General features: G+C 50.7%; 2 protein-coding genes and 1 pseudogene across 10 annotated transcripts; 1 reads left to right on the plus strand and 2 right to left on the minus strand.

The window, feature by feature from the left end:
* The first annotated feature begins 16,328 nt into the window (after positions 1 to 16,328).
* PKNOX1 (PBX/knotted 1 homeobox 1) lies at positions 16,329 to 85,846 on the plus strand. 7 transcript variants are annotated; one of them, XM_064380197.1, is made up of 11 exons: positions 16,329 to 16,415; positions 51,597 to 51,703; positions 55,407 to 55,534; positions 59,154 to 59,325; positions 61,822 to 61,992; positions 66,426 to 66,525; positions 68,280 to 68,377; positions 71,718 to 71,846; positions 75,171 to 75,247; positions 78,961 to 79,133; positions 82,189 to 85,846. In XM_064380197.1, exons 2-11 carry the CDS (start codon positions 51,653 to 51,655, stop codon positions 82,398 to 82,400), a joined length of 1,311 nt encoding a protein of 436 aa, XP_064236267.1. In that variant the 5' UTR covers positions 16,329 to 16,415; positions 51,597 to 51,652; the 3' UTR covers positions 82,401 to 85,846. The 7 variants fall into 7 exon arrangements, with proteins under 7 accessions (XP_064236267.1, XP_064236270.1, XP_012300297.1 ...); XM_064380200.1 differs by having other exon boundaries at positions 66,429 to 66,525; XM_012444874.3 differs by lacking the exon at positions 16,329 to 16,415 and adding an exon at positions 35,597 to 37,539.
* LOC105711983 (large ribosomal subunit protein uL15-like) lies at positions 55,946 to 56,391 on the minus strand (annotated as a pseudogene).
* A 14,658-nt stretch (positions 85,847 to 100,504) lies between the features above and the next one.
* Positions 100,505 to 122,719, minus strand: CBS (cystathionine beta-synthase). 3 transcript variants are annotated; one of them, XM_064380201.1, is made up of 17 exons: positions 122,679 to 122,719; positions 119,789 to 120,005; positions 113,591 to 113,697; positions 111,971 to 112,105; positions 111,343 to 111,422; positions 111,116 to 111,250; positions 110,954 to 111,023; positions 109,672 to 109,763; positions 108,808 to 108,933; positions 108,085 to 108,169; positions 107,506 to 107,611; positions 106,249 to 106,326; positions 105,959 to 106,093; positions 105,386 to 105,494; positions 104,395 to 104,479; positions 103,639 to 103,680; positions 100,505 to 101,273 (listed from the first exon to the last, which is right to left on the minus strand). In XM_064380201.1, exons 2-17 carry the CDS (start codon positions 119,995 to 119,997, stop codon positions 101,170 to 101,172), a joined length of 1,698 nt encoding a protein of 565 aa, XP_064236271.1. In that variant the 5' UTR covers positions 119,998 to 120,005; positions 122,679 to 122,719; the 3' UTR covers positions 100,505 to 101,169. The 3 variants fall into 3 exon arrangements, with proteins under 3 accessions (XP_064236271.1, XP_064236272.1, XP_064236273.1); XM_064380202.1 differs by lacking the exon at positions 122,679 to 122,719 and adding an exon at positions 121,522 to 121,598; XM_064380203.1 differs by lacking the exons at positions 103,639 to 103,680; positions 122,679 to 122,719 and having other exon boundaries at positions 119,789 to 120,011.
* Between the last annotated feature and the right edge of the window lie 11,619 nt (positions 122,720 to 134,338).

Below are 134,338 nucleotides of genomic sequence, written 5' to 3' on the forward strand. Positions count from 1 at the left end.
CATTTGCCCACAAGGAAGTTCCTTGCGGGCCTCAAGATCTTTACTTTAAAACAGGTCTTTTGAATTTCACCTGGCGATGGGTAGCTGATCTTCACGGGTATGGGACAGAGGACAGAACTCAAAGCCGGTGAGTTTGACCTGAGACAAACGCATAGCTCGTTGCTTCCTCCCTCCGTGCTACTGTTTATTTATTTATTTATTTTTGGCTTATTTCTCCAAGACAGGTGCCCTGTTGTTTATGTAATAATGCAGATTCTCTAAGCCAGACGAAGGCACAAGTAACTTCCTCTACCCACCTCTCACATGTAAATTGTGTATTCAGTGAAACGCTGATCAAGGACTCAAAGGAATGCAACCTTTTGGCCAGGCGCCAGTGGCTCATGCCTGCAATCCCAGCACTTTGGGAGGCCCAGGCAGGTGGATCCCTTGAGGGCAGGAGTTCAAGACCAGCCTGGCTGGTCAACAAGGCAAAACCCTGTCTCTACTAAAAATACAAAATTAGACAGGTGTGGTGGCACATTCCTGTAATTCCAGCTACTTGGGAGGCTGAGGCAGGAGAATAGCTTGAACCTAGGAGACCGAGGTTGCAGTGAGCCAAGATGGTGCCACTGCACTCCAGCCTGGGCAACAGAGAAAGAGAGAGAGAGAGAGAGAGAGAGAGACTCTGTCTTTAAAAAAAAAAAAAAGAATGCACCCTTGTGTCTCATATGCTATGACCTGGAAGCCCCTACTCTGAGTTGCCCTGCCTTTCTAGACCAAACCAGTGTACACCTTACACATTGATTGATGTTGTTTCACGTCTCTCTTTCTTTTTCTGTTTCTTTCCTTTTCTTTCTTTCTTTCTTTTTTTTTTTTTTTGAGATAGAGTCTCGCTCTGTCACCCAGGCTGGAGTGCAGTGGTGTGATCTCAGCTCACTGCAACCTCTGCCTCCCGGGTTCAAGTGATTCTCCTGCCTCAGCCTCTTGAGTAGCTGGGACTACAAGTGCATGCAACCATGCCTGGCTAATTTTTTCTATTTTTAGTAGAGACGGGGTTTCACCGTGTTAGCCAGGATGGTCTCGATCTCCTGACCTCGTGATCTGCCCACATCGGCCTCCCAAAGTGCTGGGATTACAGGCGTGAGCCACCGCGCCCGGCACTTTTGTTTCTTCCCTATTGCTTCTAACCCTCGGTATTAATAGCATGTCTCTCTAAAATGTAAAAACCAAGCTGTGCCCTGATCACCTGCGGCACATGTCATCGGGACCTCGTGAGGCTGCCTCAGGCCTCTCCTTAAATCTTGGCAAAATATCCAGCCTGGCCAACATGGTAAAACCTTGTTTCCACTAAAAATACAAAAATTAGCCAGGCGTGGTGATACATACCTGTAATCCCAGCTACTTGGGAGGCTGAGGCAGGAGAATCGCTTGAACTTGGGAGGCGGAGGTTGCAGTGAGCTGAGATAGCACCACTGCACTCCAGCCTGGGCAATAGAGAGAGACTCAATCTTAAAAAAACAAAACAAAACAAAACAAAACCTTGGCAGAAAGGCTTTCTAAATTGACTGAGACCTGCCTCAGATACTTTTGGGTTCTTGTAACTCACCATTAATCAGGCTGCCCTTTAGCCCACTTCCTTGTAACTGAGAGGCACGTAGCTATGGATACCGACCATTTGCACCCCCATTTCCCCACAGATAGGATCTCTGACGTTAGAATCCTAAGGATTTTGTTTAAGAATTGCTTAAGATGTAGGCTGGGCACGGTGGCTCACGCCTATAATCCCGGCACCTTGGGAGGCCGAGGCGGGCGGATCACTTGGGGTCAGGAGTTCCAGACCAGCCTGGCCAATATGGTGAAACCCTGTCTCTACTAAAAATGCAAGGCCAGGCTCAGTGGCTTACACCTATAATCCCAGAACTTTGGGAGGCCGAGGTGGGTGGATCACCTGAGGTTGGGAGTTCGAGGACAGCCTGACCAACATGGAGAAAACCTGTCTCTGCTAAAAGTGCAAAATTAGCCGGGTGTGGTGGCGTCACCTGTAATTACAGCTAATCAGGAGGCTGACGCAGGAGAATAACTTGAACCCAAGAGGCGGAGGTGGCAGTGAGCTGAGATTGCGCCATTGCACTCCAGCCTGGGCAACAAGAGCGAAATTGCATCTCAAAAACAAACAAAAAAGAATTGCTTAAGATGTTTTCCAAATTCTGAATTCCAACAGAATGGCTGATGACACCAGCCAGTTTAAAGCCCTTCCCAGAGGAACCCAGTCAGCATGTGAATCCGGTTTTCTCTCTGTTTCTACCCTGCATTTTTCAACCAATCAGTGATGTCCACCTCAGCCCACTCCAAACCCCTTAACATCCCCAGCCCCAGACTCCGGAGGGAAGGGGCTTTGAGGGGTCCTCTCCTCTCCGCATTCCGCAGTCTTAGGACGACACCTCTCTCCCTCTGCGACAACCCTCAATTGGTGTTTGGACTTGTGCGTCAGGCAACAGAACTGTGAAGGTCACAGCAGCAAAAGCTGAGCTAACGGTGTCGAGCTGTTAAAACTCTAAAGATCTTTATCAGGCAAGACTTCGTGGTCCTCGTTCATACCGCAAGTGGTGCAAGGTACACCCAGCTGTAGAGGACCAGCTTGTGCCACCCCAAATGCGCCTCTTGGCACAGGATTATTTTGAGCTGATTGTTTTGAGAGCCAGCAGACACCAGAGTTCTGGATACAGTGTGTAAATTACCCTTTCGTAAGGGAAATAAACGTACATAAAGGAATCTCCATTGGTCCCGGCGTCTTCCTCTTAGTACCAGGAGGAGGAGGGTTCTAAATCAGAAGGGGCTTCATCCTCACAACAAACCTCGCCTGGCTGACTATTCCGTTCTCCTGCCGTTCACTTTCCTCACCCTGCCTCCTCCACATCTTCGTCCTTTGTTTTAGTGGAAGATGGTATTTAAGCCCAAATTCCTTGTTTTGTTTTGTTTTTGTTTTTGAGAGGGAGTCTTGCTCTGTCGCCCAGGTTGGAGTGCAGTGATGCAATCTTGGCTGACCACAACCTCTGCCTCCCAGGCTCAACCGATTCTCCTGCCTTAGCCTCCCGAGTAGCTGGGATTACAGGCATGTGCCACAATGCCCGGTTAATTTTTGTATTTTTAGTAGAGACGGGGGTTTCTCCATCTTGGTCAGGCTGATAATTTTTTTTTTTTTTTTTTTTTTTTTGAGACGGAGTTTTGCTCTTGATACCCAGGCTGGAGTGCAATGGCGCGATCTCGGCTCACCGCAACCTCCGCCTCCTGGGTTCAGGCAATTCTCCTGCCTCAGCCTCCTGAGTAGCTGGGATTACAGACACGCGCCACCGTGCCCAGCTAATTTTTTGTATTAGTAGAGACGGGGTTTCACCATGTTGACCAGGATGGTCTCGATCTCTTGACCTCGTGATCCACCCGCCTCGGCCTCCCAAAGTGCTGGGATTACAGGCTTGAGCCACCGCGCCCGGCCTAGGCTGATAATTTTTGTATTTTTAGTTGAGACGGGGTTTCTTTTTTATATATATATATATATATATATATATAACTTTATTTTTTATTTTTTATTTTTATTTATTTATTTATTTATTTTTGAGACAGAGTTTCGCTCTTGTTACCCAGGCTGGAGTGCAATGGCACGATCTCGGCCTACCACAACCTCCGCCTCCTGGGTTCAGGCAACTCTCCTGCCTCAGCCTCCTGAGTAGCTGGGATTACAGGCAGGCGCCACAGTGCCCAGCTAATTTTTTGTATTTTTAGTAGAGACGGGGTTTCACCATGTTGACCAGGATGGTCTCAATCTCTTGACCTCATGATCCACCTGCCTCGGCCTCCCAAAGTGCTGGGATTACAAGCGTGAGCCACCGCGCCCGGCCCTTATTTTTTATTTTTATTTTGAGACGGGGTTTCACCATGTTGGTCAGGCTAGTCTTGAACTCCTGACCTCAAGTGATGTATCCACCTCGGCCTCCCAAAGTGCTGGGATTACGGGCGTGAACCACTGCGCCCAGCTGGGAATCAAAGGTGTTTTGTTGCTGTTGTTGTTGTTTTGAGACGGAGTCTCGCTCTGTCACCCAGGCTGGAACACAGTGGCACGATCCTGGCTCACTACAACCTCCGCCTCCCAGGTTCAAGCGATTCTGTTGCCTCAGCCTCCCTAGTAGCTGGGACTACAGGCGTGTGCCACCATGCCTGGCTAAGTTTTTGTATTTTTAGTAGAGATGGGGTTTCACTGTATTAGCCAGGATGGTCTCAATCTCTTGACCTTGTGACCCACCTGCCTCGGCCTCCCAAAGTGCTGGGATTGCAGGCATGAGCCACTGCGCCCGACTGTGGGGATCAGAGTTTTGTTTTTTTTTTTTTTTGTTTTTTTTTTTTTTTTGAGACGGAGTTTCGCTCTTGATACCCAGGCTGGAGCGCAATGGCGCGATCTCGGCTCACCGCAATCTCCGCTTCCTGGGTTCAGGCAATTCTCCTGCCTCAGCCTCCTGAGTAGCTGGGATTACAGGCACGCGCCACCATGCCCAGCTAATTTTTTGTATTAGTAGAGACGGGGTTTCACCATGTTGACCAGGATGGTCTCGATCTCTTGACCTCGTGATCCACCCGCCTCGGCCTCCCAAAGTGCTGGGATTACAGGCTTGAGCCACCGCGCCCGGCCGGGATCAGAGTTTTTAAGGATAATTTGGTGGGTAGGGAGCCATTGACTCGGGAGTACTGATTGGTGGGTCAGAGATGAAATTCCAGGGAGTTGAACTGTCCTCTCGGCTGAGTCGGTTCCTGGGTGGGGGTTACAAGACCACATGAGCCCGTTGTTGATATGGTGGTGCCAGCTGATCCCCGGAGTGTAGGGTCTGCGGAACAGCTCAAGCGCTGATCTTGTTCTCAATCGTGTTGTTATCCCCTGGAACAATTTGTGAGATTTAGAATCTTGCAGCCTCCAGCTGCGACTCCTAAACAATAGTTTATAATCTGCTGGCAAATTTGTTAGACCTGCAAAGGCAATCTAGTCCCCAGGTAGGAAGGGGGTTTGTTCTGGGAACGGGCTCTATCCTCTTTGTTTCAAAGCTAAACTATAAACGAAGTTCCTTCCAGAGTTAGTTCGGCCTACACCCAGGAACAAAGAAGGACAGCTTGGAGGTTAGAAGCCAGACAGAGTCCATCAGGTCACATGTCTTTCACTGTAATGACTGTCTCACTTATTTTTGCAAAGATGGTTTCCAAAGTGCTGGGATTACAGGCATGAGTCACCGTGCCCAGCAGAAGCCCCAATTCTGTCAGTCTTTAAATGTACTCATCCCTGAGTTTCTCCACGTACCCACGAGAGATACGTGTTAATAAACATCCATCTTTTCCTTGCTAATTTGTCTTCTGAAGCAGGGTCCCCATCGAGAATCTGAAAGGGTGGAAGGAAAGGAATGACTTTCCCTCCCCTCCACAGTTAAAGTGAAGAGCCTGGCAGGATGAAGAGCTGGCCTGGAGCCAGTCCTGAACATGCCCAGTGGTTTTCTCCCATGTGGAAAGAGCCGGAGAGATTTCTGCCATCTCCAGAATTCCGTGAACACATTCTGTTCCTTAATATTTCCACTGACACCCACTGATAATTGCACATACACAAAAGCGCACTTACTTGTAGATGCTAGGATATATGGAAGTAGGGACGGTATTCGTAGCGTACGAAAGAAGGGTGCTGTCCAGTCACACGGGCAGGAAACAGGAGGTGCAGCTAACACGGCCACCGAGGGAGGGGCCCATCTAAACCAAGTCCACGAGCTTCTTGTTTTTTTTCCTAAGATGGAGTCCCGGCCGGGGGTGGTGGCTCACGCCTGTAATCCAAGCACTTTGGAGGCCAAGGGGGGCAGGTCACCTGAGGTTGGGAGTTCAAGACCAGCCCAACCAACATGGTGAAACCCCGTCTTAAAAAAAAAAAAAAAAATGTTGTAAGAGGGCTGTTCGCAGTGGCTCACGACTATAATCCCAGCACTTTGGGAGGCCGAGGTGGGTGGATCACCTGAGGTCAGGGGTTCAGGAGTTTGAGACTAGCCTGGGCAACATGGCAAAACTTGTCTCTTTTGAAAATAGAAAGGAAAGCAAAAAATAAATAAATAATAAAATAAATAGAAAGGAAAGCCAAGCGTGGTGGCTCATGCCTGTAATCCCAGCACTTTGGGAAGCCAAGGTGGGCGGATCACCTGAGGTCAGGAGTTTGAGACCACCCTGACCAACATGGCAAAACCCCATCTCTACCGAAAATACAAAATTAGCCAGACATGATGGCTGAGTCATCTGAGGTTGGGAGTTTGAGACCACCGTGGCCAACATGGAGAAACCCTATCTCTACTAAAAATACAAAATTAGCTGGGAGCATGGTGGCTGGTGCATGCCTGTAATCCCAGCTACTTGGGAGGGAGGTTGTGGTGAGAGGAGATCGTGCTATTGCACTCCAGCCTGGACAACAAGAGTGAAACTCCATCTCAAAGTAAATAAATATAAATAAATAAATAGGAAAAGGCCAGGCACGGTGGCTCACTCCGTAGTCCTACCACTTTGGGAGGCCAAGGCGGGTGGATCACCTCAGGTTAGGAGTTCAAGACCAGCGTGGCAAACATGGCGAAACCCTGTCTCTACTAAAAATACAAAAATTAGTGGGACATGGTGACGTGTGCCTATAATCCCAGCTACTCAGGAGGCTGAGACAGGAGAATTGCTTGAACCTGTGAGGCGGAGGTCGCATTGAGCCGAGATCGTGCCATGGCACTCTAGCCTGAGTGACAGAGGGAGACTCCTTAGCAAACAAACAAGCAAACAAAGTAGAAAAAAGAAAGGGCAGCTGTGTTCTTGAATATCTCACGAGATGGAAAACGTTCATTTCAGCGTGATTAGGAAAACAGCCAAGAATGAGGGGCAGGAAGCGAACGGAAGTTGTTCAGCTTGATGCTGCTTTCTGTGCTACACGTGCGCCGCCCGGGCACAGGGGCTGGGAGAGGGGCCCACCGTCCCTCCCACACCTCCCCCTTCTCTCCCCCACCCTACTCCTCATCCAGGCTGAGAGGGAGCTCAGGCCCCTGCAGTGAGAGTGTCCAGGCCTGGGGCCTGTGCAGCAGAGCACTGCTGCGGGCAGGTAGGAAGCAGGGGCACGGGGATGAGGAAGCACCTTTGCTGTGCCTGAGCTTGGCTGCAGGATCCCTCTAGGGAGGGCCACGGGTGAGAAGTCATCGGGACCATGGGCCCTCCAGGATTGTCCTACTGTGGCCTTGGCGTCCACCATGGGAAAGTAGGCCATGGTGCCCTGTGTGGGTAGATGTCACTAAAGCATATGCCATTATGAGGGCCCAGAGCTCGGAATGGGTCCTGCACTAGTCACAGTTCTCCAGAGAAACAGAACCAATAGGACGGAGATAGATGTACAGCGACAGAGAGAAAGAGAGAGAGAGAGAGAGAAAGAGAGAGAGAGGAGAGAGAGAGAGAGGGAGGGAGGGAAGGAGGAGGGGGAGGGAGGGAGGGAGGGAGAGAGAGAGAGAGTTTTTGAGACAGAGGGAGAGAGAGAGAGGGAGAAAGAGGGAGAGAGAGAGAGAGAGAGAGAGATTTATTTTGAGAATTGAGACTGGCAAGTCTGAAATTTGCAGGGCAGGCTGGAAATTCTAGCGGGAGATGATGCTGTGTGTGAATCCCAATTCAAAGGCAGTCTGGAGGCAGAATTCCTTTCTTCTTCGGGGCCTCAGTTGTTTCTCTGAAGGCCATAAATGGATGCATGAGGCCCATGGACATTATGGAGGGTTACCTGCTTCACTCAAATCCATTTATTGAAATGCTAATCCTATCTAAAAACATCTTCACCAGTTGAGGTGGCTCACGCCTGTAATTCCAGCACTTTGGGAGGCCAAGGCAGGTGTATCACCTGAGGTGGGGAGTTTGAGACCATCCTGACCAACACGGAGAACCCCTCGTCTCTTCTAAAAATACAAAATTAGCTGGGCATGGTGGCAGGCGCCTGTAATCCCAGCTACTTGGGAGGCTGAGGCAGGAGAATCGCTTGAACCCCTGGGAGGTGGAGGTTGCATTGAGCCGAGATTGCACCACTGCACTCCAGCCTGGCGACAGAGTAAGACTTCATCTCAAAATAAAATAAAATAAAATAAAATAAAATAAAAAGTTAATCCCATCTAAAAACATCTTCACAGAGACATGTAGGGTGTTCCGTGACCACTGATCTGGGCTCTGTAGCCTGGCCACATCGACACATAAAATTAACCAGCCCAGGTCCCAAAGCTCAGGAAGTATCATCTTGTCCCAGGACAGGTAACCCCATGTCCAGAGTGCCGCCCGCACGCCCCATGGTATGGCAGTTCCTGCTCATCGCGCTTCCTCACCCGTCTGCGCACACCTGGCTCAGGTGCAGCCGGTGTGTGTGAGGACCCTGAGCTGTCCCTTGCTCTCTCACCGAGGCTCCTGAGGCTTTGGTCTCTTCCATTGCTGACTTGCCCTGTAGAGTTGGGGTTCATCATGTTCCTCTACTGTTGCTGTAGTTTTTCTATGTGGAATTTTTTCTGTTTTTATTTTTGTTTTGTTTTTTGGTGGGTCTCACTATGTTGTCCACGCTGGTCCCAAACTCCTGGCCATAAGTAGTCCTCCTGCCTTGACCTCCCGAAGTGCTTGGACTGCAGGTGTGAGCCATGGAGCCCAACCAGTTAAGCACGTTTCAAGTGTTCATTGACCTCACTGAGAAATTACATCTTTGGGCTGGGCACAGTGGCCTATGCCTGTAATCCCTATACTTTGGGAGGCTGAGGTAGGAGGATCCCCTGAACCCAGGAGTTCGAGATCAACGTGGGCAACATGATGAAATCCTGTCTCTACAAAAAATACAAAATTAGCTGGGCATGGTGGCACGTACCTGCAGTCCCAGATACTCTGGAGGCTAAGGTGGGAGGTCACCTGAGTCCAGGGAGATTAAGGCTGCAGTGAGCAGAGTTCGTGCCACTGCACTGCAGCCTGCGTGACAAAGTGAGTTACTGTCTCCAAAAAGAAAAAAAATCTAATTTCAATTAAAATAAAAAAGAACCCTGGCACAATAGCTCATATCTATAATCCCAGCACTTTGGGAAGCTGAGGCGGGTGGATCATTTGAGGTCGGGAGTTCAAGACCAGCCTGGCCAATATGGTGAAACCCCGTCTCTGCTAAAAATACAAAAATTAGCTGAGTGGTAGTGGCATACGCCTGTAATTCCAGGTACTTGGGAGGCTGAGGCAGGAGAATCATTTGAGTCTGGGAGGTAGAGGTTGCGGTGAGCTGAGATCGTGCCACTGCACTCCAGTCTAGGCGACAGAGTGAGACCTGGTCTCAAAAAGAAAAGAAAATTACATGTTTGATGAATTGGCTTTTTTTTTTTGAGACAGGGTCTCAGCTTCTCACCCAGGCAGGCAGGAGTTCAGTGATGTGATCTGGGCTCACTGCAACCTCTGCCCCTTGGGGCTCCAGCAATCCTCCCATCTCAGCCACCCAAGTAACTGGGACCACAGGTATATGCACCATCACAGCCAGCTATTTTTTAAAAAATTTTGTTTTGTTTTGAGACAGAGTCTCACTCTGTCACCCAGGCTGGAGTGCAGTGGTGAGATCTCGGCTCACTGCACCCTCCACTCCCTGGGTTCAAGTGATTCTCCTGCCTCAGCCTCTGGAGTAGAGGGATTACAGGCGTATGCAACCGCAGCCGGCTAATTTTTTTTTTTTTTGAGTTGGAGTCTTGCTCTGAGTCCAAGCCATGCTAAATGTCCACGGTCATCCTTCACTCACCTTGTCAGTTTCACCTGAAGGGCTCCTGTGCTGTTTCTTTGTAAGTGGAAAAAACACTGTGTTCTTCCTCTCCTCTCCTTTTTTTTTTTTTTGGTTCTTTTTGAGACAGGGTCTCACTCTGTTGCCGGGCTGGAGGGCGGTAGCACGATATCAGCTCACTGCAGCCTCTGCCTTCTGGGTTAAGCGATTCTCCCACCTCAACCTCCCGAGTAGCTGGGATTACAGGTGTGTGCCACCACGCCCAGCTAATTTTCATATTTTTTTAGTAGAGTTGGGGTTTCACTCTGTTAGTCAGGCTGGTCTCAAAGTTCTGACCTCAGGTGATCCACTTGCCTCAGCCTCCCAAAGTGCTGGGATTATAGGCGTGAGCCACCACGCCTGGCCTCCTCTCACACCACAACCATCAAAACAGAAAACTTCTGTGGGTTCAAGATATTTTGTGACCAGATGTTGAAGGGGTTTGTCCCTACCACCACCCATGTGATCAGTTCTGCCGCTAGCGGCCGCCAGCTGGGTGTCTTCCAGCTTAATTCTTTCACTGTCTCCCTGGGATGGTGTCAGATCCCATATGTTGGGAGCTCAGTCCTCAAAACTGCCTCCTCAAACTAATCATAAGTCTAGGCCTCCAGAGTTTCTGACCAGCCAGCTCTCAGTCAGAGTTCCCAGGCCCCACACTGTGGATTTTATACGTTTGCTGGAGCGGCTCACAGAACTCAGGAAAACACATTCAGCAGTTTATTATAAATGATACTACAGAGGTCAGGAGCGGGGGCTCACACCTGTAATCCAAGCACTTTGGGAGGCCAAAGCAGACAGATCATTTGAGGTCAGGGGTCCAGGACGAGCCTGGCCAACATGGTAAAACCCTATCTCTACTAAAAATACAAAAGTTAGTCAGGTGTGGTGGGGCACGCGTCTGTAATCTCAGCTACTCGGGAGGTTGAGGCAGGAGAATCCCTTGAACCCAGGAGGTGGAGGTTGCAGTAAGCCGAGATGGTGCCACTGCACTCCAGCCTGGGTAACAGAGACCGTCTCAAAAAAAAAAAAAAGATATTACAAAGGATACGGACACTCGCTGACAAGGGGCTCGGAGTGTCAATGCCCTCTCCCAAGTCCCACTCTCAGAATCCTCCACGTGTTCACCTATCCAGAAGCTCTTCAAACCCTTTACTTGTAGGGTTTTATGGAGGCTTTGTTACCTAGGCATGATTAGTTAAATCACTGACCACTGGTGATTTACTTTCTCTCTCTCCCCTCCCTGGGGGTTGGGGTGACACTGAAAGTCCCAACCCTCTATATCCTGCCTTGTTTTTTGTTTTTTTTTTTGAGACAGGGTCTTGCTCTGTGGTCCAGGCTGGAGTGCAGTGGCGGGATTCGCCTCACTGCAACCTCTTCCTCCTGGGTTCAAGTGATTCTCCTGCCTCAGCCTCCTGAGTAGTTAGGACTACAGGCACACACCACAATGCCCGGTTAATTTTTTTTTTTTTTTTTTGAGACAGAGTTTTGCTCTTGTTACCCAGGCTGGAGTGCAATGGCGTGATCTCGGCTCACCGCAACCTCCGCCTCCTGGGTTCAGGCAATTCTGCCTCAGCCTCCCGAGTAGCTGGGATTACAGGCACACACCACCATGCCCAGCTAATTTTTTGTATTTTTAGTAGAGACAGGGTTTCACCATGTTGGCCAGGGTGGTCTCAAACTCCTGACCTTGTGATTCACCCGCCTCAGCCTCCCAAAGTGCCAGGATTACAGGCGTGAGCCACCGCACCCGGCCCCGCCCGGTTAATTTTTGTATTTTTTTTTTCTTTTTTTGAGACAGAATCTTGCTCTAACACTCGAGTTGGAGTGCAGTGGCGTGATCTAGGCTCACTGCAACCTCTGCCTCCCCAGGTTCAAGTGATTCTCCTGGCTCAGCCTCCCGAGTAGCTGGGACTACTGATGTGCACCACTGTTGTACTGGTCCAAGCATAGAAAGTCAACACCAAGACAAAAGTATGCCAAACTGCAGGGTCTTTATTGCTGGCGGCCACGGAGGACTCGCGTCTCTCCAACCGGTGGCCCCAAAAGGAGGGTGTCAGGACCTTTTATACCCGTAAAACCACTTGGGGAGTGAGGGTGAGGGGCGGGGGTGGGGGTGAGGGGCAGGAGTGAGGGTGAGGGGCGAGGGTGGGGGTGAAGGGCTTCAGACGTTCTGAGGGCTAGTGGATTCTGTAAATCACCTCCTGGGCGGAGAAGAGGGTGAGGGACTCCGGACATTCCGAGGGCCAGGGGACTTTTGACATTCTGATTGTTACTTAAGTGGTTCACAAAAGTCAAGATAAGCATTTGTTTACACATTGTCTGGGTAGGGTGGAAATCACAGACCTTAGTTACTTATCACAAGTCGCAGGGGCCAAGATGGCGTGGGTTTGGACTGCCTGCCTGTCACATGAGGGGTACAGAGAGCAGTTTCAATATAAAGCCAAGGTATGGTTGAGGTATGCAGTTTTATGGGGCTTTTACCATGTCACACCATCACACCTGGCTAGTTCAATTGTTTTTTTCTTCTTTTGTAGAGACCAGGGTGGGTGGTGAATCTCACCATATTGCCCACACTGGTCTCAAACTCCTGGCCTCAAGCCTCTTAAAGTGCTGGGATTACAGGAATGAGCCACCACACCGAGTCTAGTCATGCATTTTTTTTTTCTTCTTTTTTTTTGAGGTAGAGTCTTGCTCTGTACCCCAGGCTGGAGTGCAGTGGTGCGATCTTGGCTAACTGCAACCTCCATCACTTAGGTTCAAGCGATTCTCTTGCCTCAGCCTCCCAAGTAGCTGGGATTACAGGCGCCTGCCACCACACCTGGATAATTTTTGTATTTTTAGTAGAGGTGGGGTTTCACCATGTTGCCCAGGCTGGTCTTGAACTCCTGATCTCAAATGACCCGCCCGTCTTGGCCCCCCAAAGTGCTGGGATTACAGGTGTGAGTCACTGTGCCAGGCCTAGTCATGTATTTCTATAAACAATTATATGTGCCTTTTTATTTCATATTTTTTCAAGAAAAATATTAATAAATCTGGCTGGGCATGGTGGCTCACACCCGTAATTTCAGCACTTTGGGAGGCCGAGGTGGGCAGATCGCCTGAGGTCAGGAGTTGGAGACCGGCCTGGCCAGTATGGCAAAATCCTGCCTCTGGTAAAAAGAAAAAACTTAGCTGGCCGTGGTGGCGGGCACCTGTAATCTGAGCTACTTGGGACGCCGAGGCAGGAGACTCACTTGAACCCAGGAGGCAGAGGCTGCAGTGATCCCTTCAGCCTGGGCATCAGGCTCTAAAAAAAAAAAATTAACAAATCTTACAGAAAACATGCTCTTCCTGGATCATATCAATGGGACTGGGTAAAAGAAAAAAAAATATTGTAAAGAGAATAGACAGAATGGCTGGCTATTTGAATTACAGGGTAGCTGTTTTTTTTTTTAGAAGCCACTTTGGGGCTCAGCACTGGGAGGAAGCCCCCTGTGGCCTCACAGGTGTGGGTGGAGGAGGCAAAGGTGGATTCACAGGGAAGCAATGAGTCTCCACCCCCTCTAGATCCCCACACCTACCGAACCGTGAATTACTTTCCTAAGGACTCCTCACAGTGTGCAAGTCTCAGGGCCCAGCAAACCTGGCCCATCCCCAGAGGAGGCGATTACTGATGGTGCATCTGTCAGAGGCATTTGAACCAAAGCGACTCCATCTTGAATAGGGACTGGGTAAAATAAGACTCAGACCTTCTGGGCTGCATTCCCAGGAGGTTAAGGCATTCTAAGTTACAGAGTGCGATAGGAGGTCGGCACAAGACACAGGTCACAAAGACCTCGTGTGCAGTGAAGAAGCCAGCCAAACACCAAAACCAAGAGGGCAACAGAGTGACCTCTGGTCGTGCTCGCTGCTCATTATATGCTAATTATAATTGATTAGCATGCTAAGAGACACACCTACCAGTGACCTGGGTGACCAGGCACTCAGGTCCTCCTGTGGACCTCCTGCTGTCTCACAGGCTGGATGCAAAGAAATGAAAGCTTCCGATCCGGGCAGGTCTAGGTGTGGCCAGTGGGTCCAGGGCCACTTCCTGGGGCGTGACCAGCACGTCACAAGGCCCCTGCCCCTGCTGAGAAGGGCCCAGGCTTGGCTTCTGCTGCCACTGCCTTGAAATTCTTCACTGTAATTTCTGAGCCAGGGACCTTGTGCTGCTGGAAAGGGGTCTCAATCCAGACCCCAAGAGAGGGTTCTTGGAATTTACACAAGAAAGGATTCAGGGAGAATCCACAGAGCACAGTGAAAGCCAGTTTATTAGAGAAGTAAATAAAAAAAGAAAGGCTACTCCACAGGCAGAGCAGCCCCAAGGACTGCTGGTCGGCTACTTTTATGGTTTTCTTTTTTTTTTTCCTAGAATCTGTTCCTGAATTATATGGTTATTTCTTGATCATGTGCTAAACAAGGGGTGGATTATTCATAAATTTTCTGGGAAAGGGGTGGGGAATTCCCAGAACTTAGGATTCTTCTTCCGTTTATCTATTTATTTGAGATGGAGTCTCACTATGTTGCCCAGGCTGGAGTGCAATGGCGTGACCTCGGCTCTGCTTCACCGGTTCAAGCCATTCTCCTGCCTCAGCCTCCCAAGTAGCTGGGACTACAGGCATGCACCACCATGCCCAGCTAATTGTTTTGTATTTTTAGTAGAGACAGCGTTTCACCATATTGATCAGGCTGGTCTCCAACTTCTGACCTCAAGTAATCTGCCCACCTCAGCCTCCCAAAGTGCTGGGATTACAGGTGTGAGCCACCGTGCCTGGCCCCTTTTAGACCATGTAGGGTATGTTGCCATGGCATTTGTAAACTCTCATGGCGCTGGCAGGAGTGTGTTTTAGCAAGCTAATGTATTATCATTAGTTTATAATCAGCAGTTAGGAAGACCAGAGGTCACTTTCTCCACCATCTTGGTTTTGGTGGAATTTGGCTGGCTTCTTTACTGCATCCTGTTTTATCAGCAGGATTCTTGTGACCTGTGTCTTGATCCGACCCCCTGTTTCATCCTATTACTAAGGATGCCTGAACCCACTGGGGTGCAGCCCATCAGGTCTCAGCTTCAGCTCACCCAGCCCCCGTGGAGCCCCTCTGTTCCCACACCTCTTGGCACTTGCATCTGCATCTTGCACAAGGCTCTGAAGATTATATTCAGTCTTGAATACTCAGCTTTTTCTGTGCCCTTGAATTTCCCTCTTCGGGCAAGTATCTCAGGGCCTCCCTCTAGCCCGCCCTGCTGCCCTCCATCTTTCTGAAACAGGCGGCTCTGCAGCTGCACAGCTCTTGGCCAAGACCTTCTGGCGGTGTGGAGCTCTGAAGACACAGGACAGATGTCCTCTGAGCTGCTCATGCCTAGACCTACCCCTGGCTCCCTCCAGCAGTCAGCTGCTGTCCTGGGCCTGCCTGCCTTCCCGGAGGAGTGCGGGCCCACAGAGCTGCCCTTCCACCGCTGTGTGCGGACTCAGAGCACTCATTGCACTCGGTGAGCCACTGCATAAATGAAGGTTTCTGCAGTATTGGAGGCCAGTCAGGCAAACCGTGTGCTTTCCTACGCAATGGGAATGTGTCGCATCTTCCGTACATCTTGGAGAGCAAAGTCACGATCGGGACGTGTGGGTACATCGTGGCAGTGATCGGTTAGGGTGGTCTTTCAAAGCACAGCTTGAAATGCAGACACTTGTCGGCGTCCCCTACGGCAGTGCCCTATACCTGGAGGCCGCATCGGTCACCTAGACCTGCAAGGCTCACCTGGACCGGAAGGTACGTTCAAGTGAGGCCAAGTAGCCCGGAGGCCAGCCAGAAGCACTTGTGAACAACATGAGTCCTTGCTGGGGTCCTCACACCGAGAGGGTACAGCGCCCAGGGTAAGGTCTCAGGTGCCAGGCACTCACACCGCTGCCCGCAGGTAGGGAGGAATGTGAGCATCCACTGTGCCGCCCAGGCCCGTGCCCACCCGCGCTCCGGAGCCTGTGGAGGAAGGCTGCACGGCTGCTGCGGGCTGGCACCTAAAGGGGGCGCGCACAGTGTGGGGGCCTTCGGCGTTGGGACGCCCGGCTGTGGGGCCACGGATGGTACAACCCTCTCTCCCCGCCTGGTCGCGGCAGATGGTTTCTCCCGGCTTCGCACACCTCTCCCGGGCGGCAAGGAGCGTGCGGAGGGGGCGTGGCGCGCGCCAAGACCACGCCCCTGCTGCATAGTCATGAGGCGGGAAGCTCTGCCTTCGGGGCGGGGTAGGCAGCTCTTCGCGCTAGGGCGCGGCTGGTTGGGGCGGGGCCTGGCTCTGGGAGCGGGCGGGGATGGAGGCGGGGCCGTCCGCCGCCTGGCCCCCGCCTTCGCTCTCCTCCCCAGCGCATAGGCCCCGCCCCGCGCCCGCCGCCGCGCAGGGAGGGGCGGGGCTCGCCGGAGACGGGCCCCGCCCCCTCTCTGAATATTGATGCGGCGCGCGTCGGCGTCGCCCTCCTCCCATTGAGCGAGGCTGTGTCGCGTGGCCCAGCGTCGGCGTGACGGTTGGACGCGGGCGCGGCACTGCGGGTCCCGATTGCTGCAGCCGCTTGTCAGTGTGATGAAGATTGGCACCCAGGTAAGCTGTCACTCAACCGCTCCGCCGCCGCCGCCGCCGCTCTCGCCGCCGCCGTCCCTATCAATCACACCGGCCCGCGGCCGCCGCCCGCCACCGCCGCTGCCGCCCGGGTCTGGAGGGCCGGCGCTGCCCCGGAGGGCCCGCACTTGACCCGCCGCCCGGGGCAGGGGGCGGGGAGGGGGCGCGGGTGGGGGAGGGGATCGGGCACCGCGGGGGAGGGGGCGCCGTCCGCACAGCCGGCGCGGGGGCGCGCCCAGTTGGTTTCTCAGTGTGGGTTGAGGGACGCGGAAATTTCTGGAAGGCGCCGCCGCCGCCGGCTGGGCCCGCTCGAAGCGCGCGCTCCTAACCGTCCCTTTCGGAGCGCGGCGCGCGCCCCTGCGCGGGGCGGGGGCGCGCGGAACCGGCCGGGGGCGGGGGCGGGGGCGGGGGCGGGGCGGCGGGCGTGAGGGGTCGGGGGCGCGCGGGGCCGGGGGCGCGCGGCGGGGCGGGGCGGGCGACGCGCGTGGGGCCGAGCGGGTCCTCCTGCCGGCGGGGCTGCTCGGAGGGTGCGGGGCGCGCGGCAGCGCAGGCAGGAAGATGGCGGCCGCGACCCCGGCCCCTGCCTCGGTCGTGGCGAGCGCGCGGGTCTCGGGGGCAATGGTCGCAGTGGGACTCGCGGCCTTCAGCTGGGCGCCGCGTGGGAACCGCCCAGGGCCGCGCGCTGTCCGCAGTGTTTGGGAAGCGGTCCCGGCGTCCCGGGAACTGGTGGGAAGAGCGGCTTCTGTCACCCGGGTCGTGGAAATGGACGACAGGAAGTGCCGGGCAGGGTCTGGGCGCCCGGTGGGTTTGCGCCTTCCTCGTGAGGGAAGAGCTCGAAATGCCGGCACTTGTCAGCGTGTCACTTCACGAGAAAAGAAACCGGAGTCTGCTTTCTGTGTCATCCTCGTGGCTCTGGAAGTGCCTTATTTGGACAGTGGCCCTGCGACCGGACCAGTTAGGGCCTCCGTTCCGATGGCGGGTTCGTGACGGGAGGCCCGAGGGTCCGGGAATGGCGCCCCCGAGGTCTGGCCCGGGGCAGGCCCTCCGCCGGGCGCTCCACCTGTGTGTGGGGTTCTGCAAGTCCTCAGGTTGAGAGTTTGCTTGTCAAAGCAGGAGATAGTTTTTCCGTAGGAAGCGGGTGCTTTCCTCTTCGGGATGAAAGAAACCCCCAGCTTTAGTTAGCTGTACTTTTAGATTTTTCCTGGCATACTGAAAAACAGGCTTTCTCTAAACAGGAGAATCCGGGTGAAACGTGAACCTCTTCGCCAGTGTGGTTATCGGTGATGCTCACGCATTTAGTCGTAGGTGAATTTGGAAGGCGGCGGGCTGACTGAAATGAGCCTTTCACCGCTCAGTGTGATTTACTTAGCGTAGGGTGATTTGTGAATCCTGTTTGTACACAGGCACACCTCAGATAATTTGAGTTCTAATCCAGACCACCACAGTAACAGTATTGCAGTAAAGCAAGTGACACAACACAGTTTTAGGTTTTTCAGTGCGTGTAAAAGTTGTGATTACGCTCTACTATTTAAAGTGTGCAGTAGCAAGCATTGTATCTATAAAAATGTGGTTCCCTTAATTAAAAAATACTTTAGTGTTAAAAATACTAAAGATCATCTGAGCCTTTAGTGAGTCCTGCTCTTTTTGTATGTGGACAATCTTGCCTCTGTGGATGGCCGCTGACTGATCAGGGTGGTGGTGGCTGTGTCACTTAAAATAAGGCAACAGTGAAGTTTGCTGCATTGATGGACTCCTCCTTTCCTGAAAGACTTCTTTGTAGCATGTGATGCTGTTTCGATAGCATTTTAACCACAGTGGAAATTCAAAGTTGGAGGCTATTCTCTTAAACTCTCACTGCTATCCACTAAGTTGATGTGATACTCTTATTTCTACAGTGTTCACAGCGTCTTCACCAGGAATAGATTCCATGTCAAGAAACCACTCTTTGCTTATCCATGAGAAGGAAGTCTTTATTATTTCCACCACATCTGCAGTTCCTTCCTCCACTGCAGTCTTGAACTCCTCTAAGTCATCATGAGGGTTAGACTCAGCTTCTTCCAAATTCCTGTTAGTATTGATATTTGACCTCCTTCCATGAATCATGAATGGCATCTAGAATGATGACTCCTTTCCAAAAGGTTTTCAATTTACTTTGCCCAGATTCATCAGAGGAATCACTACCACAGCTGTAGCCTTACAAAATTTATTTCTTAAATAATTAAGACTTGAAAATCAAGATTACTTCTTGGATCCATAGCTGCAGAATGGATGTGGTGGTAGCAGACTTGAAGACAGCATTCATCTCCTTGTACAGCTCTGTCAGAGCTCTTTAATGACCAGGTGCATTCTCAATGAGCAGTAATATTTTGAAAGAAATCTTTTTCTGAGCAGTGGATCTCAACAGTGAGGCTTAAAATGTTCAGTAATGTGTTATTCCATTTCCAGAGTATAGGCAGAAGTAGTGATCTTAGCTAGACTTGCTGGATAACCTGGTGTAGGTTTTCTTTTAGTTAGCACTTGCTGTTTTACCTTGTTCTTTTGTGTTAATGGGGACAGCTTCTTTCTGTAAACCTCATGAACCAGCCTCTCCTCTGTTGCTTCCAACTTTTCTTCCTCATCTTTCTCATCTCTCTCAGCCTTCATAGAATTGAAGAAAATTTGGGCCTGGTTCTGGATGAGGCTTCAGTTTAAGGGTATGTTGTGGCTGGTTTGATCTATCCAGACCACTCATACTTTCCCCATATCACCAATAAGGCTGTTTCACTTTCTTTCCCTCCCTCCCTTTCTTTTATTGAGACTGTTTGTCGCCCAGGTTGGAGTACAGTGGTATGATCATGGCTCACTGCAACTTCTGTTTCCTGGGTGCAAGTAATTCTCCTGCCTCAACCTCCCGAGTAGCTGGGATAGCAGGTTTGCAGCACTGTGCCCAGTTACTTTTTTTATTATTAGTAGAGATGGGGTTTCATCATGTTGGCCAGGCTGGTCTTGAACTCCTGACCTCAAGTAATTTGCCTGCCTCAGCTTCCCAAAGTGTTGGGATTACAGCTGTGAGTCACCGGGCCTGGCCATTTTCTTATTTGTGTGTTCACTGGGGTAGCACTTTTAATTTCCTTTAAGAACGTAAAGGAAATTTTTTTTTGAGATGAGTCTTGCTCTCTTGCCCAGGTTGGAATGCAGTGGTGTGATCTCAGCACAGCTCACTGCATCCTCCCGGGTTCAAGTGATTCTCCTGCCTCAGCTTCCCAAGTAGTTGGGACTATAGGCATGAGCCACCATGCCTGGCTAATTTTTGTATTTTTAGTAGAGGGGGTTTCGCCATATTGGCCACCTGGTCTTGAACTCATGACCTGAAATGATCCACCCACCTCGGCCTCCCAGAGTGCTGGGATTACAGGCATGTAATTTTTTTTTTTTTTTTGATATGGAGTCTCGCTCTGTCACCAAGCTGCTGGAGTGCAGTGGCTTGATCTCGGCTCACTGCAGTCTCTGCCTCCTGGGTTCAAGCATTTCTCCTGTGTCAGCCTCCTGAGTAGCTGGGACTACAGGCACGCACCACCATGTCCAGCTAATTTTTGTATTTTTTTTTTTTTTTTTAGTAGAGACAGGTACCACCTGTTGGCCAGGATGGTCTTGATCCCTTGACCTCGTGATCCGCCCGCCTCAGCCTCCCAGAGTACTGGTATTACAGGCGTGAGCCACTGCGCCCAGCCCCTTTTTTGTTTTTTTAAAGAGATAAAGTCTCCCTATGTTGTCCAGGCAGGTCTTCAGATAGGTCTTGAACTCCTGGCCTCAAGTGGTCCTCCTGCCTCAGCCTCAGGCGCAGTCCACTGCGCCTGGCCTTGGATAATTTTGGTTTTGAGAGATAGGGTCTCATTGTATTGCTCAGGCTCGGATGCAGTTGTGAGATCATAGCTGATTGCAGCCTTGACCTCTTAGGCTAAAGTGGTTCCCCCACCTCAGCCTCCTGAGTAACTGGGACTACAGAGATGTGCCACCATGCCCAACTAATTTTTTAAAAAAAATTTTGTAGGCTGGGCACGGTGGCTCACACCTGTAATTCCAGCACTTTCTTTGGGAGGCCAAGGTGGGCGGATTATCTGAGGTTGGGAGTTCGAGACCAGCCTAACCATCATGGAGAAACCCCGTCTCTACTAAAAAATACAAAATTAGCCAGGTGTGGTGGCGCATGCCTGTAATCCCAGCTACTTGGGAGGCTGAGGCAGGAGAATCGGTTGAACATGGGAGGTGTAGGTTGTGGTAAGCCGAGATCGTGCCACTGCACTCCAGCGTGGGCAGCAAGTGCATAACTCTGTCCCCTCCACTCCCCCCAGTTTTTTTTTTGTTTTTTTTTTAAGACGTGAGGTCTCACTATGTTGCTTAGGCTATCTCTTAAGTTCCTTTCCAGAATGGTGATTCCTTTCAAGCAGCCCTCCTGCCTCAGCCTTCCAAAGTGTTGGGACCACAGGTGTGAGCTGCTGTTCCCGGCCTGGCTAACTTTTTGATGCAAGAGGCCTAGCTTTTGGCCGTTCTTGGCTTTTGACATGACTTTCTAACCAAGCTTAATACATTCTGCCTTTTGATTTTAAGTGGGAGATGGTGTTTCTCCTCCTTTCACCTGAACACTTAGAGGTCATTGTAAGGTTATTAATTGGCCTAGTTTCAATATTTTGGTGTCTCACAGAGTAGGGTGGTCCAAGGAGAGGGAGAGATGGGTAGAAGAGCTGGTCAGTAGAGCAGTTGGAATACAGCATTTATCCGTAAAGTTCACTGTCTAACACAGGTTTGTGACACGCCAATAAAATACAGTGGGAACATCAGAGATCACTGATCACAGATCCCCATAACAGACATAATAATGACAAAGTTTGAAATACTGAAGAATGACCAAAATGTAACAGATACAAAGTGAGCTCTTGTTTTTGGAAAACTGACACCAGTAGGCTTGTTTTCTCCATACAGAGCCTGCCACAAATCTTCAACTTGTGGAAAACATAATATCTGCTGCGTGCAATAAAGCAAAATGCAGTAAAATGAGGTGCTGATAGTCTGTTGTATCTGAAGTGCACCAGTGTGGTATACTGCTAGAGATGCTCCCAGTGCCTACTGACATGGTGGTTTTTTGCCACCTCAGTGAAGGATGCTTTCCACTTCAGACATTTAAAAGTGTGTCTTAGGTGGGGCGCAGTGGCTTATCCGTATAATCCCAGCACTTTGGGAGGGTGAAGATTAACTAGGTGTGGTGGTGGGTAATCCCAGCGACTCAGGATTCTGAAGCAGAGAATTGCTTGAACCCAGGAGGCGGAGGTTGCAGTGAGCCAAGATCACACCATTGCACTCCAGCCTGGGCAACAAGAGTGAAACTCCATCTCAAACAAAAAACAACCAAAAAGCAAAAGTGTGCCTTAGAATTGATGAAACGTGGTCAGTGAAGTATGACTTATTTCCAGAATTAACATTCTGTGCATAAGTGTCAGCAGGTTCTGTGGTTAATGATACTGGGTATAACGCATTTTGTTGGGGTTGCTGTACTCTAGTTTATATGTAGTTACGTTTCTCTGGCAGTAACTTTAGAAAAGTAGTACTTGTGAGGCCAGGTCCGGTAGCTCATGCCTGTAATCCCAGTACTTTGGGAGGCTAAGGTGGGCGGATCACCTGAGGTCAGGAGTTCGAGACAAGCCTGGCCAACGTGGTTCAACACCTGTCTCTACTAAAAAATTAATAGGATGTAATGGCAGGCACCTGTAATACTAGCTACTTGGGAAGCCGAGGCAGGAGAATCGCTGGAACCCAGGAGGCGGAGGTTGCAGTGAGTCGAGATTGCGCCACTGCACTCCAACCTGGGTGACAGAGCAAGACTCCATGTCTAAAAAAAAAAAAACAACTAGTTAATAGCAGAAATAAAAAGTTGCTACTAATGATAAGTAACATCCTATTTGCAGCTTACATTTTTGTTGCAAATTGTTAAAACTGTCTGAAACTGTTTAGAAGGAAAGCCTGCAACTGCTAAAGTGATACAAAGTATAGACCCTGGTGGGGGAGGGGCACCTTAAATTTTCATGTCTGCTTGGCCTCTGGGGGCCTCTTAAAACAGCCTTTGAAAGGAAATAAATAGATTAAGAAGAGAACCAATTATTTTGAAATACAATTATCAAATACTGTATTAAACCAAATTGGTGATAGTCCCATCAGTTAGCTAGGTAACCAGATTGAGCACTGGCTCTGGTAATCCCTTTGGGAGGAGTGACGAGATTTCTGTGATACTCTCATGCCTTGGAAAATCCTCTTGCTAAAACTTGTTGTCTGCTTTCTTAATTGAAGGAGTGCTACATTTCAGCCAGAAGTTTTTGCCTTTTATCATTCATGTTCACAAATACCAACTTGACTTACTCTCAGTCTATCCTTTCGTAGGAATATATGTGTCCTTTCTTTACTTCCTCAAATGATTACATTGATGACAAAAGAGACAAGGAAATAAAAACCAGCACAGATAGGGAAACTGAAAGCCTAACAGTGTGCGTCCTCAGTGGGGGTGAAGGAAGAGGCTGCAGGCCCTGGGGAGTGCTGGCTTGCGTCAGTGTGCAGCTCTGAGCGGATAACCGATGCTTCTGACCTGTGTGCACTGTTTAGGAAGACGTGTCGAGTGGGCATAGCATATAGAAGAAGTTCAGTCTGGAAACTGTTAGGAGAAGTGCTTAAGGGCTGAGAGGCATGGTCCTTGGTGGAAAGAGCCAGCAGGCCTGGTGCTGGCGGTGCCCTGCTCACGAGAGTGTGCAAAGTCTGGAGCCTGGCCTGTTCCTGCCCTTGGCAGATGGTAGCTCCTTGTTTTGGATTGTTAGTCCCTGCTAGTTTAGTTATTGTTTCTGGAAGATTCACACGGAAGGCAGTATGGTAATTGAGTCCATGTGTTGTCTGGCATGCGGTATAAAACTCCTGTTTAAAGCTCTGGTTCTGAGGCCATGCCTCAGGGACGTGAGAACGGGACAGAGCAGCTTATTTTATTTTATTTTGAGATAGGGCCTCACTTTTTCACCCAGGTTGGGGTACAGTGGCTCAATCTCGGCTCACTGCAGCAGGGAGCTTCTGGGCTCAAGTGATCTTCCCACTGTAGCCCCCAAAGTAGCTGGGACTACAGGCACGTGCCACCACACCTAGCGAATTGTACTGTTTGCCATCTGTGATTGGCACTGGAATGATTGACTGTTTTAGTTGGGTTCTCAGGGTGACTGTAGCTGGCAGCAGGCTGACTTGAAGTTGGGTGGGTGGTGGGAAACAGGAATCTGTGGGCTCCCTGGAACACCGCATTGCTGAGCCCCTGGGCAAAGGGAACCATGGTCTGTGCTCTAGCAGGATCGGTTGCATGCCAGGGCTCTTGGCCTTCCGCTTCAATTCAGTGGTTGCTCTCCACTGTCAGTTCCATCTGTACACGCTCCCCCCACCGCGGGGGCCCACCCGGCCTTACCTGGCCTGTACTCTCCCTTTCCCAGCACCCGCCTCAGAGAGTGTGCCTGAGCTCCTTCCCCTCACACCACCTCCCAGGTGCTGACCAGTGGGCTGGGGACCAGCCTTGGGTGCTGGAGGGCTGCCTGGTCCAGGGAGTGGTGCCTGGGGAGGAGTGAGCTGCTGCCACCTGCATAAGGGAGGTCCGCCTTGAGCAGGGCCAGCCAGTGGGGTTGGGTCACTCAGAAGGGGCTATGGATGGGTAGGTACTGTGATCGCAGTTCCAGAACATGACGCCTGGGCGACAGCATGTGTGTTTTGTTACATATTCTCTCAGACACTTTATGAAGGCTTCTACGTTTTTTGCATTAAAAATGTTAGGAATTCAACTTGACAAGAAAAAGGAGTATAATAAACATTAAATTGCTAAACTTTACATTCTTCTAAATTTAGTTACATGTTTGTGCATCCTTCCCCCGCCCTGCCCCCACCCGAGGTGGAGTCTTGCTCTCGCCCAGGCTGGGCTGTAGTGATGTGATCTCGGCTCACTGCAACCTCTGTCTCCCGGCTTCAAGCAATTCTCATGCCTCAGCCTCCCAGGTAGCTGGGGTTACAGGTGCCCACCATGACGCCTGGCTAATTTTTGTATTTTTAGTAGAGACAGGGTTTTACTGTGTTGGCCTAACTGGTCCAGAACTCCTGACCCCAGGTGATCTGCCCTCCTCCACCTCCCAAAGTTCTGGGATTACAAGCATGAACTACTAGTAGTGCCTGACTCTTTTTTTTCCCAGTATTTTTGTTATGGTAAACTACACATTATGAAATTTACCATCTTAACCATTTTTCAGTGTGTAGTTCAGTAGTGTTAAGCTCATTAATACTCTTGTACAACCATCACCACCATCCATCTCCAGAACGCTTCATCTTGTCCAACCTAAACTCTATACCCATTAAACTGACTGCCCGTTTCCCTCTCTGAAGCCCCTGGTAACCACCATTCTCCTTCCTGTCTCTATGAATTGGACTACTGTAGGGACTTCATATAAGTGGAATTCTACAGTATTTGTCTTTTTGTGACGAGCTTAGTTCACTTACCATAGTGTCCTTAAGGTTCATCCATGTTGTAGTGTGTGTCAGAATTTCCTTCCTTTTTAAGGCTGAATAATACTCCATTGTATGGATATACTGGATTTTGTTATCCATCCATCCGTCAGCGGACACTTGAGTTCCTTCCATCTTTTTGCTGTAATAAAACTATGAACGTGAGTGTGCAAATACTTCCTCAAGATCCTGCTTTCAATTCTTTTGGGTATAGATCTAGAAGTGGGATTGCTGGATCATGCTGGAATTCTGTTTTTAATTTTTTAAGGAACTTCCATCCTGTTTTTCACAACAGCTGTACCATATTATATTCCTTTTAATTTTATTTTTTATTTTTCCAAGGACCCGATAAGGAAGGAGCACAGTTTTACGTTCCTAGCAACAGTACAAAGGCTCCCGTTTCTCCACATCCTCGCCAACGCTCACTCTGTTGTCGTTGTTTTAATAGTAGCCATCCTCATGGCTGTGAGGTGGCTTCTTACTGTCATTTTGATTTGTCTTTCCCTAATTAGTGATGTTGAGCATATTTTCTCATGTTCATTGGCCGTTTATGTTTCTTTGGAGAAATAGCTCTTCAAGTCCTTTGCCCGTTTTTGAATTAGGTTTCTCGCATACATATGTGTGCGGTGTGTTTTAAAGAGACAGGGTCTCACTATGTTGCCTAGGCTGGCCTCCAACTCCTGGGCTCAAGTAATCCAGTAATAATCCTGCCTCAGCCTCCCAAGTAGCTGGGACTTACAGGCATATGCCGCTGTGCCTGGCTGTATGCATACATTTTTACATATACTCAGTTAAGCTATTTTGTGTTATGTTTTTAGTTGGCATTTTAATGAATTTTTAAAACATTTGCATAATCCACACATTTCTCATTTTAAAAATTTAAGATCTCTTATACACTTTTGTGATTCCAATTTTTTGTATTATTTTATGGCCATGCTAGATGTCGTGGAGACTTTTGGGCATTTAGGTTTTGATGCTTTCTGTGTTTGCCATCTGAAAGCTGGAGTCCCTCTGACCCACCAGGCTTTGTGCTGACAGGAAGAGTGGAGGAGACGGGTGGCTGCTGGGCAAGGAGGGAGTGCAGCTGCCATTTCCACAGCGCATGTGCCCAGTGCAGGCAGTGCCTGAGAGAGAGGCTGTCTGGGAAAGGGGTCCTTGCCTCCAAGGGTTAGGGTTCCTCATTTTCTTCTTTCTTCTTCTTCTTTTTTTTTTTTAATTTGAGACAGAGTCTTGCTCTGTCGCCCAGGCTGGAGTGCTATGGTGTGATCTTGGCTCATTGCAATCTGCCTCCCAGGTCCAAGCAATTTTCCTGCCTCAGCCTCCTGAGTAGCTGGGACTACAAGCGTGCGCCACCACACCCTTTGCTAATTTTTGTACTTTTAGTAGAGACAGTTACACCATGTTGGCCAGGCTGGTCTCGAACTCTTGACCTCAGGTGATCCACCCACCTCAGCCTCCCAAGTGCTGGGATTACGAGAGTGAGCCACCGCGCCCAGCCCCTCATTTTCTTTTCCTTTTTTTTTTTTGAGATGGAGTCTCACTTTGTCGCCCATGTAGGAGTGCAGTGGTGTGATTTTGGCTCACTGCAACCTCCACTTCCTGGGTTCAAGTGATTCTCTGACCTGAACCTCTTGAGTAGCTGGGACTACAGGTACAAGGCACCGTGTCCAACTAATGTTTCTATTTTTAGTTGAGATGGGGTTTTGTCATGTTGCCCAGGCTGGTCTCAAACTCCTGCCCTCAAACTGCCTGCCTTGGCCTTTCACAGTGCTGGGATTACAGGAGTGAGCCACCGAGTCCGGCCAGGGTCTTAAAGCTTTGATGTGAATGTAAATTTACCAGCTGTAACAGACTATTCAGCTCAGAGTCCATTAAAACAAATTGCAGGCCGGGCATGGTAGCTCACACTCTAATTCCAGCACTTTGGGAGGCCAAGGTAGGCAGATCACTTTACCAGGAGTTTGAGAACAGACTGGTCAACATGGCAAAACCCCATCTCTACTAACAATACAAAAATATTAGCTGGGTGCGGTGGCAGGTGCTTGTAATCCCAGCTACTCAAGAGGCTGAGGCAGGAGAATCTCTTGAATCTGGGAGGTAGGGGATACGGCGAGCTGAAATCGTGCCATTCCACTTCAACCTGGACAGCAGAGCAAGGCTCTGTATCAGAAAAAAAAAAAAAAATTGCGAAACCATTAAAATGCCTTTGATACTATTTGATACTAGAATTTTGTTTTGTCTTTAGGGGACATATGTGAACCTTTGGGTTAGAAATACTTTTTGAGGCTGGGCGCGGTGGCTCAAGCCTGTAATCCCAGCACTTTGGGAGGCTGAGGCGGGTGGATCACGAGGTCAAGAGATCGAGACCATCCTGGTCAACATGGTGAAACTCCGTCTCTACTAATACAAAAAAAAATTAGCTGGGCATGGTGGCGCGTGCCTGTAATCCCAGCTACCCAGGAGGCTGAGGCAGGAGAATTGCCTGAACCCAGGAGGCGGAGGTTGCGGTGAGCCGAGATCGGGCCATTGCACTCCAGCCTGGGTAACAAGAGCGAAACTCCGTCTCGGAAAAAAAAAAAAGAGAAAAAAAAAAAAAAAAAAAGAAATACTTTTTGATACAGATTTTAACAGGATTTACTATCTATGATTTTATTTGAATGTTACAGTTCAAATGATAGCTCCCCAAACCTTGTTTGAAAAATAAAGTGATTTTTTGACAGATGTTTTCCTCAGAATGAGTCATTTATTGACTGAGCACCTCTTTGGAATAGGAGCCGTGGAAGCCAGCGGAGAAGGCAGATGCACAACTGGCTTGTGGTTTCTGAGCCACAGTTGCCTAAAACTCACACACAAAGCGAAAACTCACTCAGCTGTGGTGATGTATAGTTAGCGTCCTGAACACCGTCCTGGAGAAGGTACTTTGGGAGGACTGGTAATAAATACAGCACTAGAGATGCAGCCTCTGGACCTTGCTGTCGTGTTGTCTTCGGTCATGTTCTGCCTTTATAAATGCCTCGGTGTTACTGTTTGCTAGACTGGAATTACCCTAGACTTTCCAGTGGAACTGTGGGTGCTCGTTAGCACCGCTCTGGGTAGCAGCTAAGAGGTGGCGCTGTGGGAGATGGTCCCCTGCTAGGCACGACACCCGGCGAGGGGATGCGGCTGCGTGGACTCCTCCGCAAGGCAGCATCGAGTATCTTAGATTACAGTACACGGGATAGTGTCACCAACCTGAGTTAGCACATTTCAGGTGGATTTAAAGAAGTATGCTCAGATTTCCTGACTCCTGGGTACTAGAAAGAGGAAAAGAAAGTTTAGTCAGGTTTTTAAAAAGGATCATGTCTCTTTGAACAGCTATAATTTTGGTCAGAGACTGGGAAACCACAGGCGTATGGGCCAGATCCCACTGACCTTTTTTTGTACGTCCCTAGGGTTGAGAATGATTTCTACATTTTTCAAGAGCTGTAAAGAAAGCACATGCAATACAGGCAATATGTGACCCACAAACCTGAAATATTTACTCTCTGGCCCTTCACAGAAAATGTTTTCTGGTCAAACCTCCCACTCCCTCAGGTTTGTTTTTTTTTAGACAGAGTTTCACTCTGTCACCCAGGCTGGAGTGTAATGGCACAGTCTCAGCTCACTGCAACCTGTCTCCCGGGTTCAAGTGATTATCCCTCCTCAGCCTCTGAAGTAGCTGGGACTACAGGCTTGTGCTATCATGACTGGCTAATTTTTGTATTTTTAGTAGAGACGGAGTGTCACTATACTGGCCAGGCTGGTCTCAAACTCCTGACCTCGTGATCCACCCGCCTCAGCCTCCCAGATCCCTCCTGGGATTACAGGCATGAGCCACTGTGCCCAGCAAGCCCTCAGTTCTTACCTGGACCAAATCAAAGCTGGTCTGGATCTAAATGGAACCAAATAGAACTGTTGGGAAACAGGAAGAAAACATGGGGATTTGGTGAGCTCCTCTCCTTTAGCGGACTCACGCCTTGCTGTGATTGGCATTCAGTGTTGTCTCTGTAAAAGTAGAGCCTAAAGAAATAGGTTTTTTTTTTTTTTTTTGGAGACAGAGTCTTGTTCTGTCACCAGGCACCAGGCTGGAGTGCAGTGGCGCAATCTCAGCTCACTACAATCTCTGCCTCCTGAGTTGAAGCAATTCTCCTGCCTCAGCCTCTCGAGTAGCTGGGACTACAGGTGTGTGCCACCACGCCTAGCTAATTTTTGTATTTTTTCAGTAGAGACGGGGTTTCACCATGTTGGCCAGGTTGGTCTCAATCTCTTGACCTCGTGATCCGCCTGCCTCGGCCTCCCAAACTGCTGGGATTACAGGCGTGAACCACCGCGCCCGGCCTTTTTTTTTCTTTCTTTAATTTTTTGAGTCGGAGTCTTGCTCTGTTACCAGGCTGGAGTGCAGTGGCATGATCTTGGCTCATCACAACCTCCATTTCATGGGTTCAAGTGATTCCCCTGCCTCAGCCTCCTGAATAGCTGGGACCACAGTCATGCGCCACCACACCCGGCTAATTTTTTGTATTTAGTAGAGATGGGGTTTCACTATGATCAGGATGGTCTCGATCTCCTGACCTCGTGATTCGCCTTCCTCAGCCTCCCAAAGTACTGGGATTACAGGCATGAACCACAACATCTAGCCCAGAAATAGCTCTTAAATCACCATTAGAATTATAAAGGAATATATGTGAGTAGTTAACAGCTGAAATCTAGAACTCTGCTTCAGTGACTAGTTCTCACTGAGCGCTGGGAAACCTGCCTTGCTGATAGTTGCCATGGAGGGTCATATTCTTTCCTATGGCTCCCATGCCTCACCCAGAGCAGTCGTGCTGACCTCCCCGCCGGCTGGGACAGCAGGGCAGGCTCCTTGGTCAGGGATGGCCCAGAAGCAGAGTGGGCTGGTAAGTGGGAGCCTGGTCCCTGGAACATTGGTCAGGGTCTGCAGGCTGGGGACCCTGAAGGCTGCGTGAGGACCTCCCTCCCTGGTCTTTACCTTCTCAGGACCTCTTGCTTTGAATACTCTCCCTCATCTCCTCCTTTTTCTGTTTAATGTCTCTTTCAGCATTTCTTCTGTAAAAGGAATTTTAAAAAAAGGAGACTGAATAATTTCTAACTCTTTGTTTTTTGTTTTTTGTTTTGATAAAGGGTTTCACTATGTTGCCCAGGCTGGTTTTGAACTCCTAGACTCAAGCAATATTCCTGCCTGGGGCTTCCAAAGTGCTGGGCTTACAGGTGTAAGTCACTGGGCCTGGCCTATCCCCAACCTCTTTTTTTTTAGTGCTTTTGTGACAGTTTTCTCATGGACCTTTTGACTGGTAAGGATAACATTGCCTGAGGATGTACTTTACTTGATTACTTAAATGTATGTTTCTGTCCCAATTTTTTCTCATTCTCGCTCTGTCACCCAGGCTGGAGTGCAGTGGTGTGATCTTGACTCACTGCAAGCTCCACCTCCTGGGTTCACATGATTGTCTTGAGCCTCAGCCTCCCGAGTAGCGGGGATTACAGGATCATGCCACCATGCCTGGCTAATTTTTATATTTTTTAGTAGAGATGGGGTTTCACCATGTTGGCCAGGCTGGTCTCCAACTCCTGACCTCAGGTGATCCACCTGCCTCAGCCTCCCAAAGATGGGTGTAGTGGCTCACGCCAAAGATTACAGGCGTGAGCCACTACACCCATCCAAAAAGCAGATTTAAAATGTTAGACGAGCTGAACTCAAGGTGGAAGCATTAAATAGAGGGATATTAATATATCATTTACAGGTATAGTTAATAATCATGGTCAGGCATGGTGGCTCACAAATCCCAGCACTTTGGGAGGCCAAGGAGGGCAGAGGGCTTGAGCTCAGGAGTTTGAGGCTAGCCTGGCAACATGGCGAAATCCCATGTCTACAAAAAATCCAAAAATTACCCGGGTGTGGGGGTTCATGCCTGTGGTTCCAGCCACTTTGGGGGCTGGGGTGGGAGGATCGCTTGAGTGAGGGGGGTGGAGGCTGCAGTGAGCAGGATGATGCCACTGCACTCCAGTGTGGGTGACAGAGTCAGACCCTGTCTCAAAAAAAAAAAAAAAAAATGAACACTTTTTTTATCAAGTAGAGTGTCATGGAAATTGAAATTAAAAATTTAAGAGTAAAATGATTTGAAAATTTAATTTAAATTATTTTAAATAAAAAGAAAGTATTTTTTTAAAAAAAGGGATATAAATATAGATATGAAGATTTTTACACCATATACAACTTGAATGTAATAATTTGAGGGGCTGTGGATAGTTCAGGAAGAAGAGATAAGTGACCAGAATTGACCTTTGAGGTAGAAAACTTGTACAGATTAGAAACTTTAAACAAAATTGAGAAGATATTCAAAGATTTATCTTTTTTTTTTCTTTGAAACAGAATCTTGCTCTGTTGCCCAGGCTGGAGTGCAGTGGCGCAGTCTCAACTCACTGCAGCCTCCGCCTCCTGGGTTCAAGCAGTTCTCCTGCCTCAGCCTCCTGAGTAGCTGGGATTACAGGTGCCCACCACTACACCCAGCTAAATTTTGTGTTTTTAGTAGAGATGGGGTTTCACCATGTTGGCCAGGCTGGCCTCAAACTTCTGACCTCAGGTGATTCACCCGCCTCAGTCTCCCAAAGTGCTAGGATTACAGGTGTGAGCCACCGCGCCTGGTCAATTTATCTTTATTTTTTATTTATTTTTATTTTTTCATGTTTTTAGCAGAGGTGGGGTTTCACCATGTTGGCCAGGCTGGCCTTGAACTTACGACCTCAGGTGATCCACCTGCCTTGACCTTCCAAAGTACTGGGATTACAGGCGTGAGCTAACACTCCTGGCCAAAGATTTATCTTTAAAATGGTACTAGCAGTGGGGCAGGGTTTAAAAATATATAAAATGGTACTAGCCACAGATGGGTGAGTTAGATCAAATTTTCATGATTCCCATATTACATACATTGTAACAACCATTCACTAAACAAAAAATTGAGCACCAGCTATGTACTGAGCATTTTGGTGGCAGCTCAGATTACAGTGGTGAAGTGCAGAGTTCCTGCATGCCAGGAAGCAGTAAAGGAAACAGGTCCAAGCAACATAAATGGACAAGGGCAGGGTGGGAAGCAGAAGAAGGCGAGGGCCCAGTCATGCCTAGAGTCATTGGCCATGTTAAGAAATATGATCTTTATCTGGCAGCCAATAGGAAACCCCTGGAAGGTTTTAAATAGGTGTGTTGGCCAGGCGCAGCAGCTCACTGAGGCCTGTAATCCCAGCGCTTTGGGAGGCCAAGGCGGGTGGATCACGAGGTCAAGTGCAATCTGGGCTCAGCGCAACCAACGCCTCCTGGATTCAAGCATTTCTCCTGCCTCAGCCTCCGGAGTAGATGGGATTATAAGCATGTTCCACCACGCCTGGCTAATTTTGTATTTTTAGTAGAGACAAGGTTTCTCCATGTTAGGCTGATCTCAAACTCCAGACCTCAGGTGATCTGCCTGCCTTGGCCTCCCAAAGTGCTGGGATTATAGGCGTGAGTCACTGTGCCTGGCCTGGTTAGCTGGGATTACTTGAGCCTGCCACCATACTCGACTAATTTTTTATATTTTTAGTAGCGACAGGGTTTCGCCATGTTGGTCTGGCTGGTCTTGAACTCCTGACCTCAAATGATTCGCCCACCTCAGCCTCCCAAAGTGCTGGGATTACAGCATGAGCCACTGTGCCCGGCCTGGATGTTTTAATATAATTTTAAAATAAAATGAAGTCAAAAGTTGTGGGGAAGTAGTAGTCTGTAAAAATTGAAAGCAGCCAGGCACTGTGGCTCACACCTGTAATCCCAGCATTTTGGGAGGCCAAAGCAGGAGGATCGCTTGAAGCTGAGAGTTTGAGACCAGCCTGGGAAACAGCCAGACTTCATCTCTACAAAAAAAAAAAGAAAAAAAAGCCAGAAAGTAAAATGAATCAAAATAACCAGACCACAAATCCAGTTGGTGCCTTAACTATACAGAGTGGAATTATTTCAAGTGACTTCAAAACAAATTGTATTGTAGATCCTCGCAGGGTAAATCCTAAAGACAAAATAACTGAAAAGAAACCGTAGGCAGTATTATTTATGCACTTACTGATTTACACTTACTTTTTGAGATGGGATCTCGCCCTATTGCCGCAGCTGGATGGTGCCACTGCACTCAGCTTCCAGACCCTCGCTGTTGCAGGGAGAGGCACTACCACAAAGAAGCCGCAGGCTGCCGCTTTCTTCACGCCCCGGTTAATGTTTACAGAGCGTGTTACACACGTGCGGCTTTGGAAGCTTCGTCCTGGTCACGGCTGAGAGTCTTCCGTGGTGCTTGCCTGATGGGCCACCTGCTTTATCAGCTCACTCAGTGTTTCCCATGTTGAATAATGCCGTAATTCATAGATTGAACTGATGCCGTTAAGTTGTGCAAGCCCCAGAGCTGTACAGATTGTTGACCAGTGTCCTGTCCTTGTGAACTCTACCTTGTCTTAGAAGCAAAGTTATTTTATCATCAGAGGTCAGGTTGTGTAGAAGAAATGGCAGGGCTTTGGAGCTGGCCAGATTGAGGTTACCCAACCTCTGGTACGTCTGTCTCCTCAACAGTGAAGTGAGGATGATGAACCTATCTGTGCATCTTCTAGAATAGTCTGGTTACGACTAGTGTAAACCCAGTCACACTGTTAGTGGCAAAAAACCATTTCATTATGTGGACAAATTCTGTGGACCAGGAATATGGAGACGGAACAGAGGAAGTGGCCATCTCTCCTCAAGCATGTCTGAGTCTTCAGCTGGGAAGACTCAGTGGCTGGGGGTGACGTAATGGCCGAGGAATGGTGTTTTTTGGAGGCACTTTCTGAAATCTGTCAGCTGGAACATGAACTGGGGATGTTGACCAGAGCACATATGTGCAGATTCCATAGGACCTGGGCTTCCTCACAGATTATAGGAGGTCCTCCCAGCAATGGGGACTTCCTCACAGCGCTGGGGGCTCCCTCACAGCACTGGGGGCTCCCTCACAGCACTGGGGGCTCCTTCACAGCACTGGGGGGACTCCCTCACAGCACTGGGGGCTCCCTCACAGCGCTGGGGGCTCCCTCACAGCACTGGGGGCTCCCTCACAGCACTGGGGGCTCCCTCACAGCACTGGGGGCTCCCTCACAGCACTGGGGGCTCCCTCACAGCACTGGGGGGACTCCCTCACAGCACTGGGGGCTCCCTCACAGCGCTGGGGGCTCCCTCACAGCACTGGGGGCTCCCTCACAGCACTGGGGGCTCCCTCACAGCACTGGGGGGGCTCCCTCACAGCACTGGGGGCTCCCTCACAGCACTGGGGGGGCTCCCTCACAGCACTGGGGACTCCCTCACAGCACTGGGGGGCTTCCTCACAGCACTGGGGGGGCTCCCTCACAGCACTGGGGACTCCCTCACAGCACTGAGGGGGGCTCCCTCACAGCACTGGGGGCTCCCTCACAGCACTGGGGGGCTTCCTCACAACAATGGGAGCCTTCCTCATGGTATTTGGTGGCTCCCTAACAGCATTGGGGGGCTTTATATTTTTGGGGTATTCCCCTACAGCATTAGGGGGCTTCCTTTATATCATTGGGGGCTTAAGAGTATTGGGGGGCTTTATATTTTTGGGGGTTCCCTCATCATTAGGGGGCTTCCTCACAGTTTTTGGGGGCTGTCTCATAATAGCTTCTTCACAGCATTTGGGGGCTCCTTTATATCGTTGGGGGACTTTGTCATAGCCGTGTGGGGGGTCCTCACAGCATGGGGTTTCTGGTAGTCAGACTTCTCACAAGGTGCTCAGGACCCCAGAAGGGAGTGTCACTGTGGGCAAGGTGGAAGCCTCGTCACCTTTTCTGACTCAGCTCTGGAGTCCCACTACCATTTTCACTGCATTCTCTTGGTCCCAAATGAGTCACTCAGGTCAGCCTAGATTGCAGAGGAAGGGACAAAGACCTCGTGTCTCCACGTGAGAAATGCCAGAGTTGGGGGGCGCGGTGGCCTCGGCACGTAGTAGACACGGCTCTGTCTTCCCTCGCTGCCCCTTTCCTCCTCGCGAAGCCCCGTTCTCCTGACATTCACAACGCCGACTGAACGAACGCCGTGGGCAGTCCGCCCTGTGCGTGTCACCTCAGCAGGGCCTAAGCCAGACTCTCGGGCTGCGCTTCCAGGTGCCATGAGCGCCTGTGCCGGGCTCCACGAGGCGGTGAAGCGGGATCAAGCGGGAGGCAGTGGGACTGGCCACACTCCTGTTGACCATACCACCAGCACCTTCAGTTTGCGGAAGTGGTTGTGTTCAGATAGATTTTGACAAAGGTCTCCCTTTGTCCCCTAGGCTGGAGTACAGTGGTACATAATCATGGCTCATGCAGCTTCAACCTCCCAGACTCAAGTGATCCCCCCGCCTCAGCCTCCCAAGTAGCTGGGACTACAGGCGCCCACCACTATGTCCAGCTAATTTTTTTTTTTTTTAGTAGAGATGGGTTTCACCATGTTGGCCAGGCTAGTCTTGATCTCCTGACCTAGTGATTTGCCCACCTCGGCCTCCGAAAATGCTGGGATTACAGGCGTGAGCCATTGCACCTGACTGACAGCAACTTTTTTTTTTTTTTTTCCTCAAAAGCAACAGGAAGTTTGATTGAGGTTATATCTGCTTGATTTATTATTTATTTATTTATTTGAGACAGAGTTTCACTCTGTCGCCCAGGCTGGCATGCAGTGGCGTGATCTCAGCTCACTGCAACCTCCACCTCCCAGGTTGATGCAGTTCTCCTGATTCAGCCTCTGGAGTAACTGGGATTACAGGTGCCTGCCACCATGCCCGACTAATTTTTTTTAATATTTTTATAAGAGACAGGGTTTTGCCATGTTGGCCAGGCTGGTTTCAAACTCCAGACCTCAAGTGATCTGCCCGCCTCAGCCTCCCAAAGTGTTAGGATTACAGGCATGAGCTACTGCACCGGGCCGTAGCTGCATGATTTATAGATAATAACATTTACTGAGAAAACCAGTGGAATCTCTGTAAATTGTTAGACCCACAGGAAGATCCAGAGTAGTTGCCAGATACAGGGTCAGTCTACAGAAACTGGTGATGCTTCTACTGGCAACCCACCAGAAAGTGTAACTGCTCTTGTAACAGTAACCAGAAAACCCAGAACATGTTTAAAAATTAATCTAATCAGGAAGCTCTCTGTAAAGAAGACCATCAGACTTAATCATGGATGAAGGTAAGGGTCTGAGTAAATGAAGAAGATCTCGTGGTCACGGAGGGGAAGATCTGTTAGTATAATGCTGGCTCCTTTAGCCAGACGAGTCCATAAATACATTTAAAAAGTTGTTATAAAGTTGGTCAAGCATGGTGGCTCATGCTGGTAATCCCAGCACTTTGGGAAGCTGAGCCAGGATGAGGCCAGCCTGGGCAACACAACGAGACACTGTCTCTATAAAAAACACAAAAATTAGCTGGGCTTGGTGACATACACTTGTAATCCTAGCTACTTAGGAGGCAGAGGTAGGATCGCTTGAGCCTGGGATGTTATGGCTATAGTGAGCCACGGCCGTGAATGTGCCACTACATTCCAGCATGGGTGACAGAGTAAGACCCTGTCTCAGAATAAAATAAATTTTCTTTTTTTCTTTCTTTTTTTGTTTGTTTGTTTGTTTGTCTGAGACGGAGTCTTTCTTTGTCATCAGGCTGGAGTGCAGTGGCACAATCTTGGCTTACTGCAACCTCTGCCTCGGGGGTTCAAGCAGTCCTCCTGTCTCAGCCTCCTAATTAGCTGGGACTGCAGGCATGTCCCACCATGCCCAGCTAATTTTTTTTTTTTTAAGAGACCGGGTTTCATCATGTTGGCCAGGCTGGTCTCGAACTCCTGACCTTAGGTGATCCGCCCACCTCAGCCTCCCAAAGTGCTGGGATTACAGGCGTGAGCCACCGCGCCCGGCCAATATGAAGTGTTTCTTGATAGCATAGACATTGTTTTGTTTGCTACTCTGTACTCAGCACTTAGAACAGCGAGGCATAAAGAAGACATTCAGTAAGTATCTGTGGAATGAGTGAAGGGCTCTGTGAGCTGTCCCTGCCTTCCCACTGGGCAGTTACCTCAGACTCTTTCCCGCTCTGCCTCGTGTCTCGTGACTGCACGATGGATGAGTGCAATTCCTTCCCTGTTTCCTGTCGGCGGATGGGTAGGTAGGTTTCTGTTTTTTGTTATTGTGAATGAAAAAATTCTTTAGCATCTAGAGTTTCTTGCTAAAAGTTTTTAGTGCCCTTTAAAAGGCGGCTTTGACACAGAAAAGATTAAGGTTATTTTAAAATCAACACTTATTAATGTAGAGAGTTACAAGCTTGGTTTTTCTCTATATAGAAGTTGCTAGTTTTATTCTCTCTATAAAGTCTCTTTTTTTTCTTTCTTTCTTTTTTGAGGCACAGTCTTGCTCTGTGACCCATGCTGGAATGCAGTGGCCTCATCTCAGCTCACTGCAACTTTCACTTCCCTGGCTCAAGCCTTCCTCCCACCTCAGCCCCCCAAGTATCGGGGACTACAGGTACATCACCACACCCCAGCTAATTTTTGTATTTTTAGTACTGGTAAGGTCTCACCCTGTTGGCCACGCTGGTCTCAAACTCCTGGCCCCAAGTGATCTGCCTACGTCAGCCTCCCAAAGTGCTGGGGTTACAGTTGTGAGCCACTGCGATTGGCCGCATTTAGTAAGTTTTAACTTTCACCTTGAAGATAGCCTTTGAACGACTTAAGTTGATCAGACCAAATACATCTTTTTTTTTTTTTGAGTTGGAGTCTTGCTGTTGTTGGCCTGGGCTGGAGTGCAGTGGCACAATCTTGGCTCACTGCAACCTCCGCCTCCCAGGTTCCAGAAATTCTCCTGCCTCAGCCTCCCAAGTAGCTGAGATTGCAGGTGTCTACCACGTAGAGACGAGGTTTCACCATGTTGACCAGACTGGTCTCAAACTCCTGACCTCAGGTGAACTACCCGCCTCCCAAAGTACTGAGATTATAGGCATGAGCCACCACGCCCAGCCCAAATATATCATTTTTAATGATAGTTTCATTTACAATTTAAATGCCCTTATGCGTTATAACCACTGTAAATATCTGACTATACAAGTAAAATGTTCTTAAGTAAATCTGGTCATTTAAAATTACTGGCTGGGTGTGGTGCCTCATGCCTGTAACTTCAGCACTTTGGGAGGCCAAGGTGGGCAGATTACAAGAAGTCAGGAGTCTGAGACCAGCTTGGCCAACATGGTGAAACCCTGTAGCCCTGCATGGTTGCAGGCGCCTGTAATCCCAGCTACTTGGGAGGCTGAGGTACAAGAATTGCTTGAACCTGGGAGGCAGAGGTTGCAGTGAGCTGAGATTGCACCACTGCACTCCATCCTGGACAACAGAGCAAGTCTCCATCTCAAAAAAAAAAATTAGCTGGGCATGGTGGTGGGCACCTGTAATCCCAACTACTTGGGAGGCTGAGGCAGGAGAATCACTTGAACCCTGGAGGCAGAGGTTTCAGTGAGCTGAGATCACGCCACTGCACTCCTCTCTGGGTGACAGAGTGAGACTTTGTCTCAAAACAAAAAAGAAAAAAAACCAAAATTATCTACACAGTGCATCTCAAGTTCTCAGACTTTGCTCTTAGACCTGGAGTCACTACCTGGTTCTCACTGCTGTGTTCCCCGTGCTGTGAAGAGTGCCTGGCGACCCACAAACTTGAATACATGAGGGGTATTCACTGTCTTAGTAAATTTCTCTCTTGTACCTTTTAACTAAAAAAGAAATGTCTTTAATCAGTAACTTAATTACACATTTTAAATTGGAATCAAGGCCAGAATCTAAGATTAATTGGCCAAATTTTCTTAAATACTACCAACACCTTTAAATGCCAAATACATAGATCATTTTGAAGCTAAACACTAAAATGTCAAACCCTAAACCATTGATAGAGGGGCTAAACTTAACCCTAAGGCAATAATGCAGTTGTCTCTGTGCGTAGGGTTCCTTCAGGGCCTCCCCAGCCCCCTCCACCGTGCCTCCTCTCTCAGTCTCTCTGGGACTGCCTTCCCTTCCCACTCATTCCTCTGATCTGAGCAAAGGAAAACACTACCGCCACCTGGTGAGATTCAGCCAGTCTGGTTTTTTTTTTTTTTTTTAACTTTTTTTTTTCCTATTAACTTAACATTCTTGGAGTGTATCAGCCAGTTTGTTAACATCGGATTCCTGTTTCTCCAGAATGCTTACAGATATTAAGATGCCAGCCTGTTAGGTTCTGTCCATTTTTCATGTTTTTGTCTGTCCTTAAAGTCACAAAACTAAAGCTTACATTCTTGGGGTGGTTTTGAGACAAGCGGAACTTTTTCGTGGCTGAGTTACATGTGGTGAAACTGCTTTCCAAACCTGGCACGCCACGTGTGACTCGGGACTGACTCCTGCGGAGTTCCAGGTTTCACTTCATCTTTGCTAGCAAAGAGCATTACTTTTGTTTTAAATTTAATAATTGCTATGCGGAAAAGGATATGCTATCTTAATTTTTGTATTTCTTCAGTTACTAATGAGTTTTAATATTTCTGTACATGAAGGTTGGAAAGTTGTGTCTTCCTCATTTTAGTCTGGACAGAGCTCTTAAGGTGACAAAGAACTTCAATAAATGATGTGCCCTTTTTTATTGGGTTAAACTGTAGAAATAAAGTAAAATAACCGTGTCTGCTGCTTAAACACTGTGGTATTATACTACGTTGGATTGGTAATTCTTCCACTGGGAGTTTAGAACCCCATGTTATGTTAAGAAGTTCAGACACTGTTATTGGAGTTTGAAGATCAGAGAAACTTATTTTTTGTGTGGAAGAGGGGAAAGAAGTAGAGATCCATTGATTGTCTCTAAATCTCAGGCCAGTCTTTGGTTTTTATATAATGCCAAGAAGAGCAGTTTTTGATGAAGATGAGCCTGCTGAGCCCTCACCCTTCAGTCGGATGCTTTTAGTTCTTTCTGAGTGGATGATAGGTTTCACTAAGTCGGATGCTGTCTTGGGTCAGCCTGTATCTGAGTTGGCTGACAGAGGTCCTGCCCTCAGCACAAGATTGTCACCTGAAGCCTCAGACATCTTGCTGGGATGAACCTTGTAAATTCTATGGGAAACTATTTGTCTGATTGCAGGAACCTGTTCGGTTTACTACCAAAATGTGGTTTATCCTTACTCTGGAAGAGTGGAATTTAGCAAGGAACTCCACACATTATAGTAACGAATTTACAAATCCACATGAACAGCGCCTTCTGGAGCGGGCAGAGCCATCTGTGGCAGCTCCGTCCGCTTCTTGCTGTCTGGCAGGAGGGCCGGCCGCCTTGGTGCTCTGTCCTCCTGTTTTTTTCTCAACAACATATGTGAGTCCTAAAGAGTTGCCTTTTTCTCTCTTAATTCCTTGCACAGAATTTCCCTGTTTTGTTGTAGGGAAAACACATTTCCAAAGCTTTTGAGGCAAATGTGAAGGTTTTCCTTTAGAGTAGTTATACCAGTATATATCAGATATGTAAGTTTTAATCAGGTTTTTTTTCTTTCTTTTTTTGAGACGGAGTCTCGCTCTGTCACCAGGCTGGAGTGCAGTGGCGCAATCTCGGCTCACTGCAACCTCTGCCTCCTGGGTTCAAGCAATTTTCCCGTATCAGCCTCCTGAGTTGCTGGGACTACAGGCACATGCCACCATACCTAGCTAATTTTTATACTTTTAGTAGAGATGGGGTTTTACCATATTGGCCAGGCTGGTCTCGAACTCTAGACCTCAGGTGATCCACCCGCCTCAGCCTCCCAGAGTGCTGGGATTACAGGTATGAGCCACCATGCCTGGCTGTTTACTTATATTTTTGCCAATTTCTTTGTAGAGTGCCTCTCAATTTGGGTTCATGGGTGTATCCTGAGCATTGGACTCACAGCTTGCATTTTAGGAAGGGCTGCACAGAAGCCCAGGACAGTGTGTCCTCTTCAGTGCATCATTTCAAGGAGGCCTATGATGTTAATTTCACCATTTGATTAAGATGTTTCCTACCACATCTCTTCACCATGAAGTTACTTGTTTTCCTTTTGTAATTTTTTTTTTTTTTTTTTTTTGAGACAGAGTTTCGCTCTTGTTACCCAGGCTGGAGTGCAATGGCGCAATCTCGGCTCACCGCAACCTCCGCCTCCTGGGCTCAGGCAATTCTCCTGCCTCAGCCTCCTGAGTAGCTGGGATTACAGGCACGCGCCACCATGCCCAACTAATTTTTGTATTTTTAGTAGAGACGGGGTTTCACCATGTTGACCAGGATGGTCGCGATCTCTTGACCTCGTGATCCACCCACCTCGGCCTCCCAAAGTGCTGGGATTACAGGTTTGAGCCACCGCGCCCGGCCCTTTTTGTAATTAATAAGTATCTTGGGCCTGGTGCTGTGGCGCACGCCTGTAATCCCAGCACTTTGGGAGGTTGAGGTTGGGGATGGCTTGAGTCCAGGAGTTCAAGACCAGCCTGGGCAACGGAGTGAACGCTGCCTAAAAAAAAAATGCAAAAATTAGCCAGGTGTGGTGGTGTGTTTCTGTAGTTCTAGCTACTCGGGAGACTTGAGTGTGAGGATCACTTGAGCTGGGAGGCTGAGACTGCAGTGAGCCAGAGTCTTGCCACTGCATTCCAGCCTGGGAGATAGAGCAAGAACCCATGTCAGATAAAGAATAAAAAGTATCTTGTGGCAGATACTTTGAGATGGTGTACATTTCCTGTTTCTCGTCATACTTTGACAAGCTAGTGTTAGCATCCATTGATGATTCCTGTGTGAAACTGCTTCCTGTGCTGGTTGCAAATGCTGATGTTCAAGAGCTGTATTTATATTTTTAAAGAAAAACTTATTCTAATCCTTGTTAAAGATGGCAAGGCACTTAGTGCTTCGGGAGACCAAGGCAGGACGATAGCTTGAGGCCAGGAGCTTGAGACCAGCCTGGGCAACATAGTGAAACTTCATGTCTACAAAAAAATTTAAAAATTAGCCAAATGTGGTGGTGTGAGCCTGTAGTCCTAGCTCCGTGGGAGGCTGAGGCAGGAGGATCACTTGAGTCCAGGGATTCAAGGCTGATCAGCGTACCACGATTGCACCACTTCACTCCAGCCTGGGTGACAGAGCAAGACCTTGTCTCAAGAAGGCAAAACAAAGGGCAGGCTATTCAGGATGATCATGGTAGGTGTAGGGACTGCTGCAATGAGACTTCGCAGTGGGGGAGACCTAGGAGCAGGGGTAGGGCCATGGATGGAAAATGACTAAGCGGAAACTTCAGGGGTGCGGAGGGTTCTGGCTGCACCGACCTAACAGCGTTCTGTGGAAGGTAGGCCAGGGAAGGCCCTAGCCTGGACCGTAAACACTCAGGAGTCCCGATATCTCCTGAGTAGTGCACTGACGCCAGCATCCCGGATGTGTCTGTTAGTCCATCATCCTTTAGCCAGATTTGCTTGGAAAACCTAGATGGTGAGACTTAAAAATGTCCTGGAGAATTGTCTCCCAACAAAGGGGCTGACCGTGTGTGGCTGTATTGTCATAGACCTTCCCAGATGTGTATGCTTCAAGTTTTGTTCAGTTGGAACTCTGGAAGCTGGCACAACTACACAGAAACCTACGTAAGTTAGCCACCATGCCAGCTCGTTAAAAAATGTTTTTGTAGAGATGGGGTCTCACTCTGTTGCCCAGACTAGTCTTTTTTTTTTGGATGGAGTCTCGCTCTTGTTGCCCAGGCTGGAGTGCAGTGGCATGATCTCGGCTCACTGCAGCCTCTGCCTCCCGGGTTCAAGTCATTCTCCTGCCTCAGCCCCCCAAGTGGTTGGGATTATAGGCATATGCCACCATACCCAGCTAATTTTGGTATTTTTAGTAGAGACGGGATTTCGCCATGTGGGTCAGGCTGGTCTCTTAACTTCTGACCTCAGGTGATCCTCCTGCCTCAGCCTCCCAAAGTCTTGGTATTACAGGCATGAGTCATAACTCCTGGCCCCATGTGCTGATTATTTCATTTTTCCCAAGCAGACTAGGACTTAGAGATGGTCCCACAAAGCCCCGCTGACTACTTTGCAGCACCTCTCCACAGGACTAGTGCTGTGTGTTAGCAGACGTTACCTCTGTGAGAATGGAGGTTACTCAGACACAGAGCCTGGCCTCGGGAGCCTTACATTACAGCAACCACTTGAATAATAATCATAAAAATTAAAATTGTAAAATATTTTGTCAATTGTGCATTGAACCAAAAAATTGAAAATTGGCCTTAAGTGGAACAAGGAGATACGGGATGAAGGCAAGCAAATTGTATGTCCAAAAATGTGTCATACCAGTAATTATTACCTTCAGGCCAAGTTTATGATTCAGTCTCTTAGAAACATTTTAATCTAGTGCCTACTGACATCAAAGACTGTGCTAGTAGTTGGGGATGCAGCAAGACAAGCCCATGGCCCTTAAGGAACATGTAGTTCAAATAAACAACTGAAATACCGCGGGACTGGGCAGAGGGCGCTGTGTGAGGGCCCAGCAGGGACAAACTTAACACTGGTGTGGGCGAGATTCATCAGGAAGACTCTCTGGAGAAGGTGATGTGAGTGATGATGCATGTTCCCCTCCTAGCCATGCAGAGAGGGGAGTGTGTCTGGGCAGAGCTGTCAGGCTGGGGACAACCTGGAATGCTGGGGAAGCTAAATGTGGTGATTGCTTTATTTATACAATTTGGAGTATGGAAGGGGGTCATTGAGGGGATGCTGAAGCCTGTGGGTGAAGATTGGGCAGAGGCGATTTTAAGCATGTGAGTCACATGATGAAATTTTCATTTTAGAAAGTTGGGAGACTGGGCCTGCTCAGGTGGCTCGCACCTTGTGTTAGTTCATTTTCACACTGCTGATAAAGACATATCCAAGACAGGGCAATTTACAAAAGAAAGAGGTTTAATTGGACTTAAAGTTTCACATGGCTGGGGAGTCCTCACAATTGTAGTGGAAGGCAAGGAGGAGCAGTCATGTCTTACATGGATGGCAGCAGGCAAAGAGAGGAGCACTTGTTCAGGGGAGCTCCTCTTTTTAAAACCACCAGATCTTATGAGACTTACTGTTGTCACAAGAACAGCACAGAAGAGACTTGCCCCGTGGTTCAGCTACCTCCCACCGGGTCCCTCCAATAACACGTGGGAATTCAAGATGAGGTTTGGGTAGAGACACAGCCAACCATATCATTGCACTCCTGGCCCCTCCCAAATCTCACATCATCACATTTCAAAGCCAATGACGCCTTCCCAACAGTCCCCCCAAAGTCTTAACTCATTTCAGCATTAACTCAAAAGTCCACAGTCCAAAGTCTCATCTGAGACAAGACAAGCCCCTTCCACCTATCAGCCTATAAAATCAAAAGCGGGTTAGCTACTTCCTAAATACAGTAGGGATATAGGCATTGGGTAAATACAGCCATTTCAAATGGGAGAAACCAGCCAAAACACTGGGGCCACAGGCCCCGCAAGTCTGAAATCCGGCAGGGCAGTCAAATCCTAAAGCTCCAGAATGATCTCTTGTGACTCCATGTCTCACATCCAGGTCACACTGATGTAAGAGGTAGGTTCCCATGTATTGGGCAAGTGTGCCCCTTTGGCTTTGCAGGGTACAGTCTCCCTCCTGACTCCTTTCACAGGCTGGCCTTTAGTGTGTGCGGCTTTTCCAGGTGCATGGTGCAAGCTGTCAGATCTCCCACTCTGGGGTCTGGAGGACGGTGGCTCTCTTCTCACAGCTCCACAAGGTAGTGCCCCAGTAGGGACTCTCTGTGAGGCCTCCAGCCTCACATTTTCTTTCCATACGGTCCTAGCAGAGGTTCTCCATGAGGGCCCTGCCCTTGCAGCCAGCATCTGCCTGGACATCCAGGCATTTCTGTACATCTCCTGAAATCTAGGTGGAGGTTCTCAAACCTCAATTCTTGACTTCTGTGTACCCGCAGACCCGAAACCACATGGAAGCTGCCAAGGCTTGAGACTTGCATCCTCTGAAGCCACAGCCCAAGCTCTACATTGGCCCTTTTCAGCCGTGGCTGGAGCAGCTGGGACACAGGATGCCAAGTCCCTAGGCAGCACACAGCACAGGGACCCTGGGCCTAAGCCTCTGGGCCTGTGATAGGAGGGGCTGCTGTGAGGACTTCTGACATTTGCCCCGTTGTCTTGGGGATTAACATTTGGCTCCTTGTTACTTATGCAAATTTCTGCAGCCAGCTTGAATTTCTCCTCAGAAAATGGGATTTTCTTTTCTATCACATTGTCAGGCTACAAATTTTCCAAACTTTCATGCTCTGCTTCCTTTATAAAGCCAAATGCTGTCAACAGCACCCAATCACCTCTTGAATACTTTGCTGCTTAGAAATTCCCACCAGATACCCTAAATCATCTCTCAAGTTCAGAGCTCCACAAATCTCTAGGGCAGGGGCAAAATGCTGCCAGTCTCTTTGCTGAAACATAACAAGAGTCACCTTTGCTCCAGTTCCCAACAAGTTCCCCATCTCCACCTGAGACCACCTCAGCCTGGACTTTATTGTCCATATTGTTATCAGCATTTTTGTCAAAGCCATTCAACAAGTTTCTAGGAAGTTCCGAACTTTCCCACATTTTCCTGTCTTCTTCTGAGCCCTCCAAACTGTTCTATACTCTACCTGTTACCCAGTTCCAAAGTTGCCTCTACATTTTCGGGTATCTTTTCAGCAATATCCCACTCCTGGTACCAGTTTACTTTGTTAGTCCATTTTCATGCTGCTGATAAAGACATACCCAAGACTGGGCAGTTTTCAAAAGAAAGAGGTCTAATGGATTTACAGTTCCACATGGCTGGGGAAGCCTCACGATCATGGCAGAAGGCAAGGAAGAGCAAGTCATGTCTTACATGGATGGCAGCAGGCAAAGAGAGGAGCTTGTGTGCAGGGGAATGCCTCTTTTTAAAACCATCAGGTCTCATGTGAGACTCATTCACTATCACGAGAACAGCATGGGAAAGACCTGCCCCCATGATTCAATTAGCTCCTACTGGGTCCCTCCCACAACACATGGGAATTCAAGATGAGCGTCGGGTGGGGACACAGCCAAACCGTATTACACCTGTAATCCCAGCATTTTGGGAGGCTGACGCAGGATAATTGCTCAAGCCCAGGAATTCAAGACCAGCCTGAGCAATATAGCGAGACTTCCTCTCTACAAAAAGTAAAAAAAGTTAGCTGGCATGGTGGTGTGGGCCTGTAGTTCCTGCTACTTGGGAGGCTGGGGTAGGAGCATCTCTTGAGCTCAGGACGTTGGGGCTGTAGTGAGCTACAATTGCACTGCAGTCCAGCCTAGCAGGCAGAACAAGACCCTGTCTCTAAAAAAAGGGAGAAAAGGCCAGGTGCAGTGGCTCACGCCTGTAATCCCAGCACTTTGGGAGGCTGAGGAGGGTGAGGTAGATCACAAGGTCAGGAGATTGAGACCATCCTGGCCAACATGGTGAAACCCTGTCTCTACTAAAATACAAAAATTAGCTGGGTGTGGTGGCACGTGCCTGTAGTCCCAGCTACTCAGGAGGCTAAGGCAGGAGAATTGTTTGAATCCGGGAGGCGGAGGTTGCAGTGAGCTGAGATTGTACCACTGCACTCCAGCCTGGGGACAGAGCAAGACTCCATCTCAAAAAAATAAAAAGGAGAAAGAAAGCTTGGAGAATGGACTGATAGAGGGCAAGACTAGAGGCTCATACAACCAGGTAGGAGACTACTACCACCATCAAGGTATGAGGTGATGGCACTGAATGGAGCCACTCCTTGGGGTGAAGGGGAGCAGATGGAAGTGGAATTGGGGAGAAGGCAGGGATTTGGAGGAGAGCCAGGTTATGGTCAAGGCAGAGACCTGTTAGGAGAGATTCAGTGACAAGTTTGCAGATGTGTGGGTCTCTGTCAAAACAGGGGTCTTGGGGAAGAATTTATGAAGTGTTTCCTCATATATATATATGTATATATATATATTTTTTTTTCTTTTTTCAAATTTTGAGACAGAGTCTTACTCTGTCACCCAGGCTGGAGTACAGTGGCTCAGTCTTGGCTCACTGCAGTCTCTACCTCCTGGATTCAAGCAATTCTTCTGCCTCAGCCTTCCGAGTAGCTGGGACTATAGTTGTGCGCCACCAGTCCCGGCTAATTTATTGTAGAGCTGGGGTTTCACCATGTTGGCCAGGATGGTCTTGATCTCCTGACCTCGTGATCTGCCCGCCTCAGTCTCTCAAACTGCTGGTATTACAGGCGTAAGCCACGGCTCTCTGCCTGTTTCCTCATATTTTAATGGCACATATTCCATTTCACAGGTTACCATTATCTGTTTACCAGGCTTCTGTTGGAAGTGCTTTCCAGCCTTTTCTGTTACCAGTGGCTCTCCTGCCGTGTTGCAGGGTGTGCCTGTGTCGATACGATTGCCCTGGCCCGTGAGAGTGCTCCGCCACAGCCTTCTCCCTGCAGGCTCTCCTGCTTATCGGCAGCAGGCTCAGCCCCCTCTTCCTTGGCGCTCAGCTGTTCTTGCTGTGGCTGGCACTCCCACGTCCTTGGTGCTCCTCTTCCCTGTGGCTTTGGGGACACTGCCTGGTTCTCTTGCTGTCCCCTGGCAGCTCTTCATCCTGTGCCTGGGTCCTCCTGTCTCTCTGAACTGCAGACTGTCTTCTAGCACGGGCTGTCCTATCTCTTCCTGGATGGTCTCATCAAGTCTTAAGACTTTAATCATAGTAAATATCTAAAAATAAAGTTTTAACAACCTATTCTGGCAGATTTTTATTATTATTATTATTATTGTAGGGACAAGGTCTTGCTATGTTGCCCAGGCTGGTCTTAACCTGGACTCAAGTAGTCCTCCCACATCAGCCTCAAAGTGCTGGGATGACAGGCATTAACCACCATGCCCAGTTGGACATACATATCTTTTGGAGGACACAGTTCAACCCCCCACACGTACTAACCATACTTCGATGATGGCCAAATTTGTGTTTTGAGTCTAGACTCCCTTACTCAGAGTTTTATTTTATTTATTTATTTATTTTTTTTAAAAAAAAAGGAAGAAAGAAAAAAAAAAGAAAGAAGAGGAAGAAAAAGGAAGAGAAAGAGAGAGAGAATGGGAGTATTGCTTTCTTGCCCAGGCTAGAATGCAGTTTAGAAATGGGTATTGAAAACCTCTTTTATACCAATAATTATACTTAATGATGTAGACAGGAAGGAATAAGGGAAGAAAATAACAAACAAGCAGCCAACCAATATTTCATTTAAACCTATGAAATGCTATGCGATTACTGAGGAGTGATTTACTTCCAATTATGTAGTCACTTTTGGAATAGGTGTGAGGTGGTAATGTATGTTTTATGTATTTGAAGTGGAGAGTTCTATAAATGTTTATTAAGTTTACTTGTTCCGGGTCTGAGTTCAAGTCCTGGATGTCCTTGTTAATTTTCAGTCTCGTTGATCTATAGAATCGTTAGCTCTTCTTGTTACCTTGATCCTTTTGCCATTATGTAATGTCCTGCTTTGCCTCTTTTGCTCTTTGTTGCTTTAAAGTCTATTTTATCAGAGGCAAGAATTGCATCTCCTACTTTTTATTTATTTGTTTATTTTTACTCTCTGTTTGGTTGGTAAATCTTCCTCCATCCCTTTGTTTTGAGTCTTTGTGTATCGTTGCATGTGAGATGGGTCTGGATGCAGCATACCGATGGGTTTTGGCTTTTTATCCAATTTGAGTATATATGAGTTTAATACTGCCATTTGATGCTAGCTGGCTGTTTTTGCCCATTAGTTGGTGTAAATTTTTCATTGTGTTGATGCTCTTTGCTTTTTGATATATTTTTGGAAAGGCTGATATTGGTTGTTCCTTTATATGTATAGTGCTTCTTTCAGAAGCTCTTGTAAAGCAGGCCTGGTGGTGGTGAAGTCTCTAAGTACTTGTTTGTTTGCAAAAGATTTAATTTTTCCTTTGCTTGTAAAGCTTAGTTTGGCTGGATATGAAATTCTGGGTTGAAAGTTCTTTTCTTTAAGGATGTTAAATATTGGTCCCCACTCTTTTCTGGCTTGTAGGGTTTCTGCTGAGAGATCTGCTGTAAGTCTGATAGGTTTCCCTTTGTGGGTAACCTGACCTTTCTCTCTGGCTGCCTTTAGTATTTTCTCCTTCATTTCAACCCTAATAAATCTGGCGATTATGTGCCTTGGGGTTGGTCTTCTTGAATAATATCTTTGTGGTGTTCTCTGTATTACCTGGAGTTGAATATTACCCTGTCTTGCTAGGTTGGGAAAGTTTTCCTGAATGATATCCTGAAGAGTATTTTCCAACCTGGATTCATTCTCTCCATCACATTCAGGTACACCTATCAAACGTAAATTAGGTCTTTTCACATAGTCCCATATTTCCTGGAGACTTTGCTCATTCCTTTTTATCCTTTTTTTTTCCAATCTTGTCTTCTCGTTTCATTTCACTAAGCTGGTCCTCGACATCTGATAGCCTTTCTTCTGCTTGATCAATTCGACTGTTTAAACTTGTGCATACTTCGCGAAGTTCTCGTGTTGTGTTTTTCAGCTCCATTAATTCACTTATATTCCTCTCTAAATTGTCCATTTTCGTTAGCATTTCGTCAAACCTTTTTTCAAGGTTCTTAGTTTCTTTGCATTGGGTTAGAACAAGTTCTTTTAATTCACAGAAGTTTCTTATCACCCACCTTTTGAAATCTGCTTCTGATAATGGAACACACTTGTTCTCCATTAAGCCTTGTTCCGTTACTGATGAGGAACTGCGATCCCCTGTAGAGGGAAGGCATTCTGATTTTGAGTATTCTCTGCCTTTTTACGCTGGTTTCTTCCCTTCATTATATATTTAACCCTCTGTCGTCTTTGTAATTACCGACTTTCTAACTAGGTCTCTGAGCAGACGTCCAACTTGTTGATTCCCAGCGCCGAAATCTGAGCAATCCACTGCACCGGCCAAAACAGCAGTGTTAAGATTGATGGTGCTTTTCTGCCTGGGAGTCTCCGGACACTGCACCAAGAACTGCCGCACTGAGGCGCCAGCAAAACCGCCACGCCGGCCACAAGAGTTGCCCTGGCGACCCGTGGGGCTCCTCCGCTGGGAATCTCTTGGTCCTTGAGCAACAAAAATTCGTCTGAAAGTGTGGCGTCCTCTCGTTCTCTGCGCTTTCACTGGGAGCTACGATCCTGAGCTGCTAGTGATCAGCCATGTTGGATCTCTCTCCCTACTCAGAGTTTTAATGTGGGTGTCTGAGAAGCATCTCAAACCTAAAATGTCCCAGCATGCTCTCCCCTCCGAGGCCACAGAAGCTGCTCCTGTTGACTGTGCCCCTTCTCTTGAACCCACTGATTGTGCCCTCTCTCATGCCCATTCACTGTGCCCCTCCCTTTTACCCATTGATCATGCCCCTTTGATGGCTCCAGAATGATGCTTTTAAGGGCAAGTCCTAGCTCAGCCTCTGGCCATCTCAGTGGCTGTGGACACATTGCTCAGGCTTCTCAGGTGTAAGTGGCGTCGCAGCACTTCCCCCAGGTGCTGTGAGGGCACATGGCACTAGGATGGCTCCTGTGCTCAGGAGGTGGCCTGGCTGCTGCCGCTGCTGCTGCTGTGAGCACCCGACTCAGAGTTCCTTTTAACCATCTCACTCAGGACAGGGTGGTAGTCCTTCCGCGTCTTGCAAGGCTCGGACAGGCCTTCTTTCCATTTCACACGGTCTCCTAAAGTGCTGCTTTCCTTGATGTTCTTGCTAGTTCAGAACAAGTGGCACGACTGCCCTTGACCTCTACATGACCTTCTCAGGGCAGGCCAGACTCTGAAGGTCTGACCTGCACCAGCAGTGGCGAGGTCGTGCTGGCCGTGGTCCAGCCTGGCTGCCCTCCCCCGCTCTGCAGGTGCTGCTCATGTTCCTGCTCCATCCTTCCAGCTCATCAGTGGCATTTTGTGGTTTTCTGTTGTCATTAAGCAAGTGTGTCACTACTTACCTATCTGTATGATGTGCACATGTTTATGGGCAAGCCCGTCTCAGTCTCCCGGAGCACCTCTTTTCCATCCCTGTCCTAGGCCTCCGTGTTAGCTGTTCATCTCTTTCAAACACCAAACACCCTGATCTCAGTATGCCTCTCGAGTCTCTTCTGAAATAGCATCTTCTCAGGGAGGCCTGCGCTGACCACACGGCACCCTCCAACTTCCCCCTCTGCCCATCCTTGGCCCTGTGTATCGTGTCTCCTCCGTGGCTGGTTTGTTCCAGGAGGGCTGAGGCCCTGACTGTCATGCTGACTGCTGCCCCTGGGGCCCAGCACACTGTCTGGCATGTGCAGGCATTGATTTGATGGTAGTTGGGCAATGAACGACTGGCTGAAAATGTAATAGCAAGTCAGAGCCCAGCACAGGAAAATAAGTGCTATGTCAGTGAAGGGCTGCTAAGTAGGATTTGGCTTACCACATACTGCCAAGGCTAACTTTTTTCTCTCTGTAAAAATATGAATTTTTTAAAATCGGATGTTATGGAATGAAGGAAACAAAACAAAAACGCTCTGCGACTATTAACTGAAGTTCTTTTGGCTTCGTTCTCCAGACACCGTTCGCTTTTCACTCAAGATGATTTGATGTCTTATAGAACTCTGGTGAACCATGATGGCTACACAGACATTAAGCATAGACAGCTATCAAGATGGGCAACAGGTGAGCTTGAACTCGATTCTGCATTCTGGCTACAAATCAACCTGGCACGCAAGCATGGACATTGCTTTGTATGCTTATAATTCAGTTGCCGTGAGACTGCATGTTCAGCGTTAGTGTATTACACATTTATTGTACGTTTGTGTTCAGAAAAATATGCCATAGAATAATTAATATTATTTCCTTAACTGATACCGAAATTGCCAGGGATCTTGACTTCCCTAAGTCATGACAGTTTCTTGGGAATCTACTGTCAGTGTTAATGTCAGTGTTAATTAGCACTGTTACTTTGAAAGAAAACCTGGCTGATTTTCATGATGACAGATTCCCATGTTGACTGGTGGCTCTTCTGAGTCTCTAACTTTTGATCAGCTTTTGAATGGGAATCCTGTGGCTTCGTCCCCTAGCAGGCATTGTCCCAGCAGTGGATTTGCAAGGTTCCTGTGCTCCATCTTTGTACCTTGCTCGTGCTTGGATGGCTGTGCCGTACACAGGCAGCTCGCCATTGCCCTCCCACCATAGATGAGACTTTGTTTTCCTGGGAGCTGTAGTGTTTTGTGCTTTTGAATATCTGAGTGTTTTGTGTTCTGTGACCTGAGTGAATCGAGGAGCAAGAGGATGGAGGCTTGGCTGAGGCCCTTGCCGTCTTTCTTGGCCTTCGATCTTGTTAAACACTTGTGTTCTCCATTTTCACGCTACTAAGACATACCTGGAAAAAACAAAAACAGAAACCAAACACTGCGTTCTGAGCCCACTGGCATTTGGCTCATCATCCCGCTGACTCTGGAGCCAGCGAAGGGATTTGGCCCTGCCCTTTACTTTCCTGCCCAGCAGGCAGGGTCAGTGCAGTGCCCCCTCGGCTCTCCTCCCCACCTCGAGGACTTCGATGGCAAGGGTCAGACTTCGGGTGACTCACCGGAGCCATGTTGATGAGTTCTGAGGAGGGATTAGAAGCTGAGGCACTGGGACCTGTTTTCCTGGTGGTTGATTTTACCAACCAGTCCTTGTTCAGTGCCTGTTGCAGATTTTTGGTGGTGGCAGCGTTTTTTCACTTTGTATAGCAATTAAAGGAGGGAAATTCTGTGTAGTCACCCTGCTTCCTTAGCCTAGAAGTCCTTAGTCCTTTGGTATTTCCAATTGACTTTTTTTTTTCTAAAATGCAAATCTAATAATGTCCCTTCTGAGCTCTCCAGTGACTCCCTGTGGATTCCTGTGGGGTTCATGCAAAGACTGAGCTGCCCTGTGGCCCAAATCAGGCAGCCCCTCTGGACCCCAGGCCATCGCCAGCATCTCTGCCTGGCACGCCTTGGGCACCTCTCTTCCTGCCCTGGCGCACAGTATTCACTGTTCCCATCACTCTTCTCCCTCCTGCCTGGCAGGTCTTTGCTCTGACCCCACCTCTGCCTCCTGCCTGGCAGGTCTTTGCTCTGACCCCACCTCTGCCTCCTGTGCACAGTGACCACCTCTGACAGCCTGGGACAGCAGTGCTTGCTACCGGCCACCTCCTCCCAGGCAGCTGTGCCAGGTGCAGATGACACTGGAGGTGCTGCCCTTTTCATGCCCGAGTGCTTCCCCAGGGCCTGGGAAGTGTTTTATGAGCATTGTTTCAAATAAACATGGAAATATATCTACAGCATAGATATATCATAATTATTTTGCCGTTTTTCCAAGATTGAACACATTTAGATTTCTCTCTTTTCATAATCATTTATTTTGAAATGCTGAAATGAATCTTTTAAGGCTTTTTATTTATTTATTTATTTATTTATTTTTATTTTATTATTTATTTATTTTGAGACAGAGTTTTGCTCTGTTGCCCTGGCTGGTGTGCAGTGACGCAATCTTGGCTCCTTTCAACCTCTATCTCCCAGGTTCAAGTGATTCTCCTGTCTCAGCCTCCTGAGTAGCTGGGATTACAGGTGTAAGCCACCATGCCCAGCTAATTTTTTTGTGTTTTTAGTAGAGATGGAGTTTTACCATGTTGCCCACACTGATCTCGGACTCCTGACCTCAGGTGATCTGCCCACCTCAGCCTCCCAAAGTGCTGGGATTGCAGGCGTGAGCCACCGTGCCTGGCCATTGTTTTTTTTTTTTTTTTCGAAATAGAGTCTCGCACTGTCACTCAAACTATAGTGCAGTGGCGTGATCTTGGCTCACTGCAATCTCTGCTTCCTGGGTTCAAGCAATTTTCCTGCCTCAGCCTCCCGAGTAGCTGGGACTACAGGCGTGTACCACCACGCCCAGCTAATTTTTGCGTATTTTTAGTAGAGATGAGGTTTCACTATGCTGGCCAGGATGGTCTCGATCTCTTGACCTCGTGATCTGCCCGCCTTGGCCTCCCAAAGTGCTGGGATTACAGGTTTGAGCCATCGCACCCAGCCTTTTTTGTTTTTTTTTTTTGAGCTGGAGTCTCACTCTGTCACCAGCTAGAGTGCAGTGGCATGATCTTGGCTCACTGCAACATCCGCCTCCTGGGTTCAAGCGATTCTCCTGCCTCAGACTCCCAAGTAGCTTGGACTATAGGCGCATGCCACCACACTCAGCTAATTTTTGTATTTTTAGTAGAGACGGGGTGGCACCATGTCGGCCAGGATGGTCTTGATCTCTTGACCTCATGATCCGCCCTCCTCAGCCTCCCAAAGTGCTGGGATTACAGGTGTGAGCCACTGCGCGCGGCCTTTTTAAGACTTTTTATACATGCTGGCAGATCACCTTACAGAAATACTGTGTCCACTTAGGCTTCCTTGCTTGTATTTTTTTTAAGAGAAAGAAAAACAGTTTTCCTAGTGTGTTGTCTTATTTAAAGGCAGCAGAATAGAAGTTATCTTACTCCAAAAAACAAGAAGTTGGAGGGAAGAGAGCACAGGGCTGGAGGGTGTGAGAGGCGTCCTGTGGGGGTAGGCATTCATTGCAGGCCCCAGTCTGTCTGGTCAGTGGAGATGGCCCCACCCCCACTGCCCCAGGCTGCTTCCTCAAGGGACAGAAGCATGGCCAAATCCACCGTGGGAGAGATGGCCCAGTCGTGGTCCTGAGGAAGCTGAGGTCAGGACAGTCTAATCTATTGCTCATAGATAACTAGAGCATATTGCCACAAAATTTTGTTTTTGCAAACTGATTTTTTTAATGATTTAAATACTTTTTACCTAAATGACAAAGGCATCGCTTGTTTAAAGCAGTTTAAATGATAGTATCTTTTAAGGCTTTAAGTAAACACAGCTGGTCTTTTCCTTTCTGAATGCAGTGAAATTTTTATGGCTATGTTGGCTGACGTTTGAGGGTAGATATGGGAGATGTTCAGCCCTGTCACAAATGTGTAGCGTATGGAGTTAAGTTGTTTCTGTGACATGGTGAGAAGACCTTAGACTATTTGTTTATGCGTCTCTGGCTGTCACATTATTAAGCGTGAAGATAAGAGGAAGAGTGCATGTGGCGGTTCCCTTCAGTTGTGCATCACCAGAGTTATTGTAAAAATAGTGAGCATTTCACAGACATCGGTGAGTTCAGTTCTTAGGCACTTTGGAAATTTGACCTTTATCTGTCTTAAAGCGCATTAAATTGGAAGCTGTTTTGTTGGTAGTGTTCTTTCCATGGATGGCAGTCACACCGCTGTCTGGCAGTTCCCCACTCCGACTGCATTCCTGTGGAGCATGGAATACCTAGTAGTGGTTTGTGTTTGGTAATAAGAACTATCTTCCTCCTTTTACAGATGCAAGTAGTAACAGAGTTAAAGACAGAACAAGATCCAAACTGCTCTGAACCTGATGCAGAAGGAGTGAGCCCTCCCCCTGTGGAGTCTCAGACCCCGATGGATGTGGACAAGCAGGCCATTTATAGGTAGCGCCGGGGGTGCCGGCTGTGGGGGCGCTCAGAGGAGTGAGGAGCGTCGACGAGTTTGTTAAAAGGAACACTATAGAGCCGGGTGCAGTGGCTCACGCTTGTAATCCCAGCACTTTGGGAGGCTCAGGCGAGTAGATCACCTGAGGTCGGGAGTTCGAGACCAGCCTGACCAACATGGAGAAACTCTGTCTCTACTAAAAATACAAAAATTAGCTGGGCCTGGTGGCTCATGCCTGTAATTCCAGCTACTGGGGAGGCTGAGGCAGGAGGGTCGCTTGAACCCAGGAGGTGGAGGTTGCAGTGAGCTAAGATTGTGCCTTTGTAGTACTCTAGCCTGGGCAACAAGAGCGAAACTGTCTTTTTTTTTTTTAAGTAGTTAGCATTTAATGAATCTCCCTCCATGTGGCTTCAAGCCACCAGGACACAGCCCCCGCCCCGCCCGCCCCCCTCAGTCTTCTCCTGCTGAGGAATTTGGCCTTTAAGATGACAGGCTGCTTTGGGAGCTTTCCCTTCCCAGAACTTTGTAGTAGCCCGATCGCACCACAGCAGTGATGGGAGCAGCCCCCGTCTTGTTTTCGGCAGCATTCACCCGTGTCTGCTCACTGACCAAAGTCCACAGTTTGTCAAGGCTGACAGTGGGGCAGAAGCTGTGGTTCCTCTTTAAGTGGAAATGCCTCATTCCAGCTTTCCCAAAGTAACCTGGGTGGTATCTGTTGACGTTGATCCTGTGGTGTGATGCACACACCGCCAGCATTACCGCAGCCTCCTGGGTGCTTCTGGGGCTTGCTGATGCAGCCGTGGCTGTGGCTCATGTGGCCCTGAAGTTTCTAGGTCTTCCTCAGTCTGGATGGCATGTTGGTGGCCCAGACAAAAGAGAAACATGGAGAAATCCTGTCTCTACTAAAAATATAAAAATTAGCTGGGTGTGGTGGCACATGCCTGTAGTCCCAGCTACTCGGGAGGCTAAGGCAGGAGAATCTCTTGAACCTGGGAGGTGGAGGTTGCGGTGAGCCGAGATTGCACCGTTGCACTCCAGCCTGGGCAACAAGGGCGAACGCTGTCTTAAAAAAAGAAAAGAAAAAGGAACACTGGAGTTAGTAGCAAGGCAGAGTTGTGAGGTGCCTTATGATGTGATGTCTGCTCGGCTGAAAATGTTCTCAGATTACAGTGTTCTTTCTGGCCGGGCACGGTGGCCCACGCCTGCAATCCCAGCACTTTGGGAGGCTGAGGCAGGCGGACCACTTGAGGTTAAGAGTTTGAGACCAGCTTGGCCAATATGGTGAAACCCGTCTCTGCTAAAAATACAAATCGTTAGCCAGGTGTGGTAGCACATGTCTGTAATCCCAGCAACTAGGGAGGCTGAGGCAGGAGAATAACTTGAACTGGGGAGGCAGAGGTTGCAGTGAGCTGAGATCTTGCCACTGCCCTTTAGCCTGGGCAGCAAGAGTGAAACTCTGTCTCAAAGAAAAAAAAAGATGTTATTTCTAATACCTAAAAATAAAGTTTTAGAATATAAATCTATAAATATGAATTTTGTATGACCTTGCAAAAAGAAATATTCAGGCCCAGATGATTTTACTGAGAGTTCTACCAACATATAAAGAAGGAAGAGCAGCAAGTCTGCGGTGTCTCTCAGGAAGGAGAGGAGCAGGGACGGCCTCCCACCTCACTTTGTAATGGACATCACTCTGATGCCAAGACCAAAGACAACACCACATCAGGAAAGTACAGGCCAAATAGCCTTCATGAACTTAGATGTAAAACTTGTCGGCAAAATACTAATACATCAGTTCTAGCAGTATGTAAACAGAATAATACCTAGCGACCAAGTCAAGATTTTCCTGGGAATGCAAGACTGCTTTAGTATTTAACAGTCAGTCAGGCCACGCCTGTAACCCCAGCACTTTGGGAGGCTGATGTGGATGGATCACCTGAGGTCAGGAGTTCAAGACCAGACTGGCCAACATGACGAAACACCGTCTCTACCAAAAAAGTACAAATATTAGCTGGGTGTGGTGGCGCATGCCTGTAGTCCCAGCTACTCTGGAGGCTGAGGTGGGAGAGTCACTGGAACCTGGTAGGTGGAGGTTGCAATGAGCTGAGATTGTGCAACTGCACTCCAGTCTGGGTGACGGAGTGAGATCCTATCTAAAAAAAAAAAAGTTTTTTTTAAAGTTCAGCATAGAGTTATACATGAATGTTGCTACCAAGCTGGCTTTGAAATTTACTGCTTTTGGTCAAAATACACTCTTCAGCTAATGCTTTCTTCCAGCTGGTTGTCTTCCTGCCTGCCCTGTGTCATAAAATGGGGGTCCCTTACTGCATTATCAAGGAGAAGGCAAGACTGGCACATCTAGCCCACAGGAAGACCTGCACCACTGTCACCTTCACACAGGTTAACTCGGTAGACAAAGGCACTTTGGCTAAGCTGGTGGAAGCTAACAGGACCAATTACGATGACAGATGCGATGAGATCCGCCGTCACTGGGGAGGCCATGTCCTGGGTCCCAAGTCTGTGGCTCACGTCGCCAAGCTCGAAAAGGCAAAGGCTAAAGAGCTTGCCACTAAACTGGGTTAAATGTGCGCTGTTGAGTTTTCTGTACATAAAAATACTTAAAACAATACAAATTTTCCTTAAAAAAAAAAGTTATGTATGACTCAGCAGTTCTGCTCCTATGCATGTATGTACCCAAGACAAATGAAAACAAAGCCCATCAAATGTGTGTACGTGAGTCTTCATAGCACTGTCTGTCACGGCCAAAAGGTGGAAACAACGCCCATGCCCATCAGCTGATGAACGAACAGACACATTATGGCATCTCCATGCGATGCAGTATAATATTCAGCGTAAAAAGTAATGGAGTGGCCAGGCGCAGTGGCTCACGCCTGTAATCCCAGCACTTTGGGAGGCCAAGGCAGGAGGATCACCTTAGGTCAGGAGTTTGAGACCAGCCTGGCCAAAATGGCGAAACCTTGTCTCTACTAAAAATACAAAAATTAGCTGGGCATGATGGGTGCCTGTAGTCTCAGCTACTTGGGGAGGTGAGTAGGAGAATTGCTTAAACCCAGGAGGCAGAGGTTGCAGTGAGCTGAGTTGGTGCCACTGCACTCCAGCCTGGGCAATAGAGCGAGTTGTCCCCCCAACCCCCCCCCAAAAAAAAGGGATAAAGTGCTGATACCTGTTACAACATTGGTAAGCCTTAGACACATTATGCTATGGGAAACAAGCCAGGCACCACAGTCACACGTTAGGCGATTCCCATTTATATGAAGTGTATAAACAAAAAAACAAAACAAAACAAAGAAATGTCTAGAAGAGGCAAACATATAGAGATAGCAGGTAGGTTTTAGTAGGCTGGCGTTTGGGAGAAAGTGGAGAGTGACTGCTACTGGAACAGGGTTTCTTTGGGGGGATGATGGAAGTGTTCTAAAGTTGACTGTGGCAATGGCTGCGCAACTCTGAAAACCGCTGAGTTGTGTCCTTTAAATGGATGAACGGTAGGATATGTGAATTTTAACCCAACAGCGGTGTTACATGTAGTGCAGGCGTGCATGCGAAGACATTCTCATGGGGATGTAGAACGTAAATTTATTCTTTTTTCTCTTTGCTCCTCAGGCATCCACTATTTCCATTGTTAGCTTTGTTGTTTGAAAAATGTGAGCAGTCCACACAGGGCTCTGAGGGCACGACTTCCGCCAGCTTTGATGTAGACATCGAAAATTTCGTAAGGAAGCAAGAGAAGGAAGGGAAGCCTTTCTTTTGTGAAGATCCAGAAACTGACAATTTAGTAAGTAAAATACATTTTATTTTTATTTTTCAAAATGTGAAATCTGTTCATGAAATTTAAACTTCTAAGTAGAACTTTAGACTGCTTGTAGTTCTTCTAAAGGAAAGACTCATGCAACTATAAAATCACTTACTTCTATGGTGTGTGTAATGTGGATATCCCCAAGTCTTCAGCCTTCTCTAGGTATCCTTTATTTATTTAGTTTTTATTTTTAAATTTATTTTATTTTTGTTAGACACAGGTCTTGCTGTGTTGCCCAGGATGGTCTCAAACTCCTAGCCTTAAGCGATCCTCCATCCTCAACCTCCGCTTTCCTTTAAAAATCAAATAAAATGAGCCAGGCATGGTGGCTCATGCCTGTAATCCCAGCACTTTGGGCGGCCGAGGCGGGCAGATCATCTGAGGTCGGGAGTTCGAGACCAGCCTGACCAACATGGAGAAACCCCGTCTATACAAAAAATACAAAATTAGCTGGTGTGGTGGTACATGCCTGTAATCCCAGCTACTCGGGAGACTGAGGAAGGAGAATTGCTTGAACCCGGGAGGCGGAGGTTATGGTGAGCCGAGATTGTGCCATTGCACTCCAGCCTGGGTAACAAGAGCGAAACGCTGTCTAAAAAAAAAAAAATAAAATGAAATCATTTGAGCCTCCTTGCTAAATGGACACGGGGATTGGGTTCTCTGTACAGTGTGTAAAGGTCTGTGGGGTGGGGCTGGGGTGCTCGGGCAGCATGCCTGTGCCCCACGTCTGTCCTGTGTTTATCATGGACACGGACACAGGCTTTATTCTCCAAGACAGCTCTGTCTCAAGGCTGACACTGATTTGTGGTGCCCTCCTCCCAGGGCCAGGGTTCCAAAATCCAAAGTTTTCTGTGCCCTCCAAAGGCAAGCGAGAACTCCTAGGTTCCATCGTCACTGGAGTGCCCTGAGTGAGCTGCGCCTGAGGCACCTGTACGGCGCTGTCAGCATGGTCTGGGCAGGCCGCACTCTCTGAGTCTGCTCTCCTGCCGGAGTATACCACGTGTTTGCTTCCCAGATCTGGATACACAAAGAACCAGCATCAGGGAACCTTCACTGGATTCCCTTTGAGCCATCTTGGGCCTTTCAAAACCCTGGTCAGAGCCTTCAGCAGAAAGGGTTTTTTGAAAACTTATTTTTCCTGAATAAATTGCTGAGATCTTAGTTTTTAAAAAAATTCTCAGCATATGCTCAATGCTTACCACCAAATAGATTTTGTGGGGAATTGCCTGACTTGGATCTGTCTCCTTCTCTCTGAAATGAGACTGACAGTGCATGCTCTTTGGGGCTGAGGCTCAGAAGCTGTCTCTGCCCCTGAGTCTGTGGTCTGCATCCATCTTCCCGTTGGCCCACACCTGGCTTGGCCCCATGAGTAGGGCACAGGTGTCCTCTACACCCCACCAGGCTGGCAGGGACCATAGTTCTCCTGACTGGTGAGTGTGTAGCACAGGCCTACGACAGCTGGACGCACCATCATTTTTGTTATTGATTGATTCGTTTATTCACTGCATAGATACCTATGAATTACTACCACCAGGTTTACAGGTGAAGGAGCTGGGCCTCAGAGTTGCTGATTCAAAGGCAGCTGGTGCTTGTGATAATGGTTGCATTATTGGTATTATCTATTGCTGTGGGACCAATTACCCCAGAACGTAGTAACTTAACACAAAACTATACAAGTTTGGCCAACCACGGTGGCTCAAGCCTGTCATCCCAGCACTTTGGGAGGCTGAGCCAGGTGGATCACCTGAGGTCAGGAGTTCATGACCAGCCTGAGCAACGTGGTGAAACCTAATCTCTACTAAAAATACAAAAATTAGCTGGGTGTGGTGGTTCATGCCTGTAATCCCAGCTACTCGGGAGGCTGAGGCATTAGAATAGCTTGAACCCAGGAGGCGAAGGTTGCAGTGAGCTGAGATCACACCATTGCACTCCAGCCTCCAGCCTGGGCAATAAGAGCAAAACTCTCTCAAAAAAATGAACACAAAACAAAAAAAAAAACTGTACAACTTTTAGAAAAATCACAAGAGAAAATCTTTAGGATCTAGGACTAGGCGAAGAGTTCTTAGACTTGACATCAAAATTGCACTTGATGAAAATGTGCAACCACCTGTGGGGAGTATGGATGTATCCCTACTGTGGATGTAGAGACAGGAGTAGATGAGGTGAGTCACTTGTCCTGAGCGAGGAAGTGGCAGGGCTAGGCTTTGGCTCACAGCCCACACGCCTGGCACTGGGACACACCGAGGTCGGCACCATGCGCCTTTGTCTTCCCCGCACACCAGATGCAGCCGAATACCAAAGCCCAGGTCAGTGGCGCTGGAGCAGCTCATCAGTTCAGAGGATTCTGATGTGATTCCGCTTTGGTTACTGGCAGTGAAGATGGTTCCATCTAATGACAGAACTGGTATGTGTGATCATGATAACTTAAAATGATGCTACCTTTTTCTCTGAAAGGCTTCATTTTCTCTGCTCTAGATGGTAAAAGCAATCCAGGTTTTGCGCATTCATCTTCTTGAGCTGGAAAAGGTTAATGAACTCTGCAAAGATTTCTGCAGTCGATACATTGCTTGTCTGAAAACGAAAATGAACAGTGAGACGCTGTTGAGTGGAGAGCCTGGAAGCCCGTACTCCCCCGTGCAGTCCCAGGTACTTACACTGCGGTTCTTGCTTTACCTCTGCCACCTTGAACATCTGCATTGAGTCATGAGACCACCAACTCTTTCAGAATTCACTGGGTCATCTTAAGGGCGTTCTACCAGAAGGACCCTCTAGTCTCTGACCCAGCCTGGTCTGGAAATGAACTCCCTCAGGGTATGAAGTGAGTCCTCAGTCTGCCTACTGGGCCCCGTCCCATGTTTATGGAGGGTACAATTCCATTCATTTCTTTCTTTTATTTCTTCTTAAAATACTTTGTTTGTTCTTTTAAAAAACTGTGTAAAATATACGTAATATAAAATGTACCATCTTAGCTCTTTTACAATGTACAGTTCAATGCATTAAGTATATTCACACTGTTGTGCAACCATCAACGCCAGCCATCTCCAGAGCTTTCTCATCTTCTCAAACTCAAACTCTGACCCCTTAAACACTCATTCCCTAGTCCCCCTGCCCTTGCCCCTGGCAGCCACCATTCTGTCTGTCTCTGTGAATTCGACCACTCCAGGTCTCTGGTGCTAAATGAAATTGTACAGTGTTTGTCCTTTTGGGTCCTTTGCTTATTTCATTGATCAGAATGCCTGTAAGGTTCATCCATGAGGAAGCACTATGGTGTTTTAGCCGTTCTGATGATACGTAGTAATAGTAATGTTTCTTTGTGGTTTTAATTTTCATTTCCCTGATGACTAATGATGTTGAACATTATGCCGTCTGTGTATTTTTTTTTTTTAAGATGGAGTCTTGCTCTGTCGCCCAGGCTGGAGTGCAGTAGTGCGATCTTGGCTTATTGCAACCTCCACCTCCCAGGTTCAAGCAATTCTTCTGCCTCAGCCTCCTGAGTAGCTGGGATTGCAGATACCACCACGCCCAGCTAATTTTTGTATTTTTAGTAGAGTTGGGGTTTCACCATGTAGGCCAGGGTAGTCTTGAACTCCTGACTTTGTGATCCACCCACCTTGGCCTCCCAAAGTGCTAGGATTACAGACGTGAGCCACCGTGACTGGCCCGCTCTGTGTATTTTCTCTGGTAAAATATCTACTTATGTCTTTTGCCTATTTTCTAATTGGATTTTTTTTTTTAACTTCTGAATGTTGAGTGTTCTTTGCTAATTATAGATACTAGTTCTCTGTTGGATATATGGTTTGCAAATGTTTTCTCCAACTTTATAGTAGCTAAGTATTTTTTCATCCTCTTAACAGGCCTTTTTCAGAGCCAACGTTTTGAATCTTAATAAAGTTCAATTTATTAGGTTTTCCTTTTATGGATCATTCTTTTAGTGTCAAGTCTAAGAACTCTTTGTCTATCCCTAGATCTCAAAGATTTTGTCTTATGTTTTTTTCCTAAAAGTTTTTTTTTTTTGAGACGGAGTTTTGCTCTTGTTACCCAGGATGGAGTGCAATGGCGCGATCTTGGCTCACCGCAACCTCTACCTCCTGGGTTCAGGCAATTCTCCTGCCTCAGCCTCCCAAGTAGCTGGGATTACAGGCACGTGCCACCATGCCCAGCTAATTTTTTGTATTTTTAGTAGAGACGTGGTTTCACCATGTTGACCAGGATGGTCTCGATCTCTTGACCTCGTGATCCACCTGCCTTGGCCTCCCAAAGTGCTGGGATTACAGGCGTGAGCCACCGCGCCCGGCTCCTAAAAGTTTTTAAGTAGAGACAAAGTCTCACCACGTTGCCCAGGGTGGTCCCAGACTCCTGGGCTCAAGTGTGAACCACCATGCCCGGTCTCCTAAAAGTTTTATAGTTTTACATTTTACGTTTATTTTAACTGTGATCCATTTTGAGTTGATTTTTGTATGAAGTGTGAGGTTCAGGTTGGCTTATGTATGCCCATTTGCTCCAGCACTATTTATTCAGAAAGCTATTTTCCCTCACGGAACAGCTTTTTGCACCTTTATCAAAAATCAGTTGGGCATATTTATGGGGCCTGTCTGTCTTCTGCTCCGTTGATCTGTCTGTCCCACAGTCTTGATTACTGTAGATATGGAATGAGTCTCAAAACTGGGTAGACTGTTTCTGCCCACCCTGTTATTCCTTTTCAAAATTGTTTTAGCTGTTCTGGTTCCTTTGGCTGTCCACATACATTTTAGAATGCTCTTGTCTAGAGCTACAAAAAAATCTTACTGGGATCTTGATAGGAATTGCATTACACCTGTCTATCAATGTGGGGAGAACTGGCATCTTTACTGCGTTGAGTTTTCCAGTCCACAAGTATGGCATGTCTCTCCACCGGCTGACAACTCTGATTGCTTTCCTCAGTGTTTTACAGTTTTGACACGTCGTGTACCTGCGTTTTTAGAATTATAGCCAAGCGTTTCCTTTCCTGGCCTGTGCCATCTTGGGTAAACGTAGCAAGAGCAGACATCCTGGCCTTGTCACTGCCTTAGGGGACATCCTTCAGTCACTCACTGTTTATGATGTCAGTTGCAGGTTTTTTCTAGATCCTCCTTATCAAGTTGAGGAAGTTTCCCTATTTTGCTTTTCTTCTGAGAGGTTTTATTTTGTTCAATTTTGTTAAGTGCTTTTCTAGCACTGATTGATACGATTATGTGATTTTTCTTCTGTAGCCTGTTAATAATGGGCACACATGGATTGGTTTTCTGAATATTGAACAAGCTTTCTATTTCTGGAATAAACTCCACTTGGTCATGGCACATAATTCTTTTCATGTATATTCTTGGATTCTATTGGTTAGTGTCCGGTCAGCACTTCTGTCTGTGTTTAGAGGGACATTAGTTTTCTTTTTCATACCGTCTGTGGTTTTGCCATCAAGATACACAAACTTACATGAAATGGATTGGTCACTATTCCCTCCTCTTATCTTTTTCTGGAGATTATGTAGACTTGGTGTTAGTTCTTAAATGTTTGATAAATAGAATTGGTCTGTTTCACCTAAGATGTTAAATTTAGGAGTTGAGAGTTGGTCTGGTATTCTCTTTAGCCTTTTGGTGTTAGCAGGGTCTGTGGTGATCTCTCCCTGTTTCATTTCCGATACTGGTCTTTTGTGTCTTTTTTTTTTGTCAGTCTCTCTAGAGGTTTATGTAATTTTAAAGAACAGCATTTTGGGCTGGGCACGTTGGCTCATGCCTGTAATCTCAGCACTTTGGGAGGCCGAGGTGGGTGGATCATGAGGTCAAGAGATCGCGACCATCCTGGTCAACATGGTGAAACCCCATCTCTACTAAAAATTAAAAAATTAGCTGGGCATGGTGGTGCGCACCTGTAGTCCCAGCTACTTGGGAGGCTGAGGCAGGAGAATTGCTTGAACCCAGGAGGCGGAGGTTGCGGTGAGCCGAGATCACACTACTGCACTCCAGCCTGGGTAACAAGAGCAAAACTCCATCTCAAAAAAAAAAAAAAGAACAGTATTTTGTTTTATTTATTTATTTATTTATTTTGGTGGGTTGGTGTTTTTCTGTTTTTAGTTTCATTGATTTCACTCTGATCTGTATTATTTCCTTACTTCTGCTTTGGGTTCATGATGTTCCTCTTTTTCTAGGATCGTAGGTGGGATCTGGGATGACTGATTTGACTGGCTTAACTTGTATGACGACCAAATTAATGTGGGCAGCTTTAAGCTTAGCTGCTAAGCTTACACATTCTGCTCGATGGTGGCCCACAGAGTCATCCCCTTGGGATGGTGTCCCCTTATGCTATTTAACTGCTCACACATCAGGGCACGTGAGTGTGCCAGTCCCAGCACTGGAGGCTCCTCTGCCTTACCAGCTGCCCACCCAGGCGTCACATTCAGTGGATAAAGTGGTCCATGTGGATCTAACTCCAAATGTGTGGAGTCCTCCAGGGGACATGGACAGACATTTGCCTGGAGCCCGCTGCAGGCCAGGCACAGTCCCAAGCACCATGCAAGCAAGAACACCAGGGAAAGCCAAGATCACACTTAGTCTGTGCTGGGGCCAAGAGTCAAGGTGGGTGCCAGGGGCCGACTCCCCAGCATGGCTTGGAATACCTCAGCCCTGGTCACTTCCAGTGCCTCCCAGGCCTGTGGTTTCATCTCTTGAATGTTTTCATTGGTCAAGGAGAGCTTGGTTCATGGAAGACTCAAGAGTCCACCAAGCCAAGTCTAATGAAGAAGGTGTGTGATCAGAAATCAGGGTCTTCCTAGTCACACCTCCAGGCTGTGAGGCACGTGGAATATGCCTTCAGCGAGAGGAAGATAATCTCTTGGAAGCCCCAGCGCAAGCTGACGCTACAGGCGCGCTTGTGTTTAATACACAGTGTACGTCTCTTGCTTTCCATGTGTGGTGCGTGCATTCCGAAAGCCGCGCCATCTGAGGATGCTCTTTCCCTCAAGCTTCTTTCCTTTTTTAATGGTGTTGTTATGCCACTTATTTGGAATTTTTAAACATGAGTTTTCCATTTTCTAGTAATTTCTTCAACGTGTGTGTTCTGACTTGCAGCAGATTCAAAGTGCCATTACAGGCACTATCAGCCCTCAAGGAATTGTGGTGCCGGCGTCCGCGCTGCAGCAGGGAAACGTAGCCATGGCGACCGTGGCAGGTATGATGATGGGAAAATGACACACTCTCCGTGAGCTTTTTCAGGAAAAGGTCCTGTGTGTTAGAATGACGGTATAAATATGATTTTAAGTTAATGCCATTTTCTGATACAGCAATGGTAGAAGCTAGAGGTCTCTGAATGCCTGTTTCTTGTTAATTCTCAATAACAAATATTTTATGCAAATTGTGTTTCTTTGTTTCTCTTCCAAAAATATATCAGAAACAAAAAAGGTTTCATACAGGAGTTGAAAATAAACAGCAAAAACTTATTTGTCATTTTTAAATAACATAGCTTTTAATTGTGTTTTTAATAGCACCCTGAAAATCTTAAGTTTTATCATTAATTGATGACAATCAAATAAAAATGCAGTCTTAGCATTAGTATTATTTGTAGAACAAAAACCATTATAGGAAGGGGGACAGATTCCAGAGTTCCCTGGTGCGTAGAGAACACTGAAAGCACAAAGCATAAGCTGGGCGTGGTGGCTCACGCCTGTAATCCCAGCACTTTGGGAGGCCGAGGCGCGTGGCTCACACCTGTAATCCCAGCACTTTGGGAGGCCGAGGCGCGTGGCTCACACCTGTAATCCCAGCACTTTGGGAGGCTGAGGCACGTGGCTCACACCTGTAATCCCAGCACTTTGGGAGGCCAGGCGCGTGGCTCACACCTGTAATCCCAGCACTTTGGGAGGCCAGGCGCATGGTTCACACCTGTAATCCCAGCACTTTGGGAGGCCAAGGCGGGTGGCTCACACCTGTAATCCCAGCACTTTGGGAGGCCAAGGCGGGTGGCTCACACCTGTAACCCCAGCACTTTGGGAGGCCGAGGCGGGTGGGTCATGAGGTCAGGTGATCAAGACCAGCCTAGCCAACATAGTGAAACCCCATCTCTACTAAAAATACAAAAATTAGCCAGGTGTGGCATGTGCCTGTAATCCCATACTCAGGAGGCTGAGGCAGGAAAATCTGTTGTACCTGGGAGGCATAGTTCCAGTGAGCCGAGACCATGCCATTGCGCTCCAGCTTGGGTGACAGAGTGAGACTCCATCTCAAACAACAAGAACAACAAAAACCAACCAAACAAAAACAAAAAAAAGCCCCACAAAGCATCATGAAAATGGGACACGGCAAGGAGGGAGGGGTAGAAATTCACACCAAAAGACCTCACATAATAGCACAAAGGGAAACCTCAGTGGGAAAAGAAGCACTATTGATAAAAAATATCACTGGGATAAAATAGTTATTTATTTAGTACCCTGGGCCAAATCCTTAACATGCGCTAATTTTAGGGAAAAGTAGAAAGCAGAGGCTAGCAAAAGGAAGGGAGCCCTCACACCTCAGGTCGGCCAGTGGCGTGTGAGCCGGGCTGTGTGGGCTGCTGGGCACACAGTGCCTGCCCACCTCCCACCCACTGCCGCAGGTGCCTGAGCAGCCCGCCCAGGGAGTTGGTTTTGATACTTTATAGTGACAAGTCACCTGGCAAAGGATTGTTGATCATTTGAAATGACTTAAAAGCTCATCAAACTAGAGGTTTTATTCCTTTGTAAGTATATCAAGAAGAGGGCTGGGTGCAGTGGCTCACGTCTGTAATCCCAGCACTTTGGGAGGCCAAGGCAGGAAGATGAGTTGAGGCCAAGAGTTAGAGACCAGCCTGGGCAACAAGGCAAGATCCCTGTCTACAAAAAAAGAAAAAAGAAGAATGATTTACGCCATTGAGACTTGCAGGCAGCCTCATTTTTTATTCTCGCTTTCCAGGTGGCACAGTGTATCAGCCTGTCACGGTCGTCACTCCGCAAGGCCAGGTGGTCACGCAGACGTTGTCGCCTGGGACAATTAGGATCCAGAACTCCCAGGTGTGTGTGCCATTTTCTGGAAGGCTTTGGGGGCGAGTGCTGCCCACATGGGCACAGGTGCAGCAAGCACAAGCCCTTCCCTTTGCCTGAAGAGCCTTTGTCTTGTGTAGCAATTTCTAGTTTCTTTGTACTCTCATCTCTCTCATTGTAGAAAATTTGGAAAGTTCAGAAAATTCTGAAGAAACAGGGAAAAAGTCACTCATAACCTCCCCTCTCCTCCCCCTGTTATCCAGTGCTAACGCTGGATCGTGTGTGCGCCCACCAGGGGCAGAGGTCTCATAGGCACAGTCTCCCTGGGTCCCCACGGAGGGCATGGCAGAACTATCAGGCAAGCTTTTCAGACCAGTGAGGCCAGCCCACGCCTCCAGGTCAGTGAGGCCAGCCCACGCCTCCACCGGGAGAATGTTGTTGGGCCGGGGCTTTCAGGCCTCCTGCCCTGTGGCTACCGATCCTTCCCCATCTTTGGTGTGTGTTACCAGTTCTTTCTTTAAGAACGTTGATTCTGGGCCAGACGTGGTTTCTCACACCTGTAGTCCCAGCACTTTGGGAGGCTGAGGCAGGCGGATCACAAGGTAAGGAGTTCAAGACCAGCCTGGCCAACATGGTGAAACTCTGTCTCTAAAAATACAAAACTTAGCTGAGTGCAGTGGTGCGTGCTTGTAGTCCTAGCTACTAGGGAGGCTGAGGCAGGAGAATTGCTTGAACCTGGGAAGCAGAGGTTTCAGTGAACTGAGATCGTGCCACTGCACTCCAACCTGAGTGACAGAGTGAGACTCCATCTCACACACAAAAAAGAACATTGATTCTGGCTGGGTGCGGTGGATCCTATCTGTAATCCCAATACTTTGGGAGGCCAAGATGGGTAGATCTCTTGAGGTCAGGAGTTTGAGACCAGCCTGGCCAAGATGGTGAAACCCTGTCTCTACTTAAAATACAAAAATGGCGTTGGAACCAAATTATTTTCTGTGAAATAAAACAAGAACAAAAAAATACAGAAATTAGCTGGTCTTCAGGTGCCTGTCTGTAATCCTAGCTACTTGAGAGGCTGAGGCAGAAAAATTGCTTACCTGGGAGGCAGAAATTGCAGTGAGCTGAGATCGCGCCACTGCACTCCAGCCTGGGTAACGAGTGAAGCTCTGTCTCAAAAAAAAAAAAAACAAACCCACATTTTTTTGAGACTTTGCAAACCTAAAAATGACTTTATTTTGATCTCATATTTGATATGCAGTCTGTTTACTTGTAGAATTCCAGGTTTAAAATTCTTTCTACCCCCTGTTGGGAAAGCATTATTTTTGTTTTTTGTTTTTCTGAGACGAAGTCTCACTCTGTTACCCAGGCTGGAGTGTCATGGTGTGATCTTGGCTCACTGCAACCTCCACCTCTCAAGTTCAAGTGATTCTCCTGCCTCAGCCTCCCTAGTAGCTGGGATTACAGGCATGTACCACCATGCCCAGCTAATTTTTGTATTTTTAGTAGAAACGGGGTTTCACCATGTTGGCCAGTCTGGTCTGGAAATCCTGGGCTCAAGCAATCTGCCCACCTCGGCCTCCCAAAGTGCTGGGGTTACAGACGTGAGCTGCTGTGCCCGGCTCTCAAGAAGGTTGTTCTTTTTTCCAATCTTTTGTGTTTTTCTCCTCTTACAGAAGCTTCTCTTTTTTTCTTTTCTTTTTTTTTTTTGAGACAGAGTCTTACTCTGTTGCCCAGGCTAGAGTGCAGTGGTGTGCTCTCAGCTCACTGCAACCTCCGCCTCCTGAATTCAAGCAATTCTCATGCCTCAGCCTCCAGAGTGTCTGGGATTACAGGCACAAGCCACCACACCCAGCTAATTTTTGTATTTTCAGTAGAGATGGGGTTTTACTGTGTTGGCTAGGCTGGTCTTGAACTCCTGACCTTGTGATCAACCCACCTTGGCTTCCCAAAGTGCTGCGATTATAGGCATGAGCTATCACGCCCGGTAAGAAGCTTTTCTTTTCTTGCAGGTGCTCTGATTTTTTTTTTTTTTTAAATAAAGAGACAAGGTCTCACTCTGCCACCCAGGTTGGAGTACAGTGGAGCAAACAGCACATTGTAGCCTTGACCTACCAGGCTAAGCAGTCCTCCCACCTCTACCTCCTGAGTAGCTGGGACTGCAGGCATGTGCCACCTTGCCCAGTTAATTTTTAAACTTTTTGTAAAGACGAAGTCTCACTATGTTGCCCAGGCTGGTCTTGAGCTCCTGGGCTCAAACAGTCCTCCTGCCTTGGCCTCCCAAAGTGCTGGGATTACAGGTGTGAGTCACCGTACACATTAGGTTTATATGTGAGTTCTTAAATAGGCTGACCTATCCATGCTGCAGGCCCTACGGAGTGGTTTCACCTACTTCCCTCACTGGTCTGTGCAGTGTGCAGTGGCAGCGTCATCTCAGCAGGCACCTGGCGAGGCTGTGTGAGAGAGGCTGTGCCAGAGCCTGAGCACGGCCTTGTGACGAGTAGATCATCTCTTGTGTTTTGTGAGAGAAATTTAACAAAGAAACTCCATTCACATCTTTTTATTTTAAAATCAAGTTGGCAGAGTAGCCTACCCTTTCCTGGGTGACGGAAGGGAAGGCCTGGCTCTCCAGTGCCTGCTGAGGCGTCTGGAACAAGGAGTCGGCCTGTGCCCTCCTGCTCTGCAGCTCCTCTTCCTGTCTTCGTGCTCTTTCTGTTTCTTTTCCCTGTGCTCCCCTGGCGTGTCCTGCTCTTGAGAGTTGGATTTTCTGGTGTTCCTGTTCACTCTCATTGGTTCTTGAAATCCCTTGTTCAGCGAGGAAGTCACATGTTCTCGCTGCCCTCGCTGTAGGAGGCACAGGTGGGAGCAGGTGCTGGGGGAGAGGGTCATGGCGTTTCTGCTTGCAGTGCAATGGGCTCTGAGCCTCCCCGCCTGAGAGGCCTGAGAGCTACATCACTACTGCAAAGACTTATCCCGTGCCAGCCTGGGCATCAGGGTGGGACCCTGTCTCTACAAAAATTAGAAGAAATTCGCTGGGTGTGGTGATGCGTGCCTGTGGTCCCAGCTACCCAGGAGGCTGAGCTGGAAGAATCACTTGAGCCCAGGAGTTCAAGGCTGCAGTGAGCTGTGATTGCACCACTGCACTCCAACCTCGGTGACAGCAAGATCCTATCTCAAAAGAAAGAAAAGCCCAATAACATGGAGGGAGTGGTGTCCTAAAACGTCCGCCCACACAGGGTTCCCGTGTGTGCGCCTTGACTACAGGTCATTCACCTGGCTCATCTGTGGCTGCTTCCTCCAGCTGAAGTTGTAAGTACTTGGATATGTGGGAACTTCCTATGCTTTCTAATGTTATTTCTCAATTGTGTAAAAGCTTCAGTTACAGTTAAACCAAGATCTCAGCATCTTGCATCAAGATGATGGTTCATCTAAGAACAAGAGGGGCGTCCTGCCGAAGCACGCCACAAACGTGATGCGGTCCTGGCTCTTCCAGCACATCGGGGTAAGGACGGCTGGGCCGGCCCCCACCTCGCAGCCCTCCGCAACACTGGCCTTCTGGCTTATGTGTCACGGAAAAGGGTTACTTCTCTGGGCTCAGAAAGTCCAAGACCTGACTTTCAGGACTTCGTGGCATGTCTGTAACGAGGGGAGCTGGGGCAAGAGGGAGGGCCACCGACAGCAAGAGGACAGTGCTGTGGGAAATGAGGGACAGTGAGGGCCGCCGCCAAGGAGGGAGCCGGATGCGTGTGAGCTGTACATGTGCACGAGACGGCCCACTGCGAAGGGCGATGCGGTCAGGCGAGCCAGAAGAATGGGCCGAGAAAGGGTGTCAGGGTGTTCTTGGGCAGCAGCTGGGGAAGTTGCCCTGTTTTTGTGTGTTGGATTCGCAGGGAAGCTGAGATCAGTTAGGGACATCACAGGGTCGAGTGCACCCACAGGGCCACATGGTGGGTTGCCTTTCGCTGGAAGGGAGTCTGTCCCAGAGGGAGAGCCAGTTTGCTCAGCGTGTATGTACCTGGCTCCCTCCCCCGGGGCATGACCGCGGGTTCTCCCTGTCCCCAGGACATGTTAGGAAGTGCAGTGGTGGGCCGGCTTGCTAAGCTGATGGGGGAGACCCGCTCTGCATGCTGTGTGGCACCATTGCCACCAGCCTGCTGACCCAGGGCTGAAGAGAGCAGGCGGGGCTCTCCTAGGGCAAGCACGGAGACTGAGGCAGGAGGCAGACGCCAGTTTGGCTTGGCCATCAGGTTGCCCTTCTCCCCAGACTGTCGCCGCTGACGGGTGTGGGGCTGTGACTGTATCTTCCCGTCTTCCCAGCCTCCTTCTCCTCGTTTTTCTGTGCCGCATCTGCCCTGCCCTTCTGCTGCCTCCTCTCCTGGGCGCCTCCACTGGGGCTGAGGCCTATGTGTCCCTGGCACTCTGTCCTTGCCCTCCCCGACCGTGGGCCCCTGAGCCCGTGGCCATTTCGCCATCTCGTGGCCTGCTTTCCTGTGGCTGCCTTGGGCTCCTCGGTTGAGGACGGGGTCCGTGGGAGTGACCGGCTGAGGGCTTGAAATGGTGGATGGTGTTGCTGAGCTGTCCTGGGAGGGGAAGGGGCCACCTCTGGGGCGGAAGGCCCAGCAGGAGCCTGGGATGCGTCCCCCGCTTGCCGGCCCTGGCCTCTTGGTCTCCACTGCGCTGCTTCCGTGGTCTAAGGTGGCGAGCCAGCCGCACATGTCAGGAGAAAGCAGTGCTACCTTTAAGCAGTGGGGCCACTCCGAGAAATTGGCCCAAGGAGATCCCTCACAAGAAAACAGAAAGTTTTATGTGTAAAAATGTTACCTTGTTGTTCAGTATCACCATGGAAAGCGGGTCAGCGTGTGTGTTCGACGGAGGATCGTGTGGATAGTCGGCGTGATGAGTGGGGGCTCTGAGCAGTCAGGAGGTGTAGTAAATGGTAGGAAAAGGCAGCATGTAGGTGATCTTGCGTAAACGCGAGTATTACAGCCAGTAAACGTGTAATTACAGAACACGGGGCGGTGGGATTGGGCAGGTTTCCCTCAGGTTTTAATGATTTCTGAAACGCTCAGCCCCGCTCACCGTGTCCGGCGAAGGGGCCGCGTTTCTTCTTGGCGTTCTCAGCCCCTCCTCGTCCTCGTTTCTTGGCGGCGCCGTCCCGCTGTCGTTTCCCACACACTCGAGCGTGGCATCTGTTGCCGTTGCTGTTTTCTGCTTGTGTGCCCGAGTTTCCTGCCCGGTTTCTATTTTATGGGCTTATTAAAGGGGGAGAAGAATATTTATGTTTCTGTGACCTTGGACTCAGGGCCACACGCTGGTGGATAGAGTTAGGTTGAGTCATGCTGCCAGTGAGTGTGAGGAAAGAAACACCTCACTGCTGAGGCACATCCGAGGCCGATCTGTCCCTCCTGTGAGAGAAGCAGGGCCGTTTCCATGTCGCCGAGTGTTCCTTTCACATCGAAGCCACGGGAAACTCCCACTGCTTACTTCGTTGGTGCCATTCATTCTCTTGGGTCCCTGTTGGTCCAAAATCAGGGACTTCAGTGCATTCAGGTTTACGGTAAATGTCGTGTCGATTTCCACATATAGACAGTCATGAGTCTTGGAGAAATTATTTAGCATAGCTATACATCATTTTTGGTTAATACTTCTGTGAGTTTTGCTATTTAGTTCTGGTTAGTTTGTTCTTTTTCTTTTTTTTTTTAGATGGAGTATTGTTCTTGTTGCCCAGGCTGGAGTGCAGTGGTGTGATCTCAGCTCACTGCAGCCCCCGCCTCCCAGGTTCAGGCAATTCTCCTGCCTCAGCCTCCTGAGTAGCTGGGCTTACAGGCACCTACCTCCACGCCAGGCTAATTTTTGTGTATTTTTAGTAGAGATGGGGTTTCACCATGTTGGCCAGGCTGGTCTTGAACTCCTGACCTCAAGTGATCCACCTGCCCTGTCCTCCCAAGGTGCTGGGACTAAAGGCATGAGCCACTGCACGTGGCCCTCTGGTTGAAGTTTTGTATGTGAAATGTTTCAATCACACATAAAAGAAGAAGAGCATAACAGGCACTCCTGTCGCCGGCCCTGGGTTCAGTTCTTTACTGACAGCACAGGTTAATCCAGCAGAGACCCGATCCCAAGAAAGCCGTCGATGGCATCAGCTCATCCCAGTGTCAGTTTACTCTTGTGGTAGCAGTGATGGAAGCGTGTCCCCCAGCCTGCCTGGCCGTTTCCTGCTCCACCCACTTCACCAGCTGCGGGATGAGGGAAGTTTGCACACTCTCCATGCCCCGGTCTCCTCCTCTGTATGATAAAGCCAGTGACAGTGACCAGCTCAGGAGGTGCTTCTGAGGAATCAGTGAATTACTATAGCATGGACCACGGTAATAGAAATGTGCTAATGTGTGTGTGTTGCCTGTGGCAGAGGTTCTCAGGCTGAACTCATCCATCCATCCTCTTTAAATGGATGTCGTTTATTTTTCATAAGTTAAAGTTCAATAACGTTGGTAGAAAATCTATAGATGGCATGAAGCCTGCACAGACTCACCGCTGGGCTGTGCAGCTGCTCCTGGTGATGCCACTGCTGTTATTGTCACCTTTGAACTGTTAGATGTGGGGGCAGTCCTCCTTGGTCTGTGCACTGACCAGCCACTGCGGCACTAGGACGTTCCTGGGGACCAAGAGAAAGTCTTCGTTCTGTAAGACTACATTTAGGTTTTGGCTAGAAGCACTATCGATGTTACCACTATTTTCAGACGATTATGTAATGCTCACATTTTGCCTAGATCATCCTGATTTCCTTTGTAAACGCGAAGGCCGTGGTAACCTTCCTTTTTATTTTCAGCATCCCTACCCAACAGAGGACGAGAAAAAACAGATTGCTGCTCAGACAAATTTGACACTACTCCAAGTCAACAACTGGTAAGGTGCCCTGCTTTCTGAGTCCTGCTGTTAGCACGGTAGAGCGCTCGGAAACCCTGACACTAACACGTGGTGAAGGGTTGCTGAAAATACGAGATCTCTCTTTCTTCTTTTTCCCAATTGAGATGGGGTCTTGCTGTGTTGCCCAAGCTGGTCTCAAACTCCTGGCCTCAAGTGATCCTCCCACCTCAGCTTCTCAAAGTGCTGGGATCATGGGTATGAGTCACTGTGCCTGACTAAAAATATGAGTTCTTTTAATGGGCAGTGGGAGCAGGAGACTGAGGAATAAACCAGATTTCACCTAAGTTTTCCTGTCAGTACCTCATGATGACTGCACCCTGCCTGCCTCTTTAGAACTGTTGCTCTAGGGTGCTACTGTCCCCAGGCCCACATGCATACAAACCGTGCTGTGTTAGTAGATGGGCTTCTGGATGGTGGGAGGTCAATAGTGACAGGCCCTGCCCAGGGTAGGACCCTCTGCCGCTCTGTCTTGTGGGGGCCCTGCTCCACGCACGGCAGTCTGGGAGCCACTCCCAGGACAGAAACACCCAGGAACACCCATTTCATGAAGCAGCCCCTTCTAGTTCTGCTGTCACACGTTGCTGGGGGCACTTGCACTCTGGCAGATGTTTTTCCTTCAGTAAGAGCTTGTGCGTGCGCCTACGCGGCACTCAGGTGGGGGTGGGCTTCCATTTCTGTTGTTAGTCACCTGTCTCATGTTTATTTACTTGCTGGTCAGCTGTAGGAGACAATTTCCTCTTAATAAAACTGGGATGCGTAACAGAAGAAAGCACAAATTCTTCCAGTCGTAAACTTTATTGTCTTTATCTTAACTGTGCTAAACTGTGAGCTTGCTGAAGTCCCAGCAAGCGTCGTCGTGTTTGTGCAGTTGCACGTGCAGGAGGGAGGCTTTGGGTGGCGCTGGGACTTCCCTGATCCTGCGTTCTTGCCACTCTGTTAGATTTGGGTAGTCACAACGGACTATACTATTTGAATTATTTTCTGTTAAATCTTTTTTTTTTTTGAGACAGAGTCTTGCTCTGTTGCCCAGGCTGGAGTGCAGTGGCACAATCTCAGCTTACTGCAACCTCTGCCTCTTGGATTCAAGTGATTCTCCTGCCTCAGCCTCCCGAGTAGCTGGGATTACAGGCACCCGCCACCACGCCTGGCTAATTTTTGTATTTTAGTAGAGATGGGGCTTCACTGTGTAGGTCAATCTGGTCTCGAACTCTTGACCTTAAATGATCCACCCGCGTCGGCCTCCCAAAGTTTCGGGATTACAGGCATGAGCCACTGCTCCCAGCCAAATATTTTGAACAGAATATTAACAAAAATTTCAAGATTATGAGTATGTTGTTGCTGCGATGGTTGTCACATACTGCTCATGTTCTGGGTTGTTTTCCTGGAGTCTATGTTGAAATGGCATACGTTGGTGGGGCACACCCGTGGTGTGTGGTCTGAAGGGGAGGATGCTGGACACGGGCCTCGCTGGGTGTGCTGGGCCCCCCGCTCAGCACCCTCCTGCCTTTCTTCCTGCCTCTTCGCCTTAACAAATTGTCTTATCTAGGTTTGGCATCAACTTTCAATTTTTAATATTAATTACAGTTCAGTATATACCTTAAATTCCAAATTTCTGAAATCTTTAATATTTGTAGCTACTTTTGCTTTTTGTGATTTTCTTTTCTTTTGTATTTACAAATATAACATCTTGGAGTGAGATGTACACACCCATCATTAGCTCGTGCCTCTGCTGGTAGCCGCTTTGAATAAGAAGGATTTAAAAACACATTACAGTAGCGGCAGGGCCTTCCCACCCAGGTCTTGCTGGGGTCTCGGGTGGCCATGGAGCTGGTGCTGCAGGGACCTCTGGGTTCCTCTAAATGAAGCATGGCGGCATCCGAGCTGGCTCATTATTATTCGACTGTGTCCTCATACAATCTTGTAGATGTTTTCAAATCTTCGACTTTTAAAATGAAGCAGGCTTAGAGCTGATCCAGTTCTAGTTCTGTTGTTTTGCAGAGGGGGGCATTAAATAAAGAGAGACGTCGTCACAGTGACAAGCCAGAGTAGAATCTGAGTCTGAAAGCAATGCTTTTATTTCCCTGACACCGTGAACACGGCTACTCAGCTCTCCAGATGTAGAAGTCTGGCTTTTACTAGACGAGCAGTGTGTGACTCCAGCGGGGGTCAGCTACTTTATCACTCATGTGACCGAAAACAGAAGACGGAAATGAGGCCTTGAGCATGGCGGGTACTGCCCCTGCGGTGTTAGGTTAGGGATGACGCGTGAGTCTGGACCGCCTCTGCTTTGATAGGCGCTTTCACGGGACGGCGGCTGTTTCTTTCTGCTTCTTCCCGTTGCAGTTCCTTTGGTAGCAGAGTGGCCCGGTCAGTGGCATAGGGTGGTCGTTGTGGCAGAACGAGTGTCTGGGTCATTATCTTCGTGCTCCAGTCACCGCAGGAGGAAAAGCCGGCCTGGGGATTTTAGTCTCCTTGCACTTTCTCATCTCCAAAGGCAACAGCTCAGAGCATAAGAATGGAAGCTGGCCGGGCACGGTGGCTCATGCCTGTAATCCCAGCACTTTGGGAGGCCGAGGCAGGCAGACCACCTGAGGTTGGGAGTTCAAGACCAGCCTGACCAACATGGAGAAACTCCGTCTCTACTAAAAATACAAAAATTAGCTGGACGTGGTGGTGCGTGCCTGTAATCCCAGTTACTCGGGAGGCTGAGGCGGGACAATCTCCTGAACCTGGGAGGCGGAGGTTGCAATGAGCTGAGATGGTGCCATTGCACTGCAGCCTGGATGACAAGAGTGAAACTCTGTCTCAAAAAAAAAAAAAAGAAGGGTAACATTCAAGAACAGGAACTGAGGACAGCAGGCTTTAATCTCACACATGTTTCGGTATTGTTGCCATACTCGTTCAATATGAAACAGTGTCCAGCCTGCGTCGCCAGCCTGTGATTGCTGCTGGTCTCGTTCTCTGTGGAGTCTTACCACAGGCCTGAGTTCTTAGTCTCACAGAGCCGCTAATGTCTGTCGGGGACTCCATCACTGCCGGGGCCTAGGTGCTGAGCTAGTCCTGTGTCTAGGGCCACTGGATGACTTATGCCTTCAGTCATCTCAGAAACAGCTCATCGCTGGGAACCGTTTGTGAAAAGATGCAGCTTTGCCTTCGATCTTGCTTTGAGGTAAAGCCAGAGTTGGCAGTCCTGTTCCCTGACGGCTCAGACAGGTTGCCACGCAAGGCTCGGCCACACTGGTGATCTGGTGACGTCCAGACGAGTGCAGACTGCCCGATGGTCTCAGGCACGATGGCACCACAGGATACAGAAAGTCGTGCTTCCTTAACGTTTTCCTTCCTTAGGGAAAATAGTGTCAAATTCACAGATTCAACAGGATCATCTGTGTTCTTATGAGTATCTACTTGACAAACATGCACTAAATGAGTTGAGGCAAAAAAAAAAAAAAAAGTGCCAGGGATGAGTTGGTCCTCATGTAAATGATTTTAAAACAACAGGCCCGGTGTTTCTGGCCATTCAGATGATTTAGAAGAGCTGTCGAGTCCTCTGAAGTAGTTATGATAGTGGAGCGCATGAGTTACTCTTCGTAGCGTGGTTCACGGAGCGGTGTGTTTGTTAGGAGGATTTGTTAGTCCTGTATAGGGTCTTTACGAAGTCTGTTTTGATGGAAGCTTCCCTTTGTCGACTCCAGGTTCATCAATGCCAGAAGACGAATTCTTCAGCCAATGTTGGATTCAAGTTGTTCAGAAACCCCCAAAACAAAGAAAAAAACTGCTCAGAACCGGCCAGTTCAGAGGTTTTGGCCCGACTCTATTGCATCAGGAGTCGCACAGCCACCGCCAAGCGAGCTCACCATGTCAGAAGGTATGGGCGGCTGGCCAGGGCCAGACATGGTGGACCATGGGGTGGGGATTCTGAACAGGAGGCCTGGATTGGGCCTGTTAGCTGTGAGCCTCGGGTAATGTGGTGAACCAAAGTACATGTCGTTCTCTTTCTCTGCAACAAAAACACAGGGAACCTGCATTCTGGGTGCGCGGGTGCTCTTGGTAAGAGTTAGGAGCACCAATGGTAGGGAATGTAAAACACATGTAGAGATAGGAAATCATTCGTTCTGTTCACAGATGCAGCCACGGACAGTGGATTCTCCTTTACTTCCACGTTTGCTCTCCTTTTCCCTCCGACTCTGGGTGCAGAGGAGGGAATTACCCTGTTCTCACCATGTGGCTTCTTTCTCTTCATCAGCCTTGCCCTTCTCTTGTTTTTGCTTATTCCCTGTGACCTCTGCCCTCAGTCCCTGTCACAGGCAGCCATTCTGATGTGTTTTATAGGTATCTTTCTGTTTGCATGAGTTCTTCGTATATTGGATGGTTTTGTGTGCATGTGTTTTTATTTTTTGTTTGTTTGTTTGTTTGTTTTTTGAGATGGAGTCTCATTCTGTTGCCCAGGCTGGACTGCAGTGTCCAGCAGATGATGCAGTGGTGTGATCTTGGCTCACAGCAACCTCCGCCTCCTGGGTTTAAGCAAGTCTCTGCTTTAGCCTCTCAAATAGCTGGAATTACAGGCACCCTCCACCTCGCCCGGCTAATTTTTTGGTTTTTTTTTGTATTTTTAGTAGAGACAGGGCTTCACCATGGTCTCGAACTCCTGACCTCGTGATCCACCTGCCTGGGCCTCCCAAAGTACTGGAATGAGAGACTTGGGCCACTGCGCCCAGCCCTTATGCATGTGTTTTTAAGTGTATGTAAATGGTGGTATTTCCTCTTCTTTCTTTTTTCAGTTAGGAAAGTTTGGAGCCATTATTCTTTAACCACATTTTCTGACCTTCCTCCTGCAGCCCTCTTGAGGGACTTCAGTGCCTGTGTATTAGGGGGTGAAAAGTTTCACACAGTTGCTGAAGCGCTTTTCAGTTTGTTAGGTTCTGTTTCATTCTGGGTGATTTCCGTGACTCTCCTTCCACTGCACTGATCTTTTCTTCTGCACTGCTGATCCCATCCAGTGTGGTTTTCATCTTGGACACTGTAGTTTCCATCCCTCCAGAAGTTCTGTTTGAGTCTTTTGTGTGTTTTCTGAGTCTGCGTAAGTTTGGAACACACGGAATGCAGGTGCAGCAGCTGTTTTGATGTCCTCCTCTCCGAATTCTAACACCTGTCAGCTCGGGTCAGTTTTAGCCGATTGCTTTTCCTCCTGATGATGGGAAAGTTTCCCTGCTTCTTTTCATGTCTAGTCATCTGACTGGACACCAGGCACTGGGAATTTTGCCTTTGGAGGTGCTGGATGTTTTTGTATTCCTGTAAGTCTTCTTGAGCTTTGCTGTGGAGGGCAGTTAGGTCACTTGGGAGCCATGTGATCCTTGTGGGTGGTCCGCAGCAGTGCTCAGGCGAGCACGGGTGCCAGCGCAGGCCAGACCCTCCTGAGTTTTCCATCCACTGGCTGCAGACAGTGAGTTTTCCAGGCTGCCTGTGTGAGTGCCGGGCTCTGTTCCCTGTGGTCTTTTCCTCCAGCCTCAGGTCAGTTCCTTGCAGCAGGAGCTGATGGGTTCCCCACTGAATGCGCAGGGGACGTTCCGTGGTGGTGCTGGCCCCCAGGTTAGGATGGGTTGTGAAGCACACTGATTTTGTGTCCATTTAGCCTGTCTTGAGTTATGTTACATGCACTTAAAGCAAGTGTCCTCAAGTACTGCTGCGGCTGTGTCGTCTAGGTCTTGATGTGTAGTGGTCTCCTATTTAAAGGATGAATAGCTAGAAAGTTATTATTCTCTTTCTCTCCCCGTCTTTCTCTGTCTCCCTCTGTCAGAAAAGGCAATGCCTGTCTTCTGAGGAAAGACATTGAAACAAGAATATTCAGTGAAAAGTAAATCTGTCTTCCATCCTGGCTTCTACTTCTCCAGAGACGGTCATTGTTACCAGTTTCCCGTACAACCTCCAGTGCATACATGAAAGGATATTGTATGCACAGACACAGATGAATGGATGAATGTGTATCCCTTAAAATTTTACCCAGATGTTAGCATATCATATAACATTGTCTCTATTTTCCTTCATTACTCTTAATGCGTCTCGCAGAATTTTACAGATTAGTAAACGTTGGTCCACTGTATGGTTTAGTAGCAGCATAGCATTCCATTGTTCAGTGTTTTGTTTTATTTTTTTGAGACAGGGTCTTGCTCTGTCACCCAGGTTGGGGAGTGCAGTGGGGTGAGCTTGGCTCACTGCAGCCCCTTGACCTCCTGGACTCAAGGGAGCCTCCCACCTCAGCCTCCTGAGTAGCTGGGACCACAGGCATGCACCACCACGCCCGGGTAATTTTTCAATGTTTTGTAGAGATGGGGCCTCCCGTGTTACCCGGGCTGGCTGGTCTGGAACTCCTGGCTCAAGGGATTCTCCCTCCTTGGCCTCTCAAAGGGCTGGGATTACAGTTGTGAGCCACTGTGCCCGTCCTCTTCATTGTTGAGTGTTCTAATTTGGGCCTTGCTCGTGGATATTTGGGCTGTTTTCATCGTCTGCTGTTAGGCTCCGCAGCAGGCACTGGCATGTGACAGCTTTTCTTTCTTTCCTTTCATGCGGACCTTCTCCTGTATTCTCTTTTTCACTCTGTTTCTCCACTGTGTTCTTGTGCGTCTTCCTTCTGTGTGTTTGGTTTTCTTGTTATTACAACACAGTTTGCTCCACGAATCTGTGTTCTTTATAGTCCGGATCTCCACTGAGGGTGTGCTTAGGCCGAGGCCTTATTAGTTAAGGGTGATGGGTGATCCGAGGCTGATTTCAGAAACAGTGTCTTCAATCCCTGTTGAACATTCCCTACACATATGTAGGTGTTTCTCTAACTTTAGGACAAACAAGCAAACAGCACCCAATTGAGTAATAAAGTGTTTTTCTGCGAGCACTAATTTAAATAGTGACACACCCTCATCCTGCTGCAGGAGCTGTTGTGACCATCACCACGCCCGTGAACATGAATGTGGACAGCCTTCAGTCTCTGTCCTCTGACGGGGCCACCCTGGCGGTGCAGCAGGTCATGATGGCAGGGCAGAGCGAGGATGAGTCTGTGGACAGCACAGAGGAGGACGCGGGCGCCCTGGCCCCCGCGCACATCAGCGGGCTTGTCCTGGAGAACAGCGACTCCCTGCAGTAGGACGGAGGAGCAGACTCACCTGACTTTTCATAGTTTGCACAGCAAACATTTTACACAGTTTTATTTCTAATATGTTTTATATGTAGATATAGAAGAGTGCACTTTTGTATTTCATAGTAAGCTTAAAGCGCGTCTTTGCCGGTGCAGCGACTTCTTTCAAGTGTGTGTGTGTGTGTGTGTGTGTGTGTGTTGTGTGCGTGTGCACACATGCGTGTGTGTGTGTGTTTGGTGTGTGGATTTTTAAAGAAATTCTTTAAAGGTTTAACGCTAGATATGTGAGGAATGACACACCACTCCCTCCCCACCTTGAATCCCTAATTAGATTAAGGAAAAGATGCCATTTTCTAAACCGTGATGCAGTTTTCACTTAGTTCTGTGGTTCCAGCAGATCTCAGTGGGCTGGTTTTTTTATGTGGCCCATGGATTTGAAAGAAGCTTCTGCACCCGAAACTGCCAATGTGCGGGGACCGCGGCACATGCCTAGACTGAGTGTGGTTTCATCATGGTGGATGGATGGCGAGCTCAGCAAGCCCAGTTCCCTCGTGTTCAGTGAGCCTGTTTCATTTGCTATATATAAAAAGAAACTCCTATTTTTACCTTGCTGGAATTATTGGATAAAAAACTATTTTTATAAATTCCTTATAAATTGGACGATGACTATATTGAGGATAAAATTTCTAGAGAAGAAACAATACATGCTTGCTATTAATATTTCAATTTGGAATGTTTTGAACTGGCCAAATTTAATGAACCTGCCCAAAGTTAGCCGCCATCCCCTGGTTCTTTGCTCTCCCAGGGTAGTGATGAACACTTACTGCTATAAAAGAAACAGTTATTTCATGAAATTTTGATATCTGCACATTTTTGTTGGTATGTAATGCTCAGTTTGCATTTTACACTTGATCTAAACATATATGGAAAGGTATTTGCTAAACAGGACTTCAGGTAAGTGAGGTGAAATGGTCCAGTCCAATTCAGATCTGACCACAGTTGCATGGTTGTTTTACCATGTTAGCTGTGTATTGTTTTAGAAGTTTTAAATTCAAAATATGTTACGCATAGAATGTTTATTATAAGCTAATATAAAATGTGCTCTGCCCCACTGGCCCAGAGCTAGGGTGAACAGCAGATACTCAGACTTGATTACTTAACTTGCAGACGCCCCTGGAGTCACAGCGGCGGGTTGGTCTGGCGAGGGCGCAGCGGCGGGCCCCCACGGGTTGGCTCTCACATTTGCGTGTGCGGCTGTCTCCTGCATGCTGTCAGTGTTTGTCATGCATTGTCACTTCCGACTTCCCAGAGCCCTCCCGCTCTCTTGACCACGTGGGATTTGGAATAACTGTAGGCCTCTGTTTCCTGGCAACGAGATGAACTGAGAGAGCGGGCCGCGTTCTGTTTTGTTTGGTTTTGATTTGTTTTTACTTAGGAGTGGTGCTTTTTCTCAGACAGAAAACAGGCCATGGGGTTCCATATAGAATGTCTTTATATCACCTGAAATGGTGTGGCTGAAGTTTGTTTGTTTGTGATGTCAGGAATATCGTCAGTTCTTGAGATTCAGCAGGAGTGATTGTTTGTAAGCCAAGGGACATTTTAAGCTAGTGAAGAGTTTTTTTTCTGGAACTGATTTTTCCCAAAAAATATATTAATTGAAGTTAATCATAGGGGAGTACTTCCAGATAACTTAGAAGTCAGCAGGAAGCACACAGAAATTTATTTTAAAATCTTTCAGGAGTTTTAACTGAAAGACTTGATTATCAGCTCTTTCGGGGAGAGAATGACATCTTTTTTTTTTGAGATGGAATTTCACTCTAGTTGCCCAGGCTGGAGTGCAATGGCGCTATCTCAGCTCACTGCAATTTCTGCCTCCCGGGTTCAAGCAATTCTTCTGCCTCAGCCTTCCCAGTAGCTGGGATTACAGGCATGTGCCACCACGCCCGACTAATTTTGTATTTTTAGTAGAGACAGCGTTTCTCCATGTTGGTCAGGCTGGTCTTGAACTCCCGACCTCAGGTGATCCACCCCCACTCTGCCTCCAAAGTGCTGGGATTACAGGCATGTGCCACTGCGCCTGGCCAAGAATCACATCTTAAAGCCACCATTGCATTCCTTGTTTGTGAACCGTTTTTTTCGTATTTTAAGTCAGGTCTACAAGATCATTTTAACTTAAATTCCAACTTTGTTGGACTTGTTAAAATGAGCACTCGTGAAAGCCAGCCTTTCCTCCTTCCCTCACCACCTTCTGTCTCCTCACAGCCTACTCTTCAGTGTGGATTCGTGGAAGCCAGTCACAGAATGTAGACCGATATATAGGGCACTGTTTCTTTCCCCCACCAGAAATCACATTCGCTGAGCAGTCGGTTGAATTTAAGAGCACTGCCCGAGCCTGGCGTGGCAGGGCCTGCCTCTAGTTCCAGCTACTCGGGAGTCTGAGGCGGAGGCTGCAGTGCGTTATGCTTGCACCTGTGAATAGCCACTGTGCTCCATCTTGGGCAATATAGTGAGACCCCGTCTATAAAAAAAGAGGGCACTGCATGAATCTAGGTGGCACTGGGAGGCTGTGGCCTGAGAGTTAAAGGTTCATGCTGAATGGCACAGTGTGCACTCTCTCCAGCTGAAACCTTCCTTCAACTTTCCTCAATTCTTACTAAATTCAGAGGAATAGGATAAAGATGATTTCAAGAGCGGGTGCTTATGGGCAGAGCCTGAGTTTCCTTTAACCTCTCTTCATGCATAACTAGAGTGCTTTGAAGCAGCTTCTACACACAAGCCGTTTCAGTTTGTAAACTCACTTCCCGGCGTGTTTGAGGTCGGTTGGCACCCTTGGACAGCGGAGAGAGCCTGTAAAAGCGTGACCCCCTTAAGATTTCATTTTAAATGATCAGATTTGACCCCAGTTTAATTCTTGTTGAATTTTTCCCTATGAAGGCTCCTTTCGAATGTCTCTTGAGACCACATTGAGCATGTTGCTGTTATTCCTAGCCTGCACCTGTGGGGCAGCAGCTGCGGGGCTAGCTGTGCTGGGTTCCTGCACGCTCCCGCCAAGGGACTGGCTTGGCCTTTGCGTTTTGATTCCAGATAGTAAGATGAGTGGAAGTGTTGATCTAGTATGCAAAGGAAACCCTGTGGTTAAGGGATCCATGAATCGTGTCTGTGTGACCTGAGAGTGATCCGCCTCCTGCCTGCGTGAGAAGCAGTGGGCACTTTTCCTTGAGACAAACTCCAGGGCACCCAGCAGGGGTTCTGCCCCTTGTGAAGGCCCATTCCTGGCACTTAGAGACAGAAAGAACTCAGCAATCTTCTTTTGTTCTTGTTATGCGGGGTCTTTGAAACTGACAATCTGAAATGTGAATACTGTAACAACATGTTTTCTTGGATTGTTGTCTTTAAAAAGGACTTTTGTGAAGCAATTGATCTATCAAAGCAAAAAAATTAAAAATAGAAACATGCTTTATGGATGTTTTATTTTATAAAGCTCATGTCACCAAAAGCTGCTTTTCCATTTTATGTAAGACACTGAGATTGCTTTCCTGTTTTCTGGTGACATGTGGGTTTGTGTTGGCTCCTGCATGTTTAAAAAACTAGGACCGTGTTGCACGAGGCTATTCAGGTCCATTTACGTGTCCGAGAAGCTTTTCTTAAATTGCTTACTTTGTTCGGTCATTAGTTTTCCAGGCAGAAAATGGAAACAGGTAGCTTTTTTTTTATTACAGTTTTTTGTAAATCTAATTATTCTGATAGTTTATGAGAAGGAAATGATTCATCAGTGAGGTAACATAACACCTTTCATAGTTGATATTATACAATGTCATGACCAGGCTGTTCCTGAGGATTTCAAAGGTGCATTAAAACAATTTCAGAGGGCTTTTCATCTTCGTTGTCCAGGGTGCTATAACTCCCAGCCACCGCTCATGCTTCGAAGCTGAAGTCAGCAAACTTAAGTATTTTAAAAACGACATTCAGGCCGGGCACAGTGGCTCACGCCTATAATCCCATCACCTGGGGAGGCCCAGGCAGGTGGATCACCTGAGGTCCAGGAGTTTGAGACCAGCCTGGCCAACGTGAAGAAACCCCATCTGTGCTAAAAAATACAAAAATTAGCCAGGCATGGTGGCACACACCTGTAATCCCAGTTACTTGGGAGGCTGAGGCAGGAGAATTGCTTGAGCCCGGGAGGCGAGGCTGCAGTGAGGTGAGATTGCACCACACCATTCCAGCTAGGAGACAGAGCAAGACTCTATCTCAAAAAAAAAAAACCTACCTCCAAAATTGTGAATTTTGTTGGTGATTAGTAGTGACAGCTGACTGTATTGTTTCAGAAAGTGTTTTGATTGATTGACAGAAGACTGAGGCCCCGTGTTGTGCCTTCAGCTCCCTCAGGTTGAGCTGAGAGGACAGACTCGAACTTTACTCATGTGGGGCCCTGGGCAGCCCCAGCCTCTCCAGGCCTCCAGGGCTTCATTTGTGAAAAGGAAGAATTGGCTTATAAGGTTTATTCCAGCTCGGCAATGATGTTTACGACTGGTAAGATTCTATCTCTCCATCTAAAGAGAGATGAGGAAATGAGTAATGGTCTGGCAATTCAAGAAAATAAGAAAAATTTAGATTAAATATTTAGTTTTCAACACTTGTTTTTGAATTATACGAATGTCATAAATAATGTCTACTGTTTGTAGCTTTCATGCCATTCTATTATATGTACTCTTAGAAGAAATTCTTAGTCCAAGGCCCGGCCCGGCGCGGTGGCTCACGCCTGGAATCCCAGCACTTTGGGAGGCTGAGGCGGGTGGATCACCTGAGATGAGGATTTTGAGACCAGCCTGGCCAACATGGTAAAACCTGTCTCTGCTAAAAATACAAAAGTTATCCAGGCATTGTGGTGGGCACCTGTAATCCCAGCTACTCGGGAAGCTGAGGCAGGAAAACCGCTTTAACCCAGGAGGCGGAGATTGCAGTGAGCCTAGACTGCGCCACTGCACTCCAGCCTGGGTGACAGAGCGAGACTCTGTCCCCCACAAAAATAAATAAATCAGGAAATCTTTTATTTCAGCATGTTTCAAAAGAAACATTTTAATGATACTGATGGCTTTAGTTGCTTAGACATTTTTAGAAAATGGCCCGTAGAAAGTTAGGTATATTTTTAAATATTTTACTCTATATTAACTCAGCTTTCTTTCATATTATCTTAACACAGCAATCCATGAGAAATAAGTCATGAAGCCCTTAACACTGTACGTTGTCTCGTGTGTGAGTGTAGACCTGAGTTTTAGAGGCCACGGAGTTAGAGAACAGCCAGCGGAGCTGGAGAAAATCCTCAGCTGAATTGTTCAAGGGAACCCCAGGAAGGAGCAGTTCCAGCAGCAGAGGCCGTGAGCGTGTGGGTTGCTGTGGGAGGGGAGATGGGAGGAGGGCATGAGGCTGGGCAGCCAGGAGGGACCCGCAGCTTGGAAGACAGCAGTGCAGAGGAGAGGCGGGGGCAGAAGCAGGCGCCGTGGGTTCTGGGCCTGGCCATGAGCCAGTGGAAGATGATATGGGAGCTTATCTTTGTTCCCTTGGAGAGGAAGCTCATATTTTGAGACCCCAGAGGCATAAATCCTAGGGCAAAACATGGGTGATTTGGCCATATCAAAATTCAGTTTTCCCGTGCAGTGGAGGGCACCGAGGACCATTTTCAGGTGGTGACTGAGGACAGCGCATTCCTCGTTCCTTCTTCCTAATGTATAAAGCCGGCGAGCCAGTGTTAGGGGAGTCCTGCGGACCAGCAAGTAACCTGCTGGAAGCCTCTAGAAACATGACAGCACATATTAATAGTTCACCGACAGGAGACCGGATGACCAAGAAGCACGCGAGGACGCACAGCCTCGCCACGGCCAGGGAGTGTGAGTGCAACCCGGGGCCGCCGCCTTGTCTGCGGCTGCAGTGAGGAGGCTGGGATGGGGCTCTGCAGAAACGGGAATTGAAGTGTTGCCGGCAGGAATATCATGGCACTGGCCATTTTGAAATGAACCTGACAGTGCAGTCACATGTCACTTAACAATGGGCTGTACTCCGAGAAATGTCTCTTTAGGGGACTCCGTCACTATAGGACCATCACGGAGTGCACTCACCTAGACAGCCCACCACACACCCAGCCTGTGCGGCTTAGCCCCTCGCTCCCCGCCCCAGGCCTGTGCAGCACGTGACCCTGCTGAGTGTCCTGGGCAATCGTAACATAATGTAAGGATCTGTGTGTCTAAACAGCTAAATCGGCCGAGCACCGTGGCTCACGCCTGTAATCCCAACACTCTGGGAAGCCAGGGCAGGCAGATCACTTGTGCTGAGGAGTTTGAGAGCAGCCTGGGCGATAGAGTAAGACCTCATGTCTACAAAAAAATTTAAAAATTAGCAGAGCATGGTGACACATGCCTGTAGACTCAGCTACGCAGGGGCTGAGGTGGGAGGATGGCTTGGACTCAGCAGGCAGAGGCTTCAGTGAGCCATGTTTACACCACGGAATGCCAGCCTGGGTGACACAGCCAGGCTCTGTCTCAAAAAAAAAAAAAAATTGCTAAACAAAGGTACAGTAAAAATACAGTATAAAGTGTTGAAAATAACATAGGGCACTTACCAGGAGTGGCGCCTGCAGGCCTGGGAGCTGCTGGGGTGAGTCAGGGAGTGAGTGTGAGTGAGCGTGGAGGCCTAGGATGTCACCGCATATGCTTACATAGGCTGGCCGTGCCACACGGGACAGCTGTACTGCACATCACGATGGCACCGCCTTGGTCTGCTCCCTCTGTCGCTGGCTGAAACATCGTGGGCGGCGTGTGACTGTGTTCCCTGGCAGGCTCGTGTGCTCTGTGGTCCTAAAGTCCAGCACAGAGAGATTCTCTAGCACATCTGTGAGAGGACCTGTGCAGAGACGCTCACTGCAGCCTCGCCTGTGGCGGCCGGGGCTTCACGCGGAGGGGAGCAGGGTCACCTGCGGGGGGTGTGGCTATGCGACATTGGCATGGGACATTCTTGAGTCTGCTGCCATTAATAGCTTTATTTCATAGAAGTGGATTGTCTACTGTTTCTCTCATAGTTTATTTTTATTATTATTATTATTTTTTGAGACAGAGTCTCGCTTTGTCACCCAGGCTGGAGTTCAGTGGCATGATCTTGGCTCACTGCAACCTCTGCCTCCCTAGTTCAAGCGATTCTCCTGCCTCGGCTTCCTGAGTAGCTGGGATTACAGGCACGTGCCACCACACCCAGCTAATTGTTTTGTGTTTTTAGTAGAGGCGGGGTTTCACCTTGTTGGTCAGGCTGGTCTCGAACTCCTGACCTTATGTTCCGCCCGCCTTAGCTTCCCAAAGTGCTGGGATTACAGGCGTGAGCGACTGCGCCCAGCTTCTCTCATGGATTATTGAATGCCAGTTATTCTTTTGTAGAACAGTAGAAACCAAGATAAATAGTCCTCATGCCCAGAAACGGGCACCCCACTTTGGACAGGCCATGGGTGGGTGTGGTCACCAGGTGAGCTGGCTATGGGCTTGGGGCTGCCTTTGTTCCCATCAGGCACCACAGGCTTCCGATTCTTCCCACAGTGGCCACATCCACTCTGTGTGTGGCGTGTGTGCCAGAGGGCTTCCTGGCGGCCCTACCCCTTCTCAGGTGCCAGCAGGCCTCAGATGCTGCAGCATGCCTGCCATCTGCTCCTGCCCTCCCTGGCAGAGGGCTACTGCTCGCTCCTGGCTTCTTGGCGTTCTCCTGGCTCAGCCTCCACCTCAGGTGGGTCCTGTACCCTTGGGGTGCAGGGCTCATGCCCACTCCTGCCTCTGCTGCCAAACTCTGCCTTATCTCTGGGCAGGAACTTGGGTGGGAGAAGGTCTGAGCCAGGGCGGGCCATGAGTTGAAAATGTTTCCTGCCTGTCCCCCGTGGGTCTTTGCCTGGTGGAAGGAGGGAAGGGGCTGGAGGTTCCCTGTCCCCTCACTGTTTTCTCCTTTCCTGCCTTCTGGCAGCTGCCAACATCGGGGTGGTGGCAGCGGGAGGTGGGGAGCCTTGCCCTGCACTCCAGAGTACACATGAAGCTCTGTGCTGCGGTCCGAGTTCGGCAGGAATGGGAATGAGGAAGGGGGAGCATTCAGGTTTGGAAATGGTTTTTAATCAGAGTCGAAGGCGTTGCCTTTGACCTTGAGCCGTGTAAAGCCTTTCTAATTCCTGATTCTCTGTGTGGAAACATTCTCTCGGGCAGTGTCCGGGGTCTTATGGCAGAAACGATATCCCCGGTCCACTGTGCCCCTCTGGAATTTTGCCCATCCAGTGAGTCCCCCTCTCTTGACCCCAGAGAGGTTTCTGTGGCCCGCTGGGGTGGTAGCTGCCACAAGACTGACAGGTTGAGAGGGCTTGGCTTGGCCCCAGCTGCCATGTTGGAAGGAAGCCAGGCCATGGGGACAGGCCATGCAGGTGTCCTGTCTGCCAGCCCACGTCAACCGCAAGGCACACACGAGGGAGCTAGAGGCGCCTGGAGCCGCCCCAGCTGATGAGCAGAGCAGAGCCCAGCCGCCCGTCAGCCCTGCACCGGGTGCAGATGTGTGAGCAAAATAAACGTTGCCACTGTCTGAAGCCAGTTTTCTGGGGGTTTTTGTTAAACAGCCGCAGTGCCTGAGGCAGGACTCTGGCCTGTGCTTCTGTCCTGTCACATGGGGCCTTGGCATGGGCCATGCCCGTCGTGTGCCGAGCCATGTCAGCCCTGCACCAGCCTTCCTGGGGCCTGCCATGCACCCGCGCTGCCCGCGGTGATGCCGGCTCTGGGTCCAGTCACTGAACAGGGGTGTTGGGCCCCTAATGAAGCAGAGTGTAGGGGAGCTAAGAAGGGAGCAGGCTGCACCGAGCGTCTCCACCCGACACCAACGCCACCTTGGTGTGAGCTGGCGGAGAGGGCTGTGCCCAGGTGCGGGGCTACGGGCATGACCTGCCCACTCAGACTCCCTGAGGCCTTTGAGTCGTTCTTCTCTCTCCCAGCTCAGATTTCCTTCCGACAGCTTCCCAAAGCTTTGATGGAGCTGTCCTGAGCCACGTGCACAGGCTCGCTAGCTGCAGCGTGGGGAGAAACTGAGCACACGGTTAATGAAAGAACTAAAGGAAAGGGTGGTAAAGCCAGGCTCCCTGAAACGCAGTCTTTAGGCACCCGGCCTCAATAACGGCCTGTAATGAGCTGCATCTGTGTCTCCGCGAGGGCGCCTGCCAAGCCTTTGAAGCCAGGTGGTGGTTTAGGTAGGTTGCATGTGTTCTTGCACTGCTGTTTTGCTAGACATTTGCTCATAATCCTTTTTTACATTTTTAAACAAACAGCATAAATATGAACTTGGGCTTGGACCAAGATAGTCATTCTACGTTCTGAGCTTAGTGAAGTCGCGGCGCTGGGCGTGGCTGGGCGTGGCGGTCTCGCTGGCAGCTGTGCCTTTCTTTGGCATCGTCTTTAGGCTGGCTCCTGCTGTCGCTCTCTTGCATGTGGGTTTTGTAAGCATTGGCACTTTTCAATGATCCCTTCTGGAAACCAGCCCCTGCCTGAGCTTTCAGGAGTAGATCTGTTTCCTCCACCTCTCGGCTCCCTTTGCCAACGTCTGTTTCTCCAGGATTGCAGGGGGTCGTGTGAATCAGCTCAGATGTGTTCAGCAGAAACAGCAGGGCCCCAGCACCTGGCTCCCACCCCAGGAGGGCATTGGTTCTCTGGCATCTCCATGCCCATGGGATGCCACCATAGCAGCCAAGGCCACATACTGCTTATTGGGGACCTGCCAGAGGATGCTGTTGCCCCCAGCCCTCTGAGCAGAGACCTGGAACCCACCCTGTGTGGACTGCTGAGGTCCCATGTCCGCCCAGACCAGTGACTAGCCAGGGAATGGCATGTACCCATTGGCTTCTGTTAACCGAGGTCAATCCCAAGTCCCCACTCCCGCCCTCTGGTCATCATGGCTGTGGAAGAGGCAAGGAGACCTGAACCGTCGGGAATGAGGATGGGGGTGGATGCTGAGTAGATCGACATCTGTGACCCTGGGTTTCCTCCTTCCCCCACCTCGAGGGCTTTGGCAAGATTGGACAGGGATGTAAGGAAAAGGAGCAGGCCTGGGTCCCCTGAAGCTGGGCAGTCAGGGCCTCAATGGTGTGAATGGGATCCAAATAAACCCCACGGCCCCACACAGTGGGGTCTCTGCATGGAAACCAGCCTGGGCTCGCAATCTGCTGCCTCACAGGTGCGGCACAGCCGTGCCAGCTAGGTCCTTGCCTCTGGTGGGTAGGGGACCGATTAGTCCCACGGATGGCAGTGGTGGGCCATCTGGAGCAACTGCTGCCATCACTCTGGCTCCAGGCATCTCTGCATTCTTGGGGGACCAGGAAGGCCCTCCACTGCTTTCACAGGCTCAGAAGTGCCTGATCCCACTGCCTGGCTTCTCTGGGCTGTCAGTGCCTGCTCTGATCTTGGAGCAAAGTTGGAGCTGAATTCAGGTGCTGTCACAGCCCAACCAGGTGCACACACACTTGGGGCAATGCTGACACGCCAGCCCGTTGCTGCCTCAGTCCCCTCTGGACTTTGGGCGCTGAAGAGCATAGGAAGGAAGCCAAATGGGGGTTGAGGGCAGCTTGGTGCTGGCCTGCAGGTGCCCCTTGGCACTTACAGCCTGGGCACCATGAATGGCAGCAGGAGGCAGACAGGTTCCTGGGTGGAACGGGGCAGGTCCCTGGTGAGGCCCCACCTTCAGGCCAGGGAGGCTGGGGGCCAGGGTCCCAGTCCTGTGGATTGGAGTGGGAACTTACGGTGCCTTTTTGGGCCCACCCATGGCCGCCCTTGGACCAATCGGCATGGATTTCTGCCCCATGCTCGTAAAAGCCCCAGGCTCACCCAGAGCTCAGCAAATGTCCTGCAGAGAGGAGCAACCCACTCTAGGGCCTCCTCTTTGCCGAGAGCTGCAGAGGTGATGGGGAGATGACAGGGAGATGGCGGGATGGCCAGCTGCAGAGAGGAGCTGCCCTCTCTACTGATAGCTGAACACTTGTTGGGATGACGTGCCTAACAGAGAGGAGCGCCCTTTCTGCTAGGAGCTGAGCAGGCGTTGGGACACTGGCTGCAGAAAGGAGCTGCCCTGTCACTCAGTATAGCTCCTCTTCATCTCGCTCACTCTCCACTTGTCTGCATACCTCGTTCTTCCTGGATGCAGGACAAGAACTCAGGACCTGCCAGATGGCGGGGCTAAAAGAGCTGTACCACAGACAGGGCTGAGATGTGCCCCTTCTCACCACGTTGCAGGTGAAGCGAGGAAGAGAAGAGCTGCAGCCCTTTGGGGAGCCGGGGCTGACTCCGTCTTTGGGGCCCTGCAGTTCCCGGCATCTCTCAAATTCTGGGCACCACTGCCACTGGAAGCTGCCTGCCGTGCGCCTGGTCGGGCCGCAGCCTCACAGAGAGCTGGCACCTGTGTCAGCACCTCTAGCCGCCGCCCTGCTGAAGCAGCCAGCGTGTCTGGCTGTGCGAGGTGGCCAGGCCCCACGCCCACTCACACATGCGTTGCCCTTCCACTCCTGACTCGCCCTGGGCAGGCACGGGACCTAGGCCTGCAGCGTGAGCCAGTGCAGCCTGCCAGCCCACGTGGGTAAAATGAGCCCAGCGGCCCAAGCAAAACTCGGGCAAAGGCCCACCAGCCACAGAGGTTTTGGCCAGAAAACGACACCCCAAAGATCCCGTAACTCTATGGCGTTTTCTCCCAGTTCGCAGTGCTTCCCGCCTCGGCGCCGCGGCGTCTGTTTGAGCCCGTCTGTTCACGCACGCGCGTCGTCCTCCCATCTGTGAAGTCTTAAACCTTCAGTTAAGTCGATACGTGTTCGGTGAGATGCAGTGCTCAATTTTATCCACTAAATTAAGACTAGCTGGCATGTCTTTGTTATTTTTCCACGTTACATAAATTCTACATGTTTCTAAACTTAAAAAAATAATGTAGACAGGCACGGTGGCTCACACCTATAATCCCAGCACTTTGGGAGGCTGAGGCAGGTGGATCATGAGGTCTAGAGTTCGAGACCAGCCTGGCCAGCATGGTGAAACCCCATTTCTACTAAAAATACAAAAATTGGCCAGGCACAGTGGTGTGTGCCTGTAGTCTCAGCTACTCGGGAGGCTGAGGCGTGAGAATCACTGGAACCCGGGAGGTTGCGGTGATCTGATATTGCGCCTCTACACTCCACCCTGGGCAACGGAGCGAGACTCTGTCTCAAAAAATAAAAATAATAACGCAGGGAACCTTTAGAAATCCTGAGGAGACAGCCCACAGATCCCTCCTGGCTCGTCTTGACCACTGATGCGGGCCTTATGAGGGCCAGGTGTGTGCTCCTGGGCGTGGGCCCAGGGAGCCTGCGATTTTGACCCTAATGGGGACCAATCTCCACAGCTGAGCCAGCCTCTCTGCAGTCCCTGTTCCATCCATGGCAAACCCCTCAGACCTTCTTCTCATAGTCAAGGGTTTGGTGATGCAGCTCTGAGCAACTCCTGCTGGCCTGCAAAGCTCCTCTGACATGGTGTCGTGGCCTCTGCTTTAAGAACGTGCTCAGGAGGCGGTGCAGACCTCCGTAACTGTGGGTCACTCACAGGCATCGGCGCCCCCACCCAGGAGCTGACCTAGACCCTACTTCATGGGCATACGTCCTGGGCTAGGAAGTCCTGAGCCAGCGAGGGTGCCTCTGCAGGGGACAGCACCAGCCGAACCACAGCTTGGCCTCCGAGGCCCACAAGGGCTTGTGGTTCAGGAAGGCTCTGTGACTACCTCGGCTCCAAAGCTCTCCATCCCCACCCCCAGGCAGCCTGCCGGCACCCCAAGAACACCGAGTGCCATTTCCTGGAAGAGCCAAGTCTCTGTCCTATGACTGACTGACTTGCTTCTGAAGCCTGTTCAGGAGAGGACATGCCTGTCCCCTTCCTCTACCCGCTGGCCTGCCCTGGCTCACTTGGCTGCAGAGTGGGGAAGGGAACTTTTCCACCGGCTCTAAGCAAAGTCTGCTCACCAGAGACTGGCAGGATACCAAGTGCCAGGAGAGCTGGGTGCGGGAAGGCCGGAGCTCCCTGCAGCATAAGTGCCTGCCGAGTCGCTTTGGGGAGCCCTGCCCTCTCCTCCTCCCACCTGCCTCCCTGGCAGTGTCCTTGCCCAGCGGACCCGCAGGGACAACGCTGCCATGGGGGCCCAAGTGTCAGGGGCCTCCCAGGCCAGCGCCGCAGCATCCGTGCGTGAGCCACTGTGCCCAGCTGAGTTCTACTGTCTTCCGAGGTAGGGTCTCCCTCTGCCACCCAGGCTGGAGTGGTGCTCATCTATAAACTTATTTGCATCCCTATTTCCAGAATCTTGCATATGTTCCTTCCCTCCCTCCTTCCCTTTCTTTTTTTTTTGAGACAGGGTCTGGCTCTGTCCCCCAGGATGGAGCGGTGATGCAATCTCGGCTCACTGCAGTCTCAACCTCCTAAGCTTAAGCAATTTTCTCACCTCAGCCTCCCAAGTAGCTGGGACTACAGGTGCACACCACCACGCCCAGCTAATTTTTGTATTTTTAGTAGAGACGGGGTTTCCTCATGTTGCCCAGGCTGGTCTTGGAACTCCTGAGCTCAAGCAGTCCACCCACCTTGGCCTCCCAAAACACTGGGATTATAGGTGTGAGCTACCGTGCCCAGCTGCTTTTTTCTTTTTCTAGGTATAGATGTTATCTATCAACATCCTTCTGCAAAAAAAATGAAGGTTCTTCCTCTCCCATGCTCCTTCCCCTAGCAGGAAATATACTTCCATTCTAGGATTCCTCCAAGACAGTTTTGTAATTGAGAACAGATCAATATCCACTGTTGACATGATTATGATGAAGCAACTATTATTCCTAGCCTAGTCATGTTATGTAATTACATTTCTTACAGAGTTCCAACTTTTTTCCCCTTTTCTTGAGACAAGATCTTACTCTGTCACCCAGGCTGGAGTGCAGTGGTGTAATCACAGCTCACTGCAGCCTCAACCTCCCTGGCTCAAGCAATCCTGCCTCAGCCTCCCAAGTAGCTGGGACCACAGGCACCCACCAGCACGCCAGATATTTTTAATAGAGATGAGGTCCTGAACTCCTGGACTCTAGTGATGCTCCTGCCTCAGCCTCCCAAAGTGCTGGGATTACAGGCGTGAGCCGCTGTGCCCAGCCTCTATTTTCCAGGTTCTGATGCAACCCCCAGCTCTCTACCAGGCATGAGGATCTCTGGATAGTCTCACTGCATTCTGGCGACCTCTTGATTTCCTCGTCTCCCTTGAAGCATCACTCCTCTGCCCCCGCTTTTTCTTTTTGGCAGGGTCTTGCTCAGTCATCCAGGCTAGAGTGCAGTGGTGCAATCATGGCTCACTGCAGCCTCTAACTCCTGGGCTCAAGAGACCCTACTGCCTCAGCCTCTCGAGGAGCTGTTTCCCTTTCATGTATCTTGTAGAGATGGGGTCTCACTGTGTTGGCCAGGCTGGCCTCAAGCAATCTTCCTGCCTAGGCCTCCCCTGTCCTGCTGCTGCTGGACTCACGGTGGTCCTGGGACCTCCTGAGACACCATTTCATCACTGCTGGACTCACAGTGGTCCTGGGACCTCCTGAGACACCATTTCATCACTGCTGGACTCACGGTGGTCCTGGGACCTCCTGAGACACCATTTCATCACTGCTGGACTCACGGTGGTCCTGGGACCTCCTGAGACACCATTTCATCACTGCTGGACTCACGGTGGTCCTGGGACCTCCTGAGACACCATTTCATCACTGCTGGACTCACGGTGGTCCTGGGACCTCCTGAGACACCATTTCATCTGGTTTTACTCCCTCCTTTTGTTGGTGTGCGTTCCTGGGCAGAGAGGCTGCCCTGCATGACGGAAGTGTCTCCTGCCTCCACTGCTAAGTGAGGGGGTGCTGGCCCCGGGCTTCCAGCCTGCATTCCTTCCTCTTCCGGATTCCGTCAGGGTTTATCTTCTGGTTTCCACGAGTGCTGGAGGCTGAAGGCGATGCCTTTCTCATCTCAAGCCTCCCTGTGTGAGCTGGGCTTCCCGTCCTTTTTTGGGAGTGTTTTAGAGTTCCCATGTATTCGCATTTCACAGCGATGTTCACTGTGTAGACCTTTCTCCACCCATTTTGCTGCGCACTGGGTGGGCCGCTCAGTCTGCAAAGTCAACGCCTTTTGGTTCTGGGGCAGTTTTGGGAGTTATTCATTAGTGAGATCCTTCCCCGTTTTGTTTTTGCAACTCTTACTTGCCACATGCTGGGATCCAATAAGCTCAAAGAATCCCATACACACAAAAACACCAAGACAGAAACATCAGGACACATCATAATCTCCAAAGCAATGTTGTAAGAACAAAGCTGTGGGACCCATGCTTTCAATTTCAAAACTTACCACAGAGCTGTAGTAATCAAAACTATGGTACTTCCGTAAGACCAGACGCAGACCAATGGAATAGCACTGAGTCTAGAAATGAGCCGGTACACCTGTGAGCAAGGGTACCAGACCACTCCATGGGGAGAAAACTGTCTCTTCGACAAACGATGCTGAGACAGACATCCGCAAACTCCCATGTCACACCATCTAAGAAAACTGACTCAAAAATCAATCCACGAGCTAAATCTATACAGGTTTTAGGAGAAAACATAGGGGTACATTCCCATGAACCTTGGATTCGCCAATAGATATGACGCCCAGAGCATGATCAACAGGATAAAAAAATAAATCTTGACTCTACCAAAACTACAAACTGCTGTGTATCAAAGAACATTAAGAAAGTGAAAAGAGGCCAGGCACGGTGGCTTATGCCTGTAATCCCAGCACTTTGCCAGGCTGAGGTAGGTGGATCACAAGGTCAGGAGTTCGAGACCAGCCTGGCCAATATGGTGAAACCCAGTCTCTACTAAAAATACAAAAATTAACCAGGGATGGTAGCATGTGCCCATAGTCCCAGCTACTTGGGAGGCTGAGGCAGGAGAATCACTTGAACCCGGGAGGCGGAGGTTGCACTGAGCCCAGATCAAGCCACTGCACTCCAGCCTGGGCAACAGAGGGAGACACTGTCTCAAAAAAGTAAAAAGGTAACCTACAGAATGGGAGAAAATGTTTGCAAGTCCTATGAGAAGCGTTTAGTATCCTGAACAAGCGAGTCCTATGAGAAGCGTTTAGTATCCTGAACAAGCGAGTCCTATGAGAAGCGTTTAGTACCCTGAACAAGCGAGTCCTATGAGAAGCGTTTAGTATCCTGAACAAGCGAGTCCTGTGAGAAGCGTTTAGTATCCTGAACAAGCGAGTCCTATGAGAAGCGTTTAGTATCCTGAACAAGCGAGTCCTGTGAGAAGCGTTTGGTATCCTGAACAAGCAAGTCCTATGAGAAGCATTTAGTATCCTGAACAAGCGAGTCCTATGAGAAGCGTTTAGTATCCTGAACAAGCGAGTCCTATGAGAAGCGTTTAGTATCCTGAACAAGCGAGTCCTATGAGAAGCGTTTAGTATCCTGAACAAGCGAGTCCTATGAGAAGTGTTTGGTATCCTGAACAAGCGAGTCCTATGAGAAGTGTTTAGTATCCTGAACAAGCAAGTCCTATGAGAAGTGTTTAGTATCCTGAACAAGCGAGTCCTATGAGAAGCGTTTAGTATCCTGAACAAGCGAGTCCTATGAGAAGTGTTTAGTATCCTGAACAAGTGAGTCCTATGAGAAGCGTTTAGTATCCTGAACAAGCGAGTCCTATGAGAAGTGTTTGGTATCCTGAACAAGCAAGTCCTATGAGAAGTGTTTAGTATCCTGAACAAGCAAGTCCTATGAGAAGCGTTTAGTATCCTGAACAAGCGAGTCCTATGAGAAGTGTTTGGTATCCTGAACAAGCGAGTCCTATGAGAAGCGTTTAGTATCCTGAACAAGCAAGTCCTATGAGAAGTGTTTAGTATCCTGAACAAGCAAGTCCTATGAGAAGTGTTTAGTATCCTGAACAAGCAAGTCCTATGAGAAGCGTTTAGTATCCTGAACAAGCGAGTCCTGTGAGAAGCGTTTGGTATCCTGAACAAGCAAGTCCTATGAGAAGCGTTTGGTATCCTGAACAAGCGAGTCCTGTGAGAAGCGTTTAGTACCCTGAACAAGCGAGTCCTGTGAGAAGCGTTTAGTATCCTGAACAAGCGAGTCCTATGAGAAGCGTTTAGTATCCTGAACAAGCGAGTCCTATGAGAAGTGTTTGGTATCCTGAACAAGCAAGTCCTATGAGAAGTGTTTAGTATCCTGAACAAGCAAGTCCTATGAGAAGCGTTTAGTATCCTGAACAAGCGAGTCCTATGAGAAGCCTTTAGTATCCTGAACAAGCGAGTCCTGTGAGAAGCGTTTAGTATCCTGAACAAGCGAGTCCTATGAGAAGCGTTTAGTATCCTGAACAAGCAAGTCCTGTGAGAAGCGTTTAGTATCCTGAACAAGCGAGTCCTATGAGAAGCGTTTAGTATCCTGAACAAGCAAGTCCTGTGAGAAGCCTTTAGTATCCTGAACAAGCGAGTCCTATGAGAAGCGTTTAGTATCCTGAACACACAAAGAGCTCCTACAACTCAGCAAAAACACAACCCAATTTAAAAATAGAAGATGGGTTTCTCCCAAAAAATAACCAAGAGGCGCATGAAAAGATGGTCACCCAACATCAATCATTAGAAAAAGCAGATCAAACGCACAATGGAACAGCTGTTCACACACACTAGCACAGCCATCATAATTTAAAACACGATTTATAACAAGTGGATAAGGACTGAGAGCCTGGAACCCTGGTGCACTGTTGGTGGAATGCAGCTTGACGGTTCCTCAAAAAATTAAACACGGAGTTACCACATTACCCACAAATGCCACTCCTGGGTACGTACCCAAGAAAAATGAAAAGAAGTGTCCAGACAGTCGGCCATGAACGTGCACGGCAGCTTACTTGCAGGGCTGAAAAGCAGACAAAACCCGAATACCCATCACTGATAAATGAGGGAACAGAATGCGTCTACCCACACAATGGCCGATTATTCAGCCACAAGAAGAAAGCAGGTATCCACGCGCTAACATGCGTGACACACCATGCAAAGCGAAATAAGACACGAGGCCACAGCTGCATGATTCCATTTATATGAACTGTCCAGAACAGGGAAAACCTACTTCAGACAACAGAGATAGAAAGTCGATTAGCAGTTGCCTGGGGAGGAGGAACAGGATGCTTCATGGGGTGAGGTGAGAATGTTCTGGAACATGAGAGAGGTGGTCCCTACGCAACATTCTGAATGTACCAAATGCCGCTGATCGTTCACTTTAAAGTGACTGACTTTTAGGTTACGTGAATTTCGCCTTAATTAAAAAATCCAAACTCTCAAAGTGCTCCCACCAGCTCCGCCCCGAGCAGACAGTGCTGGACCCCGCTGAACCATCCATGCTTCTCCCCGCCCCTTCCGCATCCCCATCCTGGACTCTCTTTTGCCTTTAATCCACTCTGCCCAGAGACTGCCTGTGTCCATCCCACCTGGCCGACTTCTCTCTCAGTACTGCCTTGGCGAAACACCCTAAGAGGAAGTTACATCAGAGAAAAGCGCATTTCATCTCATAGCACATACACAGGCCCATTTAGGAAGCCACGTGTTAATGAAGGGAAACCCACGCTCCGTGCCGTCTGCAGCGAAAATGGGGGCCAGGCCAGGCAGTTCCCAATCTCGTGTGTGTTTAGGGCTCAGGAAGGTGATGGTGAAGCGGGCGAAGGTGCCGGGGCCGCTCCACACGCCAGGCTTCACTTCCGGCCCCGCTCCTGGGCCGCCACGAAGTTCAGCAAGTCAATGGCAGTGACCACCCCGAACACCATCTGCCGAGGACTGGACTTCTCGGGGCTGTGGTCTGAGGAGGGGAGAACAAGGCGCAGGTTTGTAGGCACTGTGGGAGGCTGGGCGGGCTGCTGCGGGGCAGGAGGCTCCTGAGGGCCTGCTGGAGCCCAGGGGCCAAGGCTGTGTTTTGTTTTTTTTTTTGAGACAGTCTCACTCTGTCACCCAAGCTAGAGTGCAGTGGTGCAGTCTCAGTTCACTGCAACCTCCACCTTCTGGGTTTAAGCAATTCTCCTGCCCCAGCCTCCCAAGTAGCTGGGACTTCAGGTGCACACCACCACAGCCAGCTAATTTTTGTATTTTTAGTAAAGACGGGGTTTTGCCATGTTGGTCAGGCTGGCCTCGAACTCCTGATCTCAAGTGATCCTCCTGCCTCAGCCTCCCAAAGTGCTGGGATTACAGGCATGAGCCACTGTGCCTGACCCAGGCCATGTTCTTCTGACATGAGCCCCATGGGCCCCAGGCTGGGCTCCACACACCACGTCAGGACACACCCTTCCCCGCCCCCACCCCCAGGCTGTGCTCCTGAGGCGCTCATGACTTCAGAGCCGGTGTGGCCATGAAATTCAAACCCGTTCAACGTGGTCGGGCACAGAGGCTCACACCTGTGATCCCAGCACTTTGGGAGCCAAGGTGGGAGGATCATCTAAGCCCAGAAGTCTGGGACCAGCCTGGGCAACATATTGAGACCCCATCTCTACTGAATATTTTTAAAAATAAATTAGTCAAGCATGGTGGCGCACACTTTTGGTCCCAGCTCCTTGGAAGACTGAGGCAGAAGGATCAGTTAAGCACAGGATGTCGAGGCTGCAGCGAGCTATGATGGCACCACTGCACTCCAGTCTGGGCAGCAGAGCACGACCCTGTCTCTAAAAACACAAAACGGCTCCCAGCTCTGGCCTGATTCTCTTTTCACCACTACTGCCTCCTCCTGGCCAGCATGGGCTGGGTGTTAATACTGGCCCAGGCTCCCACGCCACATACCCATACAGGGTTGTTGTGATGGTTAATTTTTTTTTTTTTTTTTTTGAGATGGAATATTGCTTTGTTGCCCAGGCTGGAGTACAGTGGCACGATCTCAGCTCACTGCAATCTCTGCCTGCCGGTTCATGCAATTCTCCTGTCTCAGCCTCCCAAGTAGCTGGGACTATAGGCATGTGCCACTATGCCCAGCTAATTTTTGTATTTTTAGTGGAGACAGGGTTTCACCATGTTGGTCAGGCTGGTCTCAAACTCCTGACCTCAAGTGATCCACCCACCTTGGCCTCTCAGTGTTGGGATTACAGGCATGAGCCACATCTGGCCTGTATTTTTAGTAGAGACGGGGTTTCACCATATGGGTCAGGCTGGTCATGAACTCCTGACCTCGTGATCCACCTGCCTCGGCCTCCCAAAGTGCTGGGATTACAGCCAGCTGTGATGATTAATTTTAATACAGATTAATATGGCTGTGGGGAGCCCAAGCATCTATCATTCTGGGCGTGTGTGAGGGGGTTTCTGGATGACATCAGCACCAGAATCAAGCGGCAGATAATGCGTGCTCCGGTGGGGGGACTCCCCCAAGCAGTTGAAGGCCTGAAAAGAACCGAAGTCCTGCCTTTGGACTTGAACCGCTACCTCTCCAGTCCCGGCCTGCCGCCTCCCCCTGCCGATCTCAGGGTCCATCGCCTCCATGATCCCATGAGCCAGTTCCTCAGCGCTCCCCACACATCCTCTTGGTCCTACGTCTCTGCAGAACCCTATGCCCGTGGTCATGAAGCACAGCCGGTGTGCAGGGAGGGAGGGAAACACCAAGGCAGGGCCCTCGGAGCCCATGCCTACTCCACCATGTCTGCCACTCCTGTCTTTATAGGCAAAGGTCCCTTGGGGTGGCCCACTTAGAGCTCCAGGAAAAAATAGGGAACCCAGAGATTGACTCCCTGCGTTTCGGGGACACTGAGGCACAGTGACAGAGCTGGAGAAGCTCATCTGAGCAGCGTGCTGCAGGCTGCTGTGGTCGCGGCAACCCGGCCCTGAGGCACTGATCCAGGAGCAGCCTGAGGACTTGCTGCCAGGGGCCAGGAGCTGGTATTCTAGGTCTGGGGGCCATGCAGTCTCTGTCATGACTGCGAAGCCCTGGGGCGCTTGGAACCAGCCACAGACAGTGGTAACAAGCATGGCCATGCTCCAGGAAAATGTAATTTGGGCACTGACAGTGGAATTTACATCTTTTTTTTTTTTTTTTGAGATGTTCAAACACAAGTAAATTTGAGACTAAGAGGTGAACCCTCCTAACCAAGGCTCAGGGGTCCAGGACCCTGGAAGCCCCTCATTTGCCTCCCCTCATGGGGAGGCTGTGATTCTGAGCCCGAGAGCCATTCTGAGGGGTGGGTGATACCTACCTGCAGGCCCCCCCACCACGCCTGCCCAGGCCTGGTCCCGCGCTGCAGAGCCAAGGATGGGAGATGGGGTTAGACCTGGGCCCTCACAGACCAGCCTCAGCTACCGAACGCTCACCCGCCACACACAGGCCGGCGGGTGGGCAGGCTCCAGCCTCTAGGGCCCCTCCCAGCTCTTCCTGTGGGCCCCAGGCCAGGGCTGCCATCTAGGACCTGCAAGTGACTCTCCTGGCCTGTCGGGATGTGCTGGGGACGCCCAGGGATGTGCTCAGGAGTTGCAAAACTTCACGAGCTCAGCGGGAGCAGGGCCCCAGGGACAGCCTGTGAATGGCTTCCGAGACCCACGTTGGGGCTTCCCTTCAGAGCAGCCCCCTGAAGGCCAGGAGGCTGCCGGGGCAAACGCTGCCTCTCCAGGGACTGCGGGACATGGCCAGGGTCAGGGTCAGGACTTGAAACCTTTCCAGATGTTTCTGGGCTTGTCCCTGAGAATCCCCAAGACTGCTGGCCTCCCAGGAGCCAAAGGACCTGGACTCCTGAGCCCGTGCACTCTGGACAAGGGGTCCCACCCAGTGTGGCCTGAGGGGTCCCTGCGGGAGTCACAGGCTCGGTGCAGCTCACCAGCCCGGGGTGTGCGGGAGGCCCGGGGGGTAAAGACTGGGGGTCACTGGAGGTTGGCACCACCCACTCCCCACGGCAGAGGCCAGGCTTGGTGGCCTGACCCCAGTGAGACCCCCACGCACAGAGCAGGGCCCCACTCACACTGGATCTGCTCGTGTACCACCAGGGCGAAGTGGTCCATCTCCAGGATGTGCGAGAGCCTGCCCAGTGTGTCCGTCAGGCGGATCTGCAAGGGACGTGCGTTCAGTGGGTGCCACCGGCCCCCAGAAAAGGAACACAGGGGACGGGAAAGCATCGCGCAGAAGGGTCCTAACCTAGGCATCAGAGGGTGACAGGACGCCCAGAGAAAGACCCCTTGAGGCGGCTGGCTGTGGTGGCTCACGCCTGTAATCCCAGCACTTTGGGAGGCTGAGGCGGGCAGATCACTTGAGGTCAGGAGTTCGAGACCAGCCTGGCCAACTTAGTGAAACCCCATCTCTACTAAAAACATAAAAACCATCCGGGCGTGGTGGTGCGTGCCTGTAATCCCAGCTACTCAGGAGGCAGAAGGTGACGAACACGTGGATTCGGGTGACATTTCGGGCATGTGTATGAGATGGAAAAGAAGTCAAGCTCGCTCCTAGGTTTTGGGCGGAACCCTCAGCCTTTCACGCACGGGGATTCTGTTTGGAAAGGCGGGCCACCCTCAGGGCAGCAGAAGAAGGGGTCTCGCGATAATCGTGGGGTCTGACCAGCCCGGCAAGGAGCCACCGTAGGGCTTCTCCCCGCATTTCCAGCTCTTGTTGGATAACCAGGGGCATGCACAGGAATATGAGGCCGGGCATGAGGAAGAGCCCGGCAGACACCGCATGATGCCAGGACGGCCGCCGAGCGCCAGTGAGTCCCCAAAACACGGCTGCTGCGGATAAGCCCGCCCTGGTGAGAGCCTCCCGCCGGGCTGCTGCATGTGTAAAGCGGGTGCTTCTCAGCTTCATGGTTTAAGGGGTGCAGCTGGCTTCGGCCTAAGTGGTGTTGAGGGTCGAGGACCCAGCACCCCTGCACAGGAAATGCCGCATCCTGCCTTTGGGGCCGGGGAATGGGGGTGGCTGCGGGGGGACCTGGGCACCCTCGCGGTCCCGAAGTGCCTGCGTACCTGCTTGAACTGCTTGTAGATGACTTTGCCAACTTGGTCTGATGGCTGCACCTTCCCGGCAAGCAGGGACGACAGCATGTTCCCCAGCGTCACCATTCCCAGGATCACCCTGTGGGGTGGGGTGGGGGGCAGGGGTCAGCGAACACCTTGCCCCTCCCAGGAGCCCCGGTAGAAGCGCTCCTCTGCCGCAACCAGGCTGGGCCCCGACGGGGAGAAAGGAGCCAAGGGTCCTTGGTACTTCCTTCCCACCGGGGTCGAGGGTGACCAGTCGTCAGGTTTCTGTGGCGCGAGGTTCTCAGTGGTCACTGGGCATGCGTGCCACGGCCTTCTGCTGTGAGATATGTCCTCAGGAAGTCTCTCCCCTGCCCCTCAGGTGGGCCCAGGACAGGCTGCACCCAAAGGGTGGGTGGGCGAGGTCTGAGGGTCCGGAGTGAGCCCAGCAGCCCTGCCCCAGCTGCTCAGGGACTGGCACGGGGCCGTCCAATGCCCTAAACCCTGTCCAGTGACACCGATGGGGGAGGAGCTGGATGGACAGAGCCCGGGACTGAGCTCGGGGCAAGGGCTGAGACTGACCCTGCCTCGTCCACCACGGGCGCCTGGTCGAAGCCCTTCTCCCGGAGGATGGCGATGGTGTGCTCACAGGTGACGGTCGGCAGCATGGTCAGAGGGGCCGACAGGCTCAGCTCCTGAACGCGGAGGTGCCACCACCTGAGGGGAGAGGGCAGACCGGGGCATCAGGGCAAAGATAAATACTCCTGTCACCCAGGTCAGCACCTCGGCAGGAAGCCACGGGGGCCGCTCTCCTGCCCATCACAGCCAGGCAGGGCAGCACAGGCAGCGGGTCTCCACCCAAGCGTCCTTACCACGGCTTCTGCACCGAGAGGTCCTCCTCCTTCAGGAAGCCCTTCTGCACCATCCATCTGTCGCTCAGGAACTTGGTCCTGTGGGATGGGGGTGTCACTGAGGCCCCGAAGGGCCCCATCAGGCCTCTGCCCGTGCTGGGGGCATGCACTGCACACCCAGCCCCTCTCCTGGACCTCACTGGTGCAGCAGGGACCCCAAGTGCTGGCTGGAGGTCCCGAGGGAAGCCTGGGAGCTGGACTTCCCATCCCCCATGGCCAACAAACCCGTGTGAGCATGTACACACCACAGCCCAGGCGCTCAAGCTCGGCCTCTGCCCCTCACACTCACACACATGCACGGGCTCACACGGCAGGCCGGCCAGGCGCGGGGGACGTGGTGTCCTTGCACCGACGGGGGTGGACAGGGGCCTGCACAGGGCAACTTGGCCCTGGGCGTCGGACGTGAATCACCCACACCAGGAACCCAACTGGGGCACCCACCAGCCCAGCCTGGCCCTCAAGGGCAGCCGAGCTCAAGGGAGATGTATAGTTCCCACGGCTTGCAGGCCATGCAGGAAACCACGGGGGTCTCTGGACATTCGCCCCGGAGGCCAGCTGCAGAGCGCCCCAGTCTCAGCCCGGCTGCCCGGTGACCAGTGAGGTCTGTGGTGTTACTGCCTGAGGGGCCTCTGGGCAAAACAGTCACAGCAAGTCCCATGGGGCCACCTGGTTGCACTGTGCAGAGTCTGCAGGGCTCTCGCCACCCGGCAGCACTCGGTCCCAGCCCGGAGTTTGGGGGAAGCAGCAGAGGGAGTCGGGTGGGCAGGAGGCGGCACAGGACCCGGCCCAACAGGATGTCAAGGCCAGGGCTGCCCCTTGGAGCTCACGGACCCCAGAGCAGTGGCTGGAGGTCCCAGAGGGAAGCCTGGGGGCTGGACTTCCCACCCTTCATGGCCAACAAACGCATGTGAGAGGGGCAGACACCAGAGAGGGAGGGACGGGAGGGACGGGAGGGACAGGAGGGACAGGAGGGACAGGAGGGAGCCATCGCCTTTCATGCCCCTCCGGTCAGCGCTGTCACTGCGAGCGTGCACTGATTTTCACAGCGTTCAGGCAGCGTGAGGGCACCGGGCGGGAGAGTGGAGGCAGTGTTCGCAGGGCCTGCAGCCCCCTCCCCTCCCAGCTCTGGCTGCCGGCTCTCAGGTGAGGCACATGAGGCATCCAGGGAAGCGTGGCAGCGGAGAGGAGCAGGGACGGGGAGGGAAGCCCGTGTCTCACATGTAGTTCCGCACTGAGTCGGGCAGAATGACCACACAGCGCTGGCCCTCCTGCAGCTCCTGCGCGGCCTTCACAGCCGCTGCCACCGTGCTGCCGGCGCTGCCACCTGCAGAGAGGGCCACGGTCAGACGCGCCGGGGTGAGTGCATGTGGGTGCAGGTGTGGGCATGGAAAGTGCATGCGTGGCCAGGCGCCGTGGCTCACACCTGTCATCCCAGCACTTTGGGAGGCCGAGGCGGATGAACTACAAGGTCGGGAGTTTGAGACCAGCCTGATTAACGTGGTGAAACCCTGTCTCTACTTAAAAAAGTACAAAAATTAGCTGGGCATGGTGGCTCATGCCTGTTATGGCAGCTACTTGGGAGGCTGAGTCAGGAGAATCGCTTGGACCCAGGAGGCAGAGGTTGCAGTGAGCTGAGATCGCGCCACTGCACTCCAGCCTGGGCGACAGAGCAAGACTCCATCTCATTGCTGTCTTATACATGTGGGTTGGCGGCTGGCAGAGGGTGCATCCCTAACCACCTCCAGCCCCCTCAGCCATCCCCGCTGTCCCCGTACCCAGTGGCCGCCACCCACTCACCACACAGCAGCCCCTCCTGGGCGATCAGCATGCGGGCAAAGGTGAATGCTTCCTCGTCATTGCTCTTGAACCACTTGTCCACCACCTGAGAGGGACCCCACGACAGCCCGTCAGCATGGGGGCCACTTCTGTGTGGTCAAGGGGGGTGAACAGCCTTGTGGGGAACCCCATGTCTAGCTGGCAGGACCCCAGAGGTCACGGCCCAGCCTCTCCCCCCAGGATCCGCACGTCTGCAGACCTTTCAGTTACAACACGTTTTGCAGACAGCGAAACCGCCCCCCAGCCCCAGGGAGCGTCCCTGTGACCTGCACTCCACTCTTACTCAGGCCAAAGCCACCTCTGTGGTTCTTAACAGAGTTTTCTGGGGCCTTAATTTTCCCACGTTTTCCCTGCTCCCCGCCCTTGTCGCCCAGGCTGTGTCCCTCTGTGAGATCAGGCCACATGAGTGGACATCGGCCCCCAGGCTACTTTCTCAACCTTCGAGACCAGCTTCTCACCATGCGTGCCGGGGCTCCCTTCCATTCCCCTCCGCGGGGAAGCCGATGTGGGCCAGGAGCAGCCAGCCTCCCTGGCGTGAAGTTGAGTTACGGCGGCACCAGCACTGCGCCGGGCTGGGACTCGACCTACCGTCCTGTCTTACGGCGGCGCCGGCACTGAGCTGGGCTGGGACTTGTCCTGTCTTACGGCGGTGCCGGCACTGCGCCGGGCTGGGACTCGACCTACCGTCCTGTCCAGCACGGTGGGGATGAAGTCGTAGCCGATCCCTTCCACCTCATAGGTGGTCAGCTCCGTCCGGTTCAGCTCCTCTGGCTCCGCGAGGATAGAGCCTTCGGGGTCCACCCCAATGATCTGCAGAATGCGTGGCTTTAGGTCCAGCAAAAGCCCGGCTGGAGATGCCCGGCTACCACATTATCGGAGTGGCAGATGCTGCCACGAACAAGTGCCCACGGGTGGTGGCCTGTTCCCAGTCTCAGACTCAGGACGAGAAACCCAGGAGCCCAGGCCCCAAGTATCAAAGCGATAATGACCTCATCTGGACTAAACGCTCAGTGCAGGGCACCCAGAAGTGAAGGCGGATGTCTGGGAGGAAGTGACCTCCCCAGGGGCCTTTCAGAGTAGGGCCTCCAGGACCACCCAGGCAGACCACCCTGCGGTGGGGCAGCCGAGCCTTCGGGACGAAGGGCATTGCTGGGCAAGCAACAGTCACAGGGAGAGAATGCACTTCTCATTAGCGGGGCGTTTCTAGATGTCCCTCCTCACACCTGCTCTTAACCTCCCCCAACTCCCTCAAACCCCAGCTGAGGGGCAGACTCAGGACCAGAGGACTCAGAGCTCCTGGCTGATCCTCGGAGGTCCCCAGATGGAACTCTGACCCCCACTCAGTACACGAAGCCCCCCTAGGTCACTGGCCAGCGAGTGAGGACCTGGCCTCAGCTCCTTCGGGTCGCGAGCTGCTGGCCCCTCATCTGCCGCGAGGGAACAGAGCAGAAGACGGTGTGCCGAGCAGAGCGTGAGGAACGAGCGCTTTCAGCTTGGGAGCAGGGCCCGCTCCGCGCTGCCCATCCCGGGCCTGGCCGAGCCGCGCACCTTGCATCCGGGACACTTCTCCTTCAGCTTCCTGGCGATGCCCGTGATGGTGCCGCCCGTGCCCGCCGAGGCCACCAGCATGTCCAGCTTCCCTGGTGGACAGATAACATTCTCGGGTCCCCACCTGGCCAGCCCACCACTCAAAGCAACAATCACTGAAAACACGCTCAGTCCAAACCACGGCGGGCGACCGAAAAATTCGAAAGAGAAACTTCTCCAGTTCGAGCAGCCGCCGTGGCAGCCATCGGTCTGTAAAAGCCATTCAGAAGCAGGCAGCCTGGTGTGCCAGCCGTCTCAGCTCAGTGACACTCGGCCCCTACAACCCCCATGTGGCTGGATGCAGAAGGGCAGGACCCTGTCCGGGGCGTGCAGGCGCTGAGGGTGGGCAGAGGGAGGCTGGGAATGAATCGCCCCCTGGGCTGTGGATGTCTGCATGGTGTGAGTTAACTGAGTTTACACAGGAAACGGAATCAGTCATTCAGGCTTCGGCTCAGAAACTCGCCAGGCGCTCACCCTGCTGGTGGCCAGCGCGGGCATCTGGTGCACAAGTCAGAGCAGGGAAAGACTCAGTGAGGCTGAGCAGCGTGGGCACCCACGCTGAGGCAGGACTGTTTTTGCCAAACGAGAGAATTCTCACACATAAAGCCCAGGCAAGAAAATGCCTGGACCTTACACCCTGGCTCCCGGGCACAGACTGAGGGTGTTCTCTGGCCCCTGCCAACATCGGATTCCCAACAGGAAGTCAGGGCGCCAACCTCCTGGCAACGTCTCTCTAAAGGGATCTCTTGGGAAAACATCGGTACCAACCCCCACAGGCCTTGGCACCGAGTCCCTGGAAAAGGGTCCAAGGCTCCAGCCTCATGCCTGAAACTGAGAGTGAGCTCATCGCACATGCCACCAGCCCTGTTCTGCAGATGAATTCAGTGCCCGGGTCAGGGCACAATCCCAACTGAAGCCCCAGCTGCAAGCCCAGCACCAGCCTGGGCCCTGAACAGACTTGCTTCCTGCATTCTCTACGGGAGGAGCCCTTAGACCTGGAGAGACTGCTGGGTAAACATACAGCCACACCCTGCGTTTGGCGTTACGGATAAGGCGTAGGCAGAGAGGCCAAGAGGGCACAAAGGACAGAGGAAACTTCTAGAGAAATGCTCTAGAGAGCATTTCATGAAGGGGCCATTTGAGCTGGGTTTTGAAGGGTGAACAGGAGTTCACCAAGGAGAGGGCAAGAGATGTGCCCAGGCAGCCAAGGATAAATGCAATCGAGATGGACAGAGGGACGCACCGTCACACTGCTGCAGGATCTCCTCAGCGGTGCTGTCGTAGTGAGCCAGGGGGTTGCTGGGGTTGCGGTACTGTACGGAGAGAGCAGAGCCTGTGAGCTGGCCCCCGACACCTTAGTCACCCCACATCCCTGACCGAGACCCCCCAGGCCCCGGCGCCTCACCTGATCTAGGATGTGAGAATTGGGGATTTCATTCTTCAGCCGCCAGGCCACTCCAACGTGTGACTCCGGGGAGTCGAACCTGGCACTGGTGGGTGTCCTCACAATCTCAGCCCCCAGGGCCCGCAGCACGTCCACCTGTATGAGGGAAGGGGGTGACCTGCATCTTCCCCCAGCCCAGAAGCTCCCGCCCCCCGCCCCGTGACCCTGCCCCGGCCACGCCCACCCACCTTCTCTGAGCTCATCTTCTCTGGCATCACGATGATGCAGCGATAGCCCCTCACGGCTGCAGCCAGGGCCAGTCCGATCCCTGAGGGCGCACAGTGGGTGAGAGGGGCCTGGTGCCCCCCAAGCCCCGCCCTGCCCTTGCCTGGGACATAGGGGCACACTCCCATGCTGCTTCCTCTACGGCTCAGGGAAGAGGGCTCTGTGGCATTCCAGAACTGCCCAGCATAACTGCCTCTGCCTTCAAGTGTCGGGGAGAGACTGCCAGAGGCAGAAATGAAAGGCATGAAACGAGGAGGCAGTGGTACAGGACGGGAGACCCGGCTCCCCAGGCCCTGCCAGGTGCGCGGGCACAGGAACAGCAGACGCCGGCTACTCGTCCCATATGAATTCCCAGGCACTGCCAGCTGCCATTGCCCCAACAGCATTGGCATCATCGGCCCCGACCCCGACCACTGGTCAGAGGAAGCTGGGCCGGGACACAGGCCGGCAGTGGGCACGAGCTGCCAGGGTGCAGGTGGCCGGGCAGACCAGCACACGCAGCTGCAGCTCAGCCTTTCCCCCAGGCCCCGGCAGGGTCAGCACGGGCGGGGGACTGCCAGCCCCGCCACCCCCGCTGGGCCTGGCACCCACCAGTGTTCCCGGACGTCGGCTCGATAATTGTGTCCCCGGGCTTCAGCGTCCCGGCGCGCTCGGCATCCTCGATCATCCGCAGGCTGATGCGATCCTTCACGCTGCCGCCCGCGTTGAAGAACTCACACTTGGCCACTGGGAGGCAGAGGTGAATCACAGAGGAGAAGAACCCCCATTGATTCCTGCTCACCCCCCATTACCTGATACATCCCAGGATGGGGGACAGGCTTGAGGGTCTGTGGGTTCTGAAAAATCACCACCTCTCCACCCGCTACACCTGCACCTGCACCTGGCGCTTGCCCATCAGAGCTTCTCCCCCTGCAGCCCATCCTACCGGCCCTGCATGGCACAGAGCAACTCCGTGGGGACCAGAGGCATAAGCAGCCCTCACTGGGGGTGCCACCCCAGTCCCCCGCACCATGAGCTGGGCGTGTAGAGCAGGCGCCTGGATTCGGGTCCCCCATGCCCCTATGCCCAGCCGTACCCGGTGGCCTCTGCCAGAGCAGCTTGATGTCCTGAAGCCACGGCCCCAGTCACACCCCAGCCCCACCGGCTGGGGACTCACAAACTCTCCTCTGCAGCCTCCCACTGTCCTTCTTCCCCTGTGGGTCTCTGTGAAGGGGGCTGCTCTGATGCAGCTCCAAGAATTCCCTCCCTAGAGGGGCAGAGTAGGGGCAGGCTCCCACAAGGCCCTACCTACAAATCGGCCCTCAGTTCTCCATGCACCGAGCCCTGACTGCCTTCCTCCGGAGCCTGCCCAGCTCTTACAAGTCGCTGTGATATTACAGCATCTCAGGATAAGCCATGTTACTGGTTCCCTCACCTTCCCACTCAAACTGCACCCCGTCCACTGGCCCTGTCACAGGGTTCTCCGTGGCACCCGCCCTGCCCCCCTCCGAACTCACTTGGCCTTGGTCATCTGAAATATGAAATTCTGTCCCTGCCTTGTCCCCAAGGCCTCTGCACCCACAGCTTTCTCCATGACGATGCTGAGGTCTCTGAGGGGCCTGCACTCTGGGTGAAGAGTGACCCTCACAAATTCCCTCCACCCTCTTGTGCCTGGAAACTGCATCTTGCAAAGAATCGCCCTTCCCTGAAAGCCTCAGACCAGACCCTCTGTGTACCCAGGACAGGGCCAGCCACAGACCCTCCAAATTCCAACTGTCTGTCTCATAAATGATGAGCTGAACTGTCTGTCCCCACGAAGCTGGCAAGACAGAGCCAACTGGTCCCTGGCCAGCGGGTGGCTCACAGCACGTGTCTAGGACCCGTCCACTCCTCCCTGGGAGGCATGACGCAAACCCTCCCGCCCTGCTTGCATCTGCCTTTGACCCTCACCCGACTCTTCACACCCTCGCTCCTTCCACTCTGGCCTCAGTTCAAAGATCACCCGTTCCCCGGTCCATCGGCTCGGGAGCCACATCTGTCACCCTCTGACACGTTGTGTGTTCTTCCCAAACTTAAACTGATATGATCTCGGCCACTGATTAACCAGCGACTCCTGACCCCACTGCCCACCCCCCACCCCAGGGCCTTGCCTACGCGATCCATCCCAGATCCCCTGGGCCCGCGGAGCCCGGTGAGGATGGACCAAGCCCCTCTCAAAGCCAGGGCACTCACAGAGCTCACACTTCAGGCCGAACTTCTGCCCAATCTTGTTGATTCTCACCATGGGGGTGTCCCCGATCTTCTTCAGAATGTCTGGCAAGATTTTTGGAGTTTTTGCCCTGAAACAGAGGAGTCCACAATCATTCAGGAAAAACACGAAATAGCACCAGCCCTGGCAGTCCAAGGGCCGGCCTGTTTTCCACAAATCAGCAACCAAAGAACTGGCTTCATCTGGGTGTGGTTACACAAATGTATGCAGATACCCCTAACACACACCTCACACACATGCCTGAAACACACACACACACCACACACACATGCCTGAAACACACACACCTCACACACATGCCTGAAACACACACACCACACACACACCTCACACACATGCCTGAAACACACACACCACACACATACCTCACACACATGCCTGAAACACACACACACCACACACACACCTCACACACATGCCTGAAACACACACACACACCACACACACAGCTCACACACATGCCTGAAACACACACACCACACACACACCTCACACACATGCCTGAAACACACACACCACACACATACCTCACACACATGCCTGAAACACACACACCACACACACACCTCACACACATGCCTGAAACACACACACACCACACACACACCTCACACACATGCCTGAAACACACACACCACACACATACCTCACACACATGCCTGAAACACACACACCTCACACACATGCCTGAAACACACACACCACACACATACCTCACACACATGCCTGAAACACACACACCACACACACACCTCACACACATGCCTGAAACACACACACCACACACACACCTCACACACATGCCTGAAACACACACACCACACACATACCTCACACACATGCCTGAAACACACACACCACACACACACCTCACACACATGCCTGAAACACACACACACCACACACACACCTCACACACATGCCTGAAACACACACACCACACACATACCTCACACACATGCCTGAAACACACACACACCACACACACACCTCACACACATGCCTGAAACACACACACACACCACACACACAGCTCACACACATGCCTGAAACACACACACCACACACACACCTCACACACATGCCTGAAACACACACACCACACACATACCTCACACACATGCCTGAAACACACACACCACACACACACCTCACACACATGCCTGAAACACACACACACCACACACACACCTCACACACATGCCTGAAACACACACACCACACACATACCTCACACACATGCCTGAAACACACACACCACACACACACCTCACACACATGCCTGAAACACACACACCACACACATACCTCACACACATGCCTGAAACACACACACCACACACACACCTCACACACATGCCTGAAACACACACACCACACACACACCTCACACACATGCCTGAAACACACACACCACACACATACCTCACACACATGCCTGAAACACACACACCACACACACACCTCACACACATGCCTGAAACACACACACACCACACACACACCTCACACACATGCCTGAAACACACACACCACACACATACCTCACACACATGCCTGAAACACACACACACCACACACACACCTCACACACATGCCTGAAACACACACACACACCACACACACAGCTCACACACATGCCTGAAACACACACACCACACACACACCTCACACACATGCCTGAAACACACACACCACACACATACCTCACACACATGCCTGAAACACACACACCACACACATACCTCACACACATGCCTGAAACACACACACACCACACACACACCTCACACACATGTCTGAAACACCACACACCTCACACACATACCTGAAACACACACACACCACACACATACCTCACACACATGCCTGAAACACCACACACACCACACACATACCTCACACACATGCCTGAAACACCACACACACCACACACACACCTCACACACATGCCTGAAACACACACACCACACACATACCTCACACACATGCCTGAAACACACACACACCACACACACACCTCACACACATGCCTGAAACACACACACACCACACACACACCTCACACACATGCCTGAAACACCACACACCTCACACACATGCCTGAAACACCACACACACCACACACATACCTCACACACATGCCTGAAACACCACACACCTCACACACACGCCTGAAACACACACACCTCACACACACGCCTGAAACACACACACCTCACACACATGCCTGAAACACACACACCTCACACACACGCCTGAAACACACACACACACCACACACATACCTCACACACATGCCTGAAACACCACACACACACCACACACACACCTCACACACATGCCTGAAACACCACACCTCACACACATGCCTGACACACACACCTCACACACATGCCTGAAACACACACACCTCACACACATGCCTGAAACACACACACTCACATGCCTGAAACACACACCTCACACACATGCCTGAAACAAACACACCTCACATACATGCCTGAAACACACACACACCTCATACACACACCTGAAACACACCACACACACCTCTCACACATGCCTGAAACACACACACACCTCATACACATACCTGAAACACACCACACACACCTCACACACATGCCTGAAACACACACACACCTCACACACATACCTGAAACACACCACACACACCTCACACACACGCCTGAAACACACACACCTCACACACACGCCTGAAACACACACACACCTGAAACACACACACACACCTCACACACATGCCTGAAACACACACACACACACACACACAGGCTTGCACCTAAAAACCCTATAAAAAGCAAATCATGCCTATAGCGTGTTTGTACCGAGGCCAGTCTCCCAGGTTTGAAATGAACTAGTCATGGAAGATGTTGGTAGCAGAAAGCTCAGAGAATGCTACAAAGGACGTGTTATTTTTGCAACTTCTCGTGAGTAGCAAGATAGCAAACACTGACTCCGAAACAACCGACTTAGGTCCGTCTTTTCAGAAAGGCTTTACTGGGGAATTTCATTTCCTTTCATCTCTCAGCATCTGACCAAAGGAGGGAAAAAAGCAAAGCGCGGACCTCAGGGCAGAGACTCCTCAACCCTCAGGCCCGTCCAGGGACAACGGTCGGAAAGCGCGGCTGGGAGGCCTCGCCCTGCACAGAACATGCCCGGTGGACACGGAGCCCAGCTCCTGAAGCTCTGCCCTTAACATGCGGACACGCAAACCCTGGTCCAGGTGGTTTCCTAAATGGCCCTCATGCCGCTGCCATCCTCCCCCACAGGGAGATGCCGATGACACCCCCATCTAACTGCGCCAAGCCCAGGCTCACCACTTATTCACCTGGGAACGTGCACGGCTCACAGCGGTCTCCAGACCCACAACCCCTCCCTTGCAGCTCCCGTGACACCCGTGGCTCTGACCCCGAGCCCCCTCCTCAGCACAGGCACCTGCTAAACAGCCAGGGTCCTCGGGCCCTGCACCCTCAGGAGGTGAACCCAGCTCCCGGGGGTCCTGTGGCATGGAGGGAGAGCCGCCCCGACGGCTCAGACAGGCAGCAGCGAGAGCAGCTGGAGTCCAGGTGCGCCCTCCCAGGAGGGAGTGCTGCTGCTCCCCAGGCTGCCAGACGCCCGAACGGTGCAGGCTGGGGAGAGGCTCCCTCTGAAGCAGTCCTTGGTGGAAGGGAAACAGGCTTGGCAGGGTGCAGAGAGCTGGGCGGAAAGCCAAGCCCCCAGTGACTGTTCCTTCATTAACTCAGTTCAGGCATCTGGGCGGCCAGGCAGGAAGGGGCCCGCCTCCCCGCAGCAGGTGTGCTGACTCAGCACTGGGCCTCCGGGCCGAAATCACCTGAGAAGTTGGCAAAGGTGGTCAGGGTCAGGCCCAGAGCGCTAAGCAAGATAAAGGATGTGACTTGCAGGGACAGCCCTGGAGTCACTGATCTCAAGGACTCCCACCTCCACAGCCCAGGAGGCCCCCGGGAGGACACCCCACACTGTCCTAGAATGAACCCCAACTCCTACCCCACCTCTGCAGCCCCTCCCCTCAGCGCCGCTATTCTCAGGGGCCCTCTGACTGACAGGCAGCTAGGCTCTGCCCCTCAGGGTGAGGGTGTCTCTGGAGGGTGAGCGAGGCCAGGGCGTGAGGTGCAGGTGCAAGGCCCTCTTACAACCTGGCAGGCACTGTCTCCACTCATGCCCTAGTGCCAGGAGCTCACGGAGCCCTCAGGAATCCGGCCTCTCTTCCCTGCCCACCCCACCCCCCAGCAGCCACCCCCGACCTCACCGGGCCTCTCACCCACTGCTCTCTCTGGCTTGTCTTGGCAGCGAGAGCCCATCCACCTGGCTGCCCACCTGCCCTCGTGGCCTCCTGAGCTCCCAGCACTGAGTGTGTTCACCAGTCACACCTGGGTTTGTCAATTTTCACTTCTTCCTACTGCTCCGCTGAGAGTACACCCAGCCACCCACCAGTCCTGAACTGCAAATCAGCAACCATAAATGTTGGTAGTGGTGTACAAATAGGAATCAAAATCCCAGCACTTTGGGAGGCTAAGGTAGGTGGATCACCTGAGGTCAGGAGTTCAAGACCAGCCTGGACAACATGGTGAAACTCCATCTCTACTAAAAATACAAAGATTAGTTAGACATGGTGGTGCAAGCCTGTAATCCCAGCCACTCCGGAGGCTGAGGCAGAATTGGTTGAACCTGGGAGGCGGAGGTTGCAGTGAGCCGAGATTGCACCACTGCACTCCAGCCTGGGCGACAGAGCGAGACTCCATGTCGAAAATAAAAAAAAGAGAATCAAACATCTAAGCAGCGCGTTCTTTGATCTGTTTGTCCTCCACGGAGATTACACTAAGGAAACAGAGATAATCCTAAGGCTTAGTGAGCTCGATTTCAGTTTGCTGCTGGGGTAGGGACTTTTATTTTTCTTTTCCACTGATAGATCCTGAGCATGAGGAAATGCATGAGGCACTCAGGAAAGACTCGTTGGCCAAATGAATGCGTAGCGTTTTCTATTGGAGTTATTTAAAATGAGATTAACTGCAAACGTTTATCTACCCAACAGAGGGCTTACAAAATTATGGCTTCTTCACCCAACAGTCTGTGCCACTAGAAAAAGAGCCCACCATGTAAAAATATTTAACGCCTAAGGGAAGTCTTCATGACCTAGAGTTAACTGAAAAGTGCAGGCAGGGCTGGGTGCTGTGGCTCACGCCTGTAATCCCAGCAGTTTGGGAGGCGAAGGTGGGTGGATTACTTGAACCCAGGAGTTCAAGACCAGCCTGGACAAACCCCATCTCTCCTAAAAATACAAAAATTAAGGCCGGGTGCAGAGGCTCACACCTGTAATCCCAGCACTTTGGGAAGCTGAGGCAGGTGGATCATTAGGTCAGGAGTTTGAGACCAGCCTGACCAACATGATGAAATTCCATCTCGAATAAAAATACAAAAAAAATTAGCTTGCCGTGGTGGCGCGAGCCTGTAATTTCAGTGACTCAGGAGGCTGAGACAGGAGAATCGCTTGAACTTGGGAGGCAGAAGTTGCAGTGAGCCAAGATCGTGCCACTGCACTCCAGCCTGGGTGACAAAGAGAGACTCCATCTCAAAAAAAAAAACAACTAAAAAATTAGCCAGGCGTGATGGTGGGTGCCCGTACTCCCAGCTACATGGGAGGCTGAAGTGGGAGGATCCCTTAATCAGGAGAGGTTGAGGCTGCAGTGAGACACAACTGCACCACTGTACTCCAGCTTGGGAACAGAATGAGACCCTGTCTCAACAAAATCAGCCAACCAATAAGAGAGTGCAGGCAGGATCCCAGTGCCCTCCAGCGAACCCGCGTGGGCAGCCACAGACGGGGTGAAGCACACATGACCTGGGCACATCTATTTATTTATTCCGGAAATACACGTTGAGCGTCATGGTCTTGCTGGGACTGGCCCAGGCGCTGGGCGGCAGCGTAAGGAGGCCTGGTCCTCTGAACCTCGGCTGCCTGCCTCATCGACACGGTGCGCCCCCACCCCCAGCTCCTCAGTCCAGAGTGCCCACAGGGGGTCACACCTCAAGTCCTCCTGGCTGTGTGGTGTCCAGGTAACAAACTCCTGCCCTCCAGGACACAGACTGACCCTCTTGTGATCAAAAGCAGTACTTACAGGGAGGTGTGGTGATGCGGGGACTCGGAGGTAGGCCGGCCCAGCTGCCAGGTGCACCTGCTTGGGGCGTCAGGCCGGATCCACAGGCGCTCCTTGGCGTCCTTATCTCCTGCGGGCCCCTTCTCCAGGCTCCCCTTTGCCGAGTGTGGCCCTGAGTGGTGGGGGCAGCCTGCTGGCCCCGATTCCACCTGGGGTGTCTCGGAAGGCATGCTGGGACCTGGCAAAGCAAGGAGAGACACATCGGCTTAGGTTCAGATGCTGAGGGGTCCAGCGAACCCTGCTGACCTGGCCCCTTCCGAGTGGGGTCTCTGCTCCCTCAGAGAAGCCCCGGAAGAACGGCACAGAAACACGAGCACCAGCTCTGTGGGCAGCTGCTTCGTCATTTCCCTCTTAGGCATATACCAAAAAAATGGAAACAGATACTGGCTTGGGCCGGGCGCAGCGGCTCACATCTCTCACCCCAGCACTCGGGGAGGCCGAGGCGGGAGGACTGCTGCAGTCCAGGAGGTGAAGACCAGCCTGGGCGCAAGCCCCGTCTCTATTTAAAAAAATGAAACAACAACAAAACAAATGCTTGCACACCCATGCTCACTGCTGCACTATTCACAAGTCAAAAGGTGGAGGCGGAGCGTGTGTGCACAGATGGATGGACACACACCAGAATATTGGCGTGTGCGTGTGCGCACATGCACGCACACATACACGAGGCTCACACACACCAGAATATAGGCCCACACACATATACATACACGCAAAACTAGAATAGAGGCTCACACACACCAGAATATAGGTCCACACACCCACACCAGAATATAGGTCCACACACCCACACACACAACTAGAATACAGGCTCACACAAACACCAGAATACAGGCTCACACACACACCAGAATAGAGGCTCACACACACACACACCAGAATATAGCCCCCACACACAACTAGAATATAGGCTCACACACACCAGAATATAGTCCCCCCACCCACACAAAACTAGAATAGAGGCACACATACACACACACACCAGAATATAGGTCCACACACACACACACAACTAGAATACAGGCTCACACATACACCAGAATACAGGCTCACACACACACCAGAATAGAGGCTCACACACACACACACACACACTAGAAGAGGCTCACACATACACACACACTAGAATAGAGGCTCACACACACACACACCAGAATACAGGCTCACACACACACACCATAATATAGGCTCACACTCACACACCAGAATAGAGGCTCACATACACACACACACCAGAATATAAGCTCACACACACACCAGAATAGAGGCTCTCTCACACACACACACACACACTAGAATACAGGCACACACACACACACTAGAATACTACTCCTCCGTCACAGAAAGCCATTCTGGCTCACGCCACAACACGGATGAACCTTCCGGACATTATGCCAGGTGAAATAAGCCAGACACAAAAGGACAAATGCTGTGTGATTCCACTTCCACGATGAGGTACCTGGAATTCTCAAACGTCCCTCTATGTCTGGCAAATTCATAGACATGAACAGAGGCTGCGGGGCTGGGGTGAATGGGGAAGGGAGAGTGGCTGTGTAATGGGTGCAGAGGCTGTGCTGGGAACGATGGAAGATGTTCTGGGTGGAGACAGTGCTGGCGGCTGCATCGCACTTGCAAATGGTGACAGTGGCAAATGTTATCTATATTTTACCCAGGGTAAAAAAACACACAAGCACCTTGAAACAGATGAGAGCAGCGCCTTCCTCCGCGGGTCACCGGAGGCACCTGCGGGAAGGGACTCTCCGTCTTGCACAGGCCCCGTCTGGCCCGGGTCTCGCGCGCTCCGCCGCCGAATACGCCAGAAAGCCTCGCTTTTGGCGCCTCTCCCTGGCGCACTCTCCCCCAAGGTAAGGGCTGCAGGGTACGCAGATCGCAAGCGGCCGGGTCTCCGCGGAACCCAGAGGCGCTCGGCGGAAAGCTCGCCAGGGGACCGGGATCCGAACCCACGGCCACAGCGCCCGGCGGCCGGATGCACGTGCGTCCCAGGGAGGCGGGTTCTGGCCGCTGCTGAAACCGCAAGACCCCCTGGGGGTCACGACGCTCCCGGGCACCCCTGTACGCGCGCACCCACCCTCCGGAGGGGCTTGGGGAGGGCCCCGCGCGCGCATGCAGGAAAAGCCTCTAAGTTTCCCGGCGGGAGATCCTGACCCTACTGAGATCCGGAAAGCGCGGGCCACTCCGCCTCCGGAAGCGACACTTTGGGACGCCGTTTGGGACAGGTAAGCGCAGAAGATCCTCGGGAAGCCGAAAGTTTCGCGCTCCGCTCTCGCAGCCCCTCCACCTGCCCCTCGCATCCTCCGGGTCAGCGGCCGCCTCGCCCGGGGCGCAGGGAAGTGGGGCTCCAGGAAAGGCTCCAGCCCCCGAACGCCCCCCGGGCAGAGCCCCGCGTGCTCCCCAGCGGGCACCCACTCGCGGGCCGCCCGCGCAACGACAGCATTTGCCGCCCCGACACAGTCCGCCGAAAAGGGCGGTTTGGAAACAGCCATTTCCCACCCACGACGCCGCGAAACCCCACGCTGGGCACCGCAGCGGCGCATCCCCCCTAAACTCCCCCCGCGTCCCGCGTCCCAGCTCCACGCTCCCGGCCTCGTCGCCTGCGGGGCCCGCTTCGCCGGCGCGGGGGCTGCGGTGGGAGCCCGGGGGGCAGCTTCTGCGCGGTCGCGACCCCAGGCCGGGGTGGGGGAGACGGGGGGGCGGGGGTCCGGGAGCAGCCCCGCCTCGCCGCGTTTCGGGGAAGATGATGCAACTCCCGGCGTAGGCGCGGGGCGACTCGGACCCAACTGGGACCTTCCGTCCAGAGCCGGGAGCGGGTCTCCGTGGGGCCGGATCTCACCTGGTCGGACACGCGGGAAAGGAGTGAGCTGCTGTCCCGACTGCGGCGAGGCGGAGACGGCGACCGGGGCTGGCGGCCTCGCGTGGACCCGCTGCGAGGGGAGCGGCGGGCGGCGATTGGCGGAGAGGCGGGGGCGGAGGCCGGTGCCCGCCAATGTCCCGCGGCAGAGCACCCGCCCCGCCTCCAACCCGCCCAGCCCGGGCCCGCCCCCGCCCCCGCCCCCCGCCCCCCGCAGCCTGGGGCGCGCCGGCCTGCCCGACCCCTGCGTGCCCCGGGACCCCGGCCTCACCCACCCGAGTCCGCCCGCCCGCCCCATTGTCACGCCGCGTGGATTCAACCGCGGGCCCGGTGCCCCGCCCCGCTCCCGAGACCCCAGCTCTTTCCCTTCCCCTTCCCCGTCCCCTGTCCCTGCCCGCCGCGGGTTCCCCGCAGCTCCCACCCGCGGACCCCGGGGCCGTGCGAACGCTTTTTACCTGCTGTTCTGATGCTGTTTTACTTAGTTAACTTCTTGCCCTTCGGGAATTTTTTTTTTTTTTTTTTTGAAACGGAGTCTCTCTTTGTTGCCCAGGCTGGAGTGCAATGGCGCGATCTCGACTCACTGCAACCTCCGCCTCCCGGGTTCCAGCGATTCTCCTGCCTCAGCCTCCCGAGTAGCTGGGATTACAGGTGTGCATCACCATGCCCAACTAATTTTTGCATTTTTAGTAGAGATGGGTTTTCACCACGTTGACCAGGCTGGTCTCGAACTCCTAACATCAGGTAATCCACCCGCCTCGGCCTCCTAAAAGTGTTGGGATTACAGGCGTGAGCCACCGCACCCGGCCCAATGTGTGTCGTTTTAAACCACTCAAGTTTGCAGTAATGTGTTACACAGCCGAAATGGTTTTTAATTTCTTAATTTTTTTTCATTTATTTATTTATTTATTTTTCTTTCTTTTTTTTTTTTTAAAAAAAAGACAGGGTTTCACCATGTTGGTCAGGCTAGTCTTGAACTCTCGCCCTCAGGTGATCCACCCGCCTTGGCCTCTAAAGTGCTTGGATTAAAGGCATGAGCTACCACACCTGGCCAATTTCTTAAAATTTTAAACGTAATTTTAGATTAGAAAAGTGGCAAGAACCATATGGAATGTCAGATTCCCTCATCCAGATTTCCCAAATGTTAAATTTATTTGGCTTCTATTATCAGAAACTCCTTGTTAATTCAAATGTTAAGTTTTTACTACATTTGTTCCCTCTCTGTCTCTCTCTCTGTCTCTAGACACACACACACACACACACACACACACACACGCATGTGCACTCTGACTTCTCGAAGCCCTGGAGAGCAAGTGGCAGACATGATGCCCCTTTACCCTTCAATTCCTCAGTGTGTGCTTGTCGGGGTCACTGCCTGTGGGGGTCTGTCCTGCTGACCCTGACTCAGCGACAGATGAATAAAGCCACTCGGACACAATATTCAGTGAATGAGCGGGCTGGGGTGTCCAGGCCCCTCACAGACACTCAAAGAGAGTGCTGTAAAGAGATAGCAGCCACCAGCACGACCGCTGGCCTCACAGGGCTTTATTCAGCACGCATTAAATCACAAAGGTTTTGAGTCAACACCACTGGGGGTAGAGATTAAAGGCCAGGTTCCCAGGCCTAAATTAAACGCCATTAGTGGGTAATATCCCTGGTCAACCTCCCCCCCAAGAGAGCCATCTGGAGTGAGCAGGGGTTAATTTATAGCACCACATGAGTAAACAAGTTAGTTAGGTAAACTCCCCACATGCCTTTGTTTCTACTCTAATTTATTTAAAGGCTGCCTTCAGCCAGGGTCTCACTCTGTCACCAAGGCTGGAGAGGAGTGGCATGGTCATGGCTCACTGCAGCCTTGAATTCCTAGGCTCAAGTGATCCTCCTGCCTCAGCCTCTCTGGTAGCTAGGACTACAGGTGTGAGCCACCTGCCTAAGGCTGCCTTCAGCCAGGAGCTATAGCAAACACCCTTAGGCCTTCCAAAAGCGTCTCTATATATTCTCTATAACTAAAATTTCTCCCACCAGCGTGACTGAATCCCCACATGTACTTAGTAAAAACGAAGAGGTGCTTTCCATAACTACAATACAATGAACTGCCAAAGTTGGGAACTTAACACTGATACGGACCTATGATCTCTTACCTGGTCCTTGCTCACAGTCTGCCAATGCAGTTGGCCCCTGAATGACACAGGTTTCACTGCATGGGTCCTTTGTACCCAGATTTTTTTTTTTTTTTTTTTTAAAGAAAGAAAAAGAATAAAGAAGAGGGGGAAAAAGGAAGAGAAAGAGAGAGAGAGAATGGGAGTATTGCTTTCTTGCCCAGGCTAGAATGCAGTTTAGTAATGGGTATTGAAAACCTCTTTTATACCAATAATTATACTTGATGTAAACAGGAAGGAATAAGGGAAGAAAATAACAAACGAACAGCCAACCAATATTTCATTTAAACCTATGAAATGCTATGCGATTACTGAGGAGTGATTTACTTCCAATTATGTAGTCACTTATGGAGTAGGTGTGAGGTGGTAATGTATGTTTTATGTATTTGAAGTGGAGAGTTCTATAGATGTTTATTAAGTTTACTTGTTCCGGGTCTGAGTTCAAGTCCTGGATGTCCTTGTTAATTTTCTGTCTCGTTGATCTATAAAATCGTTAGCTCTTCTTGTTACATTGATCCTTTTGCCATTATGTAATGTCCTTCTTTGCCTCTTTTGCTCTTTGTTACTTTAAAGTCTACTTTATCAGAGGCGAGAATTGTATCTCCTGCTTTTTATTTGTTTATTTTTACTCTCTGATTGATTGATTGATTTTTTTCAATAAATATATTGAAAAATATTTTGGAGGTTTTTTTTTTTTTTTAAGACAGTCTCACTCTGTTGCCCAGGCTGGAGTGCAGTGGCACAATCTCAGCTCACTGCAACCTCTGCTTCCTGGGTTCCAGCAATTCTCCTGCCTCAGCCTCCCTAGCAGTTGACACTACAGGTGGTGCCACCACACCCAGCTAATTTTTGTATTTTTAGTAGAGATGGTTTCACCATGTTAGCCAGAATGGTCTCCATCTCCTGACCTCATGATCTGCCCACATTGGCCTCCCAAAGTGCTGGGATTACAGATGTGAGCCACCGGGCACGGCCAATTTTTGATTTTTGACAATTTGGAAAAACTTGCTGAGGAACCACATAGCCTAGAAATATCAAAAATATTAAGATAAAAGGCTAGTGATGGTGACTTTTTCCTATAATCCCAGCATTTTGGGAGGCTGAGGTGGGAGAATCGCTAAAGCCCAGGAGTTCCCCTTCTCTAAAAAAAATTTTTTTTTAATTAGCCAGGTGAGGTGGCTCATACCTGTAGTCCTAGCTACTTGAGAGGCTGAGGTGGGAGGATCACTTGAGCCTAGGAATTTGAGGCTATAGTGAGCCATGACCATGCCACTCCTCTCCAGCCTTGGTGACACAGTGAGACCTTGTTTCCCAAAAATAAATGAAGAAATAAGAAAAAGGTATGTCATGGAATGCATAAAATATATGTAGGTGCTAGTCTGTTTTGTTATTTGGTACTATAAAGTATACACAACAATTTATTAAAATGTATGCACACACTTACAGACAGCATGTGAAGTCAAGAGAAATTTGCAGTCTTGGGCCAGGAGTGGTGGTGCGCACTGGAGTCCCAGTGCTTCGAAAGGCTGAGGCAGAAGGGTCGCTGGAGCCAGAAGTTCAAGATCAGCCTGGGCAACATGGCAAGTCCCTGTCTCTATAAAAAATTTTTAAAATTAGCTGGGCACAGTGCCTCATGCCTGTAGTCCTAGCTACTTGGGAGGCTGAGGTGGGAGGATTGCTTGAGACCAGGAATTTGAGGCTGCAGTGAGCTATGGTGCCACTACCTCCAGCCTGGGCAACAAAGTAAGACCCTGTCTCTAAAATGAAGAAGAGAAGACGGTGGTGATGCAGTATTAAATCATAACTGCGTAGAATTAACTGTAGTCCATGCTGTACTCCTGCGATGATTCACGCTACCTCCTGTCAGTCTTCCAGTTACCTCGTCTTGTATCTGCTTGAAACGCTGTGAGACACTAATCATCTCCACGTGAAGTCTCTCCAGTAAAGTGTGTACTGTAGCAAAAAGTGATTGTGCTTCTCTCGTATTTTTCTGTGTGTTTAGCATGACACCCCAAACCTTGAATAACACCACAGGACCCATACAGAGTGCCGTGAGTGCTGCTGGAGGAGCTCCCCAGAAGCAGAGAAAGTCACGACACGACAAGGGAAAGCCAAGTCTCTTGATAGGGACAGCGGATTGAGGTCTGAAGCTGCAGCAACAGCGGACTGAGGTCTGAAGCTGCAGGGACAGCGGACTGAGGTCTGAAGCTGCAGCGACAGCGGACTGAGGTCTGAAGCTGCAGGGACAGCGGACTGAGGTCTGAAGCTGCAGGGACAGCGGACTGAGGTCTGAAGCTGCAGGGACAGCGGACTGAGGTCTGAAGCTGCAGGGACAGCGGACTGAGGTCTGAAGCTGCAGGGGCTCCCATTGCAGACAGAAGATTCAGTTTGTGGCCAGGTGTGGTGCCTGACGCCTGTAATCCCAGCACTTTGGGAGGCCGAAGTGGCCTCAGGTCAGGTCAGGAGTTCAAGACCAGCTTGGCCAACATGGTGAAAACTTGTCTCTACTAAAAATACAAAAAAAAAAAAAAAAAAAAAAAAATTAGCTGGGCATGGTGGTGGGTGCCTGTAATCCCAGCTACTTGGGAGGCTGAGGCAGGAGAATCACTTGAACCTGCGAGGCAGAAGTTGCAGTGAGCCAAGATCCTGCCACTGCACTCCAGCCTCGATGACAGAGCAAGTTTCCATCAAAAAAGAAAGAAAAAAGAACGCTGCACGGGGCCCTAACCTCTCCCTGCAGCATTGTTCAAGGGTCCGCTGTAGTCCCAGCAATGTCCTCACAGCAAAGCCCTGCTCATAAACTGCTTCAGTGCTTGTGTCTCTTCAGTCTAATCTGGAATAGTTCCTTAGTCATTCTTTGTATTTCAATACATCGACATTTTTATTATCTTTATTTTTATTTTTTGAGACAGAGTCTCACTCTGTTACCCAGGCTCTGGTGCGGTCTTGGCTCCCTGCAGCCTCGACCTCCCAGGCTCAAGCAATCCTCCCACCTCAGCCTCCGGAGCAGCTGGAACTACAGGAGCATGCCACCACATCTGGCTAATTTTTGTATTTTTTTTGTAGAGATGGGGGTCTTGCTATGTTGCCCAGGCTGGTCTTGAACTCCTGGGCTCAAGCCATCCTCCTGCCTCGGCCTCACAAGGTGCTGGGGTGACAGGTGTGAGCCATTGTGCTCCCTCAGCATTTTTGGAGTGTACAGGCTAGATACCTTGTAGCATGTCCCTTGATTTTGGTTTGTCTAATGTTTGCCTGGTGGCTAGACCCGTGGGTGGTGCACACCTGCTGGGAAGACCGTGGAAGCAGCGCTGAGTGGGGTCAGGGCACTTGGTGCCTGGCTCACTGCTGGGGATGCTCACTTTGATCAAGTGGTTTAAGGTGGTGTCTGCCAGGTTTTCTGCTGCAGTTACTATTTCACTCTTTTTTTTTTTTTTTTTTTCTCTGAGACAGACTCTCACTCCGTCGCCCAGGCTGAAGTGCAGTGGTGTGTGATCCTGGCACGTTGCAACCTCTGGCTCCCAGATTCAAGTGATTCTCACGCTTCAGCCTCCCAAGTGGCTGAGGTTACAGGCACCCACCACCATGCCCAGCTATTTTTTTTTTTAATTGTTAGTAAAGACAGGGTTTTGCCATGTTGGCCAGGCTGGTCTTGAACTCCTGGCCTCAAGAAATCAGCCTGCCTCAGCGTCTCAAAGTGCTGGGATTACAGGCAGCAAGTGCCCAACCCACTCTTTGTAATTACCAAGTGTCTCGTAGGGAGCTGCTTTGTAACTGCGTATCCTGTTCTTCTCAATGTGTCACTCTTTAGTTTCTGTGTTTCCCCGTGTTTTGGTTTGGTTTTGGTTTTTGAGACAGTCTTGCTCTTTTGCCCAGGCTGGAATGCAGTGGTGCAACCTCCACGTCCCGGGTTCAAGTGATTCTCCTGCCTCAGCCTCCTTAGTAGCTGGGATTACAGGCGCACGCCCCCACACCCGGCCAATTTGTTTTGTATTTTTAGTAGAGATGGGGTTTCACCATCTTGGCCAGGCTGGTCTCGAACTCCCAACCTCAGGAGATCCACCTGCCTCAGCCTCCCAAAGTGCTGAGATTACAGGTGTGAGTCCTTGTGCCTGGCTGATTAAACTTATTTTTTTTTAATTTTTTTTTTTTTTTTGAGACGGAATCTTGCTCTGTCGCCCAGGCCAGAGTGCAGCGGTGTGATCTCAGCTTACTGCAACCTTCACCTCCCGGGTTTAAGCGATTCTCCTGCTTCAGCCTCCCTGGGATTAGAGGCACCCACCATGCCTGGCTAATTTTTGTGTTTTTAGTAGAGACAGGGTTTTGCCACGTTGGCCAGGCTGGTGACGAACTCCTGATCTGAAGTGATCCACCCATCTTGGCCTCCCCAAGTGCTGGGATTCCAGGCATGAGCTACCACGTCTGGCTGATTCAACTTATTTAAAAAAAAAAAAAAAGACCTGGGATTTAAGGAAGTGCCTGAATATTGGGAGGCTGGCGTTTTCCAAGTTGAGTTTGGCTGCGCCGCTGGGTGGAACGTAGGCTCCAAGGATGTCCCTCGGTGTGAACGGGCCAGCTGCACCTGGGAATGCTGCTGAGATGGAGGTGACCTGTTGAGGGGGAGTCCGGGGTGGGGGTGAAGGGCAGGCTCCCTCCCCAAGAGCCACACCGTGCCATCTAATAAGTCAGCATGCTGCTGAAACCCCCAGCAGATGGCCGAGGCTGAGCGGTGACCTCACACGCTGGGCTGCTGGGCCAGGGCCTGGCTCTCTCCTGAAAGCACACACACCTGCAGACTGGTTTCCAGGCCTGTCCTGCTGCCCCAGGAGCACAGGCATGGGAAGACAGCCACCTGGGCGGTCTAGGGACTGTTTGGTTGAGAAAGGTCTGTCACACAGCATGTGCTGGAAAGAAAAGACCTTGGACTTTAATTTCTCTGGACATTAGAGAGAGAGGGTGATTTCAGCTTTAGACCACGTTTTCTCTGAGGAGCCTGGCAGTGGGAGGGGAGCCATATTTTCCAGACTCTGCAGCTTCAGGGTGCTGTGGGTCTCAGCTGATCTCTTGTAAAGGGCTCGGGAGCTCACGTGTTGTGGGAGGCAGCGTGGCATGTCGGCCCTGGCTGCCGTGTGGCGCTTGAGTTAACCTGATTATTGCATGGATGTCACTTGTTCAAAACCTTCCTGGGGCTGTGGAACCAGAAGGAGCCCCCAGGCATGGCAGTGGGCACGAAGGAAGTGGCCCTCGGGGCACAGGAGGACAGCCTTGGCATGGTGGATGCCTTGCCCAGCCCACTCTGGGTGGTCAACTGCTTAACCCAGTGGGTTGAGAGCGCTGAGGAACTGGGAGCAGTGTCGTGTTTCCATGAGGGGACGCTCCTGGCCTCTCTTCTCGCCCCTCCTTCTGTCCTTTCCTGGAGAGAAGGTGTGACCTGTCTGACCGTGTGATGCCAAGGCTCTGACACTGACTTGTGCAAATGCCTAGACTGCAGGGCACTGATCTGGGACTCACTCCCTGCCCCTCCCTGCCCCAGGCACAGGGCGGCGTTCCTGCATGCTGCGTGGGCCCAAGCTGACCCACAGGTGGGCAGTCCCAGGTCAGAGCATGGACAGGGATGGCCTCACGAGTTCTTTGGGCCTTAAAACCTAGATTCATGTTCTCCAATCAGCTTCATCAGAAATAAAGTGGATAAGGCAAAAAAACAGTCTCCCCAGGTTAAAACCCTCAGAGGCATCCTTGAGTCCCCTCACAGCCCACACTGGAGCCAGCGGCGAATCCCAGAGGCTCTTGTTTCCTTCCGTCAGCGGTTGCTCCGTCGCCCAGGCTGGAGTGCAGTGGTGCGATCCTGGCTGACTGCAGCCTCGACCTCCTGGGCTCAAGTGACCCTCCCCACTCAGCCTCCCTAATACCTGGGACCACAGGCACACGCCACCGCACCTGGCTGATTTTTAAATGCTTTTTGTAGATATGGGGTTTCACATGTTGCCCAGGCTGCTCTTGAACTCCTGGGCTGATCCACTTGCCTTGGCACCCCAAAGTGCTGGGATTGCAGGCATGAGCCACCGCGGGCACGGCCCCTGTAGACTCCTATTCATTCCAAATATATCCCAGGCACAAGGATGTGCAAAAGACCCATGAACGAAAGGGAATCCAAGAACAGCCCCACGTGCACACGGTGACCGGACTGCCCCCGAGGGACCCCCGCGTTCAGCGAGGAAAGGTGCCATTTGTTTTTGCAGTAAGTGCTGCTGGAGCAGTTGGGTATCTATGCAGAAAAACGACGATCTCACACCTACATGGAACGTGGCTGCGTGCGGTGGCTCACGCCTCTAATCCCAGCACTCTGGGAAGCTGAGGTGGGTGGATTGCTTGAGGCCAGGAGTTTGAGACCAGCCTGGCCAACATGGCAAAATTCTGTCTCTACTAAAAATACAAAAATTAGCTGAGCATGGTAGCGGGTGCCTGTAATCCCAGCTACTTGGGAGGCTGAGGCAGGAGAATCACTTGAACCTGGGAGTCAGAGGTTGCAGTGAGCCAACATCATGCCATTGCACTCCAGCCTGGGGGACAAGAGGGAAACTCTATCTCAGAAGAAACAAACAACAGAAAACAAGCAAACAGTCCGGGCGCGGTGGCTCTCGCCTGTAATCCCAGCACTTTGGGAGGCTGAGGCGGGTGGATCACAAGGTCAGGAGTTCAAGACCAGCCTGGCCAACATGGTGAAAACCCGTCTTTACTAAAAATACAAAAATTGGCCAGGCCTGGTGGTGCGCACCTGTAATTTCAGCTACTCGGGAGGCTGAGGCAGGAAAATCGCTTGAACCCGGGAGGCAGAGGTCGCAGTGAGCCAACATCATGCCATTGCACTCCAGCCTGGGGGACAAGAGGGAAACTCTATCTCAGAAGAAACAAACAACAGAAAACAAGCAAACAGTCCGGGCGCGGTGGCTCTCGCCTGTAATCCCAGCACTTTGGGAGGCTGAGGCGGGTGGATCACAAGGTCAGGAGTTCAAGACCAGCCTGGCCAACATGGTGAAAACCCGTCTTTACTAAAAATACAAAAATTGGCCAGGCCTGGTGGTGCGCACCTGTAATTTCAGCTACTCGGGAGGCTGAGGCAGGAAAATCGCTTGAACCCGGGAGGCAGAGGTCGCAGTGAGCCGAGATCACACCACTGCACTCCAGCCTGGGCGACAGAGCGAGACTCCATCTCATAAAAGAAAAAAAAAAAAAGACACGATTTAGAGAGGGAAGAGGCAAACCACGGACTGGGAGAAAATCTTTGCAATGTACGTCGGCAAAGGATCCACCTACCACCCCGCATAAAGACATCTAGAAGTAAGTCAGAAAACAACAAACAACTCAATTTTTTTTTTTTTTGAGATGGAGTTTCACTCTTGTCGCCCAGGCTGGAGTGTAATGGGCGTGATCTCGGCCCACCGCAACCTCCACCTCCTGGATTCAAGTGATTCTCCTGCCTCAGCCTCCTGAATAGCTGGGATTACAGGTGCCCGCCATCATGCCTGCCTATGATTTGTATTTTTAGTTGAGACAGTGTTTCACCATGTTGGTCATGCTAGTCTTGAACTCCTGACCTCAGGAGATCCACCTGCCTTGGCCTCCCAAAGTGCTGGGCGCGTGAGTCACCGCGCCCAGCTGGATATTAAAAAATAGGCAAAAGACAAACTGGGGCTTCACAGAAAGACATGCAAATGGCAACAGCAGGAAAAGGTGCCGGCCTCATTAGTCATCAGGAATATGAAAATTAAATCCACAGTCACCCATCACTGCACCCCACCAGAACAGCTTACAAATCAAGCTGAGAGGAACCCCCAAAGCCCGTCAGGGTCCAAGCTGGCCTCTGGCCTTGCCTGGACACGCCTGGCAATTTTTGCATTTTTAGTGGAGACAGGGTTTCACCATGTTGGTCAGGTTGGTCTTGAACTCCTGACCTGAGGTGATCTGTCCACCTCGGCCTCCCAAGGTGCTGTCATTATAAGCGTGAGCCACTGTGTCTGGCCAAAATTTTAAAACTTTTTGGGAGGCCAAGGCGGGCAGATCACTTGAGTCCAGAAGTTTGAGACCAACCTGGGTAACACAGGGAGACCCGATGTTAAAAAAACAAAAAAACACAAACCTCTGTCCCGGGCACTCCTGCTCGGCCCGCAGTCTGTCCCGCACACTGCAGTGAGAATCTGCTTTAAGCGAATGAATCAGCTCTCCATGCTCCTGCTCAGCCCCTTCCCATGGCTCAGTTTAGGGATTCCAGAGCCGAGCTGGGGGTGGTGGCTCAGACCTCATGCTCCCAGCACTTTGGGAGGTCAAGGCGGGAGGATGGCTTCAGACCAGGAGTTTGAAGCCAGCTTGGGCAACATTATGAGACACTGTTTCTGGCGGTGGAGGGGAGGGGAAGATTCCAGGTCCTTCCCACGGCCCACAGGGCCCCAAAAGAGCTCTCCCTGATGTCCTCCGCAACCCTTTCCTGATCTCTTCCCGGCACATGTGTCCCTCTGGGGTCCCCCAGAACTCAGTCCTGAAGTGGCTTGGGAGCTGGTTTCACCCAGTGGCATGTGCAGTTCACATGTCATTCTGGTCAGGGGCCAGAGCTCCGGCAAGAAGTCTCTCTCTCCCTCCCTCCCTCCAAGCTGGCAGCATTCTGGGTGGGGGCTGCCCCGTCTGCCTGGCCCCCCGTGAGGACAGCTCTGAGCTGCAGGACCGTGGCAGGCTCGTAGGTGAGCGGGACATAAGTCCTGGGACTTGAGGGCTGTCGAGACCTGGTAGTAGTCCTGCCCGACAACCCGGGGTGTTCCTGCCGCAGGGAATTGGCCCTCACTGCTCCACGCGCCCGGACGCGCCCTCCTCCTCCTCTTCCCGCACCTGTCTCCCAGCTGCTCACTCGTACCCGCAGCATTACTCACGCTGTACTATTTGCTTTTTCCAGACTGAGGCACCACCAGCTGCTACACCTAACACGGTTGAGTGTTTCGGACAAGCTGAGCCGACAAAGTCATACAGGATTCCAATTCTAAAAGCGGGCAAAACCGTAATCTTTAGTGAACCACATGTAGATTATAAAATAATAAAAGCAAAACAAAATGATTATTGCAAATGTCAAGATAGCTGCTTCTTTTAGGAGGAAGAAGAGTTTCTGGCCGGGGAGGGCTGGCCTGGATGCTGGCCTCGTTCCGCTTCCTGACCAGGATGATCACCTTGCAGCTGTCCTTTAAACCAGCTTTAGCTTTTAGGTACTTTGCTGTATGTATCATGCATCTGATTAGAAATATGGCAGACATGGAAACCAGCTGAGATACAATGTAAGCATAATTGGGAGAACCACAAGAAACAGTGTTGGCTGGGCGTGGTGGCTCATGCCTACAATCCCAGAATTTAGGGAGGCTGAAGAGGATGGATCACCTGAGGTCAGGAGTTCGATACCAGCCTGGCCAACATGGTGGAACCCCATGGCGAAAAATACAAAATGAGTCGGAT

The sequence above is a fragment of the Aotus nancymaae genome, unplaced genomic scaffold (genome assembly GCF_030222135.1).
Source record: "Aotus nancymaae isolate 86718 unplaced genomic scaffold, 86718_ANA_hifiasm-v0.15.2.pri h1tg000022l_1, whole genome shotgun sequence".
Lineage (NCBI taxonomy): Eukaryota > Metazoa > Chordata > Mammalia > Primates > Aotidae > Aotus > Aotus nancymaae.

Excerpts from the sequence above, each read along its gene's own strand:
- PKNOX1 (XM_064380197.1), top strand. The coding sequence starts at position 51,653 with ATGATGGCTACACAGACATTAAGCATAGACAGCTATCAAGATGGGCAA. Across the intron at positions 55,535-59,153 it reads GACAAGCAGGCCATTTATAG|GCATCCACTATTTCCATTGT; the intron begins GTAGCGCCGGGG and ends TTTGCTCCTCAG. Across the intron at positions 79,134-82,188 it reads CGAGCTCACCATGTCAGAAG|GAGCTGTTGTGACCATCACC; the intron begins GTATGGGCGGCT and ends ATCCTGCTGCAG.
- CBS (XM_064380201.1), bottom strand. The coding sequence starts at position 119,997 with ATGCCTTCCGAGACACCCCAGGTGGAATCGGGGCCAGCAGGCTGCCCC. Across the intron at positions 108,170-108,807 it reads CCACCGTGCTGGACAGGACG|GTGGTGGACAAGTGGTTCAA; the intron begins GTAGGTCGAGTC and ends GGTCCCTCTCAG. Across the intron at positions 105,495-105,958 it reads CCCGTGGTGGACGAGGCAGG|GGTGATCCTGGGAATGGTGA; the intron begins GTCAGTCTCAGC and ends CCCACCCCACAG.